Here is a 144,179-nt window from a genome sequence, read left to right on the forward strand (position 1 = left end):
AACTATGTGTGTGTTATGGTCTGGTGCGTGTTATAGAGCGAAAAATACGGTATATCAGAAGTTTGAAGACTGTGTGACTCCAAGAATTAAGGCTTTCATGGAATTGTAGAGTTGGAGGGGACAATGAGGATCATTTAGTCCAACAGCTATGTCTTGAGAGGAGTTGAGAAATGGAAATGTTAGGATTTACAAAACGAATTGGGGAGTGATGGGGAGGTCTTGGATATTGCTTCAAGTCTCATATGGAAGTACTCACTCTTGTTCTATTCAGTTTACTTGCATCCCTACCTTTTCAAACGCTGGTTTTTATATTTGTTTTTGGAAGTTGCTTTGAGTTCCTTTTTTTCGGGGGGGGGGGGGAAGACTAATAATACTAATATATAATGCGTAATACTTTGAGGATTCAATCTACAGTGGTACCTCGGGTTACATACGCTTCAGGTTACGTATGCTTCAGGTTACATACGCTTCAGGTTACAGACCACGCTAACCCAGAAATTGTACCCCGGGTTAAGAACTTTGCTTCAGGATGAGAACAAAAATGGTGCAGCTGCAGCACGGCGGCAGCAGGAGGCCCCATTAGCTAAAGTAGTGCTTCAGGTTAAGAACAGTTTCAGGTTAAAAAAGGACCTCTGGAACGAATTAAGTACTTAACCTGAGGTACCACTGTACATGCTACAGTTAGAAATGTATGCTCACACCAAGGCATATTTTCATAATACATATAGCCCAGCATGTACATGTCAGGGCCAGCCTGGTCTCTAGCTAGCAACAGCCTTAGACACATCCAGTCTCTGGATTCCTGCTGATGACTGAAGTGCAGCTGAGAGAGGTTACTTGAACAAGCAAGGGCAGATGGCCAGGCTTCTCCTGTTTATGCCAGGCCTTGCCAATCCAGAGGCTTCATACTGCCTGCCAATTGCCTGGTCTCGTCTTGCACATCCCTTATTCCCTTCTGCACTTGAAAGAGTGTTATAAGCTGGATAAGCAAACACACTAACTTCCAGGTAGCTTTAGGCTGCAATCCTACACCCAGTTACCCAAGCCTCATTGAACTCAATGGATCTTATAGAATTGCTCTGTTACTAGATTAGGGTTCCAGCACTAGGCTGAGAAGTATCTCTACTACAGTACTTTCAATTTACAGAGTTTGAGGTCGTGTGAATGCCAGTTATAATAGCTAAAAATAAAAAAAGAAAGTAGTTCATACCCATAACTTCAGCAAACTTTTAACAGCTCAAGATGTTTGGCATTTTAAAATGTTGCAGTTTTTACCTAAGGGTACTGGACTTAATGATTTCAAAACTTCATGTTTAAACAACGCACTGAGGTTTTCTACAAGCTTCACCTGCTGCATTCAGCATGAAATTGGAATAAGCACAGCTATTTGGAAACAAGTCTCACTTTAAACAGAAAGGCTTAGTTCCAAATAAATATGTTAAAGATTAGGTTGCCAAGCTATTATCTCTTGACACTTTTTTTTTTACAGCCTTAGGAAAAGTAAGGTTTGTAGTTCAGTTGTGCCAAGCTATGGTAGCTGGAGGTGCAAGAAGGGCTGAAGTTTCTGCTGTTGCCACAACATGAAATCACTGCCAAATTCCAGGCAAAGCCACTGGCAAGACTCAGTGCAGAACCATGCAAAAATTCCAGGAACCTTCGGAGCTGGAAAGACCTTTAGCATGGTGCTGCATAAACAGAACGTTCTTGCCAAGGTTTCTTCCAATCTCCTAGTGATATTGCCAAGATGCAAATTTATGTTCATCTTTGATCTTGGATGTCAGAGCTGCCCTCTTGTTGCAGCATTGCCCCAAGTGATACATATGTCCTCTTTTCTGTTTTGATGGTAGTTCAAAAGGAAAAAAAGCAATTGCCCCTTTGCTGAATTTCTAAGGCAAAATGATATGTTTAGTTAAAAAACAACAACCCATGAAATATTCTGGCAACCAAAGAAATATGAAATTTGAACGAAGAAAATGCAACAGGACCTACAAGAATTGAAAAATGTCTGTTCTTATGTCACTAGGCTTAGTGTGCTTGTGCAGTGTTTATATGCACACCAGCTAATTTTATAGGAGAACATATTTGTCTGCTCTTACTTACTCTGTTTAAAGAGTAAAACAGTTTTAAGTAAAGAGGTAACACCACAACTCTAAATATTCTGCTTCCATAACTGTCTTTTCTAAGAATTTGTGAACATTTATAAATATATTACCTAAGTGGCTGTATCTGAACTTTGCCTTAGGCCGCAGTTTCAGTTTCAATAACTCCTGTTTTTCCATTGTCAGGTTTGGAAATTCCTTCAGTGCCAGAATGTTACATTTGAGGAAAGAGGCAAGATTACGTACTGAAAAGAGTTTGTGCCAGCATTAAGACTGGTGCTTTTAAAGTCAGCACCTAACTTAAAGGTGTCCTCTTAAGGCGTAGCCTTAAAGTCTGTGTCTGGGTACAGTGGACATTGTCCTGATGTGGGGCAGTTGTCCCTCTCTCTGATTAGTCCTCTGCCCCAGACCATAGGAGGCAACTCCTAGGGACTGAGGTCCCTTTGCCCCCCCATAAAATATTTGAGGGGGCCAGACCACCCCAAAGTTACTGGGTATTACCATTCAAATGGTGTGTGTGTGCCATGTTATGTGATTGATGGGGCTTACCTGCCCCCCTATATTTTATTCAAGATGGCACCCCTGCCCCCGACAATACCAGCCCTACCATTAGGTAGGAGGCGGTGGATGCCTCAGGCTGCTTGTTTAGAGCAGGGGTCAGCAAACCTTTTCAGCCGGGGGCCGGTCCACTGTCCCTCAGACCTTGTGGGATGATTTTGCAAAGTTTTTTGCAGATAAAATCACTCATATTCGGAAGGAGCTAGACACCACCGTGGGAGCAGGGCTGGGGCGGGAGAGTGCTAGAGCCCTGTCTGGTCAAGTTGCATGGAATCAATTTCAATCCGTTACCCCCGAGGATGTGGACAGGCTGCTTGGACGAGTGAAACCAACCACCTGTCTCCTTGATCCTTGCCCATCCTGGCTAATAAAAGCAAGCCGGGAAGGGCTGGGCGATGGGCTCTGCGGGGTGGTGAATGCTTCCCTCTGTGAGGGAACATTCCCAGATCCGCTGAAAGAGGCGGTCATTAAACCGCTTCTTAAAAAAACATCTTTAGACCCGGCCAATATGGCCAACTATTGCCCAGTCTCAAATCTTCCATTCTTGGGCAAGGTGATTGAGCGCGTGGTTGCTGAACAACTCCAGGCACGCCTGGAGGATGCGGACCATTTGGATCCCTTCCAATCGGGATTCAGGCCTCACCGTGGAACTGAAACAGCCTTGGTCGCGCTGGTTGATGATCTCCGGCGAGCTAGGGACAAAGGTGAGAGTTGTTTCCTGGTTCTGCTGGACCTCTCAGCGACCTTTGATACAATCGACCATAACATCCTTCTGGACCGTCTAGAGGGGCTGGGAGCTGGGGGCACTGTTATACAGTGGTTTCGCTCCTTCCTCCTGGGCCGTGTTCAGAAAGTGTTGGGGGGGGGATGAGTGTTCAGACCCCTGGGCTCTCACTTGTGGGGTGCCTCAGGGTTCCGTCCTCTCCCCCATGCTTTTTAATATCTATATGAAGCCGCTGGGAGAGATCATCAGGGGGTTTGGACTGGGTGTTCATCAGTATGCAGATGACACCCAGCTCTACCTCTCCTTTAAATCAGAACCAGTGAAGGCGGTGAAGGTCCTGTGTGAGTGCCTGGAGGCGGTTGGAGGATGGATGGCGGCTAATGGATTGAGGTTGAAACCTGACAAGACAGAAGTACTGTTTTTGGGGGACAGGGGACGGGCTGGTGTGGAGGACTCCCTGGTCCTGAATAGGGTAACTGTGCCCCTGAAGGACCAGGTGTGCAGCCTGGGAGTCATTTTGGACTCACAGCTGTCCATGGAGGCCCAGGTCAATACTGTATCCAGGGCAGCTGTCTACCAGCTCCACCTGGTACGCAGGCTGAGACCCTACCTGCCTGCGGATTGTCTCGCCAGAGTGGTGCATGCTCTGGTTATCTCCCGCTTGGACTACTGCAATGAGCTCTACGTGGGGCTACCTTTGAAGGTGACCCTCATCCCTTCGAGCCTTTGCCCCTTTGCCCGCGCGCTGCACTTGGCGAAGGTGCTCCGTCAGGTGTTTTGCGCGCGGCAGATGCACGATTCCCGCCCGCCTGGCTGGAGAGGGGCGCCCGTCTTCGCGGGAGCTTCGCAACGCTTCAGCCCACGCCGTGTGCAGCACGGCAGAAAGTTCTTCACCCGAAGCCTCCCGCCTTTTCAACAACGCCAAGCCCCCCCCCTCCCCAACCCATCCCCTCGCTTCAGCAGCACCGCCGCTCGCGCGACCTGCCTGCGGTCAGACACCCCGCCCCCTCCCGCCGCGCTTGCCACTCAGGCCTCCCGCAGCCAATCGCGCCGCCTTCTGTCACCCCTCTCCCCACCCCCTCCTGGGAGTGAGGGGAGGGCGGCGAGCTCGGCGGAGACTGGCGGGGGGTTGAAGAGAGTTGGAGGGTTGAACTTTTTCTCTCGCCCCCCCCCTCCTCGCCGAGTTTGCTCCCCGCGCCGAGGCTGCCTCGTCTCGCCTCCTTTCGCCTCAGTGGCGCGCGCCCAGCGTCCTGAAGGCGGCTGCTGTCGGGGCTTCGCTGCTGCTCCTCCTCCCGCGCTTCCTTCTGGCCGGCGCGCGTTATACACAAAGCCATGGGGTTTCAGGAGCCCGGCGTGCCTTTGACCCTTCTCCTCTGGATTACGGCTTCTGCCTGGGGCTGCTTGCCCGGCGTGGCGGCCGGCGGCGGAGGCGGCGCTGCTGCTGCTGCCGCCGCAGGAGAGGCGGCTCGCAGGCAGGACGACTCCTTCTCGGCGGCCAGCGTCTACGGAGCGAGGTGCACCTCCAGGTGCCTCAGCCTGCAGATCACGCGCATCTCCGCCTTCTTCAAGCATTTCCAGGTACGGGCGGCGGCGGCGGGGGGGGGGGGGGAGCGAGAAGCTTCCCGGGCGGGAGGGCAGGGCGAAGCCTCTCTCCCTCAGCACTTCGCTCGCACCTGGCTTGCTCCAACTCGCGCGCTCCTCTCCGTGGGAAGGAAGCGCCAGGCTGGGCGGCTTCAGCCGGGAGAGAGGGAGCGGGAGGAAGGGGACGAGGGGACGTGAGGGGTCGCGGGCGGCACCTGCGCGCAAGGCTGAGGAGCCTCCTTCGCGTTTTGCGCGAGTCCCGTGGAAGGCGGCGGGATTTGCTCCCCGGGAGACACGCGTAAAGCTGGGGGGGGGGCTCGGGAGGCGTTAAGCGTAGTGAGCGGAGAGCGGCAGTTGCCCCCCGATTTACACAAACCCAAGGGTCACACACACACACACGTCTCTGTGATTCTAAGGGAGAAGTGGATTCGTGTTTGCACTGAGCAGAAGGTGGTCACTTACTCCGGATCAAGCCACGCAGATCTTGAAGTGGGGCGACAGGGGTGCCTGGTCTGACAGGGCGATCGCCGAACCTCTGAAAGCAGATTATTTACTCCTAAACAGTCACTCGCAACCCTACTAGCAACACACACAATTTTAAAAACAAATAAATAAGGGCTGACGTCCCCTTTCCTTTCCGCGATGCCTGTTCACGTGTGGGACATATTTCCCATCTACGTTAGTACAGTAATTATTATTTTATCCGAGTGGCAAAGAGGTCTCTATTCTTTCTAGTGAGTGCGAGTAACTAGAGAGAGGTGGTTATTCTGGATTCACCAACCCATGATAAAAGTTTGTGATTTCCAGTCAGCTTCTTTCTTACTGGAAAGCGTTATGGCATGTCTATATTGCTTGCCTCCTGAAATTGCTGAAAAGGTAGAAGAAGGTACACAGGGGAACCCCTCCCTTGCCCAGTAAAACATTCAGTTCATTCTTACTGGTCCCTTTCAGTACAAGCCTGCAAGTGTCTGCATGTGTGAATGAGAGAGTCCTGGTAGATGCTGAAGTTGTTCTTACATTTCGCTGTGGTTGAATGCAGCCCTGCATTCTACAGTTGTGTCTTTGCAATAAGGCTCGCAACCAGTTTGCTAGTTGATTGGCCAAGAACAGCTTAGCACACAAGCTGCTTGATTCTTTTCAGAATTCAGGCTGCCTGACTCTACTAAAATCACGGGCTTTAGATGTTCCAGCCTGCCTAACGCTGCGTAGGGTTGGGCTGTAAAAGTTCAGAAAACAGGGCACTTTGAAAAAAGGTGACCCCTGAAGGCAGGGAGGGAAGAAGTTAATTTCTTATGTGGATCTCTGCAGGTGTCCCATTTACTTTGCATTTCTTTCTCTGGCAGTTATTTTGATAGCACAGAGTGTGTAACGTAGCTTCTGTGCTTCCTGCCAAAGGCAATGTGCTGGAGCAATTTTCCCTGATCACTCACGTGCAGATCGTGTTTTGATTTTGCCTGGAAAAAGAAGCAGGAGACGATAATGGCTCAATTTTCCACCAGTGCTTTTGAATCCAAAAGCAACTGAATGGGTGGTGGTGATGTGATAATCAATAACTGTGTTTTCTGTTACCCACCCTAAGCATTTTTGCAGCATATAGTATCTTGTTTCTTATTAATGCACTCCTTTAAAAAGTAGGCAGATTTGATGGTACTGTGTTTTAGGTTGATATTCTGAAAGTATGAAGTGGTAAGATGATGGGACCATAAGCTACTTTGTATTCAGAATTCATGTGTGTTGGGGAATAGTTTTTCCTTCTGCAAAGGTTTTCTTGATTTTCATTGTTTCAGAAATCCATTTATATAAATGTCCATTGTCAGACCAGAAGAAAAAAGATGCAGCAAAACATCCCTCTATGCTGCCTCTTAGAATATGGATGTTACATGCAACCATGGTTTTATTGCATAGAATTACAAACACCTTGTACAGAATAGGTACTGATTTCCTGAGTGAGGGGGTTATTCTTGTAGCCTTCTGATCAGGCTTTTTTTAATTAATAGAAAAAAATTAATCCAGGCTTTTCCTGTCATCACTTTCTATGCTTAAACTAGAGTTACTCTAAAAATCCAGATGAACACAGAGAGAATATTATGAAAATGATTTACAGGTGGTACATGACACCAGTCAAGCTTGCAAAAATCTATCATTTGCCCGATAATAAATGTTGGAAATGTAAAGAAACTGAAGGTACATTATTTCACCTTTGGTGGACATGCCCAAGGATTAAGGCTTTCTGGGAGATGATTTATAATGAAATGAAAAGGGTATTTAAATTTACATTTCTGAAGAAACCAGAGGCCTTTCTCCTGGGCATGGTTGGCCAATTGGTGCTAAAGAAGGATAGAACTTTCTTTATGTATGCTACAACAGCAGCAAGAATACTTATTACAAAGTATTGGAAGACACAAGATTTACCCACTCTGGAAGAATGGCAGATGAAGGTGATGGACTATATGGAACTGGCGGAAATGACTGGCAGAATCCGAGACCAGGGATAAGAGTCGGTGGAAGAAGATTGGAAGAAATTAAAAGACTATTTACAGAAATACTGCAAAATTAATGAATGTTAGAATGATGTTGGATTCAAGTTAAGTGGTTTTTAGCAGCAATGTTAAAAGGAATATGTAAAAATGGATTGTTAACAGGTGAAAATTTAAAGTTATTATATTTTAAGATAAGAGATTAAGATAAAATCAAAGAGGGAAAGGATTTGCTGAATTAACTAATTTGAACTGGAATACAAAAAGGGAGGTGTGAGGAGGTCGGGGAAACAAGCCAATGAAAGATAAGACATGGAAAGACTAATCTGTTTTTTTAATTGTTTTTATCTTGTATTTTCATTTTCTATTTTTTCTCTTTATTTCTTTTTTCTTTTTTTGCATATTTTGTGATATGTTGAAACCGTAATAAATATCTTTTAAAAAAAATCCAGATGAGCACAACCTCTGTGATCATGTGAGGCTAACAGCATAAGCCTTTATCTTGGCACCTACTCAGAAGTAAGTCTCATTTTGCCCAATGAGGCTTCCTCTTATGTAATAGAATATAGGACTGTGGCCTAATTGTATTTTTTCCCCAGTCCAAAGCTTGCTATCTAAATGCACATCTGTGTCTCATAATTATATTCCTTGGACCTTTGAACCTTGCTTCTTGTATGGGTATGCATGAATCTATTAATGTTCTTTACTTCCTGGCAATTCACACCATGGAACAGAATCATCCAGGTATCTGTTCTGCCAGTGCAGCTTGCATGAGTAGTTCTGGGATAACCAAGGCAGGGATAAAGGGCACCTTGTTTAACAAGGAGGCTATTTGTGTGCATCTCTTGCTTATTGCAAAGCATTCAATCAACAGCGTGGGAAGCTGCCGGGTGGGAGGGTTGCAGTATGTCCCCTAAGGCTACAATCCTATGTCCAGTTAAGTGTGCTTAAGCCTTGCTGAAATAAATAGGATGTAGGTGTGTTACAGGGTACAGAGTTGTAGTCTAGTTGTAGAGGGCACCTGCTGTTACATTTATACAGATGTGGCCTCTCCAGATTCTACAACAGAACATAGCATATCTTGTGCCACGGAGTTCTACTTTCATTAATTCGAGTAGATTTTATTTCAAAGATAAGAGCAAGCTGGCTACTGGTAACTCCAATATGGACATATTTATCATATCCATAAGTTCTTCATTTTAAAATTCAGCACATATTGCTGACACAGTGACTCAGGAAGTCTGATAAATTAAAAGACTCTTGATACATCACGGTTGCTTGGTTTTTAAATAAACCCACTTTAAATACTTTCTCTGTTCACATGTGCTGGTATCCACTTTGTGGGGAGGAGAGTGTAATAATTGGAGTGGGCAGAGGTAAGTTCCTGTGCTCATTTTGAAGGGTTTGGAGGAAAGCTATTGTATATAATTGAGCCTTGCTAACTGGTGGTGGGGAACATCAACATTTGTAGGGTATTTCTCGATGAGCTAAGCACTCATTAAATACATGCATAATGCACAGCACAATGTGTATATGATTACTTATATTCCATGAAGTAGGCAAGAATTACAATACAGACTAGTCAGCAAAGATATGGCATGAGAGTACTCTCACCTACTACCTGTGACAAAATCCTGCTGACTCAATGAGAGATCGTACTAAGCAAATGTATACTGTATAGGATTGACTGCACCTGTTTGTATGGTGCTCTCTGTAGCACACTTTTAAAGGTTGAAGTAGACTTTGGTCCATTCAAGTTTATGCCATAGTGAGTTTTTTTAGGCTATAAAATGCTACAAGACCTTATGGTTCTTACTAAAGAATGGTCATGAAAGGTGCTATTCATCTACTTTTGCATTTTTCCCCCTTTTTGCATTCATGGGAGAGATACCCAATGTTAGTCCTACTCAGAGGAGATGTAATGAAATCAATGGGTCTACTTCTATTACTCTTAGTTTTCATTCACTTTCATGTTTTCACTTATTCTGTTTCTAGGTCTCAACAACCAAGTAAAGAATAAGATCTCAACCATGAACTGAATGAATTATAATAATTTCCCAGCATCCCATTTGCAAGTGAAAACTAACACATTCACTTTTTAGACAAGCTCTTCATTTGAATGCACAATGTATGTATGATGATTCCAAAGCACAGCAAAGCAAGACAAACAAAATCAAATCCAGACTAGGTGATGAAAAAGTAAAGAGATAGAGCTTGATTGTCATCCTTTTTATCCTATGGAGCTCTTGGACTTCACATTCAAGGAACAATCTGTGGTAGGGCAAGAACATTTCACCTGTCTATGAAAATGCCTACTTTTGTACTCAATGTATTAATCTTCACCCAGGTGAACCAGAAAGAAGAAGAATCAGAAGTGCACTCTGTTGTTTCAAAAATGCAGGGTGTATAGAGCATGCACGCACCCCACCCCCCATACTGTAACCCATCTGCATTCATGATTAGTATAGTTAAGTATTGATTAGATAAAGATACACTAGATAAAAATTCAAACCAAAAACTGCCTTCTATGAACATGTCTTTTCTTCAAGAGATATATCAAAAGCTGGAAAGTGTTAAACCCAGTTAATTATCCTGAAAGGGGATTAGTTAACCCCCCCTTTTTTTTACTGTTGTCAGTTGGTTGTAACTCTTTTTGTTTTACAGTTTCACTGGCTAAAGGAAGCAATTTACACCAGCCAGTTCTTAGTGAAAGGCCTTTTTATGTGCGTGCTTTCTTGGCATGATTTCTTTCTGAAGTAAAAACTGCTGACAGAATGCACATTGCCAAACAATAGTGATTACATTTTAATTAGCTGGGGTGAAATAAGCTGCAAATTACTCAGTTAGGACTTAATAACTGGTTGGTCTCTCCCCCCCATGCAAATCAATTGCAAATCAGTGGCTTTAATCCTAACCTGTGAAAGAAAAAAAATCAATCCATCTAAATTATAGGGGATTAAATACTTCTAAAACTTGAAGCAGTGGTAATATACAAAAGGTGAAGTGATCTTGTTAATAAAGGTTAAACTTTCTGTTCTCTTTTAATTGAGAAAAGAGAGGAAGTGAAGAGGTATATGGCAAACATAACATTGTCCTTACTACGGTACTTGTGATATACAGGTGATATCCTGGTCAAGCAGGTGTGTACAGCATTGTTCTGTCATGCAAACAAAGGTAGCTTTGCACTGTTACTTTACCATAGCCATTTCAGAAGGACATTTAAAGTGTAAATGATGCTGCAGTGCAATAATCCACTACCTGTCTTCAGACTTTAAAAGAAGCAAAAACTGCTATAGCTTGAAGAGCATGACCAATTGTCTTATAGCAAGAAATACAAGACTTGCATGTTTCGTCCTAAGAGATCTCTGATTCATCTGCACCAGTCTTTGATTTACTGTATGGAGACATTGCTTTGATGGCAGTTACTAAGCTGGTCTCAAAGGAAGTAAAGTAGGTTAAATGATGCTTTTTACTGGGCCACAATCTGTAGGGAATAGTATACAAGCTTTGGAGTTTTGTCAGAGCTGTTTTTTTTTTAAAAAAATAGTTCCATACATACACACTTTTTCTCTACATAAAATGCTCCGGAGGAATGGGATTGAACTGTTTGTGTGTTTTGTAATTGGTAAAAAAAGAATAGTTCAACTCAAGTAGTAAAATACCCCTGTGCACTTGTGAATAGCAATAGATGTGTGGCGCTGCAGGGCAGAGTATGGCAGATTACAGTTGGGAGAAAACATAGCTAAATCTTTGTCGCGTGAAGATGGAAATAGGTCGTGTTCTATTGTATTAGACATCCACATTGTGCAGAGAAAACTTCTGTTCACCTTGCATGGTCCAGTTGTTGTTCACATTCAGTTAGGTAGTTGGCATCGGGCCAAGGAGAATTGGGTAATTTCCCCTCTCAGTCCTGAAGCTCACTAGGAAATCTGAGGCCCAACCTGTGGAAGAAAGTTGTTCTGAGGCTAAAGTGGGATAATAATCTCCATGTGTGCCACTTTGAGCTCCTTGGAGAAAGATCAGGATTTGAGATACAGTGGTACCTCAGGTTACATACGCTTCAGGTTACATACGCTTCAGGTTACAGACTCCGCTAAGCCAGAAATAGTGCTTCAGGTTAAGAACTTTGCTTCAGGATGAGAACAGAAATTGTGCTCTGGCGGCGCGGCGGCAGCAGGAGGCCCCATTAGCTAAAGTGGTGCTTCAGGTTAAGAACAGTTTCAGGTTAAGTATGGACCTCTGGAACGAATTAAGTACTTAACCCGAGGTACCACTGTATATCTACATGACAAATACAAGGCTATTAAGAACACAGCCATAGCCATAGTTTTCAGCCATAGTTGTTGAAATTGAGTCTCTTCTAAGATGTGAATGGCTTGTACTCTTCTTTAAGGGGTGAGATAAAACCAGGGGTCAGCAAGGCTTACTGGGCATGGGCTGGATCACTCCCGAGGAGATCCTCCATGGGCTGGACTAGTGCAGCGTGATGCTGGAAATCGCATCTGCACATGTCCACTGCATCGGAAATTGCTTCTGCGCATGCCCAGACGCTGGAAATCACGGCTGCGCAAATGCGATTTCCGGTGCCTGGGCATGGGCAGACGCAATTTCCGGAGCCACGGAAGAGAGTCCCATGCCGCACTGTGCCAGTTTAGCACAGCGTGCGGGGACTCACCAAGCAGGCAGCTCAATTTGGGGGTGGCTCATGGGCCAGTTAAGCGACCCTCATGGTTGCCGACCTCTGGATAAAACCTCTTAATCCCTGCTTGGCTGTGAACCATATTGTAGTGTTTCTTGTGTCTCATCACTCCATATATCATTTTTGTGTCATACACTTCATAAATTGCTATAATCTTGGGAGCATGGCAATGAAATTCTAATTTGGATTGAGCTGCCTGGTTCTCTGTCATGCATGAAAACTGCACTAACTGTAGAGAAGCTTAAAGACACATGGTACTTTAGCACAACAGAACTTTCTGAATTTGTGGTTGGATGTTGTGTCTTTGTGGTGGTGGTGTTGCTGCTGCTGCTGTTCTACAGCACTTTTAGCTTTTGGGGAAAATATTATAGAAATATCTTAATAAATGAAATAAAGGAGAGGTGTGTGGGTGTGTTTCTTAACTTTTAACAATTCGTTAATGTTTTCCTGTGTAATCCTGTGTAATCTCTCCAGGCCCAAGACAGTAAAAAAAAAAAAAAAGCCTTGAAGGGAAGCAATGAAAAGGAAAATGGACAAGCAACATACTTGCATTTCATGCTTAGTGTTTTTGTTGCTTTTGTAAATGTAGTCACTCTGGCAAGAATGAAACTATTTCACTTCCTGCCATGTATAGATCTCTGTAACTGTGTAACTGTGATATGCTTTGTGGTATCCATATGTAACTTAGCCAGTGTCATGCATAGTTCTGTTGGTAGAGAATCAGACTCTTAATCTCAGAGCCATAGCTTTGAGCCACACATTGGGCAAAAGATCCCTGCATTGCAGGGGTTGGACTAGATGACCCTTGTGGTCCCTTCCAACCCTACAATTCTAGAAAAAATTAGTTCGCTACATGGAAAAATTACTACAATTTACCCACGTGTTCTAGATCAGGGATGGGCAGCCTGTGGCCTTCTGGATGTTGCTAAACTATAAATCGCACCATCCCTTACCATTGGCTATGTTGGCTGAGGCTGATAGTAATTGGAGCCCAACAACAGCTCAGCAACAGCTGGAGGGCCATAGGTTCTCCACCCCTGTTTTAGACAAATTGAAAAGTCTGTGTGTCTGTCTAGAAGAGATGCCTCTGGAGAACCTTCAGATTTCAGTGTATTAGGCTTTTATAGGAATCTCTAGAGCCATGTAGTCTGCAGAGCATTGCTTATAATGTGATAAAATAGGAAAGACAGTATTCTTAGCCCATATGCACAGGTGTGATCCAGTTCCTATTCCTGTGTTCTTTAGTCCATTAGAGGAAAACCAGACTTTTTGAGAGTGGCAAAGTGCAGATGGATAGACATAGGCAGAAGAATGCTACCTAATAAATTACATTGTGTGTTATGTTGATTAAGTGCTAGGCATGCAGATGTTTCCATATAGAGTTTAGTTGTGTAGGTGGATTTCAAGGTTCTGGAGATAATCCAAAATAGATTTCTAAGATGAAACCTTGGATATATAAACTTGTTTGTTTAGGACAGACATCAGGGAATCCCTGACTGACTAATGTGAATTTGCTTCTTAGTATTTTTTGGAAATTCCATACCTCCCTTGAATCTCATTTGTGTGATATTTTTTTCATTTTGTGTTGATGCTCATTGGGAGTCTGTGTAAGCTTTTACAAGAATGATCTTGGAAAAAGCAAACTTACAGAAGATAATAATTTCACTTGCAAGTGAACCTTGATGCCCCATCCCAAAATGTATGCATGTATTTATGTTTATTTCAACAAGTTATATATCCCTTAATATTGTAGTTTTTAAGTGGTGTACAATATATTTTACAAAAGAGACACCCTAGATAAAATCAGTCAAAATGAATCATAAATCAGAATAACATGTAAAGTGCCTGCTAATATTTATTTCAACAATGCATTGTGATTAAGGCTTCACTTCTTCAAACAAATTTTTAGGATGCAGAGTGGAATCTGGACCTGCACAGTACTACATCAGAATATGTACTTAAATTCTCCCATGTTTATGTGAATTTGGGTGAAGAATTGGGAGTGGTCAAGCTGTAGAAGGAGACTATTTCAGGGGGAAATTTTATGAATGTATGAAGCTATCTTATAGCGAATTAGACCTTCCAACCTAATAGTGCCTGCTCTGACTAGCAGTGGGCTCCCAGGGTATTTTTCAGTCCTGCTACCTGAATCCTTTTCAATGGAGATGCCAAGGACTTAACCTGGGAACTTCTACATGCATGCTCTCTACCACTGAGGGTGTGTGCATGTTTGCAGATGTGTATAGTATGTATGTGTACATGACTAAAGGACTTCTCTGAGCTCTATAGCATGTGCCACACTGCTCATGTGCTATATGTAAGATGCAGTTGCAACTCTGAAAATTGTAGCCTTGGTTTTAGATAGTCTTGGCCAGTGTTTCAAGGTAGTTTGAGGTAGTAATGATAAATGCAATAGTTAGCATTGTGCTCCCTTGTGCAAGGGAATGGGTTGCATTTTGTTGGGATCCTTGGTGCCCTAAATGATGCAGAAGAATTAAACACTTTATATTCTTATACTGTAAATCAGGCATCCCCAACCTGCAGCCATCCAGATGTTTTGGACAACAGTTCCCATCATCCCTGACCACTGGTCCTGTTAGCTAGGGATCGTGGGAGTTGTAAGCCAAAACATCTAGAGGGCTGCAGGTTGGGGATGCCTGCTGTAAATAGTTAACAAGCAAGTATGCACTTTCTTAGACTTAAAGTGCTTCTGAACAGGATTTTCCCTATTGTATAAGTTGTTAAAAGTTCTCGTAAAATGAGGGAGAGTGCCATTTCCATGATATCATTTATCTGAATTCTATTTTTCTTCTTCTTTCACCACATTTCTGGTATTGAATGAAAGGCAGTTTTCCTAAAAAAAAAAAGGATAACAACTTTGGTTGGCCCTCATGGCCCTTCACTTCATCAAATCTGGCCCTCCTTGAAAAAAGTTTGGACACCACTGACTTAAGGATTTGGAAGGGCATTAAAAAGGTGCTAAATGAACGGTGAATGATATTGAATGCCATGATTGCATTGCGGTATAATTCTACATCTAATATACACAGGCTAATTGAAAAATTAGCCCTGAGTGCTCACTGGAAGGACAGATCGTGAAGCTGAGGCTCCAATACTTTGGCCACCTCATGAGAAGAGAGGACTCCCTGGAAAAGACCCTGATGTTGGGAAAGATGGAGGGCACAAGGAGAAGGGGACGACAGAGAATGAGATGGTTGGATGGTGTTCTTGAAGCCACTAGCATGAGTTTGATCAAACTGCGGGAGGCAGTGGAGGACAGAAGTGCCTGGCGTGCTCTGGTCCATGGGGTCACGAAGAGTCGGACACGACTAAACGACTAAACAACAACAACAACAATTGAAAAATAGTAATTTATTTATCTGGAACATTTGTACCCTACTCTTCCACCAGAAAGGTCTCCCAGAGTGGCTTAAAGGTAAAGGTAAAGGGACCCCTGACTTTAGGTCTAGTCATGGACGACTCTGGGGTTGCGGCGCTCATCTCGCTTTATTGGCCGAGGGAGCCGGCATACAGTTTCCAGGTCATGTGGCCAGGATGACTAAGCTGCTTCTGGTGAACCAGAGCAGCGCACGGAAACACCGTGAGTGGTACCTATTTATCTACTTGCACTTTGATGTGCTTTCGAACTGCTAGGTGGGCAGGTGCTGGGACCGAACAATGGGAGCTTACCCCTTCACGGGGATTCGAACTGCCGACCTTCCGAATGGCAAGCCCTAGGCTCTATGGTTCAGACCACAGCACCACCCGTGTCCCTCCCAAAGTGGTTTGCATACAATCAAATAGGATAAGACAGGTCCCTGCCCACAGCCTTACAATTTAAAAATCCACGGCACACAAGGCAAAGGGACAGGGAGGGAAGAGGGGGATGTCACAATTTTCCTTGCCCTGATTTCCTCTTGTTGGTCATGGATGTCTGGAGTAGGGAAGCCTATATGTACATGTATGTCCAGTGTGATGAATCTGTCAAGGAAGCTAGGGAGAAGGACCATTCAAGAATTATTCAGCCATTTACTGTAAGTTCTAAGCTTGCATTCTGAAGTGGTTCCAACCAAGCACATATAACTTTATTGCCAGGAAATGTAAGAATGGAGGGACACTGTTAGATTGGCATTTTATTGGGCATGAATAGTTCTTATATAAATCAATTCCTCCAAGACACTTTCTGATAATTATACCATGTGTTTTAAATTTGATTCATCCACCAATAAATAACCTTAAATGCATGAAATGCATCAGTATTGTTCATCATTTGTATGTGCAATAAATATCTCTACCTACCTTTGTGCTTTAGCTCAAGATTTAGATGCTCTACCTTTTCCATTTGCAGCGATCAATTTTGTCAAATACCATCAAATCATCACATGCCTGCAAAAAGCATACTTCATGATCTTGCAATTTAAATCTTTGTCCTTGGGCACTGTGATGAAACAAAACAGATGAGAAGAAGGTTGCTTCTTGTTCAAAAGGATTTTCTTCCATATTCCTGCAGATAGATTTTCTGTCATTCTTGGTTATGAAAAGAAAGGTATTGGAAAAGAACTTGAATGAATTTTTAAACTACTTGCACATTGCCCGGAGGCCTGTAGATATACCATGTATGCATCTGTGGGCAGTAACACTGTTGTGGATTTGGCTGGCTTCATCATGGTGAATGAGTGGCTAGGGCCTTTGTTTTCTCAGGGTTATGTTTTTAATGACTGTGGATGGTCCCCTGAATGGGCAATTCATTTTACAGGATTAGGGTCTCAGACCAGTGCTTTCCAGAGTTTGTGCATGAGTGAGCTGAGTGTGTCTGGCTGGAGCTAGCTGAAAGTGAGAGAGAGACCTGCACAAGTTGCTTTCTGATGTTTGCATATAAAAGTATACAATTTGGGATTTGCAACAATATTCCTCTTGCATAAACAGAAGTGTTCTTGAAACAGAAACTATAGCACTGCAGGGCAGGGAGGAGAAAGATTTTAGGAGGGGGGAAATGTACACATTTGTCTCTTCCCACACTTCTGAAGTCTTTCCTGTTGTGCTGTGTCAGGGATGAGGATGTTGGATTTCACTTGCATCAGCCCACAGACAGTGGCAGAGCTTCATGCTCTGGCACCGGGGGGGTGGGAGCAGGTGGGGGCATGGCTGGCACGCATCCTGGGAGTGTGGTGCGTGTCTTGGGGGCGTGACGTGCCATCTGCAGGGGTGTGGTGCCCAGCACGGGGGGGGGGAGGCAGCCGTGATGGCACCCCACTGGGATCGCGCTGTCGGGGGGCAGTGCGCTCCCTCCGCACTCCTCTTCCTCCGCCAATGCCCATAGATAGCATGACCAATGGTCATGGATGATTGTAGTCCAGTAATATCCGAAGGACAACAGATTTCACATCCTTGTGCTAAATACTACTAAAGTGCACAGACTCAGGCGCAGAAAACTTAATAGCTATATAAAGAGATAGGAGTTCCCTGAATTTGCAGAAGCCAGTACTTTTTATGACAGTGGCCCATTTCACAGCCAAAGTGATACACATACCAACTTTGATATTAGAAGGAATGTGGGGGCACAACACATGTTTGCATATTCCATGGCTGTATCTCAGATATACATTTGGTGTTCATTTGAAAGTCCCATTCCTCATTTTGAAAGAAGTGGAAAAAGACTTACATGGGTGGTGAAAATTTGATTAAACCACAGAGACCTCAGAAAGAAAAATAATTGCATGAGTGATAATTGGCTTGTAAATCTTACTCCCATTTTGGCTATACATACTAAATAATTTTGCAGGCAAGCAACTTTTGTAGGCTGTTTTAATTTAGGGGTGCCAACTTGAATAAAATATTGGGGGAGCAGGTAAGCCCCACCCCACAAGACGCAGCACATACACACCATTTGAATGGCAATGCCCATCAACTTGGGTGGGGCAGCCCCCTCAATATCTTATTGGGGGAAGCTAAAGGAACCTTGGCCCCTAGAAGTTGGCTCCTATGACCTCCTCCCAGTTTTCATTTTTTGCACTTTACATTAAAAGTTAAAATGCACCCATACTGTGAACAGAAATATTTTCAGAAGGAGAGGGGATAGAAAATGGGAAATTTACTCTAAATGTAACAAAAAGCTAGTCTTCTATTATATTGCTTATAATACTAAGAATACTAAGAATACTAAGACAGCAATGACAGATTCTGAAAGGAAAGAGTTCTACTTTGCCATAGCAAAAGTCTTGCCACTTGATGCATTAGGCTGCAGTCCTAACCCCACTTTCCTGGGAGTATGTCCATTGAATTCAGCAGGGTTCCTTTGAAGTAGACATTGTTAGAACTGAAGCCTGCCTGTGGTATTTATGAAGAACCCATTCCCTGATTCTTCTTAGTATTCCAAAGAAGCCTGAATAATTGCAGTCACACCTATCCCAAACATTGGGATTTGAAAGAAATGGCTACAAATATTGGACTATGTGCAGAGGTTACGCTCTGACTGAGGCTACAATCCTATGAATCCTTACCTGGGATTTTGAACACTGTGGGACTTGTGTTGGAGGAAATATGTATAGACATGTACTGCAAATGTATCTGGCATATGAGCGCACACAGTTAGCAGGTCCGCCACTTACACAAGGGTTTGACTCCAAAGGTCCATGTACAAAGGCAAAATCATGCAAAGTCAGGAACCCCTGGAACCACTTCCCTGAGAGGTGTAGTCCTACTTATTGGGTTCTGGGAAGTTTGTAGGAGGGCCCTGGGACCCTCCGAGAGCATGGCAAGCAAGGAAAACCTGGGTGTGCAGGTGGAAGAAAAACAAGTAAATGGAGAACAAGGAATGGCAAGTTTCCCCTGCTCTCCATTTATTTATGTATTTTCTCCCTGCACAAGTTTGCATTCGCATATGTAAAGGGAATGCCAGTTGTGGGCCCACTGTAGCATTTTAGTTTAGCAATTTATAAGCAGATGACTTTGCTACATATTTTGTTTGTGTTTTGAAATTGTGTTTGAAGCCTCTAGTGTGGCAGCTTTCAAGGCAAGAAGAAGCAGCCTCTGCATTTGGATATTTATCGTGGTAGAATGTTCCAGGTGACCAGCATATTCCAAAAGCAGGAGTGCTTCATCTGATTTAGTGAAAAGAGGCCACCGAGTTGTAAAACTATGCAGCTAGTTGCTACTAATCTGCAGCTGCAATCATTGTTCTCTTCTGTCATTCCTTTATAGGGAGAATAAAGGATTGAAAGCAGTCCATGAGATATTAGTTTAACATTACTACTGGCTAGGTTTTGGAAAAGGAAATAATAAATTCTTAGCTGGCACGGGGACTGCTAAAGTACTTCTGTTAACTGTATGTTATTTATGACATCCTCCTAAACTTTTATGTCTTCTGTTCCTGTCCATTCACAAGCGTTTGCATGAGTCTTATGTTTCACATTTATTTATATGTGTGCTTTAGTATATTTAAGATAATTTTATGGGTAGTTGCTGCTAACCAAAGAGCATTAGATTTTAAGATGACACGGTTTTAAGAGTTGAAGATGTAATGTGCTAATGAGGATAAGATCAGGGGAGGCAGAAATGTTTATGTTTCTAAATATTTTGGGAGGAAGAATCTCCACCTTTAATGTATTTGGGAAGGTATTTACTTGACCATCCTGACTAGTCTGAGGCATGGTAATGACTCAAGAAGCACCTTTCCAAAGCACCACATGTGCTAGGGATAGTGCACACAATGTCAAGAGCTACAGCACCCTGTCTCTTATCAGTTACGCTTCAAAAAAGAAGATAAAAAGATCAAAGGAACTGGGTGGATGAACATATGGATTTTGCCTGCTAGTGCTCCTACCCATGTTATTTTACATCTGCTGTGAGGTGTATGTCCAGAATTGTATATATCATTTTTTAAAATAAAATAAAAGCTATATACTAATTATTAGGACTTCACACAACTCTGCCAGTCTACTCTCTGGTTCCAGTCTGCAGACCCCAGTCAAGATGAACTGCCCTGGGCCAACCTGGGACCACCCTCTGCACCTTGGATATAGTCCCAAATTACTTTGTGGGCAGGGACTAATGTTTAATAAGGGAGGGGGGAAACCTAATTAAACACACAACCATGATGGAGTGGGAAAGGAGTCATAGAATCATAGAATCATAGAGTTGGAATAGACCACAAGGGCCATCGAGTCCAACCCCCTGCCAAGCAGGAAACACCATCAGAGCACTCCTGACATATGGTTGTCAAGCCTCTGCTTAAAGACCTCCAAAGAAGGAGACTCCACCACACTCCTTGGCATCGTTCCTCACCCTTGACTGAGCAGGGGGTTCAATTCTCCAGGATGTTCTTCACAAGTGGCTTATCTGTGGGGAATAAGCTTGCGACTGAGCACCCTTGTTATCACCTTGTTGGTCAAGTCAGCAAGGGAAGTTGGCATCACAAAAAATTCTTAGAAAGTCACCAACCTAACCAGAAATGGAAACAAATTCTTGTTTTGTTTTCAGAGTGGGAAAGAGGTACTGTGGGAATGCACAGGAAATATTGGCCTAGCTTGAGATATGTCATTAATACTTCTACTTTTCTCTCTCTCCCCCAGAATAATGGTTCCTTAGTCTGGTGCCAGAATCACAAACAGTGTTCAAAGGTATGAAACTTCCTCTCTCTCTCTCTCTCAAAGATACAGTACAAAAATGTTATCCTTCATTGTACTTTATTGTTTATGGATTGCTATACATTTCATTTTGTCCTAAGCACTACAATGCATTTATTTCCATATTCTTCGCATACAACAAAACTCTTAAAATCTTGTTAACAATGAATATATGTATGTAATCACTTGCTGTATATTAAAACTTTGTGGCAGCTTCTTCTTCTTCTTCTTCTTCTTCTTCTTCTTCTTCTTCTTCTTCTTCTTCTTCTTCTTCTTCTTCTTCTTCTTCTTCTTCTTCTTCTATCCTGCCCCGTAAGAACTTCCCTGCAGTGGCATAGCAAGCCCATGTGGTACCTGGTGCGAAATTTTTTTTTGTCACCCCCTCCCCCCCCATCGACAGCTCAGGGTAGGCTTGGAAGTCTTGGGTGGGTGCAGAATGTCTGGTCTCTTTCCTACGCCTCTGCGCCCCACCCCCACAACTCTAAAGTAACCTAAGGCATTGGAGGAAGTGGGGAGCTATGCCGCTTTGCTGGGGCACTGGCAAAGCTGTGCAGCTTGTCCTCTCGGGAGCCATGACTCCCGTCCGTCCGTCCTTCCTCCTCCCTCCCTCCCTGGCTTGCTGTAAAGTGGCAAAGTGAGAGCCACCTACGGCGAGCCAGGGAGGGAGGGAGGCTGGGAGGGGGGCCCATGGCTTGCCGTAAGCGGCTCCCACTTTGCCGCTCAGCAAACCCAGAGGGAGGGATGGGGAGCCGTGGTTCCCATCCACCCCTCCCTGGCTCACTGTAAAGCAGCAAAGCAGGAGCCGCTTATGGCGAGTCAGGGAAGAGGGATCCCACCATGGTCCGTATGGTGCTCCAGCGGTGCCAGTGGCAAACCCCTATGTACAGTGCATGTGTGGCATCACTACGTACAGCACATGCATGCGACACTGCACATGTGTTGTACGTAGCTGTTTGCCGCCAGCGCCGCTCGGACGGTGGTGGGAACTTCTGCTCGCGGCTACAGTCGTAAACAGAGGATCTTTCACATGCGGCTGGGGCGGCAGGGCAAGCACCGCATGGGGTGCCTTCTTGTCACCCTCCCAGACATGGTACTCGGGGTGAATCACCCCCTCACCCCCACCTTGTGATGCAACTGCTTCCCTGTTCCATTTACTTCAATTAAACATCTTGGCTCTGTTCTGTTTGTAATTAATGGGCAATAGTCAGTGTTAGTTATACTCAGAGTAGACCCATTAATATAACAGAGCTCAATAGCTCACATTTCATACTAAGCCCAAACTATGGCTTAGTGCAAAAAGGCTGGCCTCGTGAGGAGGAGATAGCAGCCCCTTTGGGCAATGTTTTGCTTGGTGTAACATCTGAACCCAATTACAAATGATGGTTAAGGAGGAAATAGCCTAGGCTTGGACAACACACCGCGTCTTAGCTGCTGCATGGAGCTCAAAAGGCCAGGGAGAAGCAAAGCTCCAGGAGCTATCTTATTTGTGCTGAACGGTAAGACAACATGCAAACCAAGTCATTGAGCATATTCTGAGTATGACTTAGTAGTTGGATACCACCCCGTGGGGTTTTACAGTTGCTTTATTAGAGCTGGATTGTGCCAGTTAATTTTACATGACCTAAAATGTACTTAATATTTATTCTACAAGCAATTCTTGTTCAAGAAAGGAGAAGTGCTTTTCCCTGAGATTATATATTTTATGCTATTCTTTAATTTAATTTCTTTGGTGCTTTCAGCTAGTCTTACTGTTGTCTTTGTGTGTGTGTGTTGACTCTTTGACCCTTGAAAGATTAGAGTGCAAGTGAGCTAATAACTATTTGATTCTACTGGAAAACCATCTTGCTAAGTTGCCTGGAGAGAAGCAACAATTATTATTCAGCTTTAGAGGGTCAGAGTGGAACCACAGGGCTTAGCCACTGACTGCTCTTTTCATTCCCATACAATGCCGAGTGCGTCTATTCCCTGCTTTAGAATTTTACCTTCTAAACTATTAAACCAGTGTTGTAGAAAAATGGTAGGTAAAACAGTATTTAGCCAAAATTTCCATGATTTCATAATGGTACAAGGACATGCACTGCAGTTTGCTGAGATCTATATTTAATACGTAGTTGACATTCTGTAGAATTTATATTAAGTGGGGACCAAAATCTCAGAAGCTCTGAGGTGCTGTAAGGAGTGATATTCAGTGAAGAACTGCCGTGTTTTATGAATTGAGACATTCCATTTGAAACAAAAAGGTACATGGATTTCTCAACAACAATGAATCTCTCACAAGCTGGTGTGTGTGTCTGTGCGTGCAACTGAAATACCTTTTCTGTGATGTTTTCTTTGAGAGTTCCTGACCAGCAGGAAGACTTCAGTTGAGACTTCTATGAGTGCTAACTGGAGGAGAAGTTGGGAGAAGGGCTATTTGTTTTGATTAGAAGAGGAACTGGTTTAACAGAATAGCTACTATACAAGCAAGAATGCAAGTATCGTAATTCTATCTAACCCGCTAAATCATATAAATCATGTAAATACATTTCAGCAGTGGACAGCTGGGTGGCATGACTGTGCTCACCTGTCTTCTGGAAGATTTTGCTGCTGCTTATAGGGAGATAGAGGAGGAGGGGCAAGGTTGGTGCGGTGCAAATGCACTTGTGGGATCAGTGGATTGGCTACACAGTCCATTTCCACTGCGCTGTTCTGTTGCTCCTGCTGTTGCACTTGTATTGCACTGACCTTGTTCCTTCCACCACCTAGTGAGCAGCAGTGACATGACTGACTGGAGGTCAGGTGAACACCACTTCCTCACCAAGCTGTCTGCTACTAGTATTGATTGAATAAATAATATATTTGCTTAACCTTTAAAGTAAGCCTTCTTGTTTATCTGTCTTACGCCTGCTACTGTTTATGTGTCATTTGGGGAATAAGATATTACCAGAAATGGCTGGTAGCAGCAGAAATTAGGGGATTAAGGAAGCAGTTATAGGCCTCATGTAAGATGGATGTTGGTGGGAGTCCTCCACATAAAGGGTCAGTTAGGGAGGTAATCCTCCAAATTTCACAATTACTTAGTTTAGTTAGGGATTAGTTGTCATGTCCTTTATAGAATTTCTGTACAGATACAGGATTTCTTTTAAGAAATAATGTTTAACCCTGGTGTCTCCTCCATTGATTGAGTGATGCAGTTGTGCTGTGAAATTAGGAACATCCATCAAGCTATTTCCCATGTGATGTTCACAAGCGACTCTTTAAATTAGGACTACTAAACTTCATAAAAACCAACGAAGGGCAACAAAGCCTGTCACTGTCTCATGATTGCTGCTGGTAATTAATGTTGACATGAATAGGTTGTTATGACCCAAAGTAAGCTACCTGAAAACAAAACCGTAATGAAACAATGAAAACAATTTCATACATTCATCTGTTCTTCAATATTGTTCTGTTCTGAATGTTCTCTCTCACTCCACCCCCTCTATGTTTCTGTCCCTCTCTCTGACACACACACACACACACACAACTTTCTCTCTTTAGGTTAAATTGCCACAAAATTGGTTCAAATGTGAGGGGCAGACTACATTAAATGTTAAGCATATTCATTGCCCCTGAATTCATTATTTTCCATTCAGAAATAACCATTACTGAATGCCCAATCAGAATTGGTACTTGTTTGTGTATGGGGTGTGTGTAGGAGAGCTTTAGCCCTTTACCCTCTTCTGTGCTATATATCTATGTATATGGGTTGGTATCTAGTTAGGAAATAACAAGAATGCTGGTGTCTGGCAATTGCTAGCTCTTGTGACACACATGTTTCATGGTTAATCACGGAATAGGACATTTTATCAAGGTGCCTATACATGCCAACTCTGTCCTGGAAAGGAACCATTGCTAGGAGTGGGGTGAACAGTACACCTTAAACAACATAGCCATAGAGCTGTTGCCAAAGGAAGTTGTTATGTGGTGAGTGATTTGTGGCTGAAACAAATAGAACAATGTATGGTGGGGTTGTCCTCCATAATGTTGTGCATCTCGGACTTGGAATGTGTTTCTGGTGCCTAATTTGAGAATCTGAAGATTTGCAGTATCACAGTTCTTAATGCCACAAGTAGGTTCACGTGGTATTGCTGGGTTTGCTTGCCACGGGGAAGTCCAGTTTTAGTATACCGTAATTTATTGACCAAGAAAGGATAAGGAGGCAATAGCTGTAGAGAGGGGCAGCATGGTAGAAGACACAGAAGAGAGTAGGAAGCAAATGCTCATGGAAATCTATTCATTAAATTCGACTTCAACATGAATTTTGGTTCTAAGATATTTATTTATTCAGATTCTGCATTGGAGGAGAAAAGTGGTGACTGACTCATGCTACGGTCCATGTGAGGCTATGCTATTCTGCTATTTTTTGTAAACTGCTTTGAGGTTTTTCGCAATCAAACAGTGTATAAATTTTAGGAAATATATAATGTGCATTGAAGCTCCCTTTTTCCTTCTGTTATATTGGTTCCAGACTCTTGGCAAGTCTTAGTTAAGGCAGTTGACAATGCCTAGGGGAAAAAAGGGACAGAATTTAACTTCTATACCAGCATGGTCTACTATTTCAGGTTTCCCAAATTTCTCCATTAACAGCAAATATCAGAACCCTGAAGTTGTTGCTGTTGGATTGTTTGTGGAATATGATAGGCTGCTGAATGTTCTCAAGGATATCTGTATCTTGTCGAATGAAACATCAACTGAAAAAGAGTTAATTAAATCTAAACTTTGTTCCATTGAGTCTTGTCTTTGATTTTTCTTCTTCCTTGAATCCGGCCATTCATTCACAATTATGTACCGCAGTTGATTTAATCTTCTTGTCATCACCTTCAAAGATCTGCATAACCATCATCCCTCCTTAATTATCCATTGCCTGACAAGTGTCAAGTTGTGCTGATTCTGTCCACTCCATTAATACGTCTAAGTGTGCACCCCTGTTTGTCAGTTTCTAATAAGATACCTTTGTGCTGCATGATTGTCTACAGGCTTCTGTACACAAGCACATTTGGATCCCCCAAAGCCCCCTATATGTCAACAGAAGAAATCACTTCTTCCTCAGCACAATAAGCTGGTTATATATAAACTTCATATAATTTCATGCTGTTGTAATTTGTAATCAGTGTAACAACATGGATGGGAAGGACCCCAACTGCTTTTAAATACTGCTAATTATTTGTTATTAAATAGTATTCATTACTACTAAGGGCTGGTTCATAGTGGGCTAACTTACTTATTTTAGCACTAGCAAGGGTTGCTCATTCCTTTCAGCAATGTAATTTATGAGCCTATAGTTTAGAATTGCAGCTGCAAGAACTTTCTCTGGCACTTTGAAATGTGCATAGGAGACAGAAGTAGCTGAGAACTGTAAACTTCCAGCTCATATATTAAGTTGATCATATGAATGAATGACTTCTGTGAAGGCAACAGGCTACTGCAAGAAGGCCACCCTACTGTGTGAAACAGGCCATTATAGTGAATAAACACTGATGATATGTTTCTGATGGGATGAATTACTTCTAACATAATTAAGCATGCAAGCGTTTTATGAGAAAGGAAATTCTACTTTGAGGTAATTTTTGAACATTGATAATTCTACACATTTGAATTCTAGTACTGCAGTTTGAGCACAGTTGAAAACTAAGTGACCAGAGAGCATAATTTAGGGATGCCTATTCAGTGGCATTTACAAGGGCTGGAAATAAGTGGTGATACATCATGACGCACCATGAATCTCAATCTGGTATTCTTTTCTTTTTTCTTCTCTGTGCCGACAATACATTGACAATAGTCATTGATTGATTGACCCAATGGCAAGGCCAAAAGGCCATCTGTAGTCTTCAGAACAGAGAGGATTTCGTGAAAGAAAAGCTAACTAAGGATACAAACGCAGCAGCCAGATAAACATCATGTTTCAGGGGGAAAAAAACCAATTTATTTGTAGAATAGCTCACACTCCAAAATGCTGCTGTGAGCTGTTCTTCAGGCTTCCAACTGGGTTCTTCCCAGAGAGAATGCAGGTGGAAAGATGAGTTAATGATCTAAACAATTAGAGATTTGCTGCACCCTTCCATCTGTCAAAGTCCGCTGAAATAAAAGTGCACAGTTTTCATTTGTGCCTCCAGCATCAAACTCAGCCTGAAATCATGTTGTGATTTGCCCTGCCCCATGGTACTGTCATTCTTACGGTAGGTGTTCTATGTTTTCATGCTGGGAGACTTCTATCAAACATATTAGTGTGCATTTGAGGACTAATGGGAACATTTCATTACAAAAAATACAAATATAATTCTACGAGCAGCCCTTTCTTTTGGAAAGTATGCTGAGTTACTGTTGTATGGTTTATAAAATTGCATCACAGCTCTAAATTTTTTTTAAAAAAACATGCAAGGTTGTAACTTTATAGTAGAGCAATGGTTTTAAGTATTACCTGTGAGAGAATAGGATAAGTTATTTTTGAAATCAGGCTTTATACCAACAGAGAAGAAAGAGAATGGCTTCCTCTACTGGTGTATCTTAATAAAAATAAACATGCTGATTTATTTTAAAATGTGGCATATTCACAAAATATGTATGAAAATTATGGTAATATGGATGATATTTGAAATTGGGGCACATTTTACTTCGAATATCTTGGGGTATATTTGCTTAGAATGTGTTTTAGCTTTAAAAATATACCTAAGAAAGCATGTTGCTTACCTTTCCCATACATGTGATGACCTTAAATCAGGCACGTCCAAAATCTATTTTGGGGGCCTAATCTGGCCCGTCAGTCAGTCGGTCAATCAATTTAATCTGGCCCCCGTGGCAGTATATGCCCTGGTGTAAAATCCTAAAAAAAAGCTCAACAACTTTGGGCGGCTCTGACGCATGTTCACTTCATTAAATCTGGCCCTCTTTGAAAAAAGTTTGGGCACCCCTGCATAAAGGAAAACAGCATTCTACAAGCCTATCTTCACTTGTCACTGCTTATGAAATTTGCTATATAGGGATTTCTTATCTGTAATAGTTAAAATGTTTTGGGGTGCTTATAAATTACAAAGTAGCAGAGCTGGATTTATAATGCAGCAAATGATATAGATCCTGTGCATATTCCTACTAACAAAATGGCCAAATGCACACAGTAGTTGACTCATTCAACTGTTGCTACCAAGTGTCATGGATTGGCTGGATGCAGGGGTGTGGAGGGAGGCACCAGTTGAGGAACCCCCAAGAAGGCTCAGAGCCAGGAGATTGGTGGTATGATGACAATGAATGATCAGAGGGAGAAGAGGAAGCAGATGGTGAGGAGGAGGTGCTGGAAGCTGAAAAGGCAACATGGTTTAGTGAGCAGGAAGAGTCTGTGGCATAGAGCAGTCTAGAAGCAGAGGCTGGAGAGGAGGGAGACCAAGAGGCAGCGATGAATCAGGTTAGTGTCCCTCTGGCAGTGGCGAGGGCTGGGTGGGTGTGGTGGAGTCTGTTCATCCTATGTGCCTTGCCCCGCCCCAGGCACCATGGAAACACACTCCATCATTGCCCTAGTCTAGAATGATGGGAGCAATGGTCCATCAGCATCTGGAGCTGAAGAAGTTTCCCATTCCTGCCTTACCTTTGACAAAACACATTACAGAATTCCTTTTGTACAAGTAGCCAGCGTTTAGAATCCTGTCCATATCAATAAGTATTAAGATTCCTGCATTTTTCTTAAAGAATCTCTCCACTTTGGAAACAATTGCTAACAAAGAAGTTACCATCAAGCCCCTTCAATGGATGGCTGACTTCAAAAGTGGAAGCATGTTTCCTGTTGATGTGATTAGAACACTTGTTTGCTTAACAGTTTCAAACCCTTCTGCCTTGTGCCTATCTATCAAAAGACAATAGCTGGCCATGCTGAAAAACAGCTGCTTTAAACTACCCTTTAAAAGCTGTTCTTTTCCAGTTCTAAATGCTCTTTGTTTCAGACATTATTTTCTTTTGCGTTAAACACGCCTTGTTAAATGCAGATGCAATCTATGCTTTCAAGTGTACTTTCTTGCAGTAAATACACAGGAACGTGCTTCAGATGTATTGAAGGATAGGGTATTCTAACATTACGGTGTGTCTGTCTGTCAGAATTGAGCTAGTTGTATGTAATGCCCTTTATACTTGCAGTTTCTGTAACCATTGAGGAGAGAAGGAGCCATTTCTCAGTAAGAAGGATTTGCGTTTCATGTTTAGTGACACCCTGCATTTACTCACTGATACAAATTTCCACTAAGATTATATTTTGCAGAGGAAACCACTGGGTGTCTTGCTTCTCTCTTCTACTGAATTATTTGCCCCTGTTTTGATCACTGTATTCTTGGTCTGTAACTGAATTGTTGAACTTAACTTGCCAAGGATAAAGTATTCATTGCTGAGTACTGCTTTCCCCTCGCTCCAAAGGACACAGAATCATTGCTAACTTCTGAATTGTGCCACTGTTGAGGACTAGTAATGTAAACCTCATAGCTTTTTCCTAATGAAACATTTGAGGCTTAGTTTTACATCTCCAGCTATAGTATATGTGTGTCTGCTCAATAAAGGGATGTGGGGAAAAGTGGTGTACCAAGGCTTTTAAAAAAGCACACACAAAAAGATACTTATTAAGGCTGGCATTTTGAAGCAGTAAATTCTCCTTTAATGTGGCTTTATCTGCTTCAGTGAGCACTGTGTTGAGAATCTGGGATATTCACACTGCAGATTCTAACCAAGCCCCTTTTCCATTCTTTTGAGCAATTTGGGCACAAAAACAATCCTTTCCTAGAACTTTTAGCAAAAGCAGCTGAACTATGCAGGCTAATCAGCTGTAAATCTTTGCCATCTATAAAGCAGTTGATTAAGTGCCATGTAACAGTAGTTCAATCAGTGCCGAAGCAGAGTTGATCAAACAGATTTAAAGACAGACAGTGCTTTGAGACAGTAGACAAATTAACAGTCAAGTCTATTTCAAAGTAAGTAACAGATTTACTGCGTAAAACTTTTAAACAGCATTCCCATGTCTCTAGTCGCACAGTTTTCCGTAACCTTTGTATGTCTTGCTCTCCGTAATTGGGATTGGAGAAAAGGTATGAAATCAATGCCTCTAGGACTTACAGATGTAAAACTTGCAGAAATTTTGAAGCCATGTAAAAGCAGTGTGTGTGTGTGTGTGTGTGTGTGTGTGTGTGTGTGTTCCGCCCCTAGGGAAAAAGTGGAAATTTGGGAAAACATTGAAATATTTTGTTTTGTTTGTCAAACATTTTCATATCACAGAAGAAGTATGATGTATAACTTTGAAGACTGTCTTCAGAGGGGGTAGCAATATTAGACTAGTTTTTGTTGCAAGGGACTAACAACTTCATGTCACAAGCATTCTTGAACTACAGCCCACTTCCTCAGATTCATGAAACAAGCCACACTGAACAGTGAGTCTCACTTTTGAGGAAACATGGATAATATTGTTATTTGATTTCATCGAGTGGACCAAAATTCTAGTATTATGAGAGAGAAATTTCTCTTAATGGTGAATTATTTCATAAAGTCATATTATGTCCCAGTTGCCTTTTACCTAAATAAAGAAGTCCTAATACCTTAGCTTTTCCTTATAATCTGGAACTTCATGAAAGTTTTAGATACTTTTCTACACCTTTTCCAGCTCTACAAATAAGCTTTTTTTGAGGTTGAGTTGAGCAAGAACTGTATGCAGTATTTTACATACAGTTGTCCTATACATTTGTATAAAGGTTTTATAATACCAAAAGACTTAATTTAAATACTTGATAATTTTTAACATGTCCTTTTCACCATTACTATACTTGGTTGATATTTTTATTGAAAATTTCACCTTGATATCTTTTCTGATTATTACTATAATTTCAGACCTCATTAGTTTATAGGTGAAATTAGAACCCCATCCCCTGCCATGGCTATAACTTTATATTTACCTAACAATGAACTTCTTTTCAGCATATTGTTGCCTGTTGAGCCCAGATTGGAGAAATCCTTTGGAGTTACTTGATTTTTCCATTTTTTAAAACCATATTGAATATTTTGGTGCTGTCCACCAACTTTGCTACCTTTGATTCAAACCTACTTATAAATACATGAAATAGAACATTTATTCCAAGTACAGGTAGGGGACCTCACTACTTTTTTGTTTAAATTGTGAAAATTGTTGTTTTACTCCTACCCTTCACATCATGATCTTTAATCACTTACTGATCTAGAAGAAACCCAGTCCTGCAAAGGATTGGTGAAGCAGGATTTCTGCTTGCAGAAGCCTTTCTGACTCCTCCTATCAGCAGTGCTTGTTCTTCTATATGATTAACAGTTCTAGCACTGAATAATGCTTTCAACTAATGTGCCTTGACAGATCCCTGTTACAATATCTACCTTCTAGTCATTTGGTTAGAAGGCTGACTTTTAGTGGTGAGTTGCATATTTGTATTACAAGATAGACAATTTTATTTGACAACATTAAGAACTCTCATTGTGTGCCATTTGGACCTAAAGATGTATTAATTTGTAATGTGTAACTAATCCTAGAGTCCTGTTGCTCAGTGATTTAGTAGGTGGCGGAAGATGTTATAGCACAGTTTAGATGAAGGACACTAAACTTTGACTAGCAAAAACCAATAACAACCCTACTTGACAGGGCCTTTATCCAGAAGCCTTGTTTTCACTTTTACTGAAAATATTTTCAGTGGAGGATCAATGGCTTCTCAGCAGTGCACTAGGGGAGGAAAGAGCACATGTTTGCTGCAATCCTGATAATTATGAGCCCCGGTACTGATGCTATCCGCATTTTAAAAATATTTTGTGTCAAACAAAAATGCATTTAACCATTTCTGATTTGGTCCTGCGATGTAAATGAAGAAGACATTTCTGGTTTGAAAAAGCGACACCAGGCTCCGTTCATCATTTGGTATATAATTCTCTTGAAATTTCAAACTAGCCCACAGGTTCACTATTTTAGTCCTTTCTTTCTTTTTGTCTGAGAAAAACAAGTCAAAACAAATGCAGAATTTATTTTGGAGCCTTTACCATGTTTGTCTCTTCTCCAGTCATTACCTGGAAAATATATACTCTTTTGCTTGCCTCTCTATCCTTATATTTACTCCTACAGGGCAAACTGCAGCTTTGCTGAGGGGTGGAAGAGGGAAAGGAAGTATATTGAACAGGGAAGCTGTATATTTACAGGATTAAATCCCCTTCCTTCATAATTGGGTCATAATCAACTTGGAAACCCTCACAGCTGCTTTTAAGGGGAAAACGTTGGGATTCCAGATCATGGATCATCTGAATTTCAGTTGGTTTGGTCCTAATGTTGGAGGGATAGAATGAGTGGACAGCCTTTCTTATCAACTCCCCAAAGAGAGACTCTCTTGAACTTCTGTTTCTTGAATGACTTGTTTTGACCGGGTTACTGGTTTTATGTATTCAGGGGGTTGACATTTACAGTTAAATCTAAGTTTTGTTTCATTGCAAAAGCATCTCATTAAAAGAGCTTCTGGTTTCAGTTTTGGCTTGACTTCCTCCTCCCAAGAAGTAAAGATACAAGGGGCAATATAAAACCTTTTACACAAGTGTCAAGCTACTCACTGTTCATTAAGGTTAGTCATCAATGCAAATACTGATTTTACAGGACTTGATGGATGAAAAAGAACATACAGATGATCATTTCACCATGTGCTTTTCCATAGACCTGCATTTCATATGTGGCAAAGTACTATATTTTTCCCTCTTGGGAAAATGATATAGATGACCAACTACTCTGGAATGAGACAGTGCTCTCTGCAGGGTTGTTGCCATCTGTATGGGCTCAGTGTCTTAAGAGACACATACCCATCACTTCTCCCCTTAAAAGATGGGTCTTGATCCAGTGCGTCTCTGTGAGCTAGATATTTTTGTTCTTGGGTGGCAAAAGTGCTGATTTGGAGTTTGGCTGTGCTCAGCAGGAAGGGAGCTGTCCGCTTAACGGTTGTTAATATTTGTTTGGTTCTGGACTATACTGCTGTCTGATATCTGTAACTCTCATTATTCACTCACTGGGTGGCAGTTACGGATGTAAAGTTCATTAAAAGCATTTGCTGAGAAAAAATTTAGGCAGGGTCAGAAAACTTGCTTGAAAACTTGCACAAGATGGACAGCTGACACCTACTATTTAAGCCTCTGAAAACAAATATCCACCCATTTTTAGCTATCTGTGAGGAAATTACAGATTTGCTAAGTATTTCTTAAATTACAGCTGGCAACTAAATGGGAGGTAAACATTTCCTCCCCTTTGGTGGTGTTGGAGTAAACTTCACGTTTGTTTACATTTTCTGGTATCCTTATTTTGGTTAAGTATATCTACATGACAATGGCATCGGGTAATTGAATAATATCGCTGTGGTTGCTGGACATTCTCTAACTAAAGTTATTAATATCTTTTTAAAGATTTGAAAATCAGTATTTTTTAAATACCGCCACTTGTAAAATTTGCTATAGAGATGTGAATTTAACATCGAAAAGATGAAGAAATGTTATGAACTAGTACCACATCCCCACATAGCACAACACCGTGTAACCTGAACATAAAGTTTTATTCCTTGTAATGTTTCATCCTTAGCAACAGTAAAGACCTAAGCTTTATGTGGGATCATATAATTTATCTACTCTGAGCATCCTCCTGTGTAAGCATTGGTTGTAAACTTTTGGTACTTGCGGTCATTGCTTCTGTACAGATGGGATTCTCAGGACAAATTGGCTATTGTTGTTGCTTATTTTGTTTATGAATTGCTTACCATGAGGTTTCTTGAAGTTATTTGCAATAAAAATGACATATAAAACTGTTACATATATAAAAACAGTTAAATACAATTGCATATAAAAACAATTGCAAGAACGGTAAATATAAAAACAGTTTAAAACATCAAAACATACATAAAATCAATTCAGATCCAGGACAGATACCAACTGCAATAAATATTTTAGATGCGTTGCTAAAAGGCAATTCTAGCTAGTGAGGTTACCTGGGCCTAGAGTGACAGAGATGGATCTAAGAGCATATCCGGTTTATAAACCTGCTCCTTCAGGGGGAATACAACCTTATCCAAAGCAGGCAGTTGACCAATTGCCTGGACTCAGGAGTAGCCCACCCACAGCACCTCCAGCTTGCCAGGATTGAATGTCGATTTATTGGCCCTCATCCAGCCCACAACTAAGTCCAGGCTCCAGTCCAGGGCTTGCACAGTCTCTAATCACACCTCACCCCAAATCTAATGAGTGCTCTCAATGGCCTCATGTAGATGTTAAATAGAGGCATCTTGTGGTGCAGTTGCCAGGGGGCAACACTTAATCACCCAGTGCTATTATCTGAAACCAATCCTTTTTTAAAGGCAGGCTGAACTTCAGGAGGACCACTAAGAATGCCCCATCAGAAGATCTTGATGGTCTGGTGGAGCACAGCCCTTAAGTACTTTAGGCTCAAGTTGTTTAGGGTTTTTCAAACTAGCACAAGAACCTTAAACCTGGCCCGGTACCAAAGTGGCAAATGTTGTAAAGAATACAAGAAGACCTTTACATAAAATGATAAATAGTAGTGTAACATTTGTATCCTACTCTCCCCTTTAAGGAATTTAGGGGAGTTTATCCCCATTTTATCCTCCCACAAGCCTGCAGGGTAGGTGAAGGTGAGCGTGAAGTACTTAGCCAAGGTTATCCTTGTATCTTTTCTGTGACAAAAAGATCTGTAACACTAATAATAATAATAATAAATTTATTTATACCCTGCCCATTTGGTTTGTTTCCAGCATTATCTCAGGTAAAACTCAAAGATACACGCAGCTTCGTGAAGTGTTAAATTCTGAGTTTCACAATTTCTTTTAAAATAAAAAAGCAACATTTGTATTTAGTTTTGATGGGTGAACAATTTCAGCTTGTTGGATATAGAGCTGTTTAACACCTTAATTAGAAACCAGGATGAAACTTGTGTCACTTGGAACAAGAAGCTTAGTTTTGTTTGGGACATCTGTCATGGCAAAGTCAAGACTATAAAGTTGTCAGACCTTCTTTGACCTTTTTGCTTCTTTATTTACTCTGATGATTTCGGTTTAGCACCTATTTTCACACTTGATATTTAAATTGCTACATGATACACTGCTTTATTTGATAAGAAGGCATCCTAATTGTTGTTTACTATGTGGAACAATTAATCCATTTTTTTTTATTTAACAGTCACAGACCTTTTAAAAGTATATGTGTTTAATGCCTGCTTTCTTACTTCTTCAAATACAAATGATTCTCATGGTTAGGAAATTTTAGGATCATGGCCAGTCCTTCTTCATGACCTCATTGAAGCAGAACATTATGTGCATCAGCAGTTACATGAGCTCCACTATTGTACCCAATTTGCACATTGAGTTATATTCTATCAAGCTTGTGGATAACATGATACTGTGTCCTTGTTTGATTATGGATCACAGTTACTGTGAATGCTGCAAGAACAGTAAATAGAGCCTGGAAGAGCTGTCAAGTCCCCACTCCCCCTTGCCATGACTTTTCAAGGCAATGTCATGTAATTTTATCTTTGCCTTGTAGTAAGAATAGATTTAACTGTGTTACATTGAGCTTTTATTGCTCACAACCTAAAAATGCCACTTGCTGTATACAATACAAGTGAAAAGACACTAGCTACATTCTTAGAATCATAGAATCATAGAATCATAGAATCATAGAATCATAGAGTTGGAAGAGACCACAAGGGCCATCGAGTCCAACCCCCTGCCAAGCAGGAAACACCATCAGAGCACTCCTGACATATGGTTGTCAAGCCTCTGCTTAAAGACCTCCAAAGTAGGAGACTCCACCACTCTCCTTGGCAGCAAATTCCACTGTCGAACAGCTCTTACTGTCAGGAAGTTCTTCCTAATGTTTAGGTGGAATCTTCTTTCTTGTAGTTTGGATCCATTGCTCCGTGTCCGCTTCTCTGGAGCAGTAGAAAACAACCTTTCTCCCTCCTCTATGTGACATCCTTTTATATATTTGAACATGGCTATCATATCACCCCTTAACCTCCTCTTCTCCAGGCTAAACATGCCCAGCTCCCTTAGCCGTTCCTCATAAGGCATCGTTTCCAGGCCTTTGACCATTTTGGTTGCCCTCTTCTGGACACGTTCCAGTTTGTCAGTGTCCTTCTTGAATTGTGGTGCCCAGAACTGGACACAGTACTCCAGGTGTGGTCTGACCAGAGCAGAATACAGTGGCACTATTACTTCCCTTGATCTAGATGCTATACTCCTATTGATGCAGCCCAGAATTGCATTGGCTTTTTTAGCTGCCGCGTCACACTGTTGGCTCATGTCAAGTTTGTGGTCAACCAAGACTCAAACTTCTTAAGAACTTTAAAGAAAATAAAATCAATGGATGCCCCTTCTTTGTTCTTGGTAATGGACAGAATTAACCCAGTTACTTGTTTCTTAATGCTGGTTGAAGCATTAGCATTCAGAGTCTTTGGAGATCCCTATTTGGCTGAACATTAAATAATTTTAGTTTGGACTTGTCTATTTTTGCCTTTTGAAATATTCTAATATTCAGATATCCACAATTTATGTAGCAGGGATCTGTTGTTAGCAATTTTCTATACACATATGGCTGTTCTCCAGAAGTCTTTTGATCTTGTGGCGCAAGGCAAAACTCATGGCATCTGAATTGTCTGATTAATTTTCTGTTAGCTCATGTCAGCATTTTTCATGCCATCATTAAAAGTACTTACAGTATTTCATATTTTGTTGATTAAAGGCATATCAACACTATTAGTAATACTCTCATCCACAGCGAATGGTTGATCATGCTCATGCTCAGAAGCTACTTGGAGAGGTGTATGTGTAGTATTCACAACATTTCTTTTCACATATTTGCCTCCCTATGTGATTACAAATATGCATTTGAGTCTTTACAAATTGCCTTGGGGAATATCTCTTGGAGAGAGATGTACTGAATGCTATTGAGCTTGTCAGATTTGAAGTCCAAGGCCTGATTTGTTCTCCAGTTAACTTATTCATACATAGCACCTTTTTCTGAGCCTTCTGGGCCAAGGTCCATATGCATGGTAACCTTTTAAGGGGAAGTGATGTGTGTAAGTTGAATTATAACAGATCAGTAGTGATGATGTGAAGTGTGTGCTCTATGTGGAGGTGATCATGGGCCTTGGAGGTGGAACATTTCCTTAACATGTGATGCCGTATGAATGGGAAATGAGTGTGCCTTTCCTCCATGTTTTTGACTCAAACTGCTAGCCCAGTGAGCACATAAACTGGACCTTGGAGTTGTGTTTCAATTTACAGTAGAAATTATTTATTTGTATTATTCAGAAGATATTTGGGGAAGCTCAGTGGCAGAGCACATCCTTTTCATGCCAAAGATCCCATATTCAATCCCCAGCATCTCTAGGTGGAGATTGGAAAGACTCTTGCCTAACACAACATACTGGGGAGCTGCCACTACCAGTCAATGTGGACAATGTTGAGCTGGATGGGGCCCACTGTCTGACTCAGTAGAAGGTACCGTCCTTTGTTCTTGGCCCCATTTTTACATGTTTGGCTAGAATACTGAATTTTCATAAAATAGCATAATTAATAGCATATGCTTACGTTAGCATGATAATATCTGCCCACAGTAATATCTGATGGTAACAATATGACTCTGCTTCTAAAAAGGATCTGCAGAGATATAAAATTTTCCAGTTGTTCAGTATGTCCCAGTAATTGAACTTGGGGAATGCAATTTCCATGGGTTTTGTTCTCACTTGTGCTTCTGGATCAGTACCAGGTAAAATCCGTTAGAAAAGTGTTAGGTCCATGCCATACACTCTTAGGGGCAAGAAAGGGGAACCATTTTATTATGTCCTGCTTGGTCCCCTGTTCCCATCTTTGCTTTTTTCATATGAGATCAACTGTTTGAATCTAGCTTCACTTTTGTCTTGCTATTTTAACATTTTCTGGCTTGCAAATGTTCTTTTTTCAACATTTACTCAATAGAACAAAAGGATCTGCCATTGAGAAGATACTCTCATTTCTATATTTAAACCTTCAGTCATATGGGGGGGGGAAGGTGAAATAGATGTGTATCTTTAAAAAGTACTACTTTGGTTTGTGTTCTGTGACTCAACTGTTTTTAAAATGCCCTCCCCCATCCACTCGAATAACTATTCCTTTGCTGAAAACATGTGTGCTCCTGATGAATGTCCCAACTGTAATACCCACATATTTTCTCTCTGCTTCAGAGAAACCCATACGTCTTCCATTCGCAAGTTTGTAAATTTAAAATTAGGCTGAAACAAACAGAAATGTAAAGAAAGTATAATTTATTTGCCCCTGACCACCTGGAACAGCAATTGTGCTGATAAAGAGACTCAAAGGATTCATGAAATAAAATCCCTAAATGCCAAATGCTTTAAAGCTTTGCTTTTTTTTCTTGTTGCAAATCTTTCATTGTAGTCAGTGTGAGTTCTTAGTGTGAAAAGGAAGTTATGACCTGGCAAACGTTTACTGCTCTGTAGATATTCTCATGGAAGCTTTCCACAAATCCAAGCAAGGTGAAATTATTTAAGTAAGAAATTGAACTGGATTAGAAGGCTATAAAAATCAGAGCATATTACTCCTGAGATGATATTGTGTTTCATGTGTTTCATGTTTTATTTTCCAATTTGGCTAAGGGATACTGACTTTCAAGAATCTGAACATTATATTTGGTAACGTCGTGTGTGGGAAGCAGTGGTGTTTTTCTAGAAAAAGTGGTGTCAGAACTCACCATGAACATCTCCCTTGTTCTCTTAGAATGACAATGGTCCCCACCTAAGAGGTGCCATAACTGAGTTCATGTGAGTTCTCCCTGAATAAAAGCCCTGGTGAGAAATATTGGAGAACAGAAGTTAAACATATGGTGCACCTATATTATAAGGAGTCTGTACTCTGGCTTTACATGCTTGTGTAAGGTGCAAGATCTGCCTAATAAATAGGTAAGGCAAAGTAGAGTTCTAAGGTGGAAAGGAAGTTCATCTAGTAGAAGGAAGAACTGGGAAAACTGAAACTGGTTCTCACCTCAGCCCAGGGCAGGAGGGCTCAGAGAAGCTCTTGAAAGACTTCTCTATGAGGGAACATCATAGCTTGGATTCAGCATCAGGAAGGTTGAAATAGGTCTTGTGGAAGTTTCCTAGTGAGAACGAGAGGAGTTTGATTTTTGATTCTAGCGTTGCACTAGAAGCAAGGCTTGGCTACTGCTAAGGAAAATCAAGGAGTGGCAGTTTCCATCAGCAGAAGTTTGTGAGGCAGGTGGTACTGTTGCTATTTACCCAGCAAGGCCAGGGGAGCTATGGTTGGCAGCAGTGGTTGGCCTGCAGGTATGTGCACACTTGTGGGGAAGCCATCAAACTAGAACTCCCCCAACCTCTGTGTGCTGTGTCCTGGTGAGTGGCAGTGCTACTGCCCATAGGAGGACACCATTGCCACTCCCTCATACCCCACTGATTCCCCACATGTCCCTCTTTCTTCATTTGTATTTCTAAACATTCAATTTCCCACCTTCATCTACCCCTTAACTCTTTATGGCTTGGTGGCCTCCCCCCCTAAAATTATGACAGTGATAGTTTAAAAATGTTATGGCAGTACATGTTATCAGGCTTATTAGTAATGGTTCTCTCAGCTTGATGTGGTGTTATGATGCTTTGGGGTGTGTGTATGTGTAGTGTTGTTTTTTAATAAAAACACAAGTTATCCCATATACCTTTTTCTTAATTCCTTCCCTCCCCTGTGCTCAAAGCACATATCAAGATGGCGGCCAAGTGATAGATAAAATGCTTATGTTTTCTTTGCTAAAATCCCTGTGGTGCAAATCTGGATTTTGCTTTTTTTATTTGGAATGGGACTTGGAAGCTTTCAGACAACTGATAAATTTTGGACACAAATTTTCTAAGAATGGAAATTGGATATAGTATTCCATGAATAACAGGAAATGTGCAGCCAGCAGAAGAGCATTAGAATAGATCTTTCTTTGTGGTGGGTGGCTTTTTATTTATTTTTCCAAATATTAGTGCCAAGCAGAAGTTTGTATGACTCTTACAATTCCAAAAGATGCTTAATGCTGGTATATGTTTCTCTAAGCTGTGTTGGCTTTGCAGTGCATAAAAACCTTCTGATTATTAGCTTCAAGCTAACTTGGATGAGGTGAATCTGTCAATTTTGGTTTCTCATTTTACAATCTTAAGTTCTTCATATTTCCAAATCAGTTTGTGATTTTTTAAAAAATAAAACCCCTCATAAAAACTTGGGATTTTAGTGCAAATTTCCCCAACAGAATATATAGTGTACATTTTTGTATGCAATGTTGCCTTTATATAATTTCTGCAAAGCAATTTCCATAATAGAATGCATTTTTGTATGTGAACTGTGGTTTAAGTGTGCATAAAATGCATGTATTAGCAAAGCATTACATTTTTGAGCACATTACTTGCCTGGAAAACTGCTCTGCAAAATCCAGGAATTTTAAAAGATCAGTGTGTTTTAGTTTGTGTATTGCAGTGATGGCCAAACTTGGCCCTCCAGCTGTTTTGGGACTACAACTCCCATAAGCCCTAGCTAACAGGACCAGTGGTCAGGGATGATGGGAACTGTAGTCCCGAAACAGCTGGAGGGCCAAGTTTGGCCATCACTGGTGTATTGGTTCGAAGGGTGCAAATTAGGTAGTTTCTCACTGAAATGCAAATAAGATCCAATTTGTCCCCCAAACCTGAAGCACTACTTTAGCTAATGGGGCCTCCTGCTGCTGCCACGCCGCTGCTGCGCAATTTCTGTTCTCATCTTGAAGCAAAGTTCTTAACCTGAGGTACTATTTCTGGGTTAGCAGAGTCTGTAACCCAAGGTACCACTGTTTAATTGGATTTAATCTTCATACTTAAAAGAGAACTTTCTAAAGGGCTGAGCATACGATTGGCAACATCCCTTGTGCCTCACTTCCCAAGCACTTGACAGTCAAGTCGAGTGATAATGACTTCATGTGATTGACAGGTGGGTTGACCCACCCTTGGGGTCCCTTTCAACTCTACGGTTCTATGATTCCATTGTTCACTGAAGACCTGTACACCTGTGAAGGTGGGGGGAAGGAACATTAATGGTGGAAGATTTCTTAAGCAGGAATGAAGCATATAGCTCAAAGCATGACAACTTTTTGATAAATCTCTGTTTTATGTACTGTGACCATTTTTAATTCTAGAGCAGTCAGTAGTAGTTTTAGTACACTCTTTTGGGAGCCACAGTTATGCTCTATGAAAGATCCACTTGTTAACAAATGCCAGAGGTTAAATTTACAATCCCACAGTGGAGTGCATAGGCCGAGTGCCATTTAAATTCTGCATGCATAATAATTTATGGTTTTAAATTGAATTTATTCTAACATTTCTGCAGAGTAGAATTTCGTTCCACTAATATTGATTCTATTGCATTTGTTAACAAAAGGCTGTGAAATTCAGAATCCAATACCTGTTGTTTGATTTAAGGTTGTAAGCACACCTACCTGGACAAATATGTCATGGAAGGATTAGAGAGCACATCAGTCAATATGCTAAAGAGGAGTTTACGGTAATTGTCTCTCTGAAATAAGAACAGAGCAGACACAGGAAATTTCTGACTCCTTTCAGTTTCAGCTAAGTCCAGTTGCATTGTAAGCCTCATTGAAGTAAGCTTACTTCTGAGCAAACTTTTGTATGTCATACAATCATGCAAACTTACATGTAATCAGGTCAACTTAATCTAATGAGTTCCATGTAAACATGCATAAAAAGGTAAAGGACCCCTGACAGTTAAGTCCAGTTGCAAACGACTCTGGGGTTGCGGCACTTATCTCACTTTACTGGCCGAGGGAGCCGACATTTGTCTGCAGTTTTTCCGGGTCATGTGGCCAGCATGACTAAGCCGCTTTGAATCCTGCCATGTGAAATTTTGTGCATCATGTCAGTATATTGATCAAAAAGCCACAGTTCCATAATACAACAAGGCGCTGCAGTGTAAAAGTCCAGACAGAAGGTTAATACGTATTATACCTAGTGAAACTAACCCTGTGGTTTGTATTGTGTTGGATTCCAGCTAATTACATTTAGTTATATCTTAAATTGTGATTGCTTAAATCAACAAATTTATGGTTTGATGTACATATAACATCCCTGCCAGTGTATTTTTTTTTTTAATGTCAAGAACACACAAGATATTGAGTAGATATTTGGAGATAACTTAAGCAAAAGTGATACCATCTAATTGACACACATGAATTTACTGCTTGAGATTAATCCCTAACTTCTTGCTGATTGTACAACTATTTTAATAGTTTTTCAGTAGCTGATAGAACATGAAAACTAATACTTTGTGTGTTCAACAGGTCTTGGATTTCTTAAGTGCAAAACATGTTTCACATGCTCAGTCTATTGACCATAGACCTTTTTTGAATTACAAATTATTTGCAGCTTGAAAGGCTGTTGTTTGTGAAACAAGGCAGGGAATGCTAATTTGAATCTGTGTAAGCAGCTCGCTACTGCAGATTGTGTAGCCTGTTTTTACTTCACCAGTTTGTTATAAAATGTATATATGCACATGAAAAGTATGCGCTGTAGATTGAGACGGCTTTATATCTTGTTAAAGAACTAAAGCAGAAATTAGATTCTGTTTTCACTGTAGCTCAAACAGTGCTTAGCTAATCAACTGGCTTGTATGCAAATGTGCCTAGAAATAATTTCCTTGTGCAAAGAGAAGTAAAGGAGCTTACTTTCTTTATTCTTATGCAAATAAGTGGGCTGCTGTTACACAGGCCATCCTGTAACTACTTTGAGAAGACTGATAAATCTATTACAGTAGCTGTCAACAACAGTATCTGCAACAGGCACAGTTCAGCCAGGCAAGTAACAACTTTGTTGCTGTACAGTTGCTATTGTCTCTTTAGAGCATGCACCATGCTCTTCCAGTTAGAGATGGTACCCCATCTTGTTTCTATGAGCTTGAATGTCACTTGTGAATTTTGTCCCTCTGTAGAATCTTGTGTCTAGGGAAAAAGGCATCTTCAGATGTTCTGTTACAAAATGTTTGCTTCCGCTGTAGTCTTATGTTTTTGGTACAATCGTTACCCTTACCTGGTGGTTCAAAATCTGGTTTGCTTTTCCTGCACATTCATGCTTATACATGGTCTATCATATTCCAGCATTATCATGCTAATAAGAAGTAAAATAAATAATATGGGGTGGGATTTAGATTTAGATCTAAATCTAGATGATTAGAACCATGTCAGAACATTTTGAAAGAGGAACAGCAAGAGAGAAATGGGGTGGAAAATTTTGGATCCCACCCCCACTCCAGAGTATTGATAGATTCAGGTTGTGTAGATCCAAGTGAAAATTATCTTCCATTTGCATGGAAGCTGTGGTAGAACCATCTGGATCCACATCGTTTCCAAAATCTGGTCCAGTGATTTGGAGTCCTAACAGAGTGGCATCTGAGGAGAAGACAGTTGGAGAGAAGCTGGTTAGTTAGTGTTCAGTGAAAATGTTCGTGCAGAAGGGTCTTTGGATTAAAGCACTTCTCCTCTCCAGTTCTTTGTGACTTGTTATTCACTGAAACTGTTAGCATGCTACACCAAACTATGTGATCCCGTGATCCCATGTGCTCCTGGATAAGATATTGCAGCTGCTTTCCTCCTGTCCTTCTGTGCGCTGTGAGGTAAATTATAGTTTAGCTTAGCATGTCATCCAGACCTGGCCTCATGGTTTGTACCACTCCAGACAAAGCTTGAGCTGTGAACCAAGAGCCTTGGTTTTTCGCTTAGTAGTACGTGTGAACTCTGCCCATGTTTCTATTTTAATGATATTGCTGCAACTGATCCCGAGTTCATGATATAGTGACGGTTGACAACATAAATGAATAAGTCACATGGTCATTGAGGATGTGGTTTGTTTTGGCTCCGTATGCATGATGTGCACCATCTGCTTACAGTTTTAGGCTTTTTGCACATTATTGGAAAAATGTATTAAATATAGGGTTTTAATCTGGCCTGGTTAAAAGCATGGCTTTGCAAGAAACGTTTTATTTACCACTTGTGGGCAGCCAATGCTTACAGTAAGTGGAAACACCTCTTGTTATTATGTCAGTTGGAGAACTATTTTAAACATCTGAGCAGGAATGTTTAAACCAGGGGGTTCCCAAACTATGGCTGCAAGCTTCATTCATATGGTCTGTGGCATACCTATAGATTTGTTATTGAAAATGGGAGATGGCACACCAGTCACATTAAATATATTGATTCCCCCCAATAAATAAGCAATAAAATTACAAATTAAAAAATCATAGAATGCCCACTACAATTGCTATGTTAGGCCATGGTCAGCCAAGACACTTAGAATTTTTAAAGTGGTGCATGGGGGGGGGGAGGTTTGGGGACCACTGGTCTAAATCATTAAAATAAAAAAGCTTGAAAGTAACTCTGCAGAGCATGTATTTCTAGCAATATTTAGGAAAGATTGTGCTTTTGAATGGAACATTAGAGACGATAGAGCTTCTGAAATATTACATTGGACCCCCCCCAAAACACACACTACATGGAATCCCACCTTAAATTCTATTCACTGTGCTGAAAATAACAAGATGTTTGTTACAGTTTGGTATCTTTCCCCCCATGCTTTTCGTTTTAAGAATAATTTTTATTAACCGACCAATCACATCAAATCAAACCAAATTACATAAATTCCAAATTGCACAGCCGAATTTTAAATTTTTGTTGGGGGTACCCATATTTCAAGTTCCGAAGGGATCCAATCAACTTCTTGCTTCTTACTGCTGTTTTAATGTCCACAAATCTAACCTTATGATGTTCACAGTACTATCCAGTCCTTTCTTATTATTTTTCCACATCTCTTGTTGTTATTTTCATATATTTTTCCTTTCTCTTTGTGACCTCTGATAGTCTCCACAAGCTGGTTAGAACAGTTTGTAATCTTGCGTGGATATTATTTTTTTAATCCAGTAGCCATATCCAGACGTTTTCCATATAACATCACTTCCATACATCAAAACAGTCTTAGCGTCATTAATCTTCACCAATCTGCCTCCTTTCTCAAAACCTCTGAGGAGATTCACTAGGAATGCAGTCTGAAAACAAATCCGTTATTCCTCCCGGCTATAAATCCTTTGGCAAGATGGCGACTCCGAATTAATTGCTGCGCCATTCCCAAAAGCTCTTATTGCTTCTCGGTCTCCATAAAGCATACTTTTGGTTAAAGTTTATCTCCACACAGACCTTAATCATCCTGCTTGGGTCAGTTCAACCGACGGTTCTAATGAGGAGGGGTTCTTGTAAATCACATAGAAAGAAAGTAAAAAAGGTTCCCCCATTCAGCCTTGTTGTCAACATACCCCGCCTTTGGTGTATCTTCATCGTAAAATATTCCTGTTTCTCCAGCCCGTCGTCTTCTTTCGCAGAGGTCACTTAAATTAGCAGACTTCACTCCCCTTCTTCACTTGAAATATGTGCATTTGCTTCTTTTGTAATTAATTATTCCAAATTGCTGCAACTAGTGCGCGATCAGAGACAGCGTCCAGGAGAGCCGAGGTCCACACGGGGGCATTCTGCCTAGGGCCCTCACCCCTTTCTTTCGAATTAGGGGGTGATTTATGGGCACAGCAGGCAAGGGCAGTGTTCCCCATTTCCTTGGCCTACTCCCATAACAGCCTCTTAATTACCTCGTGTGGGTCGGAGAGATGGTATTGTCGGCCATCTTCCAATGCGCCCCCCTAGTGGCCCCCCTTGTTACAGTTTGGTTTCATTTGAAATGACATTTATAGCCAACCTGGCATGGATACTTTGGAAAATTAGCTTAATTCTGTAAAGAGATTTATTAAATTATAAGGCAAAAATATGATCAATGGACACGTTCCATAATCTGATAGATATATTACATTTTAAGGAGAGATTGCTTGTTACTTTTATAAAAGATATATTTATAACCTGAAAGAAGGGAGGACAGTCTTATTTTTATAAATATAAACTTAATATTTATGAAAATAAAATTTACCCTCCCTTTTAATGCTTAGCATATTTTCACCCGTGCCTTGGCCAGCAAAGTAATTGTGGAAGCATACAACACAGTTAAGGGTTTTGTTTATATTCCTGCGTGGAAAAATATTGGCCTCTTAGATTTTTCTCTGTGATAAATTTGTCCTAATGTCTTTGAAACTTGGCAGTTTGTATAAGTAAGTACAAACATTGTAGCCTGTAAAGTTGAGCATCATTCTTTTGGGTTAGCGGTAACAGAATTAGTTATGGATATTATATCTCATGACTCTTCCATGGTATCCTTTTGAGTGGCTTTTGAAATGTTTTTAGCAATTATTCTTATGGATTGTAACTCCTATTTAGATAATTCTAGCTTTCTAATGTGAGTATTTTTTATGACAAATCTTATTTCCAACCATAATGGGTAAGAGCTGTTGTTAATTTTTTAAAATAAAAATAATACACTGGGTTGTAGTATATTTAAAGAGATGCAGAGGTTTTTAAAAGAGCCTAGAGAGAATACGCATTAACTGTTGAATAATTATTAGTGTATTCCGTTTCTTCTCCCTGAATATTTGTTAACGAGACTTGGTGCCCAAGTTTGAACAAGACTTAAACTTGGCTGTTTATAGAGCAGATTCAAAGTTGGCTATTGCTGCTGTTGCCATTGTTACTGTAACTTTCCATGCTTGGTCTTACTGCAGCAAGCATCGGTGCTCTGTCCCTCTCTCCCTTTAATCTTTCATGGTCTACAAAATGCTTTTGGTTAGTGAATCTTAATTGGCCACTAGAGTTAAGATTCTGTGATTTTTTTTGTGTGTGGTTAATTGTAGGACTTATTCCCAATGCTAGGCCCAAAGTCAAATGCATGGCTTTTCTCACAGGCTAATATTAAACAAACAGCTCTGGGCCTGATGGGCAGGCTAGTCAGAGCCTACTGATGCCTTTGACATATTCATTGACTGTTGCTGAATACGGAAATTGTCCATAGCCATTTGTTTTGGGAGTAAATTTAGGAGAAACCAAGTAGTTCTGAATTTTTTTCACCCTGCTTTTTTACAATACCTGATACATCTGACAGTGGGCAGGTTTGCACAAAACGCTAAGCCTAAGGAATGATAGAAGTTTGTCAGCTTGTCTGGAATTAAGATTTCGCCCCGCATCCCTAAGAACTGGTGAGGCAGGCTGAGAACTAGAAGAGGTTCCAGAAGGCAGAGAAGGGAAAGGAAGGGAAGGGAAGGAAGACCAGTCAAATGGTGGGGCAGAGTAGTGATAGCAGGGACACCAACTATAGGGGGCTCTGGGTACCTGAACACCCACAAAATTTTTATTGCGGGTGCTCAGCACCCACACTTCAGGGCCCCCAAGGTCTCTCAAGGCTTCGGAACTTGATTTCCAGTGCACCGGAAGTCAGGTTCTGAGGTGGGGTGGTGGTGGTGGTACATGATGTTATGATGTCACATGCACTGGGCACCCATAACTGGGGGCTCAAGTTGGCTCCCCTGAGCAGTAGTCTTAAAGCAAACACCAGAGAAAGTGATTAGTGGTGAATACCTACTTGGCCATAGAGTCATAGAATTGCAGAGTTTGAAGGGATCCCGAGGGTTATCTAGTCCAGCTCTGCCACAAATATCAACTAAATCATCCATGACAGATGGTAATTTATATGTTTAATTTAAGAAATGCTGCTTATTATTGAATCCTTAATGTGAGGTGATGGTTTATTGTTGTTATTATTTTTTCAAAATAATAATAATAATAATATTTTTATTTTATTCTTTATTAAAGTTGGGAATAAAAAAAAAAGAAACATTGAGAACCACCTTACAGATAGGTAGCCGTGTTGGTCTGCCATGGTCAAAATAAAAAAATTCCTTCCAGTAGCACCTTAAAGACCAACTAAGTTAGTTCTTGGTATGAACTTTCATGTGTATCTGAAGAAGTGTGCATGCACATGAAAGCTCATACCAAGAACTAACTTAGTTGGTCTTTAAGGTGCTACTGGAAGGAATTTTTTTATTGAGAACCACCTTGTGAGAGCTTTCCTTAAAAGGCAGCTTAAACGTTTTCCCAGTAAATGAACTCCTGATAATATTCTGAGGAATCTCAGGGGTTGTTGCTTTGGGAAAGCAGTATTAATATGAACTGTAATTGTCTTCACCTACAGCACTTTCCTGCCATTTCCTCTATAATGTAGTAGCCACAATGCAGTATGCTGCTTTCCTACACTGCAAATGTCAGAAAATGTCATTTTGAAAACCCAAAGAGTTCACAGCATGGTTCTTGTCCATACCAGCATTGCTCCAGTTTTTGGGAGGGCCAGTGTTGGTGTGACAAGAAGCTACATTGTGGCCTCCTCCCACATGATCTATGGCTTTTGATCTTGCCTTCATAGCAGTGGAAAAAACCTGCTATGCAGTGCCTGCCAAACCATGGAAGTAACATGAGTCAGGGCCCTTAGTAAAGGACTGTGTGATTTTAACCGTGATCCTTCTAAGCAAGAACCATATCAACCCTTAAAGTAAAGCAACGTTTGTAGTGCTAAGTGTGTTTAAAATGCATCTAGCTGAAATAGTTTCACAGTAGACTCTAATAATTAGGGCCTAATTGATTTGTGCACCCCAAGGGAGAACCTAAATTGATCTGTACTTCACTTATATTGGTATAATGGGAACAGAATAGGCCTAATTTCTTTAGTGAGGAAGATCATTATTAAGAACCTTGCATCGCTTTCCTTGTTTACACTTTCTCTTTCCCACCGCCATCCCAGCTTGGAGAAGTACAGATGCCTAATGCCGGAATGTGGTAACCTGGCCATCAAATGGGCCTCACAAAGAAAGCCCTTTCAGGTCTTTCAGCGAAACAACTACTGCATCTTATTATAGCGTGAAATTAGAAGTGAAAAGCCCTACAGTTTTTTTTGCTATTTAGTAATGCGGAATATGTCGCCGTGGATGGCAATGGTAGTGCTAGAAAGAGAAGCCAGAAGCCAAAAAGAGAAACCTAGTAGCAGTTCAGACAAAGACAGTCCCTTCTCTCCCTGTTTCTGACTGTTCGGTGGTCTGTAAAACTCAAGTTCTGTAGTAGAAACTGAGCAAAAGTATTTTGTTGCATCTCCTTCAATAAGGTGCACAAATGTGAGTTTGCAATAGAGTGTAAGAAGAGGAATAATCTGATGGCAGTTCAATTCTAATAACTAAAATATAAGTTGGTTGCAGTTTTACAAGTTAAGCAACCACTTTTACAAAAAAACGGAGATTTGATGTTCTGACCATCTAATGCTATAACTAGATGGGGTTTTCAAGAGGCAGAATGAAGTTATCTGAAGCCACCTTGTAACAGCTAGAAATGGAAAACTTGCCAAGTCACTATCCTTCAATAGCTTTAAAGTACCATTTTCATTTCCAAAAAAAAGCTAGATAAATTTGTTTTCTGTGCGTTTTTTGTAGAATGCCAATAATGTTCCCTGAGGACTTAATTAAATGTAGTAAAGTAATTGTAACTTTAAATAACTGAATTATGTGGTAACTGAAGGCTTTTGGAAGTTGGCGGAGTGGGGGGAGAGAGATTATTGTGGTATCTTCTTATGTTTGTTTTGCAGATCATGAAAAATAACCTCAAATGTTTTAAATATACACTTAATAAAAATACTGACTAAAACAGATCTAGGACATAAGCTCTCTCTTGCACGGATCATGTGGAAAGGCATTCTAAGGTTTGTGGTATCACACTGCTGGCTATGTCTTTTGGTTTTGCCTGTTAGCAGAGTAAAGAAATAGATTTCAGAGAAATCTGAATAAAGAAAATAGATTTCAGAGAGGAATGAAACTGAGATAACTGAACAAGAACCTGGTATAACTTAGCTAACCTGTGTGGTGATTAGATTAAGTGTGAAGAGACTTGGGTTCAAATTCCCACTCAGCCTTTATTTATTTATTTATTTCTAACTAAATTTATATAGCTGCCCCCCTAAGACATTATATGATTGGCCCAAGAAACAATCTCCTCCTAAGCTGCCTCACAAGATTGCTGTGAGAATAAACTGGGAGATGAGCACTGTGAATTCTTCCTTGAAGACCTTAGAGACAGGGCCAGCCCGCCCATGAGGCAAGGTGAGGTGATTGTTTCAGGCAGCAGGTTCCACAGGGGCAGCAGACCCTGATGTAGATATTTATTTCCTCCTCTCCCTGATGTAGAATTTCTCCCTCAACTTCTTCCCTGGTTGGGAGCAGGCTCCGTTTTGCAATTCACCTGAGGTGCCAACATATCTTCGGCTGGCCTTACTTTGAGGAAATATGACATGCAAATAAATTATGTGCAAGCAAGAAGAGCCATGGAATTTGTAGAAAGTGTATTATTTATAGGAAGTTGTAGCCCCTCCGATTGTGAAAAATGGCATTTTAAATTATTGTTCCTTAATCAATGCTTGCCTTTTGCTTTGATATGCACCGGGGCATGCCTTCTATGGATATCAACAACTTGACAGGCAATAAAAACAGTAGATAGTGGATTATAACAAATTCAATAAAAGGGTTTCTTTCCAACTAGCTTACCACCAAGACTCTCACTCTGCATCCTTTTTGTGTTTATGTCAATACTTGCACACACATTATATATATATATATATATATATATATGCTTTCGTAGATTTTCACGGGTACAGGAATGCAGGTTTTGGTGTCTTCGGGTGTCTTCCCGTGTAAGAGTCGGGGTGTCTGTGCGACGTTTCGACGAGGTCTCACTCGTCATCTTCAGGCTGGTGCTTTCGGCTTCTTGTTACTGGAACAGAGCAGAGTCTGTTCAGAAGATGACGAGTGAGACCTCGTCGAAACGTCGCACAGACACCCCGACTCTTACACGGGAAGACACCCGAAGACACCAAAACCTGCATATATATATATATATATATATATATATATATATATATATATATATATATATCTAACCCACGAATAAAAACAATGTAAATCTAATCATATGTCTCACCCTTCAAATTTAATGACCATTGCAAATCCAAGGCCTGGCTTTCTTTCAAAAGTGGCATTTCAGTCATCAAATGGTTTCAAGCAGCATTGCCTGTTTTCCCAGTATACAAGACAGTGTTGCCAAGTAAACCTTAGCTGGAACTAATTGACTTAAGGCTCTAGGCTTTGATTGAAAATTTCCCCTTCCCACCAAAGGGTGGTGCTCACTAACCAAAAGTCGCTTAAACACAGTCAGATCAGATTTGCACCCACTAACTGTTATTTCACTTAATTGACTCCCCCCCCTTCCCCATTTACAGCTGTTAGAGTTTGCTATTTCCTTAAAAACATATTCAAAATGGATGCTGGAAAAATCTGGAAAACAGTCTCACAAAGCTCCTACTTTGAGCTTTATCAGAGGCTTCTTAACCACCACATGGCTTTTACAGAGAAAAATGTTAAGGTGATGAGGTTATAATCAGGAAGGATTTTCTTTTCCCTCCAGGAAGGGTTCACAATCATTTGTTAATGTTATTAAGGAACAATTGGAGTTGTAGAGGAACTGGTAATGGGAAAGTATCTCCAAAAGTTTGTATCATGTACTTGTGACTACTACAAGTGTTTTGTATTAGAAGGTGCAAAATATCTAGATGGGAAAACTTATAGCCCTCTATATGTTTTTGGACTACAAATCTGCAACCATTGGCAATGCTGGCCAGTGCTAATGGAGCTGGAGTCCAACAAGATCTGGAGGGCCACAGTTTCTTCACTGCTGATCAAGAAAACTCTGTTCTGATCCTGGAAACAATGTTGAATTTAAGTTGAACCACAGGTAACTTGGGCTTTTGCTGCAAGAATGGGTGAAAGAAAAAGCTGTCTCTGACCCCCTAAGGGTCAAAAGCTGCTGGGAGCTTGCACTTCCTTTTTCATCCTCAGCTGCTAGGTAGCCTGAAAAATTAGAGAAGGAATCTTTGACAGATCAGAAAGGTGAACAGGGACAGTTCAGAGTAGGAATATCAGAAAAGCCCTGCTGGATCAGACCAAAGACCTATCTAGTTCTGTATCCTTTTCTTGCAGCAACCAACCCAATGCCTATGTCATGCCTTCTAGTACTGTGTGACTGGAAAAATTGCTTCCATCTCCTCTCCCATTTCAGTTCAGGACATATGGGCTCTATTGCAAACTGGTAGCCTTGGGTGAAATAAATAGGTTTTTACACATGGAACACTTGCCTCCTATATAAATGGAATATGTGACTGAGGTGGAACTTTTATAGAAGAAAGTACAATTTGATATCATGGGTAGGCAAAGTACTATCATACTATTTCATCTGTTAATACTCTGTAGAAATGATTTTCTCTATCTTCCTCTGATGTCTCTAAGCTCTGTAGAATAATCAAGGGCAATGGAGCTATAATTGGAATCCTTGTTAAGCAAGCATGTTAATGGAACGTGGGCATAAGAAACAGATGCTACTATAGAGGAAGAGTATTGGAAATGTTAATCTAATAATGGTTCAGAATAACTTCGGTTATGTGACAGATGTAACGTAAAGTATTCTGAATGTGCTGCTAGTTCTCTTTAATATGAAAAGAATGTTGACAGCACATTCACAGTGCTGAGCTCCTTTTAGATTACATCTATCTTTAGTCTTTGCTCGGTAGCTATGGAACATGCCTTGTCTTCCTGATAAACTCTGTTCAAAATTTCTTTTATTAATGCTTCCAATAAACAGGCTTGTCCTGTAGGCTGAACAAGTTGAGACATATATATATTCCTGACAGTTTATTTATTAATTTTTCCTTCTTTTTAGTGTCTGGAGCCCTGCAAAGAATCCTGGGACTTGAAGAAAAACCATTGCCAAAGTTTCTGTGAGGTATGCCATTTCTAAAGACCTCTTTTTAAAATTCTGTCCTGTATATTTCATTCACACTATTAAATGAGTTTGTTTGATGACAGCGAACTAACAAATAGGATATGTTCTCTATTTCCAGTAGCTGAACAGGACTACAACTGATCGATGACCATAAGCATTTTGAAATGGTCTTCAGAGTCTTTGAAATAATTGCTGTTGTATCATTCTATAAGTTTCCTATCAAGTTGTTATGTGTCAATTAACTTTTCTTTCTTGGGCTGCTGTCTTATATGTACAATTGCTGTATACATGAGTCATCAGTGTCCTTTTTCCTTTCGTTGCTGCAACAGCAAGATGTCTTCCACATTTGTTTGTTTATTTAAATGCATAAAGTAACCCACCAACTTTTGATTGACCAATTCAAATGTGCACACAGTCATGTGATACAATCATCCATACAGCACATGCGGAATTGTTTGAAAGCAACTGTACCTCAAAATCACTTGCAGGTGTTGAAGTCCTACGTTATGGTTATGTTGGAAGTTGGCTTACTGATATGGAAGCTGTCCACATGCAAGAGGACTTCAGCATGAGTGTACTTTCAAACAAGTGGCTTTTCATGTGCTTTTTGAGGTGGCCTAGGCCTGTGAGGAGGGGTTGTGCAGTGTCAGAAGGATCTAGACTCTAGGAATTGGCTACAATGCACATCTTTCTGCTACTCCTTAGCACAGTTTCATTCAGTGGTAAATGCAAAATACATGTCAGTTATTGATGATACACATGTGTAAATTGTCATCCTTCTTAGCAAAAGCGGTGATTATGTGGGCACAGATCTTTTCCTAAGAGAAATCTCTGAGACATGAACAACTGTGTTTGGCCTATATTAGAGCTATAGTACTATGTGAAAAGACCATCCCAAAATAGGTATGATGGATATGACCTTCTTATCATGTGAGCACTGTACTTGTTCATGGGAAACAAGCTGTAATGTCATAAGCTCACCACCTCTATATTCCTCATAAACTGGTTGCACAAGTCCACTCCCATAACATTGTTTACCTTGAGGCATTATGCCAGGTTCCACTGTGGAACCTAATTATATTCAACATTGTTCACCAGTACTGTAGTTAAATAGCACTAAATATGATTTCAGCATGTCTCTGTTGAACTATATTACATTATTGGGCTGAACACAGCATGAATTTGCAATGGCTTAGTCTCTGTTGTTTTTGCTTCTGTCCCTTGGGTTTAAGGAAATGGCACTGAGCTTTATTTTATACATTTGTGCTCCACTTTTCCCATAGTTCAAGATGGTTAACAAAGCACTACAAAAATGCATATAAAAATAGGGGAATGATAATCTTAAAACTCTTAAAGTAATATATAAAACCAGATCCATAAGACCAACTAAAATTCCAACTAAAATTTGCAAGCTTGATGTTTACAACTTCATCAAGTTTTAGGTTTCTTTGACATACACTGTAAATTGTTTTTAAATTATGGCAACTCATTTTTAACAGGGCCTAATGCACAGCTTTTAGTAGCAACATCCAAGCTACATTGACTTGGTTTCATTTAAACTAAGTGGGATCTTGTGTTCTTTAACTCCCTTTTTATCAGTGTAAACAATAACAGATAGGTTTTTTTTTTTTTAAAAAAAATAGTTATTCCTAGCTGCTTCTTGTGCCTTAGCTTCTGCATGAAAATTATGTAGCCAAAGTGCATAGCAATAGAGGCATCTGCCACATGTGTCTTGATTATCATACTTCAGTAGAAGGGAATTAAAAAGCACTTTGCTTGTGTCTTAGCTTGGGTAAAAAGTGACTGAGGTGCATAACTGTACATTGGCAGGGATAGTGCAGAAGATTCCTTGAGATTGGTGCTTTTGTAAACTACGTTGGTTGGATTCAATCCCAGATATCCAATTGGCTATCGCATATTGTATGTAGATCACCCTGCTGGACATATCTAATGTTTATGTAAAATGTGGATCCTATTTCTGTCCACTGAATGATAAGGAACATCATGCTATATTTCTGGTAAAATCTGAAGCAGAAATGTAGTAGACTTTGGAACTATAAGACAGAAATAAGTTGAGACTTCCGGTTCGGCGCCAGCGCTAATGGCTGCTCTCTCTCCGAGCTCCGGAGAGAGGACGGCTCTGCGAGTTCGGGTCTGACCCGCTTCGGCAAGCGGGGGACCCCTAAAATCACAGGAACGGATCCTGTGAACAAGGAGATTCGGTGGGCACCCGAAGCGCCCCCTCTTTACCGCAGAAAGAGCCTTTTTAAAGGCTCCGGAACGACAACGGGGGAGCGCGGTGCTGAGAATCGCTACCCAGCCCGCAGAGTGAAGCCGCGTCGCCATTAGTGGAGAGCGCCGATTCCCTTCCTGAAAAATCTGGACAAAAAAGACCCGTGAGTAAGACTGAACCTCTATTCGAATTAAAACTACCTGAAATTAGGCTGAAAACGGGAAAGGCAAAAATTAAGGAAGTCTGCCTTCCCCCGACTGCATGATAATTAAAGCAACGAAAGTTACTAAGCTGCATCCGTAAGGGAAAATCGTTTTTAAATGCTTGAATCCGACATTTGGACTTTGACTATCCCCTCCAGCTTGCAGGGCAGAGGGGAGGAAAAAGTGACTTTACAAGCTGCATGACTAATTTAAAGGAAAAGGAAACCTTCTGCAGCCTCCAACCTGGTACGAACTGCTCATAAAACAAAAGGAACACTGAACTGACTTCAGATTCCTGTGAAAGCAACAAAGTGGAAGCTTTACTGTTTATTTGTTACAAAGTTTTGGGACTTTGTGGATACATTATATCAGGGAAGGCTGGGACTCTATTTACTAGGAAAGTGTTGCATTATACTTATAGAAGCCTCCTGATAAATTTGCTTTTTAACACTCTTTATTTCGGTTTGCGGACATTCTGATTTGCTCCCTCTAGAGGGTAAACTAAAAGTTGCTACGCTTTGGGACAGTGGAATTTTCTTAGGAGAAGGCTCTTGTGGGAAACGACCTTGGGATATGAGTGGCCCAGCAGACGAGATAAGCACGAGAGCCAAGACAAGGCAATATCAACAACAGCTGCAGCAACACAAGAAAAGAGGCTCGATCTCAGGAATAACTTCTACAGTGACAACAGGACAAGAAAGAGGCACAGCAGTCTCCATGGATGCAGTATCGCAAGCCCTTCTTAAGATAAATCAATCCCTGGAGAATTTAACAAAGCAAACGGCAGAGAACACTAAGAAATTGACAGAGAACTCACAGAAATTGACAGATTTGACAGCAAGACTTGATTTGAATACAGAATCTATAAATAAGCTTACGCAAGAGAACTCTGCCACACGTCAAATTGCGGAGGAAGCCAGAACTATTGCTGGAGAGACTCAGGAAAAATTAGAACCGATTGCCAGGAAGGTCTATGACCACGATGCAACTCTGGCACTGTGGGAACTACAAAGAAAAGAAAGGAATCTGAAATTACGATCAATTCCAGAGGACGAAGGAGACAACCTCACGGACTTTTTAACGAACGAGTTTGCTGATGCTTGGGAAGACTTAGAGGAAGACGAAATCAAAATCACAACGGCATTCAGACTGGGCAGAAGACAGAATAGAAAGGTACCGAGAGACTGCTTGATCACCTTGAGATCGAAGGAGGAAAGAGACAAAATATTAAGACTGCATTTTGAAAAGGCCTTACAAATTGGGAATTCACCGATACAGATCTTTAAAGATATCCCTAAACATATTCTGGACTTGAGAGCTTCTTATAAGGACCTGGTTTACCTGCTCAAGAAGAACAACATTCGTTTTAGGTGGGAATTTCCACAGGGACTGTCCTTTGACTATAGAGGGAAGAAGGTGAAAATAAAGACGACACAGGATAAAGACAGCTTCCTGCATAAAAATCAAGAAGATCTACAGAAAGGAACTGTAGACCCAATTGCTGAGCAAAGGAGTGTATTAGATATCTTGAACCTCTCATTTGGACAGAACCTTCCACCACCAACAGAGGAGGAACAACAATTGGGAGCAGTGGGAGGAATACCAGAAAAATAACAAGATGGCCCTGCAATTCCTTAGCTGGAATTGTAATGGGATGAACATGCCTTTGAAGAGACGACAAGTATTCCACATTTTGTACAGAGAACAACTGGACGTGATTTGTTTACAGGAAACTCACATAACCAGAGCCCACAGGAGACTGCTTATGAATAAAAAATTGGGACAAGAATTTATCTCGTCAGACAAAGTGAAAAAAAGAGGAGTTGTGATTTATGTAAAAGAGAAGTGGGCCCCAAAAATGATTTTTAAAGATGAAGAAGGAAGATATTTAGCGGTGGAGATTCAAGCACAAGGAGAAAAATTTTTGATAATTGGGATTTATGCACCAAATGAAGGTAAAGCAGAATTCTTCAAAAAACTTCATGAAACCCTGATGGACTATTTGGAATATAATATGATAATTATGGGAGATATGAATGGTGTAGTTTCTACAAACATGGACAAGACACAAAGGCTGATACTCACTAAAGAAGGGAGACTCCCGAAGACTTTTTTTGAAATGACTGAAAATATGGACTTAATAGACATTTGGAGAACAAGGAACCCTCTTGAAAGAGAGGGAACCTTTTTCTCCCAAGCAAAGATGACCTGGACCAGAATCGACCAAATCTGGATTACTAGTGGAATGGCTCCGAGGATTAAGAAGGTAGAAATCTGCCCAAAAACCTGCTCCGACCATAACGCCGTGAAGATGGAAATGAAACTTACAACAACTGGTCAGTTTAGATGGAGAATGAATGACACCCTGTTTCGAGATAGAGAGTTCCACTTGAAGGCCCAAAAAACCTTAAAGGACTATTTTGAAATCAATCTAAGGGGCGATGTGGAAAGAAGAGTGATCTGGGACGCAAGTAAAGCTGTGATGCGAGGGTTTTTGATTCAACAAAACTCAATAAAGAAGAGAAAGCAGAAGGAGAAAAGAGAAATTTTTTTGGAAAAGATAAAAGAAGGAGAGAAAAAATTAAGGTCAAAACCAAAGTCCCAGGAGATTTTGAGGGAGATTAAATTGTATCAAACACAATATATGGAATTGATGAACCAAGAGATAGAGTGGAAAATAAAGCAAATGAGACAAAAGACATTTGAGTCGGCAGATAAATGTGGCAAACTTTTGGCATGGCAACTCAAAAAAAGACAGAAATTAAATACAGTTTCAAGTTTGGAAGTGGATGGAAGGACCATATCTAAACCAAATGAGATAAGAAACTGTTTTGTGAGTTATTTCAAAAAACTTTATTCCCAAGGATTACAAAATGAAGAAGACATAGATAAATTCCTTAATAAACATGGATTACAAAAAATCTCTCCTCAAAGTAGGGTGGATCTAAACCAGAGAATAACAGAACAAGAGATAGAGGGTGCCATTCAGGACATGCAATTGGGCAAATCTCCAGGGCCAGATGGACTGACTTCCAGATATTACAAATCGTTAAAGGAATGGTTGATACAACCGCTAAAGGATGTCTGTAATGAGATCTTAGAGGGGAAAAAGGCACCTGAATCGTGGAAAGAAGCATATATTTCACTCATACCAAAGACAGAGACTGAAAAGACTCAATTGAAGAACTACCGCCCAATCTCGTTACTCAATGTGGATTACAAAATTTTTGCAGACATTTTAGCAAAAAGATTCAAAAGAGTATTGATGGAAAGGATTCATAGAGACCAAGCAGGCTTTCTCCCAAAGAGACACCTCTCAGACAATGTTAGGAATATAATAGACATTCTGGAAAAGTTAGAGGTGAATATAAATACTAGAGCAGTTTTGATATTTGTGGATGCGGAGAAAGCCTTTGACAACATTTCTTGGAGTTTTATGAAAAAGAACCTTCATGGGATGGGGGTAGGACAAGGTTTTGAGAATGGTATAGGTGCAATATATTCCGAACAAAAAGCTAAGTTGATTGTAAACAATGTAATAACTGAGGAACTTAAGATAGAAAAAGGAACACGACAGGGGTGCCCAATTTCCCCATTGCTTTTTATTTCGGTCCTGGAGGTGTTGCTGAATATGATTAGAGAGGACCAGCAAGTTAAAGGTGTACAGGTCGGAGCAAAACATTACAAGTTAAGGGCTTTCGCAGATGACTTAGTTCTGACTTTACAAGAGCCATACACTAGCACGAAAAAGGTGTTGGAGATAATTCAACAATTTGGCCAGGTAGCTGGATTTAAACTGAATAAACAAAAAACTAAAGTCTTAGGGAAAAACCTGACAGATATGGAGAAGAATAAGTTTCAAGAAGAGACGGGTTTGATGGTGGTTAAGAAGGTGAAATACCTAGGGGTTAATTTAACATCTAAAAATTTGAATTTATATAAGGACAATTATGAAAAATGTTGGTTAGAAATTAAAAAAGACTTAGAAATATGGTCAAATTTGAGATTATCAATGTTAGGCCGAATTGCAGTAATTAAGATGAATGTATTGCCTAGAATGTTATTTTTGTTTCAAACTTTGCAGATTATTGACAAGATGGACTGTTTCAAGAGGTGGCAGAAAGATATTGCGAAATTTGTCTGGCAGGGCAAAAAGCCCAGAATAAAATATAAAATACTAACAGATGCAAGAGAAAGAGGGGGATTTGCCCTGCCGGACTTAAAATTGTACTATGAGGCAGCAGCATTCTGCTGGCTGAAAGAGTGGATGCTCCTCGAGAATACAGATATCTTGGACTTAGAAGGTTTCAATAACGCATTCGGTTGGCATGCATATTTATGGTATGACAAAATCAAAGTGCATAGTGCCTTTAAAAATCACATTGTAAGGAAAGCGTTGTTCAATGTTTGGATGAGATATAAAGACCTGTTGGAAAACAAAACCCCTAGATGGTTGTCACCCTTAGAGGCGAAGGCCCATAAGAAAGTTAATATGGAGGTCGGATGGCCAAAGTATTGTGAGATTTTAGAACAGGATGGAGAGAAACTGAAATTAAAGAGCCATGAAAAACTAAAACCCAAAGTACAAGATTGGCTCCACTATTATCAAATAATGGAGGTTTTTAAACAAGACAGGAAAATTGGCTTCCAGGTGGAAAAATCAAAACTTGAGACAGAACTGCTAGAACCCAATATTAAGAATTTGTCAAGAATGTATAACTTGCTGTTGAAATGGAACACACAAGATGAAATAGTTAAATCAGCTATGATTAAGTGGGCACAGGACATTGGTCATAATATTATGTCTGCTGACTGGGAAAGGTTGTGGAACACCGGAATTAAATTTACGGCATGTAGTGCCTTAAAGGAAAATGTGATGAAAATGGTATACAGGTGGTACATGACCCCAGTTAAGCTAGCAAAAATTTACCATTTGCCTGACAATAAATGCTGGAAATGTAAGGAAACTGAAGGTACTTTTTATCATCTTTGGTGGACATGCCCGAAGATTAAGGTCTTCTGGGAGATGATATATAATGAAATGAAAAAGGTATTTAAATATACCTTTCTTAAGAAACCAGAGGCCTTTCTCTTGGGCATTGTCGGCCAATTGGTGCAAAAAAAGGATAGAACATTCTTTATGTACGCAACAACAGCAGCAAGAATATTGATCGCAAAGTATTGGAAGACACAAGATCTACCCACCGTGGAAGAATGGCAGATGAAAGTGATTGACTATATGACATTGGCGGAAATGACGAGCAGAATTCGAGACCAGGGAAAGGAGACTGCGGAAGAAGATTGGAAGAAATTCAAGATTTATCTTAAGGACTATTATAAACTTGATGAAGCTTAGAATGTCGAGATTCTATAGAGAGAAAGGGCTGCAGTAATATAAGATTAGAATAAGAAAGGACTATGATGAATTAGAGTTGGAAAAAACATTTATAAGTTGCTATAAAATTTGGACATGAGGATGCAGAAAGGGGAGGTATGGGGAAGTCCGAGGAAAGAAGTTTATGAAATGACATTATGAAATTATACTTGTTTGTTTGTCTGTTTTCTTTTTTGTGTTTGTCTGTTATAAAAACTTTTGTAAAACTAATAAAAAATATTATAAAAAAAAAAATATAAGACAGAAATAAGTTGCACTAGGTTTTTAATTTAAGAGCAGATGTTTGGATTTATTTTTAAGTACACTTGCACTCACAGGATAAGAGGAATCTTAATTTTTTTCTTTATTGATTCAGATGTCTGGATGTGCACCAGTAGGGAAGGTTTGTTGTGTAGAAAGTGGGCTTCAGATTTTGTAACTTGGAAATTACTTATATGTCTTTAAAAAACAAAATAAAGTATCAACACACCCCTTCTAGAATCAAATCACAAGAATAATGATGAGCTTGACAAGGATGAGCTATAAGTATAATATGAAGTTGTTATGTTTGTGAGATGTTTATTGAGTAAAAGGAGTTGGCTGACTGGGAGAATAAACACTTCCCACTTGTAGTTAGGAACTGCTAATATCCCTGTTTAATTAGTGATTTTGAGTTTGAAACTAAGCTTGAAACTTAAAAGGCTGGAAGTAAAAAGTTGCACATTTAACAGTTCACTGAAAAAATAAGTTGTGAACTAGGGTGAAGAACAGAAGCTTCAAAGGCATATTATGCCTCAAGGGACTAGAAAAGATTTTTAATTAAGTAGCTGAAAATTTGTGATGTTTTATATAGGCACATACCCAGACATGTACACCTGCCCATTTCTGATCACAGACATAAATCACAAAAGCAGGTGCATTTTGTTTCTATTAACCTCTGCCCTTGTCAGCTACAATCACAAATCACAATCTCCTTACCCAGCATTATATTTGAAAGCAACCATTTAGCTATGATCATGGTTCCAAAAGAGAGAATAAGTTAAGCAAGCTTAGAGAGCTCTTCCCCAGGCTCTGTTTTCCATGGATGGTCATTCTAGACTTTCTAGCTCTGCCAGGCACTGTAGCCCATGGCTGCCATAGAAAGGCAACCAGACTGCAGTCTCTGATGATATATGGTGAAATAGTGATTCAATTAATGTAGCTCTTTCTCTCTCTCCATATAATCAAAATGGAGGCATTCTGAGCTATACTGTAAGAACAAATGCTGTACATTTAAGGTTGAGTGATATTTCACTAAAGCACAAAATGTGTTGTGTAAAGTGGGTGTGAGTGTGAATGTAAGAAATGATGGGATAGAATGTGCAAAACAGCAAACACTGAACTAAGGACACATTATGGACAAAGCATCTGTATCACAAACTTGATTGCTGCTTTTTTCACAGGGAAGAGCTGCAGTGGATGAGGGTTGGAACATAGAAATGATTTTTCATCCTTTTCTTACTCATTTCTGGTCCTCCCCCTCTTCAGAGTTTCAAAGACATGTTTGTGACAGGAGCCACAGTGAGTGGGTAGCAGGAAGTGGCTTAGGGGGCAGAGCAGATCAAGGATTAAGCACTTTCTGTTCCTCCTGCTATTTTTCTGCTCCTGAAGCTCCCTTTTCATAGGAAAAGCAGTTGGATTTTTCCTTCTTGTATATGGATGCGACACAAAGATTTGGCCTAAGAAGAATGAAATAAATTTGCATATACTTATTTGCAAATACAGTACTTTGCAATGTAGCCATCAGTTCTGCAGTGATTTGTGGCTATGGAAAGCTTTATATGGAAGACCTGGCAGAGGCAAATGATTTAATTTAGTAAGGGATGATGACACAGCTTCAGAGACATCACCATTCTGTATTTTGCAGCTATTGTTCAGAAGCTATAAATGTATATGAATTATCAAGGCTAGACCTGTAACTGGTAGCAGTTCGTTTGGGGGGGGGGTAGGGCAGTGGTGCTCACCTGACCCTCCCATGCCACTGCTTACCAGAAGATGTAGGGGGATGTTGATGTGGTATATTTGCACTGGTGGTAGTGCCATATTAGCTCCACTGTTGTATTCGCCCCATGCCAACCTTGTTGCTGCCACTCCCCTATGCTTTCTGTCCAGCAGCAGAAATGCAAGCAACAGCAGGTCAGGAGACCTCTGCTGGACAGCTACTGCCTGTAATCTGAATGATCTTTTCAGCAACATCTTGGAAATATTTCAGCAATATTTTGATATTCCTACTGAAGGCTTTGTACAATTTTCTTGTTTTCCCTTTAGCCTCTTTTCCCCAAGAAGAACTACGAATGCTTAACTAGCTGTGAATTCCTCAAATACATCTTGTCGGTCAAGCAAGGAGACTGCCCAGCACCTGAGAAGGCCAGTGGCTTTGCGGCTGCCTGTGTTGAAAGCTGTGAGGCTGACAGCGAATGCTCTGGCGTGAAAAAATGCTGTTCCAATGGATGTGGACATACATGCCAAGTACCAAAAAACTTATACAAAGGTAGAGATTGTTTGTAGGCATTTATTTTGGAGCCCGTGGCAAATAAAAGGAGTCTATTGCATATTGTAGCAGGAGTGCAAAGTGTGTTGGAGAATGGGAAAAGGGGAAGGGGTTGGGGGAAATGAAACAGGGGTTCATAATTCTCCCAGCCCCATAAGTCTGCCTACAGAATACAATTTAGTACATGGAATTTCATACTCCCTGTCCCATCTAAGCACTTCCAGTCCATCAATCCCACCCCCCTTTTTCTCTGTTGCTAGAAGCATGATTAGTCATTGTGTGCAAACTTGGAGGGTTAAATCAGGGACTGACACATAAGTCCAAAGGTGATTTTAAAAAAAGAAGATGAAGAGTGAACATTAGTTTGTGTTAACAAGGGTTAACATTGGTGGGGCCGTTATGACAATCTATTAAAGCTAGCAAGGCTAATTCATGCATGTGGTGGTAGGAGTTGGAGAAAGAGAGTGTGAAAGCAGCTATTCTGGATCATTTGACAGTAGTTAAGGGGTGGATGTGGTTACTTCTGCACCTCCCCAAAAAACAACTGAAGAGTTTTTAAAGTGCTTAGTGGAATAGAAGTTTGATGGCTTCCAATGTTCAGTTGAGCCTTGTTCATATTTTGTCAAAAGGTTTCTTCAGGCTAATGCTGGAATTACCGGTACTTTATACCAGAGGTTTTCAACCTTTCTGAGTCCACAACTTCCTTGACCAACTACATTCTTTCTGTGGCACCCCTGTGGGGATCAGGAGCCCAATTATGTCACCCCTTCCCTGCAGAGCTGGCAGCCTCTCACCCTTTTTCGAACACCCGCCCATGTGGAGTGTTCCCTCAGACTCCTCTCTGCTTTTCTTTCCTTGTGAGTCCTCCGGGCAGCAGCTGCTGCAGCCCCTGGTCTCTGAGATTCTCCCACCCCAAAAAGAGGTGCCTCCCAGAGGCACCATTTGCCTGTGGAGCTTATAGCCAGGGCTGCTGCAATAAACAGCTGTGCAAGCCTTTGGGAGGCAGAGATGCAAAAGGGCATCACAGAAGGGAGGGAAAGAAAGAGGGACATAAGCTAATCTTGCCCGCAGCATCCCTGACCATCATTCAAGGCACCCCAGGGTGCCATGGCACACTGGCTGAAAACTACTGCTTTATACCTTCTAACATTTTAGGTTACAACAGTTGTGTTTTCTTCCTCATAAATACTTTCGAAGTCAGATTTTACATGACTGCACTTCCTGCTTTTAAGTTTATTGCATCAGAAGATTATAGTTCCCATGATTTCTTACAGGAAGTTGTAGCAGACAAACTTTCTTAAGAACAATGTTATGCTCTGAAAAATTGTACTGTAGAAGAAATTTGTATTGTTATAAAAAAATATAATACAGAAATGATACATCGCTATTACTTTAGTTAGGTTAAGATAAAAAATAGAACCCCCCCAAGGAAAATACTTTTTGAAATTTCAGTTGATTAAAGCTGAATGAATTAATTTGGCTTTAAAAGCAGAAAGATATTTCAAATGAATAATTCACTTATTTCACTAGATTTAATGGACATGGGATTAGATCCTCTGTAATAATGAAAAATGATTAACCTTGGTTGACCTTCTTCTCCATTCCCACCTTAGTGACTCTTAGATATATCCTCACAGGAAAGGGATGGCAGAACAGACAGTATTGGTAACACCCAGTTATTGGGTGTGGCATGTTTGAATGCACTCCTACATTTATTTTAAAAATCCTGACTCTAATCAGAGTTGTTGCTTGTAGGTGATTACATGATTAGCTCTTCTGCCAGAAACTGGAACATGCTGGAAGTGTACTGGAAGTTTTTTGGGGTGGGGAGAGGGGCAGAGGTAAGCTGTGCTTGAGAAAAACAATTCATACACTACAGCAAATGCCCTTAATTTAGCGAGAATTGACATACATGGGGGAATGCTGATGATCGGAGATGAATTTTTTTTTTTTTTTTTAAAAATTTTAGCTTTATTATATTCCAACGGTTAAAAGAAGCATATATACATCTTCCATAAAAAACAAAAACAAGAAGTAAAGTAAGCATATACATACCAAATTGAGTTCCTTACAGCTTAAATACGTAAACCTTATACAAATCCATTACACTGTTTAACTTCCCACCACCACGTTGAGAGCCATAACTCAACAATATATTCAGCAGTGTCTTCATCCAATCGTTATTGCTACCTCGCGGTTTTTATATCATACCGACTGAGACTTTAACATTTCCTAAAATCGATTCCATGTATGAGAGAAATTTATTCCAATCGCTTATAAATTTATTATTTCTTTGTTGCCTGATCTTCTGAGTCATCATTGCTATGTCTATGTATTCGATTAATTTATTCTGCCAGTCACTAATCGTTGGAATGTTAGGTGTTTTCCAACTCTGAGCTAACAGTATCCTTGCGGATACTGTTGCGTATTGGAAGAGGATTTGGTCGTCTTTTTTAATTTCTTCTCCCACCATTCCTAAAAGGAATGCCTCGGTCTTTTTAGGGAATGTGTATTTTAGGACCTTTTTTAACTCATCGTAAACCAGCCCCCAAAACCTTTTTACTTCTTCACAGGACCACCACATATGAAAGAAGTCTCCCTCTTTCTTCCTGCACTTCCAACACGTCTTTTCCCCGGTTTTATACAATTTGGCTAATTTTACTGGGGTGATGTACCACCTGTACATCATCTTCGCTATGTTTTCTCGGATTCTGACGCAAGCTGAAAATTTCATGTCTTTAGTCCAGAGTTTTGTCCATCTTTCATATTCTATGGGGTGTCCTAAGTCTATGGCCCATTTAATCATAACGTCTTTGATTTCCTCGTCCATTGTATCCCACTCTAATAGCTGGTCGTACATTTTAGAGAGGAGTTTAGACTTTCCTTCTATTATTTCTAATTGGAATTTAGATTTGTTCTTGCTCATTCCAGCTTTTTTATGTTCCCTCCAAACAGCATTGATTTGGTGGTATTGTATCCATCCCGTTAATTTGTCTTTTAATTCTTCATAGGGTCTAATTTCCCATCCTTTATCCGATCTTCTTAGGAGGTCAGCATATGTCCACCTTTTACCTTCCATATTTAGTTTCTTAGTTACTAAAATATCAACGGGTGACAGCCACCATGGGGTATCTTTTTCTACTAATCTTTTACACCTGTTCCACACCTCCAACAACGCTCCTCTTATAATATGATTAGAAAATCCTTTGTGTGTTTTCCCCTTATCCTGCCACAGATACGCATGCCACCCATGTCTAACATCAAAACCCTCCAAATCCAATAGGTCGGTGTTGTCCAAAACTATCCATTCCTTGGTCCAGCAGAGGCACGAAGCCTCATAATATAGTTGTAGGTTAGGGACCGCGAACCCTCCTCTGTCCCTCTTGTCGGTGAGCAACTTATACTTAATTCTGGCTCGTTTACCCTGCCAGATAAATCTGGAAAGGGTCCTCTGCCAATCTTTGAACATGGTTGTGCCCCTGACTACTGGGATATTTTGGAATAGGAATATCATTTTTGGGAGGATACTCATTTTAATGGCAGCCATTCTCCCCTCCCAAGAAAGTTTTAATCTACTCCAGCTTTCCAGGTCTCTTTTGCACTCTCTCCAAGTTCTATTGTAATTATCTTCCACCAGATTTATATTTTTTGGGGTGATCCAGATACCCAGATATTTAACCTTTTTTGATACCATTATCCCGGATTCCAACTCGATTTTATTTTTTACTTGTTCGTCTACATTTTTTACCAACATCTTCGTTTTAGTTCTGTTCAGTCTAAAACCAGAAAGTCTGCCAAACGCTTCCATCAGCTCAATCACTGTATTAATCCCTTTTGCGGGGTCTTCTAATGAAACTACTAAGTCATCGGCATAAGCCTTAACTTTGTACTCTTTGGTGCCTATTCTAATCCCTCTTATTTCCGATGTATCTCTTATCTTGTTTAGTATAACTTCCAAGACCAAAATAAATAGCAGGGGTGATAAAGGACACCCCTGTCTTGTGCCTTTGGTAATCTTGAATGAGTTAGTCAGGTTACTATTGATAATTAGTTTCGCTCTCTGGTCTGAGTAGATCGATTTTATACCTCTTAGGAATGGCCCTCTTATTCCTACTTTCTCCATACACTTTATGATGAAGTGCCAGGATACATTATCGAAGGCCTTCTCGGCGTCTATAAAGACTAAGGCTGCGGGGATATCGATTCTGATGTCCAAGTATTCAATTATATTAATTATATGCCTTACATTATCTTTAATCTGCCTACCGGGCAGAAATCCGGTTTGATCCCTGTGGATCGCTCTATTCAAGTATTTTTTTAATCTGCTCGCCATTATTCCTGCAAAGATCTTATAGTCGACATTGAGCAGTGATATTGGTCTATAATTCTTTATATCGAGCGTATCCAAGTCTGATTTCGGAATTACCGTAATATACGCCTCTCTCCATGAATCGGAGATGAATTTTGAGCAGCCCCATACAGAATTCATTGCAGGAATCCAAGCTGAGGCTCATCAGTGTATGTACAGTAGTGGACTAGTATTCCAGTCCAGAAACAGATGTTATCTGTCTTGTGCTCCGAGCTCCAAAAGCCACTCCCCACGGTAATAAAGACATAGTGGAGACAGAATTTAGTTTTAATGTTAATGGGCAAATTTTGGCCACAACTTTATTAAATACACAAATGTGACTGGTATTGGCTTAGGCATTGGTATCAAAACTATAACTGGCTCCTGCCCCACCCTGCAGGAAGCCTGGAAGGGTAAACTACCAGCAAGGGGAGCTCCATCAATGTATATGACTGGTGCTCATCCCTGGGGTTCCCGGGGGTCCTGGCATGGCCCTAGCCCCTCTCTGGGCTTCGGACAAGATCCAGACCCCCGGATTCCTTTAATGGAATACCCTATTAATTGGAGGGGCAGGTGATGGCCGCACCTCCCCCCCCCCACATTCCCCTAAAGCAATGCCTAACTACCAAATCTTACAAAGTTGTGACAATTGCTAAGAGGTAGGCAAAAACCAAGTGGCCACAGCCAATCTGCCACATGGGAAAAAATTCCTACCCGGCCCCCGTTCCAAAACAGGTGACCAACTGAAGTCCAAAGCAAGGCGGAACATAACCTAATTAACGGGTGGGCGGGCGGGTGTTTGGCAGTGCAAAGCAAGAGGGGGTCCCCACGTCGTGCTGCCAAATAAATACCCCCAACCCCCAAACTTGCCAACGCTGCCGATTGGCTAAAGGCCAGTGGCATAAGTGTGGCATCACCGGCTGGAGCGGGGCAAACCCTGCCCACAAGCCGGTTGGGGAAGAGTTCCAGGGCTGAGCACAACATGGACCTTCTGTTAGGAGGATCCAACTTGCCAGCCATAGCTGGTAAAGATATTCCTAGCCGCTGAGGTCACCCGAGCCTCTAGTGACAGAGATTGAGGAGCACCCCGCCAAAATATGAACCTGCTCCTTCAGGGGGAGTATGACCTCTTCCAAAGCAGGCATTTGACCATTTATCCAGGCTTGAGAGCCACCCATTCACAGGACCATCTTTGGGGAGTTATAGTAATGAATGCTGGCAATCACATTTTGATTATAATTTTTTCCTGATGTATCTGGATATTGATACACACTGGGTGTGAAGGCTAACTTTCACCATACTTCAGATATTCACTGTAACTTACAAAGGCATTACAATTCTTGCTAATATGTGCTGTGGGTAAAAGGAGATTTATTTATTTGTTGTTGGAGAACCTGACTTAACAACTCTTAATGCATCAAATCTATATTTGTTCTTATAATTTACTAAGGAGCACTGGTGTGTTGAACTTGATTTGTGTTCCATGTGCTGCTACTCAAGCTGCCACACAGGTTTGTAGGATCTAAATTTAGAATCTAAGCTAGTAAGCCTTTGATGTTCTTTTGAATGCTGCCTACTGTGGAAGTTCAGCCCAACCTGTCACCATTTAATGCTAAGTCTACATGGTGGACAACAGCGGTTCTACAACGGCAGCTCTGCATGGAAAAAAATGAAATAAATAATGGCAGGGGGAAGATAAGAAATAAAACCTGTCTGGTATTAACCCAGTAAAAGGCCAAGAGGTACACATATTTCTAAAAGCCAAGAAATCTGGAGTTCAGAGGACTAATTTGTGCTTCAACGATGGATACAAATCTTTTTATCTAATAAAAAGCACATTTCTAAATGACTGCAAATGTACATCTGGACTTGAAATTGATTATTCTGGTTGTATTGGAATATTCCAAAATGCACTTGTGCTATGTTCTGCTTGCACTCATAAGAACCATCTGAACACAATTACAGCCACCAGGGGGGCTAAGTTAGTTCCAATCAAGTGAATCCAACGAGCCCTAATGTAAAACAGATGGAAGGTTTCTCAGCATTCAGATTGGAGGGTTATTATACATAATAATTAAGCATGGATTTTCAAATGCATAAAGCTGAAATATCATTCTTAGCAATATTAGTTACAGTGTATGAAGACAGGTGGCTATCTAGTGATATCCAAAAATAATGTATGAGCTTTTGATGATATGCTTTATTCCTGGCAATTTTAGGACGCACTCTCTCTCTCTCTCTCGTGTGTGTAATACACTGGAACACTTGGAGAAAGGGTCTGTTTTTCGATCACTAGGAAAGGTGGTTTGTTTATCCATAGAAGTGAAGAAGTTGAAACAATAAACCTCAGATTTTGCCAAAGTCATAAACTAAGCTGGGAATTTATGTAAATCTCAAACAGTCCTCTAAATCTGCAGTCACTTCAAAAAAATGGGAGAGGAGGAGAGAGAGAAATTCCAGCTTGACCTCTCTGGAAGCAGAACTGCCTATTATGATAAATGTGGAGCAGCTGCTAAAACCAGTACAGTGGTACCTCGGGTTAAGAACTTAATTCGTTCTGGAGGTCCGTTCTTAACCTGAAACTGTTCTTAACCTGAGGAACCACTTTAGCTAATGGGGCCTCCTGCTGCCGCCATGCTCCCGCCACATGATTTCTGTTCTCATCCTGAAGCAAAGTTCTTAACCCGAGGTACTATTTCTGGGGTAGTGGCGTCTGTAACCTGAAGCGTCCATAACCTGATGTACCACTATAACTGTTAAGGTATTCTCATTTTTTTGCAAGATGTAAGTACACTTACCTGTGAACTTACAGCACAGTGTGCCCTTCCTCACAAATGGCAGCCAATCATGTGGAAAGTGGGCAGGGATCCATATTACGTGTGGGATAAGGGTGTGCAAAGAATGATGATGAGAATTTTATGACAAACATAGAGCAGTCAGTGAAAACAGTAATCTTGTTTCAATTATAGTTTTCACTGATTTGGCTTCTATGTTTGCTGTACTGAATGCGCAGTCCATTTTAGAACTCCATACTCTGAAGTCAAGGCTGAGCCTTTGGTTTTCTCTAAAGATGATGTATCATTTAACAATATTACATAGAAATTTGTTAAGACTTGTGGGGCTCTCAATATGTGAGTTCTGCCACCGTCCCCCATTTAACCTGTATATTAGCTCATCACACAGATGTTGGCTTTATTCCACCCCAATGCCTTGAAAACCCTTCTACAGGTACCATATTCTGAAGATAATTCCCAATGTGAAACAGTATGTAATAGCTAGCAGCTGCTTTCCTAGTATAGTGATGCCTTTTGCAACCACCGTGGTCACAGAAATGGCTGCTTGCTGCTATAAATGGCTGCATCTGCAAAGAGCTTGGTTCAGTCTTGACTTTCTTTGCAGAAAGGATCACCTGGAGGAATTAAATAGCTGGTTTCATTTTGTAAACTCACCAGTACTACTAATCAAACAAATGTAATGGAATAAGGGTCACCAATGGGAACATTTTGATTTTTCAACAAGTTTTGGGGGTGCCACCCCTGTTTGGTCACTACTTTCCCCTCCCCTGGCTCAGCCCCACCACCCCAAGACACAGGAAGAGAAACTGTGTGCGCGCAGTTCACTGCTTCCCAAGCCATCTGGGTAAAAGTCGGATTCAGTAGAATTAATCCGAGCCTTGAAATCACAGAGTGCTACAAGAGGAAGTGGGAAAGAAAAAGCATTTATCTTAAAGCTTCCTCCTTAAGCTCTACATACTTCTTGGGGGGGGGAGAGGCAGGGACAGGTAACCACCTTGGCCACCTCATGACCATGTGAAGTGGCTCAGAGGCTTTGTGGGCACTAATGGAAGCTTTTGAAGATGTCATTGCAACCACAGGCACTGTTTGCAACTCTTGGGATGGCTTGTGGTTGAATAGTGTGACTCATCAATATGCTTCTGTTCTGATTCAGTCACTGGAGAAGAACAGTAAGGTAAAGTGCATGATAATGAGGATAGATCTCTTTGGGCTGTAAATTTAGTGGTACTAAATATATAGTTGATCTACAAATTTACTTACACACAGCTTCTTTGCATGCATTGCTTATGTTTCAGGTGTCCCTTTGAAACCCAGAAAAGAATTAAAATTCAGTGAACTTCAATCTGGACAGCTGGAAGTGAAGTGGTCTTCAAAATTCAATATCTCTATTGAGCCTGTGCTTTATGTGGTGCAAAGGAGATGGAACTATGGGATTCATCCCAGCGAAGATGATGCTACCAGTTGGCAAACTGTAGCCCAGGTTAGTCCTTTCTACATAAAATCTGCATTATTTTCAGGCCATTCATCCTGAGTATCAGGCAGTGAAATAGTTTTGGCTAGTCTTGGTGGCCAGCTATGAATTTGTTGTCCCCGAGACTCACTTCCTCCAAAGTGCAGCCTTTAATCTAGACTTTTGCTGCACCAAGAAGTGAAGCGAGGTCCATAAAAATTGCTGCTCCTCTTTCCAGGGTTAAGCGTAGATGACTGATTCTGCCAATTTAAAAAGAAGCCCCTGGTCCCCTTAAGCTCAGGGTAAGACAGGAGTCAGTGGTTTCTTGACTCTGTGCTTTCTGGGGACTCTGAAGACTCACCAGGTGTGGGGGCAAGCCATGGAACTCCTGACTTCAGCTCCAAGGTGGGGAAACATTGGCTTGCTCTGTGCCTGTTAGGTGTCAAATATCAGACACAGAGGGAAGCCTGCAGCTGGAGACAGGAGCTGGAGGCTTGATATGTCTGACAAGCACAGAGCCAATAAAAATTCCAGACTTCTGCTGAGCTTTTGGGCTTTGAGGGGTGGAGATCATCTCCAGTTCTGTTTCACGGCTCCGGGGTTGAGAGAGCGCTTCTCTTACTTGCCAGAAACAAGTATAGCAAAAATCTTGATCCCTGGTATTCATTCATAGATGCATTGTTCAATGTTGTGTTGCTTGGGCTTGCATACAGAGGCATATCTTTGTTAATCTGTTGCATCAAATACTGGGATAGGTTCCATTTTACAGTTGATGGACTGAAGGTAGTGTCGAGAAAAAACTTTTTTCATCCACTATACAGGGAAACTCTAAAAGAAGCTAAGTTAAATTCCCATCTATGGCAAATAAATGTTCTTGGTGTTGCGCCGGGTTGCCATCCGTCCAGAATTTCCCGGACACAGCTGGTATTTAGCCCTTATAAACAGCGTCCGGGCAGAAATTGCTTACATATCTGGGAAAATCTGGCCATATGGCAGCCCATGTTGGTAGCATAGATTTTGGCGACTTTCATTAAAAATAGCTCAAAAACTCAATTTTTAAAAAAAGATTTCACAAAAAAAGCTCAACTGATTTTTTTGTCTGGATTTTCACTTTTTGAAAGATGGCAACCCAAGTGCTGCATTACCAAAGGAACACATTCCATGAAGGAGTGAAATACAGCTAGTCATACAAAATGGTGCAGTATGAAATTACTAATGAAGATCCAACCTACATCTGTGGTTCACAAGTTCATATGGTGGTAGTTCACTTGCTCTACATGCAGACTGTCCCAGATTCAGTCTGTAGAAACTTTAGTTACCGTATTTTTCGCCCTATAGGACGCACCGTCCCATAAGACGCACCTAGTTTTTTTGGGGGGAAATAAAGGGAAAAATTATTTTCCCCCCAGGCGCGGGGCTGGGGCAGCCCGAGCTTCCCCCGACCCCAGCCCCCAAACAGGCAGCTTTCTGCAAGCTGTGGGAGCCCAGCGGTGGTTCCCACTGCTTGAGGAGAGATCCGCGAAGCCTGGACGCGCTGAGATCAGCGCGCGCAGGCTTCGGGATGCCGGCAACTCTCCCCAAGCAGCGGGAACGTTCCCGCTGCTTGGGGAGAGATCCGCGAAGCCTGGACGCGCTGAGATCAGCGCGCGCAGGCTTCGGGATGCCGGCAACTCTCCCCAAGCAGCGGGAACGTTCCCGCTGCTTGCGGAGAGATCCGCGAAGCCTGGACGCGCTGAGATCAGCGCGCGCAGGCTTCGGGATGCCGGCAACTCTCCCCAAGCAGCGGGAGCGTTCCCGCTGCTTGAGGAGAGGTCCGCGAAGCCTGGAGAGCGAGAGGGGTCGGTGCGCACCTACCGCTCTCGCTCTCCAGGCTTCAGCGAAAGCCTGCATTCGCCCCATAAGACGCACCCACATTTCCCCTTCATTTTTGGAGGGGAAAAAGTGCGTCTTATAGGGCGAAAAATACGGTAAATTAAGGCCCTGATTCAACTAAATCATTGCACTAATGGGAGCCAGAGCAGCAAGTCCTTCTAGCACAATAGGGCTCCCTCCCTCTTTCCTGCTATGCCTCCCCAAATTGGCACTGCAAGGTCAGGAGAACCTTCAGAACAGCACATGTGTGTGGGGTGGGGTGGAGGAGAATGGAAATTGGTCCATGTGGCAAGTATGTGCTGACAGTGATCTCCTTAGTGCTACTTTGAATTCCACCCTTTATCAGGTAGCACAGGAAAGACTCAATAAACAAAGAGTTGCTTGACATAAGGCCATTTTCTGTGCACCTAAGGATATGAAGAAGGAGAAAAAGATGACCCAAGGCTTCCGCCTTCCTGAATAAATAAAGTATAAGTGATTACAGGATTCACTCACTCAGAGTAAACTAAGTCTCTGTGTTAACCTGGTTTCCTACTGCAGACTACAGAGGAGAGAATACAACTGTCCGACATCAGGCCAAGCAGGTGGTACCAATTCCGAGTGGCTGCCATTAATGTGCATGGAACTAGAGGCTTCACAGCTCCTAGCAAACACTTCCGCTCTTCAAAAGGTTGGTGTCAACATTGAGCATATCACATCTGTCTTTACCTGGAATGCAACCCAACCCTCTACGTTTCTGTGGTTGCAACTTCCCAACAGGTGATTCTTCGTGTATTGAATCATTGCCTTTATGAATGGCTTCAAGGTAGTTTATCATTTTCTTTTTGAAGGTGCCATTGATCCTTCAAGCAATGCTGTAACAAATAGGCCCCCCATTTCAATTTCTTTGAACATTATCATTAGTAATAACAACTGAGATTTCTCTATGTATTTGTGCAACATCAAATGTGAAAATAATCTGAGACTGTTTATCTGCTGGCACGGTCAGCGTCTAATACAGTTTGGCTTATTTTTGAGCTTTACTAGTGATGCTGACTTCTTGCCATTTTAAGAAAACAGTTTTTGAACATTTAGAATTTTATTTCCGTCTCTTATTTGCTTCAGTTTGTGCTGTTACTAGGACGCAGCATTTCTATCTCATTGTATGTTGTATTTATTTTCCAATCACGTTTCATGACATAATCATGATTTCACACATAAACAATTGCTCTGAAAAAAAATAAATTAAGACATACTTTCTTTAGTGTGTGTAAATTCTGGCTTTCTTTTCTTTTAAATTAGGAACATTTAATAATCCACTAAGCTTTAAAAATACTAGAGTTACTGGATTAGTCTAGTCCTTTACAAGAGCCACCCAGCTTCCTCTAGTTTCTAAAAGGAAAAGCCCCAATGTCTCTCTGCAAATAATACCTTAATGCTTATATAAAATCCAAAAATACACTAAAAAGACCTGTTTCATTTAAGGTGTACTGCTACAAATGTTCTGATAGGGCAATAGCGCTATTATGTGAAACCCTTATTATATTCAATTTAGTGTTACACTAAACTCAAAGTGTTGTGTGACTGTGCTGGTGGTCCAACAAGATGTTTTCTGATCCACTCAACACATTTAAAGTGTTTTTAATGCAAACATTATTAAAACCCTGCAAACAACAAGCAATAATTATTGGACAAAGTTGTGATTACTTCCTCAGTTATAGTATCTTAGAGTGGCTCCATTCTTACAATTTATAGTTATTAGCTGCTATTAATTTTTAACTTCTCAAAGGAAGCAAATTTTCATAGAATCATAGAATCATAGAATTGGAATAGACCACAAGGGCCATCGAGTCCAACCCCCTGCCAAGCAGGAAACACCATCAGAGCACTCCTGACATATGGTTGTCAAGCCTCTGCTTTAAAGACCTCCAAAGTAGGAGACTCCACCACACCCCTTGGCAGCAAATTCCACTGTTGAACAGCTCTTACTGTCAGGAAGTTCTTCCTAATGTTTAGGTGGAATATTCTTTCTTGTAGTTTGGATCCATTGCTCCGTGTCCGCTTCTCTGGAGCAGCAGAAAACAACCTTTCTCCCTCCTCTATATGACATCCTTTTATATATTTGAACATGGCTATCATATCACCCCTTAACCTCCTCTTCTCCAGGCTAAACATGCCCAGCTCCCTTAGCCGTTCCTCATAAGGCATCGTTTCCAGACCTTTGACCATTTTGGTTGCCCTCCTCTGGACACGTTCCAGTTTGTCAGTGTCCTTCTTGAACTGTGGTGCCCAGAACTGGACACAGTACTCCAGGTGAGGTCTGACCAGAGCAGAATACAGTGGCACTATTACTTCCCTTGATCTAGATGCTATACTCCTATTGATGCAGCCCAGAATTGCATTGGCTTTTTTAGCTGCCGCGTCACACTGTTGGCTCATGTCAAGTTTGTGGTCAACCAAGACTCCTAGATCCTTTTCACATGTACTGCTCTCAAGCCAGGTGTCACCCATCTTGTATTTGTGCCTCTCATTTTTTTTTGCCCAAGTGCAATACTTTACATTTCTCCCTGTTAAAGTTCATCTTGTTTGTTTTGGCCCAGTTCTCTAATCTGTCAAGGTCGTTTTGAAGTGTGATCCTGTCCTCTGGGGTGTTAGCCACCCCTCCCAGTTTGGTGTCATCTGCAAATATGATCAGGATGCCCTTGAGTCCATCATCCAAGTCGTTGATAAAGATGTTGAATAAGACCGGGCCCAAGACAGAACCCTGTGGCACCCCACTAGTCACTCTTCTCCAGGATGAAGAGGAACCATTGATGAGCACCCTTTGGGTTCGGTCAGTCAGCCAGTTACAAATCCACTGAGTGGTAGCATAGTCAAGACCGCATTTTACCAGCTTCTTTACAAGAATATAATGGGGCACCTTGTCAAATGCCTTGCCAAAATTAAGGTAGGCTACATCCACTGCGTTCCCTTCATCTACCAGGCTTGTAATTCTGTCAAAAAACGAGATCAGGTTAGTCTGACATGACTTATTTTTCAGAAATCCATGCTGACTATTGGTGATCACAGCATTCCTTTCTAGGTGCTCACAGACTGTTTGCTTAATGATCTGCTCCAGAATCTTCCCTGGTATTGATGTCAGACTGACTGGGTGATAATTATTTGGGTCTTCTCTTTCCCCCTTTTTGAAAATAGGGACAACATTTGCCCTCCTCCAGTCTGCCAGGACTTCGCCTGTTCTCCAGGAATTCTCAAAGATGACTGCCAGTGGTTCTGAGATCACATCTGCCAGTTCTTTTAATACTCTTGGATGCAGTTCATATGGCCCTGGAGACTTGAATACATCTAAACTAGCCAAGTATTCTTGTACTATCTTTTTAGTTATTCTGGGCTGTGTTTCCTCTGCTGAATCATTTGCTCCAAATTCTTCAGGTCAGGCATTGTTTTCTTTATTGGAGAAGACTGAGGCAAAGAAGGCATTGAGGAGTTCAGCCCTTTCTGTGTCCCCTGTTTGTATTTCACCATCTTCTCCTCTGAGTGACCCCACTGTTTCTTTGTTCTTCCTTTTGCTACAGACATACCCATAAAAGCCTTTTTTTGTTGCTTTTAACCTCTCTAGCAAGCCTGAGTTCATTCTGTGTTTTAGCTTTTCTGACTTTGTGTCTACATGTGCTGGAGGTATTTGTTTGAATTCCTCTTTGGTGGTTTCTCCCCCTTTCCATTTTTTGTACACATCCTTTTTTAATCTTAACTCAGTTAAAAGTTCTTTAGATAGCCACCCTGGCTTCTTTAGGCATCTTCCATGTTTCCGTCTCATTGGTATTGCCTGAAGTTGTGCTTTTACTATCTCCCTCTTAACAAACTCCCAGCCATCATGAACTCCCTTTCCTTTTAGTATTACTGTCCATGGGATCTCACCCAGCACTTCCCTAAGTTTTATGTATTAAAAAAAAACCATTGGTGTCAATACTATTTGAAGGCTGACGTTTTATAATCTATTTCCTCTTTCCCAACTGCAAAATGATTTATTTTTTGAAAACCTGGAAGCATAATCCTGCTGTCCCATAGTAGATTTATTTTCATGTAGTGAATATCACATTCTGAAAAGCATGTGAGAACCTATCAATAGACACTAGGAAGTGTTAATAGGTTTCTCATTCTTTTGGTGTTGGCAGGCTCTGTTGTCGCAGAATGGGATGCAATACAAATGAACAGATTCCCTTCCTGCTGCCTCAACCAGGATAAAATTTAGGCAAAGTTTAGTGGGAGCAATAAAGGCTTGCACTGTCAGCAAAATTTGATGTTACCGTGTTCCTTTAATGATTCCCACACTGTCTTGTTTGCTTTTTAAACTGGCCTCAGACAGATTAAACAGTCTCTTAAAAAATACCCCTATAAAAAACTTGTTAAAATAAATGAATTTATTCAGCCATATACCTTAACGAGAACATAACAGTATATGCTGAAGTATCAGCATGGAATAGAATCCTAAATCAACAATGCTTGCATAATTACTGGGATGTGCAATCTGACTCAAAGATGAAATATCCCATTCATATTTCATTTGGATTTAATAAATATGAGTGCTTTGTTTGAAGAGAACACCTTCACACATATAGTGATATTTGAAAAGGTTTCCTTGGAAAATGGATCAGTAAACAATTGGGGGCCCCTCCCCAAGAGGTTCACAAAATACATGCTGGTGTCAAGAGAGTGTCCTGGTGTCCTCCATTGTCTTCAAACACAGGAGTTATTAATTCCCAAATAGAGCTTAAATACCTCTTAGTCAACTGGAGATGAAAAGCAATCTGAATTCTACAACTGCAACAAACAATTGCTTTTTACTTGTTCATCTCATTCACAGGTACATTAACTTAGCCAGTTTTGTAATACAGCTTTTAGATCTACAAGAGTTATATTTAGTAAGATTGACAGAGATAAACTTGTGTGTTCTATCATAAGTTGCTTTCAACATAGGCTTTATATACTGATACCAACTTGAGTCAGGCCAGAACTTGTTTTTCTAGTTTAATGACAGCTTGGAACTCATCAAATAAGGGAAATAAACAGGGTTGTGTTTTAGTTTACATTTTGTTTAATCTTTACTAAATGATACAGCTGCTCTTAATGACAGTTGACAGGCACAGACTATCAGTATTGTGTGTGAGCAACATAGCGCTTCATTCTCATGAATACAGGTGTATGTAGGCTACCAGTGTGTGTTGGTATTTATTGCATGTATATTGTACTTTGAGAAGTAGTAGTAGCAGCTGTGTTTTTGCAAACCCATCTCCTTTGCAGAATTATATATTGCTCTAATATGAGCTTAATTTTCAGAAATTGCAAGTTCAAGTGCTCCAGCAGTTGAAAGTCACAAGCCCTATCAAAATTTCAGGATTTATATATATATATTTTCTAAATTAAGACACAAAGAGGTATAACATGTAGGAAGGGCTGTTCATTGGTTTGCTTCATTAAAGTTAACCTAATCTTTCATAAAAATAAAAAAAATTCCTTCCAGTAGCACCTTAAAGACCAACTAAGTTAGTTCTTGGTATGAGCTTTCGTGTGCATGCACACTTCTTCAGATACAATAACATTTCATAAAAATGTTATTGACAGCTTTTTCATTGTCACTGAAATACTTGACGTTTTTCTTCATAGGTGAAGGTGAACTTGGCAAATTTAAACAAAATGAATCTTAGCAGTTTGTTTCCTATACAATATGGTTAAGAGGTTCAGAAATTCATTACAATACTTTTTATGCAATGCTAGTATGCTTTTTGTTGTTGTTGCTAAATTTGTATTTTATGGTCTTGGGTGCAATCTAGATAGAGTTAAGCTTGCAGTCATTGGGGTTCAAGCTCTTAACTGTGTACTTAAGCACCATTGACTGAAACCTAATGGAATCTAAGCATTCTTAAATTTCTGGATAACACTGCATTGCTCTTATCTCAAGAACCATAGGTGCAGCAAAAGGCAGTGAACACTCTACTGTACTTGAGGTTAACAGTATCCAGTTGACATTGATATATTTGCATGTATTTCTTCTTGAATGAAATATGTTGTCCCTCACATTTTGGATGCAAACTGTTTTGGGTTATATCTGAATCTGTACAGGAGTTCTGGATCAGGACATTTAAGTCTATATACTCAAGTAGCAACCACCTCTTCATTCTGTTTCAATTGATGCAAGAGGGAAGACATATCTTCTCACAGCTGACACAATAAGCTCCTAGAAGATTTACTTTACATCTACCTGTCTCAGATTTTTATTTACTTATGCCACATTTCTTTCAAAGCGGCATACATGGTGCGTCATCACCTCACCCCATTCACATCTAGTGAATTGCCTTTAGTCACTGCTTTTGAGAACAGCTTTCAGCTACCTGGAAATAAATCTGGGAATACAGCACTTGTTGAAGAATGACGAGAAACATAATGGATAGAATGAAGAGGAAGATGTGCATGCTTTAATGCTAGTTAAGACAGCACAATTTTTGTACATGGTTTTTGGGACTTGAGTACCGACTTGAATAAAAAGCTGGTGGGGATGTCGAAAAAGCAACCCCATCCCAGAAATCAGGCCTGAGTTTTGCCATTTGGCAAGATTACTTTTATAATAAGAAAAGGACACGTGCCACTGAGAGTTGAGTACATACCTGCAGATTAGTTGTAAGATTGAATGTGACCTTAAATCTGTTTAGTGTTCTCTGCACTATGTTGAACGCCTGTACAATGCCATGGTAGCAGAACCAAAATTAGGTCCTATCAACAAACAGATATGTATTCTTGTCCAAAGGTTGGAAACAGATTTTCTTCCCTAAGGTGAATGGTGTTAGCATTTCCTACAAAATCAGGAGTAAGTGAAGCGGGCAATATTGTTTTCACAGGACATAAGTGCCCATGCTGTATTGTGATTTCATGCATACACATACACAGAGTGTTTGTAAAAGCAGAACAGACTCCCACTGGTAGCAATAAAATTCTCTCTGCTGTTCCTTTGGGGCCAATGATTTTTTTTTATATTGTTGCACAGCTGGTTTGTATGTGCCAATTCCAGTGGGCAAAGCATATCCCTTTGTATATGCCATAAGCTGTTTAATAATTGGAAACTTGTCTGTGGTTCAGGTTCAATGGTCCTTTAAAGAGTTACATTTTTTTTAAAAAGAGAGAGCCGTGGGTGATCCCACCTTAAATTAGAAGAGAAAAGCACTCTCATCTAAAGTGTAAAAGGATTTTGAATTTATAGCTAAACCTGCAGTTACACACACAGTTGAAAATGAGTTTTCCAGATTCTTATGTACTTTCCCCCTATGGCACACATTGTGGAATGAATTCATTTATTCTCTTTCTTTTCTCTCACCATTTAAGTATGCTCACCAGTTAAATATGCAACACTAATGTTCATCCAGATGTGATACATTTTCAATGGTAATTTTAGTGGCCTCGGGCAGGTTATGGATTCTCAGGGCAGCCTGGGCCAGGAACCAGGGGTGACTCTGCTTTATATCATTTTCTTCCGCAACCTGCCTTCCGCAACATGTCAAGACCTCACACCTGGATGTCAAATCTACCTAATCCTCTATGTCTTTTTACCTATTGCCTGTGTTGAGAGTTCAGTTTAAACTATCAGACAACTTGCCACAGCTCTGTCCAGCCACTGTGGAGACCTACTCAGCAATTATTGCAAGCAAACTGAACTACAAGCTATACTTACCTGACCAAATGGGGGTAATGTTGCCTCATTACCTCTATAGCCATAGTTGTGGCCCGTTGAGACATTACCAGATGTTTTTATTTGGTTACTTACTAGACACTCTAGCAAATGAGAAGGTAAAAAACCCCTGGATTGGGATTCCCTAACACTGACTGCATCTGGCTGTGTAGGCTACTTAGTCTGCACTGTTGTCTCTGTCAGTTGTCTGCAACTAGAGGATTAGCATAGACTAAAACACCTTGTATGCCTGCACCTATTCATGCAGAGATCACTCCATCTTCACCCTAACTGAATCCACTGAATCCACACCAAGAGGAATCCCAACAGTAAAATTTGGGGTCAGGGCTATCCCTTGGATAGTATGTTTTTTTGCTAAATAATCAGTATCCAACTGTTGATCTTTAATAAAACTAAACCATGGCTCAAGAAAAAACCCTGTAGTCAGAGTTTGGCTTTGCTTTTGGAAAGGCTCTTTGTCTAGACTGATCAGCTTTAATTTGCAAACCACACTGCCTTAGGTTTCTGTTTGAAGGAGAAGTTTCCCATAGACTTGGTGGAGCTGTGTTCAAACTTGAAATCTAGGTTGGAAAAGGAACTGGAATCATGATTTAAAGTTGTAATGAAGCTTTCTGATTAAGGACAGAAACAAATACCTCATGGGCATAGTTTGTCTGGTGCTTGTTAGCCAATTGCTGTATTTGCAGTGCTTTGCAAGTGTGATGTTAATCTTGACTCAGAGGCTATTGCTTTCTGGGAGTGAAAGGTGTTATATCTGTCACATTGTTTAGTCCAAGGCTTGTTCACAATAAGGATAGCTCTGTGAGCTAAACCAAAACCCATCTGTTTATTGTTGGCCTTGACTACATAACTGACCACCAAGGACTGAATTTAAAAGAGACAAATATCCATCTGTGAACACCCAAACATATTCAGTATAATTCCTTCACATAGAATAGGTATGCTGAATAGCCTCATAACTTGATGGTAACGTAACATGCAACAGTAGCATTCAAACTAACATTGTGCATGCTTTTCATCTTCTAATGACAGGGCTTTACCTCACACAAATATGCCCATCCATATTTGGTTTAGAGATGGTGAATGAAGGGACAGATTTGTGGACTGGAAAGCTGATACATTATTACAGAATGTCAAGACTGTAAGATTAGGTATTCAAGTTTTATAGAAGGTACGGTCTACCAACAACTACACATGACAGACTCTAGTATTGTCTTGGCACAGGTGAAACAGGTGTTGGCAACTTGAATAAAATATTAGTGGGGGCAGGCAAGCCCCACTCCAAATAATCAATTACAAGATACGGCACACGCACACCATTTGAATGGCAATATCCATCAATTGGGGGGGCTGTCCCCCTCAAATATTTTTTTGGGGGAAAAGGGACCTCAGGCCTAAGGAGTTGGCTTCTATGGAAATGTCTAACCACACTGCTCTTGCCAGATCAGTAAACCTCTTATCAGTGCAGCCCTTTCCTAATGGTGGGCATGGTCTTGGCTATTTCAGAAGTCATTCTGTGCCTTGCCTTGCTTGTCTTCCCTCTATGCTTTCTGCAGGCTATGAGGAGAGAAAAACAAAGCAGGATGTGCTGGGAAAATCAAAAGGCATATACCCATTTTACCCTTCAACAGAAGTGCAGGCAAATGAAAGGAAACTAGAGGTAAGGCAACAATTGCCTGTCTCCTCTTTCCAAAATATAGCAGTTTGCCTGAGGAAAAAAAGAGAATACTATCGTAAGACAGCTAAACTGTTCCGAGAAGTAAGCATTTCCCCCCATCATGCAAGTAATGTTTACATTGCTCAGAATTGTTGAGCAAAACACAACAATAAATTTGCTGTGTTTACAGCCCAGGACTTTGACTGGTATGTGTCAAGATGGAAGCACATACAATTCAAATTTCTCCCATGATAATTATTTCATATCTACTAATCCCTAAATAGGAAGTCCTGTCTTCCTTAACTGTAGTTGTGTCAGTTTGTATACCACAAATGAGAGGATTTTTCAGTGAACTCGTTAATCTTGGAGTTTATTTGATGAACTTAATGTGTCTGGCCATGGACAGTGCATTTGGCATCTTATTTACCGTTACAAAAACAATTAAGTGAACTGTGCATTAAATGAGCAAATGTCAATGTCTATTTTTAAATGTTCAGTTAAATACAATAACTTTTCTTCTGGCTTGAATTGGGTTCATTTGGCTTACACTTTTGAGAAAATGTTCACTTTCAATTCTATTTTTAATAACTCTGCAGAAAACAGTTAATATCTGCTACAGTGATGATTCACTCGGTGCCAAGTAGTAGCTCAAAAAGAAGGATGTACACACACACATACACGCGCGCACACACACACACACACAAACTGTGTGAATTATATGCAGGACGTTTTATCATTCTTCTGTTCATTTGTTTCCTATTGTTTAACATTGTTTCTAATTTTCTGGGACACATTTTTATTTGTAAATCAATCCGAGTAAGATTGATCATATAAAGGTTGGGATATAAATGAATAATAATAATAAAACATCAGGAGTATCGAAAGATTTCTTCTAGTAAATGCATTTTTAAACAATGTGGCACTCCACTGTTACCATAATATTAGTATACACACTGCTTTGGAGCCACTATCTTCCTTTGAATTTGACAAAATGTGCAAAGGGTGGATTCTTCTTCTATTAAAGGCAGATAAATATTCAGCACCTTCAGAAGAAAACCATTCCCATGCTTCCTTGCCATTAAACTGGTTTTTTAAAAAGTTCACCTCTCACAAATATTTTCTTCTGTTGTGTACAGTAGCCATTCTTTTCTCTTTTTTATCTCTAGCATAATACATCACTGAAATTTTAAAATACTGGAGAGTGTGCTAATGTTACTTCATTTAGGCTAAATGCTAAAGAAACTAGTCCTAGAGAATTTGAGTTCTCTTTGTATTTTCAAAGCAAATGCATTTTTTGTATAGTGAATATGCAGTGGCGGAGCTTCATGCTCTGGCATGGGGGGGCGTGGCACGGCACACCACCTGCAGGGGCGTGACACGTGTCTTGGGGCATGGCACGCCACCTGTGGGGGCGTGGCGCCCAGAAGGGGCGGGGGAGCAGCTGCGATTGCACACCACCGGGATCGCGCTGCCAGGGACAGTGCACTCCCCCTGCACCCTTCTTCCTCCGCCAGTGTGAATACGGTATGTTGATGTCATAGTGAATATGACATTCAAAATGAAGTGTGGTTTGCAAAATACTATAGCAGCATTTTAGTATGGCATAGTAGACATGTGGTTTCTCTCTCAGCTCAATTGGCTGGGGCAACCAAACCGGATAGGAAGGGTACAAATAAAACAACAACAACAACAACAACAACAACAACAACAACAACAAGTCTATCAATAGCTATGCCCTTCTTGCCTTCTCAAGATAAAGCTACTATATCATATGCTAAATTACAACTCCTAGTTCAATCTGGCGGATTAAATTTTCTGAATCTAATACTGCATCATCGGGCATTTGTCATTCCTTAAGCAGTGAGGGGCTGAAGTCGAACTGATGTTAACAATCCTAAACTAGGCTAGTTTCTGTTGAGTGGTTAGATTGCATTAACCTCATCTTATCTGGCTAAGGCAGATAGGCCACTTATTACTGTGGCTGATATAGATATCTTTTTACAGAAGGGGTAGCAAAATCCTACAGTTTGGGTATGCTCCCTAAAGCACCCCCTCCTTGTGCCATGGACTGGCTGGATGCAGAAGAGTGGTGGGAGGCAGCAGCTGGGGAACCCTCAAGGGAATGCCATGGGAAAGAAGGTGAAGAGCTAGGGAAGTGGTGGTTGGATGACAGTGCGTGGTCAGAGGAAGCAGACTTGGGAGAGGAGGATGTGTTGGAAGTAGAAGAGGTAACAGGGTTTAGTTAGCAGGAAGAGGCTGTGCTAGAGGGCAGTTCAAACTTTGTCTGAAGCAGAGGCTGGAGAGGAGAGGGGCCAGGAGGCAGAGTTGAAATAGGCTGCTGAAGAATCCAGGGAGTCTCTCCCTCCTGCTGCGACTAGATCCCCTGCCTGCTGGTCTCCCAGACCACACAGAGAAATGAACAGAGCAGAGAAGAGATTGGTTGTGCACAGACACAGTTCGTGACTGTTTGGGAAAGACACTGGAAAGGAGGAGCCTTAGAGAGTGGTGCGAAGGCAGGGACCTTCATCCTCACAACTGCCTCACTGGGAAAAGCCCTACTGGGATGAGTTGCTAGGATCACTAGACCCGTGCTGTTTCGGCTTATTTGAATAAAGAGTTAACTTCACTGACGCCATGTTTTTTTAATTGCCGACCTACCCTTGACTCCAGCTCTGATACCCTGTGAGACCTACTAGTTTGGTCTGCAGTGCAGGGGTGAATTCTCTGGCAGTAGGGGCTATAAAATTGCAGTGCAAATTGTGCTGCATGTAAGTTGCATTACTAGACAGAGGGCCTTCTCAGTAGTGGCGCCCGCCCTGTGGGACAGCCTCCCATCAGATGTCAAGGAAATAAGCAGCTATCCTATTTTTAAAAGACATCTGAAGGCAGCCCTGTTTAAGGAAGTTTTTAATATTTAGTGCTGTATTGTTTTTAACACTTGATTGGGAGCCACACAGAATGGCTGGGGAAACTCAGCCAGATGGGCGGGGTATGTATAAATAAATAAATAAATATAATTAGGCTAATCTAAGGCTAAAAGCTAGTTGCACAAAAATAATCAGAAAGTGAACTTTGAACTATCAGCTTTGGCCTAACAGCAAAAATGTGTATTCTGCAAATGGATAATTCTGGCATCTTAGATTTTTAAAAATATTGAACATTTTCCATTATGATACTTGGTTCCTGTAGTACATTTCTCTGGATTATTGACTTAATTTTTTATATAAGGACCTAATTATTACATGGTTGTAATTCATTTTTTGGTAAATTTTCATACTGTGTAGGTTAATTTTATTTTCAAATAAATATTTAATTGAGTTTTCAGTTTATATCAATACAGCACACATCAGAAGCAGCAAAAAACAAAAAACAAAAACAAAAAAAACAGGTTGTGGTTGTGCTGCCTGATACTCAACGTATCTTGTAGCACATTTGGATGTTTGTTGTTGTTGTTGTTTAGTCGTTTAGTCGTGTCCGACTCTTCATGACCCCATGGACCAGAGCATGCCAGGCACTTCTGTCTTCCACTGTCTCCCGCAGTTTGGTCAGACTCATGTTTGTAGCTTTGAGAACACTGTCCAACCATCTCGTCCTCTGCCGTCCCCTTCTCCTTGTGCCCTCCATCTTTCCCAACATCAGGGTCTTTTCCAGGGAGTCTTCTCTTCTCATGAGGTGGCCAAAGTATTGGAGCCTCAGCTTCATGATCTGTCCTTCCAGTGAGCACTCAGGGCTAATTTCCTTAAGAATGGATGCGTTTGATCTTCTTGCAGTCCATGGGACTCTCAAGAGTCTCCTCCAGCACCATAATTCAAAACCATCAAAAGCATCAATTCTTCGGCGATGATTTGGATTTGGATGTTTACATATGTGCAAAGCAACACAAATTGCCATCTTAACTTTACTTCTCCCCCACCAGACCCATCAGCTCCACCTGCACCATCTAATCTCCGAATTGCCAACTCAACAGTGAACAGTGATGGAAGTGTAAGTGTCAAGATTATTTGGGATCTTCCAGAGGAACCTGACATTCCAGTCCATCACTACAAAGTCTTCTGGAGTTGGACAGTCAACAGCAAGTCTTTTGTACCAGCTAAAAAGAAGAGAAGGAAGACTACAGATGGGGTAATTAAATTTAAAAATGTGACATTGTAGATTCCTTGTTAACTTTGACTTAAGTCAAAGATACTTAACACCTTGATTTAAGATGATACTTAAAAGGAAACAGAGAGAATATTAAGGTGTTGGCTATAATCAAAGGGGAACATAAAAACTTTAAAGAAGGCTATTAAATGATGACATATTTATTTTTGTTGTGTGTGGAAAATAATAAAACAATGTTTGATTTCACACCATTGGCAACTTGTGGTTCATTCACTGAAGTAGCAAACACTAAGCCCCCTTCCTATATAACTGTAATTTACTGTGTTCAGACATTTCCACAGTTGCTGCACAGAAACCTGTGTAGGCTACCTTTGACTACATTCACATTGTAGTAATAGAAAAGGCAATACAGTGGTACTTCAGGTTACGTATGCTTCAGGTTACATACGCTTCAGGTTACATACTCCGCTAACCCAGAAATAGTGCTTCAGGTTAAGAACTTTGCTTCAGGTTGAGAACAGAAATTGTGCTCCGGTGGCATGGCAGCAGCAGGAGGCCCCATTAGCTAAAGTGGTGCTTCAGGTTAAGAACAGTTTCAGGTTAAGTACGGACCTCCGGAATGAATTAAGTACTTAACCCAAGGTACTACTGTATAATAGTTTAAGGTAGTATCTAGTGCCATTTAAACCAAAGCTGATTGTGTTTAGTGTGAGAATAACAATAAAGAACACTATAGTCTTGTAACACCCCCAAAACACATTTGGACAATGATTTTCATATGCTCCACTGATTTGGGTTTTTAAAACTAAAACTACAGCAAGGGCAAAAGGCAAAAAAATGGTAAGAGACAGTGTGGGTATGCCCCACTACTTTGCTGAACACAGATGAATTCATGATTTACTGGGACTGTCTGTGCCCTGCTGCAACTAAGCCCATAGGGTGCACTAACTGATTGGCAACTAGTCTTCAGTCTGCATACCTGTAAAGAAAGATTTGACACCCCAGCACATACGGATACATGCTGTAGTAAGCTAATTGTTGCCAAATCTGATACAGCTCAAGTACAATAGTGTCAAATGTACTACAGTGTGATGTAGCCAAATGTTGCTAACTCAACAAAAGAAACGAAGGAAGAGGAGATGGTTCTAGTTGCTCCAGCTCTGAGTGCTAAAATCTAACTACTTTCCAATCCCGTTTTTTTAAAAAAATCAAAATCTCAGTTTTTACAAATTTTTATTTGGCAAGTCCCCTTGTTGGATCAATGCAATGGCCAGCTTTGTGACTGGTAAATGTTTCCTAACCGTCATACACAAAACAATAAAATGTGCCTATATTGTAGGCAAAATGGTTGCTTTATTGAATTTAAGTTGAAGTAGAAGACAGCAACAGTTTATCTACTTTCACCTGTTCATTTGATAGAACACACAACTTCTAATGTGATTGTGTTTTAGGAAATCCATCACTGAACTGTGCATATATTTTATTTTTTAATTATAGTCCCAGAATTATGTAGTTCTCGAAGGCCTACAGCCGAACAGTAACTTCATGGTGGAACTGCAGGCAGTTACATACTGGGGTCAAGTACGCCTGAAAAGTGTCAAAGTGTCTCTTTACTTCAGTTCCACTCAGACAGCTATTAACAGTAAGTACCGTTTTTAGAAAGAAACCTAACATCTCATAACATTTGCTGAAGGGTATATCTGTCTATACGAATGTTCTAGGTGACACCTTTGCTACATGTCCAATTCATAGTTTATGCTCTCTGCTCTCCCACTTCATTAGCAATCTACTTGCAGCACAACCTTCCTGTGTGTAGAGAATAGTTTGACTGATATAGCTTGAAAATCGCCTCCTCCTTTCATTCAGGGATGTGTGAGTCCAGAGGTGCATTGAAAATGAGTGCCACAGAGGTTAGTGCTAAATATGGTTGCATTTGAAAGAGACTGAAAAAAGGTCCTTTGTTTCTTCTGAATTGGGTGCCCTTAGACACTCACCCAGACATGTGGGAGTTGCTGCTGCTTGTTCATGAGCACTTCCCACATGGCTGGGACCGTATTTAAGTGACTAACTACATGGGCAAGACCCAGTCATGTTACACAGTCAGAACCTTCTCCCACGGCAGTGCTGATTCTGTGGTAAAGTCTGGAATCTGGTCTGCCTGTGTGGTTCTTCTAGATTCTTTGGAGTTCCAGCAAGAATCTCTGCGTTGGGTAAAAATTATGTGTGTTATATGTCTAGCTCACATTATGTATCTGGCTCATAGATTATATGTTGTCCAGTGTTAGCTAAATGGAAGGCACTAAGAAGTACTTACACATGGGAATATGTGAAATATTATTCTCTTTTTATAGTTTGTGGTTGTCCCATGAGAGCCAGTATCGGTCTTCAGTTCCTATAGCATGTACACATGCGGAGCCAATTTAAATGCTGCAAGGAGGCAGGAGATAATTAATAATTATCTACAGTGTACAGACAGCAAAAGCATGAGCATAACTGTTATGTATTATGAGAGACACTGTGAGGACACATGTTATACAAAGAGTTCCATAATGCTAATTTCTATAATTTATGAAGCAGCCCTGGGTGATGTACGGCAGGGAGTTCATTTCTGTATGTGTCTTGTCTCCCAGTCAATATATTGAGGACATTCTTTTGTAAAGCACCAGTCTCAGTTCTATTTATTTATTGAGGGATTTCAGGAAATACATTATGTAAGGTTAAATAGCTGAAATCGAATTGCTTTGTTCATCTTCTTGGCTAAAATGTTTGATGTTTAGGTGGTCACCATCAATACAGTTTCTTTTTGTACATGTTAAGTGTGTCCAACTTCTGAAACTTCATCTAGTTTCCCTACGCACATTAGAAGTGATGGAGAAAAAGAGTAGTTGTTACATTTTTACTTTTTGATAGTTAGCTTCCGTTCTCTGCTGCATATCATATTCAATTTGCAGTGTACAAAATCTTTGCCAGTCTAGCTTCAGTTACCCTAATCTGCTCATGTGAATTTTGTGGTTTCAGCAGTTTATATTCACTCGCTCTTTCCGTTACCACAGCTAGTTTTAAATTCACACCTTCAGCTACTTTGGGACTTTTAATATTTTCTTGACTTTCCTTCTTCCTCTTTTGTAGATCATATTTCTGAGAAATGTGTTATCTGTCCCATCAACCCCCAATTGATTTTTATATTTTGTATTGGCAGTTTAGAAGCAGAGGTCTAATCTTTGTAGTCTTGACACTAACAGTGTGCTTTATATTGCAAACAGCCCTGTGAAGGTAGTCTAGAATTATTATTATTATTATTATTATTATTATTATTATTATTATTATTAAACAACTTTTGTGTGACACAATCTTGGCAGGTGGTGGTACTGATGGGTTTAAGGTGACCTTCTTTGTAAAGCTTCATTTTAATAGTTAGCTCATGAGAAACTGGCATGTCCACTGTCCTAGATTAGCTTAACTAGGATTTTTTTTTGTAACTCGTTTAAAGGGATTCTACCTTAAAATGTGTTCGTGAATCACATTCTCCTATGTAACACATTCTCCTATGTAATCTACAGAACTGATAGAGTTATCACTACAACTCACTTTAAAAACACTGCTTTAGGGCTGTCTAATATTTCCTGTTTCTTCAGCAAATAGCAGAGAATGTAGTTATGTGAGGTCTGCTGTCCATTTCACCTTTGAGGTTTCCCCCCACATATTCTGTTCCAGTTTAGTTAATTTATATTTTTTGGATTGGCTCTTGTATATACAACTTATCGTTTTACTAACTACTGCTTTGGTTGGCTCTATATAAGGCCTAGCCAAATATTGCATTTATTTGAATGTTCAACTATTCGAATAATATGAATTCATAATGGCTGCAATTCATTTTGATTCACTTTGGCTATGAATATATTTCATGATCTTCCAAGGGAATTTTTGGCTTCTTTGAGAAAGAAGCAGAAAATAAGTGAATCTGAGAGGAGAAAAAAGTGATTTATTTTTTCCAGTTCATTATTTATGTGAAAAGGAAGGACTGGCAATAAATAGTAGTACTGTTTGATCATAGTCTTGTGTGTTTATATTTAATCTACATTTGTAGAGATTCCTCCCCAAAATATTGGGTCTGAAGTGGGGGCATGCCCCGCCCCAAATGTGCATGTTCTCAGGCATGCTCCAACAATGTCTTTATGTGGCTGAGCAGCTTTTAAAAGTGGTTGCATGTAGTTTTCAGTTGTGGCTCATGCCAGATCTTGACCTCTTCAAATATGATAAGCCCTGAATGGGACCGAAGCTGTCTAAAAAAGTTAAATCCAGATGCTTAAGAAAGGGGCAATTTCTGATTCTTAGGATATAGCTACACCACATTTTTATACCATTTTTAACCACAACTCTCTACATCATTCCTCTTCCCCAAGGAACTCGGGAATTGTAATTTAATGGGATGTCTTACAGTATGTGTACTTTTCTTTTTTTAAAAACCCTACACTTATGGAATAATTTGCAATATCCTGTGAATTCAATGAAATCAAAGCAATGCCCTTCACCAATGAAAACACAAATTTCCCACTGACGTTTGTTTTGCAGAAGAACAGGTATCTATAGCTGAGAAAGCAACTGATGCTGCCCCATCCTTTAAAGGAAGAAGACCCACTCGTCTTCTTGAAATCGGAGTGCCTTTTTATCAAGACGATCAACTTCAGGTGAAAGTCTATTGGAAGAAAACAGAAGGTGGGTAAAAATCTATTTGAAATCCAGATAGGTTCATGGTGACCCAACTACAGAAGGACTTCTGCTAGATGTACAAAGTTTGATTGGCATTTTAGGAGAAGGATAATAAAATCTTCTGGGAATTTGTGATGAGAGCAGTTGTGGACTAAATATACTCTTCGTTACATGTGAAGAAACTGAATTACAAGTCACAGAACCACATTTTAACTACAGTACCCTTTTGAATTATTTATATTTGCATTGTCCCCGCCTTTTCAGTGGGCTGGGTACTAATCCAGCTGTCCGACCTGCCATATTTTCCAGCAATTTAGTGCAAATTTAGTGACTGAGATGTTGTATTGAGACCAATCATAGGACCTTTTGTGGAAACCCCTTTGCAGCCTACAACAAAGCTTTGTCCTGCCTCAACAGAAAGAAAGGTTCTGTGTTTTGATGTGATTCTTTACGGAGTTAACTAGGGTATATGTTTAGTTGTAAAACTCAGAATAGAAAACTAAGCGTTGTAGCCAACTAAGTTCTACTCAGAGTAAACCCACTAAAATTAATGAACCTCACTTAGTCATGTCCATTAACTTCAATGGATTTTCTCTGAGTAGGACTGGCATTGGGCAGAACCCAATACATTTCTATCAAAATACAGTATAATTGGAGGCATGTTTAATGTGCTTCCTCCTTGAATGCTATCTGTACTATCGAATATGCACTATAAAAGCTAAAGCTGTTATAAAGTGATGCAAACTAAAATGCAGATTTAATTAAGCAGTAGAACAATTCTACTCGGTGATTGAATTATAGAAGCGTTTTAAAACTACCGTATTTTCCCCTCTATAACACGCAGATTTTTTCTCCTAAAAAGGAAGGGGAAATGTCTGTGCGTGTTATTGAGCGAATGTGTGGTCCCTGGAGCCGAAAAATCAGGCAAAAATCAAATCGCGCTTCACGGAGAAGGGAAACCTGAAAAGAGGAAGCGGCTGCTTTCCTGCATTCTGCCTCAGGGTCTTACTGCCCACCCTTCCCTGTTTCCTTGCTGTGTTTGCTGAAACGGAACAAAGAGCAGGGAAAGCCCCTCCCCTCCAGGCAAGCAGAGGGGAAAGCAGAGTTCTAATTCCTCTCGGTGCTGCTGGGGGAGAGGGAGAGAGAGAGGGGGAGGGAGAGAGAGAGAGAGAGAGAGAGAGAGAGAGAGAGATATGGCTGGCTTGGGTGGGGAGAAACTTTTGCCTTTCTTTCCTCCCTCCTGTTAAATCCCTCTCCTGCATTCTTAGCCAGCTGCTTCTCTGCACACCCCTCTCATGTCCCTTCTTTGTTTTTCCTTCGCTCCCCACTTAAAATGTGGTTACAAAGCATAGATCCATATGGATCCTTAGGATCTTTGCATTGGGTCACCCCAAATTCACCATCAGATCACATAGCATGTCCATGGCTACAGCCTGCACCAAAAAAATCACGCACCCACTGTCGCCTGGGGCTGCAATGGTGCAAAAACGTGGTTACAAAGCATGGATCCACAGGAATTCTCAGGATTTTTGCATTGGGTCACCCCAAATTCACCATCAGATCACATGTCTGTGGCCACAGCACGAAGCACAAAAATGATACATCCACTGTTTCATTCAGAATGCTTTTTCCCTTGTTTTCCTCCTCTAAAAACGATGTGCGTGTTATGGTCAGGTGCGTGTTATAGAGCGAAAAATACGGTAAGTTGTGGATTTAGCCAAGCAGTGCCAGATTTAGGGTGGTGCGGGTGGTTCCTATATTTATACAAGTACCTATTGAGAGTACAGAAAATACTATGTAAATAAGAAATATGAGGTGGGGCATATTTTGTCATCACCCAGGGTGCCACATTACCAAAGTCTGCCCCTGAGCCAAGCCAAAGTGGACCAGCACTGTGTTCCTTGACTTTGATTCATTCTTACTGTTTACATGCTTTGATAAGTGCTGTTCATCTGGTAGCTGGTTCTTGGAAAAAAGTTCTTTTAAGATTAAGGTGGCTGAATTGGAGAAATATGATAACGGGCTAAGCATACACCTCTGTCTGTTGTGTGGGAGATTTTATAACTTGGAAACATAATGGTGGGTTTGCGATGCTTGTCTTGACTTGCCTGCCTGCTTAAAATCCATTTCACAACAATGAATTTTGCCATCTTCCTAGCTTTAAATATATATATATATATTATATTTCCCTAAAAACAAAATAAAAACTTAATTAGAATATTATTCCTTATTCCTGTCATTTTAGGTTAATCCGTTAGTGATGTTTGAAGAGCAAGGCTATTTTCCCTCGGGATAATCTTCCTTTTTATGTGACTTCACTGAGTATATTGTAATAGACAACATCCTTTTTTCTTTTTTTAAAGAAACTATTTCCCCCTTATATGAGCTGTAAGTGACTAATGTTGTTGCTATTCACATACAGGGATCTAGGAGTATGTCACTTATTCAGGGCCACCCAGCGAGTTAATTATTGAGCTGGGATTTAAATCTCTGGAAGCCAGGTTCACATATATAGTGCTCTATCCAGTATGCCACACTGCCTGAAAGCATTTGTGGAATGCAAAGAATGCAGTATCTGGAATAGTTTGTTAAAATCTTAATCACATTTTAAAATGAAATTAAGCCTGAAATACTGTTTTTATGATAGCAATACTGTAATACATTCACTTTGGGATGCGTATTAACATGAATAGACACATGCCTGAGGTAGTATAAAAAGTTTAGGAAATATTCATGATTTACTTAGGTATAATTGTCACTGAAGTATATAGCAATTAGGTGAGGACAATGGGTTTCTGTTTTGGAAAAATAAAAGATGTCTTTCATTTGCTCCTTTTGACACAGAGCCGGGATTAGAGAAATGCTGGAGATCCCACAAACAGCCTGAATTCAACCCTTGTCAATGAGGGGGTGGGTGGGTGGGGGGTGCTTGCGGCTGCATTTTTTTGGCCATTTTAGCTGTGTGAAATTAGAAATTATGTGCTATTTATGTAACACAGGGGAACTTACTCAAATGCTTTTAACTCTTTGGCACTGGGAGCTGACAACTCTGGGAGTATGTTGCCAGGAACAGATGCATACTCAACTCTCATCCTGAGATGATTAACTGCATGTGACAATTAGGGTCATGTGCAGTACTGAAATTGCTAAAATTAAAGTTTCTCATGTCACCCTCTCTGCTCCACTGTTTGATGAATATAGAATTGGGAGTTTCACATTTGTATGAGAAGCCTCTAAGTCCTTTCAGTGTCAATATCCGCAAGCTTTTAAAGTAAAACGTTTCTTCCCCTAATTTTTAAAGGCTTTAATCGGTTCGTACTTACTGCAGTAATTGTGATCACTTTGCCATTTAAAGTAAGAAGCTTTCTCACCCTTGGCCCTCTGATCTCATTGGTGCTGGGCTAGGTGGAAGGAAGTGGCATGAGAAATCTAGTGCTTATGAAAGCCATGAGATTTTGGAGGCAGTCTGGAGAATTGGGTAGCTATTGGGGATGCACAAGCAAAAAACGGGATCAAGTATTTCTGAAAGGACAGTTCTGATGTGCACAAAAAACTTGAAGGTACTTGTGGATCACCAATTCTGCTTCCTTCACTTCACTCTTTGATTGTTTCCTGAGAGCCCAGCAACTTATGTGCAGCAGCAAGGATGGTGGAGAGAGCACTCCCAGAATATTTTTGGTCATTTTGCCATAAGGACTCTGAGACTAGTAGCCACAGCCCCTGTGGGAGAAGACACATGCTGAGGTTATGGGAGTATCTGCTGCTACTACCACCTTCTTTTTCTGCCCTGCTCACCTTGATACTGCTCTCAAGTATTCAATAGGGATGTTCAGTTTTGTGAGTACTTATATTCAAACACTCTAGGAGCTATTTAGCTCCCCCCCCCCCCAGTCACCATGAGGTTAGCCAAGTTACGTCAAATGTGGGATGCATATTTTCGTTTTGTGCTGATTATTTTATTATCCTTTGGGTCATTCACTGTTTTCCCCAAAGGCTGCACATGGAGTGTCTGGGGCAACACAATTACCTTTTAATGATAAGTGTTGCTCACACTTAATATGAAACTGTGTACTATACTCAGGCACACCCCGGGTGATTTGTTATATATGAGTATCTCAGAATGATTGCAGTTTCTCAGTGTAGCATACAATGTCTGCTCTTCCCATCTGAATACTTGTAGTGGTTGGATGGTAAACTTTATCTCTGGGTTTTTAATGAAGCAAAATCCACCATAGATCAGCACTGTACCACAACCATCATGCATACATGTAGAGAATCTCCTGTCCTACACTCAACTTGTCCAGTCTTATTTTCAGCAAATGGAAAGGGTGCTAGCTAATAAATAAACCTTGGTTCAACAGTAAGGACTGCACTGGAAATATATAACAAGCTAGAGAGCAAGCATTGCTTGTTGATTGATGTGCATGATTTACACATGGCTTTCATTGATGTGGCAGATTCCAAACCACAGTGGAACAAGCAGTACTTAGTCTGCTGTTTACTAAGAACCTGTTCATGGGCAACTGTGCCTGTGTCATAGGCAGCTTTCTTATACTGAATAAGACAAAATAGATCATCTAATGCTGTCTTGAGCTGAGCTCACCCCATCATTATGCAACTGAAGTCTACCTTAATATGGCCTATAGTGCAACAAGTTGAATTTGATGCTTGGCCACACATGCAGAACATGCACAAATCACTGTGCCATCTAAGACTAGAAACACCTAGAGGTCATCATGGGCAGGCTGTTTTTATGGTCACCTCATGTAGAAGTAATTGTAATAACAGGACCTAATACAGAAATGATTATGTTTGTGAAATCTTGCATTGAAATAAATGTCCAACTAACAATAATAAAAAACACTGAAAAACAGGAATAAAGTATTACACCTTTGGTTTATTGGTTAATTTTTTTTGAGCTGTTGGTACACATATATTGGGTGTGCACCAGCACAAAATGAGGGTGCCATTGTAAAATAGCAGCAAAAAAGAGGTAGACATTTAAAAAATGGGTGTTAGTATTCCATACCAGTGAGTGTCATCACAAGAAAGTTCTCTCTCTCTCTCTCTCTCTCTCTCTCTCTCTCTCTCTCTCTCTCCCTATTTCATGCAGCTGATACTGATCTTAATTAAAGTATTCCCTTAAGCAAGGATTGCTGACTCAGGCCTTCTTAAGGTTTTTGCTTTTGTAGAATCAATAGGAATGCTCATTCATTCATATTGTTCTCTACTAATGAGATATAAAAGCAGTATTCTTTTTAGAATGTCCTCCACACCAAGAAATTGAAATATGTTTCTTTCTTGGGTATAACATGGGTGCATGCAACCTTTCAATGAGAACATGAAGCAAATGGTTCCTTCTCACTATCTGTTTAGGTCTTGTGTGGAGCTGCATCGCAATGCTCTGAATGTATAACAAGTTAGAAAGTTTGCACAGACTCCCTTTGATTATTCACCAAATATTTTGCAAGAGAAGGCTATTCTGTCTTCTGTGGAAATAACAACTGATTCTTACATTTCTGCTATATTATGTATTGGCTTAGCTGTGTCCTTTTTACTTGCTTATGTTTTCCTTTTTTGTACTTGAGATTATGAAATACTTATGAATGATGAGGGACTGGCAGTGATTTTTTAAAAGTTGCAAGTTATTTTAACGTGTAAATAGTATTTTCCTATTTTGTTCCATTAAGATGCCAGCAGCAGGAGCAGATATCATGTCCAATGGTTCCCAGAGTCTTGTTTGCACAATGATACAAAAGGGTCTGAAAAATCCAGTGGTATAACATATGTAAGTAGAACTTTAGTAATCAAAAATTGAAAATAGAAAGAGGGGTATCTTAATAAAGAACATATGGGGGTATGGAAACAATCTTTATAAAAAATCCATTGCATCCAATTCTTCTCGCTGTTTTCAGAGGAGCCACAACAGAGGAAACCTACCTCTCCTGTTATCGCACTTATCATCCTATACCTATTCCCTTCCATATCTAGCACAGACTCCTTGTCCTTACCTTTTGAAACCTCACACTATCTTATGGTCCTTGTTTGTCATTATGCTCGCATCCATGAAATCCTCCATCTCTAGCACCTGAGTCAGCCAAAGATCTCCTACATTAAATGACACTGCTGTTCTTCCTTGCTGCTTTTATGTCTTGAACGTCCCCCCTAATAGATGATGCCTCCTCAGCCCTCCCATCTTCAAAGCACACCTCAAAAGCTACCTATTCTGTGTGGCATGTGACTTATATTCTTCATCTTTATTCCCAACTGTAAGCAAGCAGTAAGAAAATGTAATTGCATTCTTCCCCCCTGTCCATTTGGCCTATGTAAGGTTAGTAGTGGTGTGTAGTAGTGGTTGCATGGAAACTCCTTCCTGACACTGGCAGGACTGCATAGCTGTACTGGTGCAATCACATCGCCCTGATCTCACTACACCCCCACCATGCCCCAGCCATTTCCAGATAAGCGTTAGTGATGCTGGTGTTGGGATGGCAGCTCCGCCACACATGCTGCTACTGTGTAAGACATCAGAAAGAACAAGACTTGCTGATTTGTGATGGCTCCCATAAATTCTAGATGGTCAAGTAGTTTGAGGACTACTCTTCCACTCTGTGTCCTTTGGTTTTAGAGTGCTGTGATGCCATCAAGTAGCTTGGATTTGAATTGCTACCATTATGCTGATGCCACGTAGCCATAACTTTCATTTCCATAACCAGATGCTAGGTGGGTGGTGTAAACTCTGAACTGGGGTTTGGAGATAGTTTGTATCTGGATGATGGTAAGCATACGTTGACTAGGATAGGACAGCAGAAGATGACTTAACTGCATGCTAAGGAAACTAGCCATTTAATTTTTGTAATCTTGTTTTCTAAATCAAAACCACTTTGGCATAGATAGCTTGATGTAGGGGTGGAAGTAAAGATTTAATCTGAAGCAAGGTACCTCAAATGAAAGATAAGAAACTGATTTATATGTAAACTATCTTTTTGTAGGAAAACTATATAATTCTTCAAGACCTGTTATTTTCCTGCAAATACAAAGTTACAGTCCAGCCAGCAAGATCCAAAGGCCAATTAAAGGCTGAAAGTATTTTCTTTACTACTCCGCCTTGTTCTGATCTTAAAGGAAAGAAGCACAAGCACATCAGTTGCCCCACTGAAGGAGGTAAGCAGAGATCTGGAAAACTGGCAGAATTTTTATTTTTATTATTATGTATTGAATTTGTATCACTCCTAATACCTGCAGATCTCAGGACGGCTCACAACATAAAATCACAATATACACAATCTGGTTGCTCTTGAAAACCATTATGAAAGATTAGAATAAAATAAAATTATGAGAGAGTTCATTGTAAATAGGTGTGTTGGCAAGTCAAAGCAGGTGGAACTCTGGGGTGGTGGAGAGTTCTGCAAGCAGTCAGTTCAGAACCCTGAGAAGAATGAACTGTCCCTTACCTATAACCCTCTAGGGAGGGATGCAGGGAGGAAAAGTGAGAATCAGAAAAATAGAGAGGGGCAGAACAAGTAAAAGAATTCTGTGTGTCTATATTTTTTATGTGTCTATGTTTTTAAGCTCGAAAGAAATGCTAATATATTGTTTCTTCTTGTTGTGATGGTGATTTTTGCAGTTCCAGTTGTCCCTAAAGTGTTGGCCAAGCCCGAGAATCTTTCTGCCTCTTTCATTGTCCAGGACATCAACATTACTGGGCACTTTTCCTGGAAAATATCAAAAGTAAATCTTCACCAACCCATGACAGGGTTCCAGGTCACTTGGGCAGAGGTTACAACTGAGAGCAGACAAAACAGCTTGCCCAACAGCATTATTTCCCAGTCACAAATACTGCCAGTAGTAAGTATCTGCTACTTCTGTGTTGTGGGATAGGAGGGAAGACTTGAGGGGACAATAACATATGCACCATTGTAATGAACATCTTTGATCTAGCTAATGCTTTTTTTTTTTTTTTACTGCTCCTATTTTCTTTTAAGGATCATTATGTACTGACAGTTCCCAACCTGAGGCCATCAACCCTCTACCGTTTAGAAGTACAAGTTCTGACAACAGGTGGAGAGGGACCGGCTACAATAAAATCATTCCGAACACCTGACTTGCTGATGTCTCCACACAGTGAGTATTGACAATTTATGGTGAAGTATTCTGAAAGATGTCCAGGTAGTATATCTGTTTACTAGAAGATTATTTGTCCTTCTGAGGTACAAATCACACCTGGCAGGTACTTTGATGCCCATACAAACCTTGATGGAATACCCACTCGAGGTTATTTTTGTTTGTTTCATTTAAACATGGTGGAACCAAACCCTGTTGCCAGAATTCACCATACACCGTGGCCTTGATTCAGTGGCTCAGGTTTGTGCACCAGACTTCTAAGAAGCAGGAGAACTATCGGTGCCGCAATGAGCAGCTTACATGTCTGCCAGCCTTCCACCGCCCAGAAACCTCCCCCCCGCTTATTTAATCTTCAGAGTAATGCAAAAGAAAATATTTTTTTCTTCTACCAACATTAATACAGATTTGTATCAGTCATAGTTGATTTATAATGTTTTCCTTTATAGGACCTCATCTGAAGCAACACCACTCACATCATTATAAGCCACCACCTGAAAAGTACTAAATTGCATTGGATTATTAACTAACTGGAAAAGAACATAACAGAGCTCTTGCGAAAATATCAGAAAAATGCATCTATACTGGACTATGAAATGGTCTGTGCTTTCAGTGGATGCTCATCATTTGAAAAAAATGTTTTATGAACTCCAGGATGAAGTATGCCAGGCAAGGATCACGGTATTCAAGTAAATAGAAACATCCAATGTCTATGAAAATTTAAAGAGTATATGAATATAGTGATTTACCAGCATCATAGCGTACACTGTTTGACATTCACACTCTTCTGTCTTTATTACTGTCTATGTGCATGGTGGTTTTTTTGTATTATAGAGAGTTTTAAATGTATAGATGTAAACAAACATTTATCTGTTATCAATTTACTATATCTCAGATCCTGTAACTATTTGTCAAGAGAAGCAGAATCTGTTGACAGGGCAGTCTCCAGCTACAATACAAGCACAACCACTTTTAGCTGCACAGTATAAATTCCCTTCCCACTTCTATTTCTGTGGGCCGGAGTAACTGTTTAGATGGCTACCACCCACAAATCTCATATTTTGATTGGTTTAATGAAGACCCTTGATGCACTGTGGCAGATGGGAACCCAACCCCCCAGCTAAAGTATTATCATTCATTTGTAAATGCTGCCAATCCCAGATGATCTTGGCAGAAATGTGTGTGCATTAGGAGAAATATACAAGAGGTTTGTTGGCATCCATCTGTCCCAAGAGACAATGGCAGAAGTTGCTGGAATGAGGGGTACAAGGTGCCATCCAAACATCTTAGGGACTCTCCTCCAGATTTGTGTATGGTTTACTCCTTAGCCTTTTCTTCTCCCAAAGATAGCCTGCAAGGCAGTGGAGGTTTATGATCAGAGTTTTCCTTTTCCTAGATGGGCTACCTTCCCAGGTTGATGATCCCCATTTGCCTCTCACTTCCATCTACAACATGTGCAGAAACTGCCTTTTGGACCATTAGATCCATTATTGGTCTTATCTGCTCAATCCACTGGAGCCTGTCTCTGCATGCAGGGGCAATCCCTAACTTACAGAGGCTTTGAGACCCATTGGCTACCATCACCTGGTTTAGCTGGCCAGTTGAAGCCATTTCTGAGGTGTGGCTGCTATCACATGCTGACAGCTTCTAGGACCTACAGGTAAGAGCTGAGTGCAGAGTGAGGACCAAAGTTGGACAAACTACCCCAGAAGGAGCATGGCGTGTCCCACAGCAGAGGTACTACACCTCCCCCAAACAAGAGGTTTAATATCTAAATAATAGTGCATTTTGTGTGCATGCACAAGAATGCTTGTTGCAATCTGTTCTCTTGCCATAAATCAGAGAAAGGAAAACCCTGTTCACTCTGAAGGACATATTTTCACATGGGGAGCTTTCCAGGCCACCTGATAGTGGTTGGATAGACTAGAGGAAAAAAGTGGACTAGGCAACTTGTACCTTTGTACAGGCTACATTCCTGTTATGAAAAAGTCAGAAGTCCACTCCGCCAATATCTCCATCTCTCGGGCAAGCAAGAGACATTATTACAGTTCAAGAACACATTCCAGCCAGGCAAATGCATTTGAGGAGGGTGCAGAGCAAGGACAGTGAGGGGTGTTAACTTTGGGAAGATTTGTGACTTATTGAGAGTTCTGAGGGCTGGATAGAGAGGCCTGAGGTTTTCCACCTCTAATGTAAATGAACATAGAAGCAGATACAGAGAGAGCTTTATGTAGAAATTCCAATACACATGATCCTCAGGATGAAGCTGTTAGAATTACATGTGTTCTTAAATATTCAAATATTGATGTCATTTTATTGAACTAAGCAACACCTCAGAGGATTTTGAATATATTTTTTTAAACGAAACCTCCTTTACTGTGTTATGAAGCACCACAGCCAAACTTTATTAGCCTAAATAATTTCCACATGTTTTCAGCAAAATAGTACAGGGTGACGCCTTCAGATTTACAGTTAATCATTTTTCTCTTGCCCATTTTGCTTTGTAAGCATAAATCAACATGCTTGATAGAAAGTTTCTAGATATCCTGCATGTTAATGAATGCGCAGTTCTGATTTTGGTGATAAGCCCTAGAAGACATTTTCCTTCATATTTTTATGTTTTATCTTCTAAAAAAATAAAATCTAAGCACACATGTTTTTTTTTGTTTTTTTGTTTTTAAAGAGTCTTCATTAGCCCTTCATTTTAAGCTCTGTATTCATAGAGAAGAATAAAAATCTAGGGAAAGGGAAAAGACCCATGGATGGTTAAGTCCAGTCAAACTTGATTATGGGGTGTCGCTTTCCAGTACTTATAAATAAAGAATATCTGAACTACATCTGAAAGTAGTTCCCATAATTTGGGCTTGCCATACGTCAGGAAAATTCCTGACATATTCTGGTTTTTGGGTGTAAAAATGACAGCAGGGAAAATTTTGTGGGTGCCAGGAATGTTACTTTTTGAAATATGGCAACCCTACCATAATTGCCAGGGGATCCGAAAGTGGATTAAGTTCATGGGAGGGTGTAGAATTCTGAACAATGCCTAGTTCATCTTCATGTTCATTCTCTCATCCCACCCTCAGCAGCAGGCCTGGATTTTTAGCTTTCTTTTTCTTTTCTTTTTTTAAAGTAAGCCACTCTATAAAGAAAGCTAGAAAACAAAGTGTGGAGGCAACATTCTAAGGCTTACTAGGCAGATGTCCTTGAATTATTCCTTAGGCATTTATGGACTTGAGCAACAACTCTGTACTTGTTGTTGCAAATACAATTCATTGTTTCAGAGAGGTTACATGTGTTCATCACTTCACCACAGTACCAGGAGAAGATTTTAACACCTATGAAGCAGCCATTACATTTCAAGCATTGCAATCATATATAGCTTTTGTGCCATTTCATATCACCTGGATGGTGAACACAGTTATATGGAGACAGCTTCCAAATATTGAGGGACTGAGAACAGCTTGTATGCATTCAGTTTTCATGTAATGCTTTTTCTTTCTGTTCAATAGATAGAACAAAAACCCACATACATGCTGAGTCCTAATCTCTCCAGTTTGGATTTTAGCCCTAAACTATGGTAGAGTGTTGGATGTGAATGTGGCCAATGCTGTTCAATAGCATCAGTTTATGTAATCAGTTGCAAGTAATCAAGTTAATCACATGTATCAGTGAACATCCATGAGCATGGAGAGTAAAACTTCAGCTGATATCTGTGCAGTTCTGACAGTTAAATAGATACTTAAACGGCATTGAAATCACTGAGTTATATCATTATGCCAGGGCTTGTCTGTGTAGGGATGAGTTTAGCTACAAGAATATCATCTGCCTTCAACCAGATCTTGAAGAATATAGGGTCAGGGCCCAAATAGTTTTATTCCAATGTATTGCCCTTGACAAAAAAGGTGATATACCAGTAAATACTAACTTATTTATTTTCAGAATACATATCCTTTTCCTTAATCCTTTTGTTGTGGCTGTTAAGTGTTCTTAAACCTTTGATTGATACCTGTGGACATGCAAGTTGCTATAAATGTCATATACACTTGCACATTGTAACCAGGAATATGATGCTTATATGTTGTTGCATGTTTTTTATTATAAAAAAATTAAAACTTTATTTAAATTAGTAAATTAATACCTACAGATGTTGATGGCTCTATATGGTTTGCATGCCAAAACTCATAATTCAGTTATAGGCATGAAGTCTATAGCTGTATTACCTCTCTTGAATATATTGGTAAGGTACAATTTGAAAAGTAATTAATAGAGGTTCTATATGTAAAAATATTTTTCTGTTTTATGTAATTATATTGTAGTGTGGAGATAACAAAACTACTTATCTGTTAACTAAATTGGCTGTAGAAATCATGTTTTTACAACAGTCATTTAAAAGTCAGTATTTATTTATATATGTTTTACAAAAGATGGTTCATTTGTGTGTGTCAATGTTACTTAGAATAATCCTTGTAAAAACATTTTGTAAAAAGAAATGTAAATAGGCTGCTGTTTCCTCATTATTTTAATGTTTAGATTTTGTACATAAGTTTAAGTAATAAACTACCCTTCTATATAGAAATTTAGTCTCATGTAATTGTTAATTCATTGAGTCAAAGTTCCTATAACCACAGTTCTCTAGAGAGAGTGGTTGCGATTATGACCTATGCATGGGGCTGGTCATTCATAGCCCCTGTTTTATACTCTAGTCTAATGCATCTAGGGTAGAGAGGGAGGATTAAATTCAGCATACCCACACCCTGCTCTAAACAACTGTGCAGCACTAGGCAGAAGGCATTCTTGCTCTCACTTGGTTTGCTGTTTTCTTAAAGAAACTTGAAAGGTGGTGTGCATGGGCTACACACATTCTTTGCTTCTCAGGAAACTCCCGCTAACCAGTTTGCAATTTATGTGTCTTCCACGGCAGTTTATGTTTCTTCTATTGTATGGTTACCAGATTTTTTTCAATGAATCCGGGGACACTTTTTTTTTTTTAATTACATGTTTTATCATCCATAATTACATCTATATATCAGTTGTTTTGCTGTCTCGAGAAGTCCGGAGGAGGAGAGAAACCTGGGGGATGGAGTTGGAAGCAGAGTTTGAGAATATGACTGTGGGATGATCACAGAATCACAGATTTGGAAAGGACCTCAGAGGGGCATCTAGGCCAACCCCCTGCAATGGAGGTACCTCAACTCAAGCAGCCTCGGCTTAAAAGAACATAAGGCTTCCCTGCTCCATTTACAGCTATTGTGACACAGAAGGTACCCCCCAAGCCCCATCCCACCAATATCTCCCTTTTTATCAAAGGGGAGGGAGGCAAGCAAGCAGAGGTAGCCTCCTTTAATATTTTTAAAGGTTCCTTTTAATTTTTCAAGGTTCATTTTTAATAAGGAGGGAACGGGAGAGACCCCCCAAAATAAAGACCCCCCAAAATAAACACAAAACATTCCTCCCCTTTTATTTTTTGCTAGTGGGGGTGGGTGCAAGGGAAGAAAAATGAAGAAGCAGCGCATACATGCAGCACATAATGATGTATAGGGTTGGGGAACCAAATGTGTGAAAAGACTACGGGAGAATTGGGAAGAGTTTATGAGTGAGGAGGAAAAAATGGGGTGACAGTAACACAGAGAGGAGGGAGGGAGGGAAGGCAGTCCAATGTAGCTCACAAACACGCAAAATGGAACAAAAGAGGCAAGACAATTCTCTCCCCCCCCCCTTAACTTTGAAGCAACAGCCTCTGTCTTCTTTATGCAGGCTTGGTAGCTCAGCTCCCAAGCAGGCAGAATGCAGCAAAGGGGGCTTTAAAGGCATGAAAAAGTGCTCCTTCTTCCTCTTGAGCAAGCAGCAGAGACCCAGCTCAAGCAAGCAAGCAGGAGGAGCAGGGCTGTTTAAGAGGGAGCTGAGGGAGAGGGAGGTTTCTTTTCCCACCTCAGCTGTTAGACAGGAGAGTTGCAGCAAAGCCTGACTGCACCTCCGGCTCCTGAGGAGACCCTCTCTGGAGTTGTACTGGATAACTTCTTCGGGCTCTGAGAGGGTCTCCTCGTGAGCCAGAGGTGCATCGAGGTTTTGTTGAGGCTGCCACTGAGCCTGCATGTGCCCGCCATGTTCCCTCTCTGGAAGTCCTCAGGCATATGATTAATCTGGGGACATTACATTAAATCCGGGGACATTCCGGGGGGGGCAGGATTCTGCCCGGGGATAGATTGGTGGATCTAGGGGCTGTCCCCAGGAACCGGGGACATCTGGTAACCATATTCTATTGCCTCTGTTATTAAAGTTCTCAATGCTAAGATAATTTTTCAGGTCCTTTATGGAGCTGTTAGTTGAATCAAGGTGGCATCTTTGGATTTAAATGGTGTTTCTTACAAGCGCTTTCCCCCCATACATGTTTCTAATGCAGCTATGCTATTGGAAACAGAGGGGACTAACCCTTTGAAGCAAGAGCCAGGTAGGCAGTCCTGCTTAAAATTTATACCTTTAGGATGGCAGCAGGGGTTGTTGTGTCTTCTTGATGGCAGTGATGGTAGTGTTTGGACAAACATGTCACCCCTAAAACCTTGTAGCATTGGACTTCCACCCTCCATTGTCCTTCAGTTGGGAATATCACTCAGCATCAACTTTGGTAAAGCAAAGATTATGGGATATTTTTCTGGACTGTTTTGCTCATTCTTTTCTGGACCGTTTTGCTCATTCTTTTCTGGACCGTTTTGCTTGCTTGCCTTGTACCTTAGTCATTTCTAACATTGATCCTTTTCAGTTAGCTGCTTGTTTTAGGGATTTGCATGTAGTTAAATAGCAAAAAGCTTTTACTGTGGACAGATTTAAGTTATTGCCTTCTCAAAATTGCTTTTTGGTAGATGTGCTGGTGTTCTTTCCTCCTTGTAAGAGCCCAAAGGTAGAATCTGTGGTATATGTTCTGTTTCCTAATTTTTAGGCTGAAACTTCCAACGATTGTCCTTTCACTGGCCAAACTATCAGGAAGGTCAGCTCAATTGTATTTTAAATACTTGCTGGGAAATAAAATGCCATAGGTGTCATTGATAGGGGCCAATTTTTTTACCAGCGGCTGTGAAAGCAGGAGGCAATTAACCATCTCAAGTTGGAAGTCTATTTTTGGGAGGGGGAGCCTACATATATCAAATACAATACTATGTGGCACCAAACCAAATTGAATCTGATTTAGTGATGGTTTATTGCTCTTCAAATATGCTACCGGTATTACACTATTCAAGGTGCATTATTTGGCAAAGGGGGAGGAATGTCTATGTCTTTTGTTTACAGGTGATATAATTTTATTACCTGGAATGAACCCAATCTCCTCAAGAAAGGCCTGAAGCCAAAATACTGGCTTTTCTCCAATGACAATACAACATAAGGAAAATCAAAGGAACCAGACTGTGGATTGCAGACAGATATGAGCTTTGGAAAATGTATAACTGCAGGTGATACGACAGAGAATTAATCTTGCCAGTAAGACACTGGATTTCCCCACCTTTGTTCCTGCTGTCAAGGTAACACTTCTTGGTGTCTTCTTAACATTTGGGGCTGGTTTGTAGCCATCATTCTTGAACCTGCAGAAGTAAAGGGTAATAATATCCCAAAGATAACACATTCTACTTTCCCATAAATTCTGGAGGAGATACATTTATTTTAGCCTTATGCAGACTGGAAAGGGCATAGTGAAAGTCCACTGGAGAGATTGATTTTTTTGTTTTTGTTTTACTATGCATGTAGGTTTCAATGAGGGCATAACTTGCTAGGTAGTAAGGTGGGGGAAAGGATGGAATTTATGTACTAAAATATTTGTTTCTGGCCTAATGTTTACACTCAAAAGGGAAAGGAGCAGATCCCCCATGGTAGGGTCTAATTTAGGTTGAAGGGAAGACTCCCTGGAAAAGACTGATGTTGGGAAAGACTGAGGGCACAAGGAGAAGGGGACAACAGAAGACAAGATGGTTGGACAGTGTTCTCAAAGCTACCAACATGAGTTTGACCAAACTGCAGGAGGCAGTGGAAGACAGGAGTGCCTGGCATGCTCTGGTCCATGGGGTCATGAAGAGTCGGACACAACTAAACGACTAAACAACAGCAATGAACTGCATCTCTTTTCTAATAGAGAATGATATTCTTTCCAAAGTCTAGTAGCCGGTTTGCTGCCTCTTTGAACATGAAATCATGTTATGCAATCATCAGGGTGACTAAAGTCAATCACCTTCTGGGGTCATGATCAACACAAAATGAACAGTATGATTCGCTGAAAAGAAGCTAAGTGGGCTGAACCTAACTGGAAGAGAAAATAGGTTAACAGCAATTAAAGTTTGCAAAAAAAGAAAAAAATCTCACTGCATATATACCCACATACTTGGGAGTTGATCTCACTGATCTGATCTGAATAACTGCATTCAGAGCTGAATTTCTGCTTAAGTACTTCAACTCTGAGATCATTCTAACAATTGAAAGCAGAATGTGACATCTTAAACCAATACAGGTTGTGATATCTGCACACCTGCTTTATGAATTTATCTCTGCCAGAAAGCCAGAGAAAAACAAAGGACAGACCACTCCTCATTTTAATAACCTTGGCTGTGATTAATTAGATACTTTCCCAACGGTAAAGGCCTACTGGATTACTCTTGAGATTTTTACTTTATTTTGCCCATGTCAAATATGCATCATCTTTTGAAATACTTGGCTGCAGTGATCTCAAGAAGTAGCGTAATTTATACGTTGTTTGGTGCAGCTGCTTATCAGTTCCATCAGACTACTTTGTAACTTGCCCAGATATATTGCTTCAAACGTGTTTGCCAAATACTTTTGCTAAAAAAAAAAGGTTGAATTGTCACCTATAGCTTGGCAAATTCTGCAAGGCGTACAAATTATGCTAGAGTTACATGACCTAGATTGTAGAAGAACCCACTTTCTGTTAGTTGGCTTAAACAGATGTGAATGAATAGCAGAGACGGTCTGATAACCGGATAGCCAGAAAGAGCAATTTAAGTTCCCTATGTCTGGATAATATCATGCAGCACAAAGCTGACACTACTTTAAATCTTTGCTGTATGTTTGTCCCTCAGGAACTACAAATGTGTATCCATTTCATACCTTTATTGGGGGGCGGGCGGGTATCTCACTTGAATGATTTGCATTTTGTTTTCATATGTAGTCTCAGCAGTGCGAAAAGAGACTTTTGTTTCAGAGTTTACTGATAATAATTATCCTAAAGTGAGCTAGGGAATGTAGCAATACATGTGCAGGTTAAATACGAAATACTACTTAAAAGAGAGGCTATTTTAGATTCTATTTGGTTTATTTTGACTTTGGATTCGTTCTCTTCCTGAAATCCAAGCTAAGGTTTCAGCTTAAGTTTCTGTTCTTGGGGCTACTAGAGCACTTTTATTTTTTTACAGTCATGGTTTCTAGAAGCCCTTATTCGATTATTTAAGACAGTATATTTTTTCATAGATAATTTTTATCAGAATTCTTTGAGGGTATTTATTTTTGTATGTTAGCTTATCTCTACAGCTGTAAAATTATTTCTCACCCACAAAGTTACCATATTTGTGATGGAAAAAAAAAAGCTACTTGCAAAATAAAATCTCTGCATTTAAAATCCACGTTTGGTTACGGGATAATTAAACACCCATTTTGACATTAACTGGCTAATAAAAACCTCATGTGAAAAAATGTGTCTGAATGCCATGGATAATTTAGTTAGACAAATCAAATCATACAGAAGTCAAAACAATTGCCTTCGCACAAAGATTAAGAGTTATTTTGCTCCCAACATGAACTCGAACAGTGACAAAGTTAGCAGGGATTTGTTCTCTCTGAATGCAGGCTGAAACAGTATTTGTGCTCCTCTGTAATTTGCAGTGCATGTGCTCCTGGAAATCCTGATCTTCAAAGTACACCACAGGATTAATTAATTTAAATGTGGCTTGCTACAGTTCAGATTTTAGGCTGTTCTGTCAGTAGGGCTCTCACCCCACATTGAAACTATGCAATACAATATGGAGTGAAAGGGCAATAGAAAACTTGGATAGAAATTCCAGACCTTGTTGGCCAACTTTGTTGGCCTAGCATTGAAGCTGCTTTAGGTCTATATACCACTGGAAAAGGGATTTGCTTCCATCAGCAAAAAAAAATCCATATTTGGGGGGATTTTCTCTCTAGTGCAGTAAGAGTTACAGTAGGAGCAATCCCATCTCTCATCATCTGTCAGATAGAACTTGATAACTTGATTTGCAGTGAAATCCTTTTAACTGATATGAAAATGTTATGTTAGACTTCCCCGATGCTCAGATAGCAGGCGAAATTATTCCACAATAAGCAGTTGATTTTATCATCACATAATAAACTATACCCGACATATTCAAAGAATGACTTGTTTTCTTATCTCATTGAAATAGAAGCCCCACTTGTTTAAAATGGCAATAATATGTGTGAGAGAGGTCTGCATTTCCTTCGAAGACATATATTCTCCATGTGTGTTTTTCTACACAGAAAGGAATGTGGTAATAATATATTTTTTTAAAAGCATTACTGAGCCTCAAATCCTGTTTATGGATTCTTGCCATTGGTGTCTTGCTACTACAGAAACCACTTTATTGCTGAAGCACTGGTTCATATTATCTTGATCCTTATGTTGTCAAATGGGCAGCATTTACACCCAAAAGGGAGGTATCAGCAATCTAAGAGAGACCCAAGGTTTGCAGAAGTTCAACAACAACAAAATCTTTGGAAAGTAGGAAAAAATCTAAAAGAGGCAGCAGCAGCAGCGGTGGCGGTGGGGGGAACGGGACTCAGAGCAGGCCAGTGCATACTGAGCATGCTCAGTGGCACAAGAAGTTGACTAACCATCAAGGGACTGGCTAGATGCTGAACAGTGGTGGCTAGATACTGATCAACCACCTGTCTCCAACCAGCTACTGACACAACAACCTTTCAAGGAGGCTTTCTAATTAAAGTGTTGTGTGTTGTTCCTAAAAAATACATTTTAGCTGAGCTTTTGATGACAAAGGAACCAATATTGACAATGCCTCTTCCTGCACCTGCTTCCTGCTGTTGACCACAGAGGACTACCATCAACTAGAAAGAAGACAAAAGTCTCAGAGCTCCAATAAGCTTAAACTATTCCTTTCGCTTATTTTATTTAAATAAGAACCCTGTTTTATTTTAAATGCAAGGATTGGTTAATGGTGGTTTTAAAATTTAAATTAACTTAATAATCTGCTATTAGAATAAAATTACAGTGCCATAGCCTACTAGTTTGATTCACTCCTTAAATACAGCCATATATTTTTTTGAAAGTGGTTTCAGTACTTCCCAAAGATACTAAATGAGAACAGCAGCAACCATGGAAATGGGTGTCCATAAACTGAACATGGCCCACTCACCCCTTCACAAAATTTGAAGACATGATGAGTTAGTCATCTGTAGGATTACCCCATGATAACTTAAACATAACTACTCATATACATGGAAAGTGGTGTGTGTGTGAGAGTGTGTCTGTATCTAACATAAGACTCCAAGAGCAGGTTCTTCCATATTTGTTTTCTCCTTGCAGGCCCACGCAAACACACTGATTATAAATATTTTAGAAAGCATCCTTCAGTGTCAACGCAATGGACTGCTTTAACAACCTTTGGGATATATCAACTATTAGTGCTTCTAGAGCCCTACACCTTGAAGCAATGAGTGAGCTCTTTATAGGAGGGAACTAACCCTGGTGAAAAAGGGATGCAGCTGGCGTTGTGGTCTGAGCTCCTGTTGCTTGGTTCCTGCTCGTGCCAACCTAGCAGTTCAAAAGCATGTCAATGTGCAAGTATATAAATAGGTACCGCTCCAACGGGAAGGTAAACGGCGTTTCCATGTGCTGCTCTGGTTCGCCAGAAGCGGCTTAGTCATGCTGGCCACATGACCCAGAAGCTGTACGCCGGCTCCCTTGGCCAGTAAAGCGAGATGAGCACCGCAACCCCAGAGTCATCCGTGCCTGGACCTAATGGTCAGGGGGTCCCTTTACCTTTAACCCTGTTGAAGTCAAACTTCTAGCCATTATAGTTACTAATCCAACCAGATATGCTCAGGGCAGAGTTTGGTCCTCACCTGCTATTGTATGCCTGCCACCTGACTGAGTGAACTTTCCTCTTCGTTCTGAGGCCTGGTCAACCTGTCAGCACACCTGTGAAGTCAAGTCAAGTCAAAGGTTCAAAGTCCGGGAGTCAATCCAAGCAAGCAAAGTCCAAAGGTCAGGAAAAATAGTCCAGTGTCAGTCCAAGTAAGCCAAGTCTGAAGTCCATCAGTCAGGATGCAGAGTCAAACCCAAAGAACAGTTCCATAGAGGTCCAGGAGCATCCAATCCAAACTCCATCAACATGGACAGTTAAGCAGACACAGCACCTTAGCCCTGCTTCGCTTAGATACTTTGCATGCTGATTGCAGCATCTGGGCTTAACGAGACTTGTGGCCTTCACCTGTTCTGAGCCTACTCCAGCTGAGGAATCACATACTTTCTCCCAGAGCTAGCAAACCCCACCAGCTAAGGAGCGGAGCTGTGGCCCGTTACCCGCCTCAGCATCCTAGAACCCTCCTCCTGATGCTCCCTACATCTCAGAGCCTACTGTGTTCGTGGAGGCCGCTCTGGTGATGGGTCCTGCTGCTCTGCTTCCTGTGCATTGAGCCCATGAGCCCCATGGCCTTGCCATGCTCTGTCACTCTGTGAGTACTTCCTTCCCCATCCCCTGCTTGCCTTGGAACTTAATTCAGGAATTCTGTTCTTGCATTCATTGTCACCTCTCTTTGCCACATGAAATGCTCCTCTCCATCTCAGCTACAGAGAAAGGGTCAGAGGGGAATAGTTTGCCAGGACCAGTAATCAGCTTCCATGATGAGGCTGTCAGGAGTTTAGCCTACACTTGAGTAGGACCCTGGCAGAGACACATGCCCAACTGGAATGTTCCCTCCCTCCTGGTTGATCGTTTGGGAGCTTCATAAGCTTTCTTCAGCCTGAACATCACAGCGACCAATGCCAACCGACACCAGCACACTTAGGGATCCGCAGACTTTGCGCATCATGCGTAACAGACTTCAGCAGTCAGCATTTTGGCTAATCTACTTTAGTTACATATAAACACACACGGAGCACTGCAACATGGCTCCCTCTCTCTCTAGCATCAAACAGCAAAGAAAAAAAAGAACAAAGGACAATAGTCCCACTTCATGGAACATAGTAATACAAACATTCTGTCTCCGTCACATCCCACTCTGTGGAGTCAAAACATACACCGTCATGTGATAGATAAAAACCCTATGACTGCAATCATAGATCAGGAATTCTAACAGAGGCATGCATGCATGCAGATACTTAGACATTATTACAATGCTAAAAATAATTGCACACTTATTTAGGAAAATCACTGTTCATTTCTTCTGCGAAGGCTGAGCTTCAAGATTTAAATGGATTAAACATTTCTTTCAGATTCAAAATGTGATTTTACAGCCCGCAGAACTTAAACCACATACATTATAGAATAATTCAACTGATTTCAATAGCATGATTCCAACGTAAGCAGTCTAAAGTTTGTAGCTTAACCCCTTTTTAGGAGCATGGCTTTACAATGAGATACTAAACATTTTTGCTTGGGAATAAATTCCATTGGGTGGTTTTCAATACCTGTCTTACTCCGAGTAGACCCATTGAAGTTAATGGAAAGGGCTAACTTAATGTCATTAATTTCAATGGGTCTACCTTGAGAAGGACTTTGATTTTTTTTTAAAAAAACCCTAAATCCGTTGGTATCAGAAATATTGATCAGCAATTTAAATAATACGCCATTTATAAGTCATTTGAACCTTGAAATGAATGTGTGATTAGAAGAACCTATGGGAGACGGAAATCAGAAATAGGTTACACTGAACAAAGGAAATGTCCTCTAGTCCCATCAGAAATGTTAATCAGAACGCATCTGCATCCAAGCGGGTTAAAATTCAAATGACCCCATGCTTCAGCTTAGGGCTTTAAATGTATGCAGTTAGTGCTTGTTATGACACCATAGCAGAATGGTGGGCACGTCAGCATTGCTCGTGGTTCCACTGAATATCAAACACAGTCAAGTATATACAAACATAAAGTATAATTGTAACTGAGGACTGAGCCTGGCAATTGTCTATGAGGTCGTGGAAAATTCCTAGTGAAATTCTAAAGCCTGCAGGTGGTAGATTCAAGATGAAATCGCAAAAGAGCACTATCACTTAAGAGCATATGTTGTGCTTTACTTCTTGCTCATAATTACCAGAGAGGCAGAGGTGCATCTGAGGAATACATGTGGTCTGAAACATAGACCACATTGTGTCTGTGTCTCTGTGTTTGAGAGAATCAGTCAGTCCTACATATTTTCTTCCTTCTCTAAACGGTGCCCGTGGGATTATCTCTTATTCCAAGACCTTTCTGTTTCGTGGTACAAAGCAGATGTTCTTTATTTTAAAACCCATAGGTTTAATAAAGTCCCACATTTTTGAAATGTTGACGTTGCATCACCTCATCCCAAAGCCCACTTAGAGTGGGGGATGACAGAATATTACATGCTTACCTCGAGGGACCGCCTGGTGCAAAAAACAGCGATTCCATTGGTTGTTGATGGCAATTAGTACCATTGCAGGTTTCTGTAGAGGGGGAAAGGTTCGCAGAAAGGCTCAAATACTTCTTCTGAGATATATTCAAGATTAAATTCCAGAAAACCAATGCATTTTTAGAACATGTGTCATAATAACCTGAAACATAGTTACCTCTGGGGGGGGGAATCAGAAATCAAGCTAACAAACTTTTCACAAAAGAATGGAAATGGTTTATTGAATATTTACAAGCAAACTGTAAACAGATAAGAACATTGGCAGGATTACTGTAATAACCTGCAGTTTGATAAGAGTATATATTTAAAATAGATGAATAAATGAACAAATTATGATCAAGGTTTCTCCCCTGCCAGGATTCTGGGTTTCTGGGGTTTTTCCTGTTGTTATTCTGTCTCTCACAGCTACAATAAACCTACCATTAAAATTATGGACTAGTCATTTCTTCATCAGAGGGCAAATGGGCAAATTTAGCAGGGGATCAAATACTCTCTCCCCCCCCCTCACTGTATAGCCACCCTGGCTGAGAACAGTAGGAAGTCGCATAAAGTCTATTGTGATTTGTGATCCTGAAATCAGAATCCCAATTTGATAACTAGAATATCCCACAAGCTGGACCTATGGTTAAGGAAGAATACTGTCATGCACCATGGAAAGGTAGAGTTCTGTACTTTGAAAAATGAAGGCTTCCTTTATGCTAAATATCAGACTGCCTGGTTCCTCCCCCCTTCATTGTCACAATCTACAAATAAAAAAATCTAGGAAATAAACTATCACCAAGCAATCCCAATACTCTCTTATCAGGTGCTATATTAAACAGCTAGCACAGAATTTAAATAAGCTTCAGTAGTTTTGAACTTGTATAAAACCTGAGCTTTTGAAAAATCATCTATTATTACAAAGCATTGCAATGTGAATTGTGCTTCTAAAATGGATGTAAATTGCATTGTTGTAATCAATTTTCTATCATTAAGGAAAGTAGATGTTTAAGCATAAGGCACTAATCACATCTCAGTGCACGTCAAAACCACCAACTTCATATACACCTATAGTATAGTATGATCCTCTAGAGAATAACATTTCCCTTTTTCTCCAATAATGCCCCATTTGACTTCAAATCTTTGTCTATCTTCTCCTCTTGAACTAGTGCTTTGACATTTCTGCAGGAGACTTACTGCTGGAAATCTGAGGAGAGAATGCTTAATAAACAGTGTTTGAAGAACCTGCAGTCTTTCTCCTTGAGGAGAGCTTCCCACATGACCATTCTCTGTTAGGAATTACCTAGGTGAATTGCACAATTTTACTGCTTTAGGTTGGGTGCATAGCTGCCTTTATAATACAGGATGCCAGTACCCCAAGTCCTACTTCCAACTGCATTCCTAGCAACCACATAGAACACCAAGGATAGGAAGAAATTTGAGCATATTAAGATACAAGACTGAACATGAGACTACTAGCGCCACACACAATCTTCTGTTAGCTTTAATTCAGCAACAAAAGTCTACTACTGCACTCATGTTGAGTTACAGTGCACAATTGCAATTGTATGTTTGGTAGAAAGGGGAAATAGCGTAGAAAATGAGGCCCAAATCCAGATTTAGTGCCCTCCTTTTCTATCCATTTACCTTTGATGACTGCTGAAAAGGCTTCATTAGAAGCCATTTAGAGCATCTGTTCCCTGCTAGGCAGGGGAAGAAGGAGACAATGCGACTGAATCCAGGCAGGCAATTGGACTAAGTCTAGTTCCTTTCTAAGAGCAGATAAAGTTCCTCACAGTTCTAATCTGACATGGGTGGAATTTACAACCACATAAAAATGCTATGAGAAAGCTTTTTTAAAAAAGTTTTGAAAAATATGTTGAATTTGCCATAGCTCACTGTCGCCATCTAGTGTCACATTTGTATATTTCACTTTACAACACACTTATGACGTTTTATTTGCAGCTGCATAGCTGTGTCCAGGGAGCCACTAGATGTGCAAGCAAGTTGTTTGAGACTTTCTTTCCCTCCCTCTTTACATTGTAGGTATGTTCTACACCTGGTGACCATGTCCACGCTGAAATGTTTGGGATTCAAGTATTCTATTGTAATATCTTTTGGCATTCTGGGAAGCTTCATAGTTCACCTCTGGGGTATATTTCCTGTCACAATCTTTTTGTAGCTGACATCACATGAAATTTTAAACTTAGCTTCTCCTCAAAAAGATCTGGTAGGTTTCTCGCCCAAATTTCCAGTGCATTGCACTTCAAAGAAATACTTCCCCTTAGCAGAACATGAAAGTATGTCAAAGGTACATAAATTCAAGGCCGATTAATTAGCAGACTCATTTCAAGGGCAGAACAGAAAGCTGTTCCTACCTGTTGTCAAACTGAAAGGACAGCTTTGGCAGCCTGACCCAACAAAGACCCTATTTTCATACTTAACCTGTGATTTCTTGGGCATCACATGTACCATAATCTTGTTTCTTTTGACATTTTTTCACACCCACTAATCCTATCCACCCTGTGACATGCAAACCTTTCTAATATGCAACAGTGCACAAGAACATGAGAGCTTTCAGTTTCAGCTACTTAGATTTGCCATTGTAGTTCAGTCATTGGCACCAAGACTTGGCATATGGGATGGCTGAAGGTCACGTCAAAGAGTTGTGCTTGTTTTTTAAAATCTGGTCTTTCAGATGTCAAAGCTTTACAAGACCCCTATTGAAGATTTTGGAACAATCTTTCCAAATGGAGGCCTAGACAGTAGATAGTCCAGTGGTCTAACTCAGGAGAAGTGTCAAATGTTCAGTGATCTGCTGGGTGGTATTTTCAAGGGAAAACATGGATGCCACTGCAGACCTACTTGTTGGTGAGACTTAAACAGTGTATTATTTGTCTTCCAGCTTTATGTACCATTTCTTTCTTTGAAATTCTCCCTAGGTTCCGAACTACTTTATTATACTCTGTGGGCTAACATTTCACCTAACATGTCACAGTGTTCCATATATATCTACTATCCATTGGACCCACCAAGCTCTATGTTTGGGACGTTTCTTCGAAGGTTTGGCATTTTGGGAAGTCTATATTGACCTATTACTGCTACCACGCGAATGACTGATTGTTTCCAGAAAGAAAGGCGCGCGGGGGGGGGGGGGAAACGGACGGAACATAAAGCAGAATCATTAAGCCTTCTAGACATGAAGCACGTTCCAAACAGTGGACTTGTTTTCATAAATTAGCTAAATGGCTTCCAGAGAATTATGTACTCACCTAAAAAAATGTGTTCGGGCCACACTCGTAAAGAAATAAAGATGAAAAGAATCTCTGAGTACTTCCAAATGGAGCCTATTGGTTTCAATTAAATAGAGAGCGAGAGAGTGAGAGTGGTCACCTGGACAATGTCTGTAGAAACGAGAAAGTGACAAAGTATAACGAACTTACTATAAAATTTAACCACTTTTGATCCCTAGCATTTTTTAAAACAGTAACATGCCACTTACTGAATGCTGAAAGAAATTCTTTAAAAGTAGCATATGGTAATGAAGTCATGGATTACCCTTTAGTCCCCAAAATTTACCAAAGCAAAGCTGACACTGCAATATGTCTACTCAGAAGTACGGATGGGAGAGAAATCTGCTTTGAATTGTATTTTAATGCAAACCTACCTAATTTGTGTTGGTATTTTGTTAAAAGCGGAAATACTTAGTATGGTAAAATCAAATGGGAATTCCCTGGATGTCTAGATCCAGGTGTGGTGCAGGTACTCTTTGGTGAGAGCCCCAGCAGAGATTTAAAATCACAAAACATGCAGCAAAGTAAAACATGGAAATTTGGGTTGTGTTCGACCTTTAAAATATTCTCTTCTAAATTGCTTCTAAATTTCCCCACTTCCCTTAGCATAGAAAGAGACCACACATTTGGGAAGTTAAAAATGGTTTACTTACAAACTCTCTAAAGGTCAGATTCATGTGGTTTTCCATACAGCAGCAAGAAAAGGCAGACAGTTTAACTTAGGTTACAAAATGTTAATGTTTCTTTATTATGTGCATAGAAACACAAAGATGGAGCATCCAACTTAGACCTCCTTCCTGGTAGGGTTCACATGGAAGTGAGGAGGTGTGACCTTGCTAAGCCTGGAAGGACTGCTTAGCCCTTCATGCATTAATTAGAGTCAAGCACCTTAGCTATATGAAGCACCTTAGCTATATGAGACATACCCCACAATCTGCATTTTTCAAAACCATGTGCAAACTGACAAGCACTTACCCTTTGAAATTCAGCCTATTCCAATTTTTGCAATGTAGTTCTCAAAGAAATGTATAAACTGCATATATTGGAGGAAAGTGTACACAACAATGCATATATTAGAGAAAACAAAAAAAATGCATTATTTCAGGGGAAACAGCATGCAAAAATGTGTCTGTGTGCACTACAATGCTGATTAATTTTAACAAGGACTTTTAAAAATGGCAAACTGATGATGAAATGTACTGAACTGAAATGGGGGAAAATGAGAAATTGAGAAAAACTCAGATTTGTCCATTCCTACTTAGAAGTTTGTTTCGATGAGTGTGTACAGGATTACAGCCATAGTACACATGTAAATAATCAATAAGCATATTCTTTTTTCTGTTCCCTCCCTGGTTTTTCTGTCTCCTCTGTGCAAATATTTTTATCATGAGTTCCTCTTGCACCTTGTACAATGTCAAGCACATTGATGGTGAAATTATCATTGCAATATTAAGGAGATGTGTAGAGAACAAAGAAACAACATTTCAGTAGCTATGCATTATCAGAACGACAGAGAGCAAACAAACAGAATTGTGTGGCAAAGTAGAAACTACCAGGTTCAAATGTTCATACATTTTTCGAGTGTTTTCTGAACTTTCTTCCAAGTTGCGCTAAATGTTAAATATAACTGCCACCAAATGATTTAATCTGGTTGAACAAATACGTGCAGCACCAGAGATATATTTCTTAGCTTAATCGAGCCTAGAAGGCAGTAATGACCCAATATCTTTTCCAGGCATGTAGCCTTACTTCAGGAGAGAAGAAACTTTGGGATGTTTACACACATTCTTTTGAGAACATTCTTAGTGACAGATGCTGCATCACTGGACATAGCATGTGGCACAGCTCACTTAGTGGCTGAACAGGGTTAGGTTGTTTTACTGAAGCCAAGTGGAAGAGACCATAGTTTATTGCTGAAGTGCATATTTTGCATGCCAAAGGTCTTATTTCAGTTCCTGGCATCTCCAGCTAAAGGATCTCAGGTAGCAGTACTTGTAAAGAATTATGTCTCTGGGGCCTTGAAAGGGCTGCCAATCACTGTATACAATGTAGACCACTGGTCTGAAGTCAGCTTCCATGTATTCAAGCAGAGTAATGGGCAAAATCCTGCAGAAATTACTGCTGGAAGGACATTCAACAGTAATGAAAGCTGAACAAGTATATTATTCCAAGCACAACTCAATTTTTAAAAAAACAAAGAGCTTCAAGTCTATTTTCTCTCTACTAAGTTTTTTAGCAGCATCATAATAAACATTTTATTTGTATACCGCTTTATATTTTAAAGAAAAAAATCTCAATGCGGTGTACAACACATTAACCATCGAATAAAGCAGTCCAGAACAAAAAAATACGGAAGAAAGTCAAATATCAAGTATACATTCAAAGTTACATAATTAACAGGAAACTAAAATATTATCTTAAAGATTTCAAAAATAAAACATTACAAAGGTCAACTACAAAAGACACATATTATGCAGCAAAGTTGACAAAGAATTCCAATATTTCAAAAGAAAACCTTTCTAAAGGAAGCCAAATATAAAATGCACATTTAAAACCACATAACTGATGAGAGAATAAAATATTATCCTAAGCATACAGCGCATCTGCTGCTGACAGTCCTGCCAATGGTGGTTTGTGGTGGCCAGTGGCTGTTGAAGCTCAGGCTCGATATGAGCTAAGAGACAGCCAAAATGGCATAAGAGACTCCACTACTAGTATTGTACTAGATAGTACAGTGGTACCTTGGTTTAAGTACTTAATTTGTTCTGGAGGTCCGTTCTTAACCTGAAACTGTTCTTAACCTGAAGCACATCTTTAGCTAATGGGGCCTCCCACTGCCGTTGCGCCGCCAGAGCACCATTTCTGTTCTCATCCTAAAGCAAAGTTCTTAACCTGAAGCACTATTTCTGGGTTAACAGAGTCTGTAACCTGAAGCGTATGTAACCTGAAGCATATGTAACCTGAGGTACCACTGTACACTAATCTCTGTAGTTGCTCACCTGGCTCTAGCTCAGTTGGTAGAGGATGAGGCTCATCTCAGAGTTGTGGGTTTGAGCCCCACATTGGGCAAAAGGTTCCTGCATTGCAGGGGCTTGGATTAGATTACCCTTGCAGTCCCTTCAAACTCTACAGTTCTAAAATTCTCTGGTGTCTGTGCTGTTCCCACAATAAAAACTGCACGATCATTAGAGTCCTTTTTAAAAGAGATTTTTTTTTAACCCCCCATCCCCCGCAGCAATGGTCAATGAGCTAGATTAACTCCATATCCCAGCGAAATTTGGATTCAGCGAGGATCAAAAATCCATAGGAATGTGAAAGGTACATTGGTAGAAAGCTAGGAAGAAAATGATATGCACTTGGTGGTTTGTGTGAGTAAAAGAAGAGGGGTTGCTTTGGCTTGTTTCTGTGTCTTTCTTAATAATAATAATAATAATAATAATAATAATAATAATAATAATAATTTATTATTTGTACCCCGCCCATCTGGCTGGGTTTCCCCAGCCACTCTGGGCGGCTTCCAAAAAAGATTAAAAATACATTAAAGTGTCACACATTAAAAGCTTTCCTAAACAGGGCTGCAATGGTGCAAGCACGCAGCCCTACATGCTACAGATTACAGTAGTCTAGCCTAGATGAGAACAGAACATGGATGACAGTGACCATGCCTTCTCTATCCAGAAAGTGTTGCAGCTGCCCCTTCTCTGATTCATGGAAGTGTCACATAAGAAAAACAATATTATATTATGCCCCAGCAAACTAATGTATCATTTTAAGCTATGCAACTGTTACTGATGTGAACATTCTGCGTGGGACCACAACAATAATTCATACACGATCAGTCTCTCGGCAGGATTCATTAGAGGAAACAACCTGATTGCTGTGATTGATCTTAGCCATGAGTTTGAACAAAGGAAGGATCAACACAGTACATTATAAATGAGCATAAAATGTGTGTAAAATATGCCAAAGTGCATGATTTAAATGAACTGACACAGCAGTGTATCAGCCTTGAAAATACACAACCACAAAACCTCTCCTACTTCAGTGGTGTAGGAGGTCTTTTGCAAAGCTTCTGACAAATATTATTGCTGAGAATCTACTTCCTTTATTAAAGTGAAGAGATAAATGATCTCTAATTTGATCTCAGGGAGGAAACCTTTCACACATTCATTTTAGAACCCAAAGCTCCAGGGAATTGTTGATGTCATGGCAAACAGCCTTAGGTTCCAGGCTGAAAGTGCCAACTATAGACAATGTAGCTGCGTACATAAGGCTGCTTTGCTGTACACACTTACTCTCATGTAAGTTCCACTGAACTCAGTGGGACATATTTCTGAATGCACAGGATTGTGCTATCATCAGCTTTGGCTGGGGAGGTCTTGCTCTATGTATCAAAAACAACCAGTGGTCCAAGGGAGGGAGAAATGGCCAGCCTCCTTTATATATTGTGTGAAGGCCCTCCTTCTAGAAGGTTCCAGGGAAGAGCTACAATTTGACTCAAATGGGATGAAACTAAAAGGTGTCACAAGTTTGTGGCCTTCATTAAGGGCCCTCCTATATCTCCCGCTTCAGTAATTTGAACTCTGAAAGCAACAACCCATCAAATCCGTTCATGTCATTGGTCTTACTTGCAGAACCATGGTGTTGGGAGGCCTGAAGTGGACATGAAACGGGCTCTCTGGCAACACAGTCAACACCAACAAGCACTGAATGAGATAGCACTCACAAGACAATACAGGGAGATGGGAGTGTTGCCTGCTGGCCTTGAAGCAATGAAGTGGTACATTCCATTTCAGTAAGATCTTGAGGCCTAAGTCTTTTGGCAGGTACTCTGACAATTTATGCAAGACTGATCAGAAGGAGCATAATATAACAGACCAGTAAATGCATACAAGAGTCAATAAACACTGGACCTGGCCTTCACTCAGCTGTAAAAGAACTTTTAACAGTTGTGTGTGTGTGTGTGTGTGTGTGTGTGTATGTATATATATATATATGGCAGGACGCGGGTGGTGCTGTGAGTAAAACCTCAGCGCCTAGGACATGCCAATCGCATGGTTGGCGGTTCGAATCCCCACGGCGGGGTGCGCTCCCGTTGTTCAGTCCCAGCGCCTGCCAACCTATCAGTTCGAAAGCACCCCCGGGTGCAAGTAGATAAATAGGGACCGCTTACCAGCGGGATGGTAAACGGCGTTCCGTGTGCTGTGCTGGCTCGCCAGATGCAGCTTGTCACGCTGGCCATGTGACCCGGAAGTGTCTGCGGACAGCGCTGGCTCCCGGCCTATAGAATGAGATGAGCGCACAACCCTAGAGTCTGTCAAGACTGGCCCGTACGGGCAGGGGTACCTTTACCTTTACCTATATATATATGGTAAATATGAGGCATAGAATGATTAAGAATACAGTTGCAATTTAATGTATTTTCTCCTATGAAATCAAGGCCATTTTGCTTACCATAGAAGACAAGACACACAGCCAAACAGACTGATAGACAAAGCTGACACATCGTTAAATGATTTGTAACTTCTGGCAAAACACTATAAAACACTGTCTGGACTCGTCCTTTGAAAAACCTTCCCTGTATAAAATAGGTGTGTTTTCTCTCATTATTTGAAGCAATATTTATGGGCATGCTCATCAAGCTGTTAACTAAAATGTGCACAGACGGAGTTAGTGACAAATCACAATGTTAGCATATTTAATAAATGTATGACATGCTAGATTATTGCATTATTGGTTCTCTGGTTAAAGAAAGTGCACTTCAGACATTCAGTAGGAGTGCGAGGAATTATACAGGGGAAGGGGTCATAAATTTATGGGATTTTGTGCTACCCAGGAGCCAGTAGCTGGCACTGGAGGAAGGGGAAGAGTCTGAGCAGTTGGAGAGACAGGGAAGGAGATGCAGGACCCATCAGAAGTGCAGGAAAAGCCTGTCCCTGAGAGGGCCAGGCTGGTAGAATCCCCTCTGTCCCTTTCTCCTCTGTCACTTTCTCCACTGACTCCAAGGACCAGGAGGGGCTTGAAGAACCAGGTAAAGGCCTGGGAAGGGGACGCTAGCTACCACCATGTGTGTGTGTGTGTGTGTGTGTGTGTGTGTGTGTGTGTGTGTGCACGCGCGCTTAGTGCACCTTAGGAGCTACTGTAAGTGTGTGCTTTGTCAATAAAGAATTAAACTACTGGCTGTCTGATTGCCTTGGGCTGGGTGTGCTAAGGACACCTAATACAGGTATTGCCCTAATATTGATTATGGAAGAAAGTGGGTCTCTTTTATATAACTCACTACAACGCTATTTGTCAGGAATGTGGTAGGTTTAACCCACTCTTGGAAGGCTTATGTGCCTACAAATTTCTTCTGCTTTTGCCAACAGGGAAAAATATCTTAGCCATTTTTAGAATCCCAATAAGAGTGAATGGGGATCACAAAGCTTCATTTTATACAGAAGAATTCTGAACCAAAATCACTAATCGAAGCACAGGACATTTTAGATATGGATAAAACACACCCACTGACCCCTACCATTTCCTACAACATTGGAAAATGCCCTGTATGCTCTTAACACTTGGTGTGGTGTCCTGGTTACAGTGCTGGTATAGAATTGCAAATCCCTGCTGAGTTTTGACGTTTACTGGGGGATCTTGGGCCAGTCACTCTCTCTCAGCCTAACCTACATCACAGGTGATATGAGAATAAAGAAGTACTGAGATGGTAAAAAGGTAACTCACTGAACTGACTGGGATTTACTTCCGAATAGAGATAGATAGGAATGCATTGCTTGCCACAAAAGTCGCTTATGTGCACTGAAATCACTGTACAGCAGTGAAACATGTTTTAAAAGAAATTTTTATAGCAAAATATCTGCTAAATATCAGCTAAAACAAAATGAATTATAGTTGTACGGTTTTTCAAATTTTCATCTCAATAAGGATTAATTTGGGATTGTCCTCCCTCCTCCTATATCCAGATGGTATGCTGAGACAATAGCAATAAAGTTCATTTTGAGAAGATTAATCAGATCTAATGGATCGAGATACTAATACTAATACTGTTTTAATGTTTAATTTCATCCCCCTCCGCCCAACCAGATTTATAAGCATGATGTTGTTCCTCAACATGTAGGTCATCTAATGTTTTCAGATTTTCTTGGGACTAAAGCTGATGGTACTAAAAATATGTACAGTACATCCACAATCAGAAACCTCAATTTAATTATAATTGCCCTTTTCTCATAAAAATAAATACATTGTATTGCATATATAAACGGTGTTTGCTCAGAAAACTGGTTAGGAGCTTAAAGTAAACCATGTAATGATTTGGGACCTTGCCTTGAAAGCCAGAAAACATTGCTGGTATCATTTTGTTTTTGTTGTAAATTTGAGCATTTGTGATGTGCAGGATCACTCAATGGATCTTTAACAAAATTCTTGTAGTGTGTCTCAATGTTTCATGGCAAAGAGTAGTTTGTTGTTTTAATTAATATATCCAAAATGTGATGTGGTGTCCCTTAAATGCTTTGCCTTTGATGACTTCATTTATTGGTCAGCTGTTACTGAGGGCATGATCCTGGATGAAGAGTGAAGGCTTGCATCATCAAGCCTTGGGTGACCAGGAAGAGGGGTGCTGACTTCTTGCAGCTTCATCCATCTTCACAGTACAGTTTTAGCATACGTTTAAAGGCCAAAGGAGGGTGGGGGGAAAGCCATAGCTCAGTAGTAGAGCACATTACTGGCATGGGAAAGGTCCCAGGTATCTCCACGTAGGGTTAGGAAATCTTGCTTCAAATTCTGAACAGCCACTGTTAGTCAGTGTAGACAGAATTAGATGGCCTAACTCAGTATCAGGTATCTTCCAGTTCTCACATTGTTTCAGGGCCCACGTTGGTGCATCAGATCAAGCCTCTATTCACTTTGGATCACTTCAGGATATGTGTGAGCATCCTCCCATTGACTTGCATTGGAAAACCAAAATGGCCATAACTTTGATTTTTCACCTAGGTGCATGAAACCTGCTGACACAATAGCTCCATCAGAGGGGATTAATTCTGCCAAATTTTTTTACAGATAGATAGAGGGTGTTTTGTGCTTAGTCACCTTTAAAGTTTGCTTATCTCAATATATTTTCAAATGTAAAATGGCCATTGTACTTCCAGTTTCTTTCATGTAAGTATGAAATTGCAGACATCTGGAGAAACACTGATAACACAGGCAAATCGAAAAACCTACCAACAGCAACATCTATTAGATATTGTTTTGGGACAAAATAAGAAGGAAATTTGTTACACCAGTTCTGGGTCTGGCATAGATTTATTCATTTTTTTTGGGGGGGAGATCCATTGCCTCCTTTGCTATTCCTGCTCCCCACCCAATAAAAGTTCCAGTGTCAGAGGGCAAATGGTCATGGAGGTTTCTGTGACCACAAGGAGATATCTGAGGACAGTCCTTCCTCCCCTTTAGACCTGTAGAGAGGAAAATGTCCACAATACTTTATGCCCCCTGAGACACCTTTAAACTCTTCCCACGTGGAATTGACTCCCATTTCACTAGTGCTGTGTGAACAAAACTTTTTTCACCACTAACTTTTACTGGATGGTGCATACAACTGAGCTGTAAATTTGGCCTTTTCTCATATCTTGGGTGAAGTTGGGTAATGGGATCTTCTTAGACATGGGTCCTGCTTGCATGTGGGTCGCGCTCCACCCCCCACCTGGCAGGGGCCGGGCTTTGTCCCAACCCTGCTGGGATGGCCCCATGATCATGCCAGGCTCTTGCAGCCAATGGTGTTTGGGTGGTGTGATTCGGGGGGGGGGCTGTGTGTCGTGAGACTAGTGCTTGCTTCTCGCAGATGAACACCCACCCACCCGCCCTGTAGTTGGATTTTCCTTTGGCCTTGCTTCTCAGGAGAGAGAGCCAGTGTGGTGTAGTGGTTAAGAGTGGTAGACTCGTAATCTGGGGAACCGGGTTCGCGTCTCCACTCTTCCACATGCAGCTGCTGGGTGACCTTGGGCCAGTCACACCTCTTTGAATTCTCTCAGCCCCACTCACCTCACAGAGTGTTGTGGGGGAGGAAGGGAAAGGAGAAGGTTAGCTGCTTTGAGACTCCTTCGGGTAGTGATAAAGCAGGATATAAAATCCAAACTCTTCCAAACTCTTCTTTGGACTTTGGTTGCTCATCTGTTTTGGAACAGGGGCTGGGTAGGAATTTTATTTCATTTGGAAGATTGGCAGTGGCCACTTGGGTTTTGCCTACCTCTTAGCAATCGTCACAACTTTGCAAGGTTTGGCGGTTAGGCATTGGTTTAGTGATGTGGGTGGGAGGGGAGGTGTGGCCATCACCTGACCCTCCACGAATAAGAGTATTCCATTAAAGGAATCCAGGGGTCCGGATCTAGTCCGAAGTCCAAGGGGGGCTAGGGCCATGCCAGAACCCAGTGGGACCCTGTGGGTGAGCTTCAGTTGGTCGCTATCAACAGAGCTCCCTCTTTTGGTGGTTTACCCTGCAGGGTGGGCAGGAGTCCAATATAGTCTGTTGCCAATGCCTAAGCCAATACCGCTCACATTGCTGTAATCAATACAGTTGTGGCCAAAATTTGCCCAGTAACATTTAAACTAAAATTACGTGTCAGTGTGAATTTATTTCCTTGGGGGTGGCTTGGGACCTAGATGTGCAAAAAGTATGCAGAAACATACTTCTGTAGTCAAGGAAGCTAAGGTAAACTGGACTGCGATTTATATCTGCTGTTTCTATTGCATGTAGTTGAGGAAAAAAAATTAGTTTTAGCAAAGTCTACATGAACTGATTTTACACAACTGTTTGTACCTTAAATATACTTGCAAAACTTAAAATATACCTGGGAGTTTAGAGGAAAAAAATAGATCATCTCATTATCTGTATCTGTGTAAATTGTATTTCAGCTCTACATTTCCCAGCTTGGGATAATTATGCTCTCAATAGTTTAGCCATTTTCATTTAAACTTAAACTTACATTATTACTTATTTCCCACTGAGGGATTTAGGATTGCTGCCTTGGGAATTATATGTATGTGGGTTAATACTTAAAGTAGATGAGAACTTAATAAGCCAAGAAACCTGAAATATTTAGATAGGAATTAAATTGATTAGCTGTCCAAAGATAATTAGCTGTTGATAGATGTTCTAGGATTATTTCACAATGTGTGGAGACTCTAGGACTTCAGCATTCCTTGGCAGATAGGTTTTTTTTTTTGTTGGTAAGGCTGCAATCTTAACTACGGCTACTGTTGAATTCAGTGGGAATTACTTGCAGGTAGGTGGGGTCAGGATTACAGCCTTAACTATCAACTCATCATTGCTCTATCTAGTGGAGTAGGAGAAAATTTCGTGTCTCCTCTCATGTTATTTATATTGTTATAAAGCCAGTGTCTTTGAAGAGACAGTTTTCCCAGTTCTTTTTTTTTTTAAAAAAAGAAAACCACACATTCAAAGAAAATGCTGTGGGAGAGCCAAATGTCATCTGCCTTGATAAAATAGCCACTACAGAAATCTAGATTCTGTCTTCCAGCTTGAACATCAGTTTCTGGAGAAGGGTATTTCCCCCTATTAGCTGGGAAGACTCACTTTCTTCAGTGGCCCAAATTTTACCTCACCCCTTCAGCCTGGTAGGAGGCAGTGTAGCAGAAAATAAGTTTTCCACCATGACCTTGCGAACTTTCTGTTAGAAATGTCGCTTCTGGGCTTAAATCCAGTTGCTCTTTGTGGTAACTTTTTATTTTATTTGAAAGAAAGCACTTTCTAAAGATGGAACGCCCTCCCATCAGATGTCAAGGAGATAAACAGCTATATGACATCTGAAGGCAGCCCTTTATAGGGAAGTTTTTAATGTTTTATTGTGTTTTTATTTTCTCTTGGAAACCTCCCAGAGTGGTTGGGGCAACCCAGTCAGGTGGGCAGGGTACAATTATTATTATTATTATTATTTCCCTGAAGAGAGTTTATATTGTGGCTGTATAACCAGAGAGTAGAAATGATATGTTAGAATAATGGATGGTGTTTATTCAAATGTGCAGAGTTCACCACATGTCTGCATTTTCTTCCCCTTTGATTACTTACAAATAATGTAATTTATAAAAGAAATATATATATATATTCTATAAAAATAATAAAAAGATGGGTGCTGTTGATTTTTTTTTTAAAAAACACACATTTTGAAAACTTCCAATTGAAGCATAGGGCTTCTTTGCTTTTGTTTTTGTTAGAAAAATGAGAGTTGGCGTGTGCAAAGATAATCTTTAGTTAAAATTGCATGATAGTACAGCAGCTTGCTAATATAATCTTTCACTGATTAAAATTATTAACATCTCCACTTCAGACAAGCAAATCATAGACTCTGCAATATTCTTATCACAAATACCGATAATTCAATTCATGTCTCATCCTATCTGATGATTAAACACCACATCCCATTTTGGCATCATCTCAATAGCTTGTACAGCATTAACTAGCCTATAAAGTTGGATCTGAATTGCATAAGGTCATAGGGCTCAGTCACATTAAAAATACATTGATTTTGGTGTGTGCATGTGTAGAGCTAAAAAGATAACCCTGTGCATACATATTCAGAAGCAATCTCATTATTTTCAAAGGTGCTTACTGGGGGTAAGTTTCTTTATGTCTCTTTGAGTTGCCTGTAGCAAGAAAAAAATGACTAATAGATTTAATAAATAGTAATAATAAGAGCACATCAGAAAAATGTTTCAAAACAATGATTCATTGTCCCAACACCTATGCATTAAATTTAAACAGGCTACAATATTGTACTGGAACTTTCAGTTGTTTGTGAATATTTGGATGGGGTTATTAAATGGGGCAGCTTGAAGTAATATCAGTAACTCCATGACGTGCATGTTCTTGTTCCAGACTGTCCTTTGGCAACATGGACAGTCTGGAACAAGAACATTCAGGTCCTTGACATCTGGCAGACAACAGACATGACACCACCAATTTACATCTTGGAGTCTGATTCTGTCAGAACTGCATATTTTTACCCTTTGCAAAAATGAATCTCCCAGGACAGCTCTATCTTTACGCTGAAACCATGACGGCTGTATATTCTGCACAAATATCATGCTGGTGTTTCTGTGTGAGATGTTGTTGTATACCAATGTGCAACGGGCTATATCAAATGAAGTTATCTTAGTGCAAGGACTTCCGCTTTCACAGCAGAAATTCCTCTCCATCTCTTTCCCTGAACTCTACCTCAAATCTGCTCCAAACCCTCTGGAGCATACTGAGGAGTATGGGGAGGCATGGAGACAGGAAAGGGAGTTCCATTGTACAAGTGGAAGTCCTTGCTCTAGCAGGACAGCTTTGTTAGATACACGCCAATATGTCTTCAGATATACATAGACTTAGAAAACTTGGCTCAGTCAAAGGATATGTGTCAGGAGTAGGAAGCCCATGGATCTCCAGATGTTGTTGGACTCTACCTCCTATCAGTTAAAGTCCAGCAACATCTGAAGGACCTTACCCTGGTCCTCCACACTTTGCAAGTTTATAGTGGGAAGCACAGATGAAATGTAGGTGTGTGCTGCAACAGTCATTTATGTTTAGAATCAAGAAGATTTAGGCTCCAAATCATACTAAGATCTGAAGTTCTCTTGGCTAATTACTATCTCAAAGCCTAACCCATGGATAGGCAAACTAAGGCCCGGGGGCCGGATCCTGCCCAATCGCCTTCTGAATCCGGCCTGCAGATGGTCTGGGAATCAGTGTGTTTGTACATGAGTAGAATGTGTGCTTTTATTTAAAATGCATCTCTGGGTTATTTGTGGGGCATAGGAATTCGTTCATCCCCCACAAAAAAATATAGCTTGGCCCCCCACAAGGTCTGAGGGACAGTGGACCGGCCCCCTGCTGAAAAGGTTTGCTGACCCCTGGCCTAACCTGTGTCACAAGGATGTTGTAAGGATAAAGCAGGGTTGGGAATAAGAACATGGTGCACATGGGAAAGTGAAGTATAAGAAAATGTAATAAACAAATAAAAGCAATCTGATATTTATTAAAGGCCAATCTCTGCAAAGACTACCAGGAAAAGCTCTATTTTTACTCACTGAATAAAGTCAAACAAGAAATTTTATAGGATGTAAAAGCCATCTGTTGATTTCTCTTCAGCAGCCTGAAAACACAGATTAAAACCTGGAGATAGACGTCATTTGCTTCTTTACACTTGTTGGAGGGAAATGAAGCCTAATTGTCATGTTACTAATTGATGTGATAAAGCTACCATGAAATAATTTCATATGGGAAATATTCTGAATGTGTCTTATGAGGTGAAGAATGAGATATGTACCACACAAGAGAAAAAATGTTTACACTCAAACTTGTCTGAAATGAAGTAAATAAAAGGATCTTTTCAGAAGATTCCTGATTATTTGAGGAAAGTTTTTTGCATGCAGAACAGTAAATGCCGAGAGGATTTTCAGATTACATATGAATGTATGAAGACCAGCCATGTGTAGTTTCATTCCCCTTCCTTCCACACCATCATATAACATATGAAAATGGACATGCTTAGTCCCAGACGAAAAGGGGCTAAAATTGAACTGTCAGTTATTTCGAGCCTTGAAACTGGTTTTGAAGCTTTGGAAATGGAGATCAGAAAAAAAAATTCAAATGTTTTTAGTGGAAAGGTTGGTGTTCACTTATCATACTGATAAGTGGCAGAGGCCAACAGGTGTGAAAAAGAGGATACTACCACCCACTGCTGCGATAGGCACCCTGTAAACCAAAATTATCTAGCCAATTTCAGCTCCCTTATCCCCACACGTTTGCTACCTGTAAACAAAATGGTGAATTTTGGAGACGTCTTTCTTTCAGTATCAGATATATATGAAAGCATATATATGGCGGTGATTTGCCCCATTTAAAGCTAATGTGAGAATTAACTGGAGAGCTAATTTTGTGTATTGTGGATATGGTAGCTTGCCCCTGAACTGATAGCTTGCTTGCATCCACCAATGGGATGTTATGCTTATTTGCTCTATGGACGAAAGCTAGATGTTTTATTCAGCCATGCTACCTCACAATAATTACTGTTACCTAAATGTTCTTGAATTGGGTCCAGATGGCCAGTCTAGAGGAAGACACTAGACATCATGTAAAGTGGAATGTTCTTGAATTGGGTCCAGATGGCCAGTCTTGAATTGGGTCCAGATGGCCAGTCTAGAGGAAGACACTAGACATCATGTAAAGTGACACAGCTCTGCAGCATGAAGCCCAAACACCATCTTTTTGTGCTTGTCGGTTTCTTCTGATCTGGAAAGCAGGAAAATAATTGAGATTCCCTGGATGATGTGTCCTTCCCCCTGTTGCTGCAATTCTTCAACCTCTGGTGGCTACAAATCAGATTGCGAGTACATTATTGATGAGGCATCTGCTAATATTTCATTTGCGGGTTTTGTTGTTTCTGTGGCATTGGAGGGAAAACCTGACTCCCATTTCTCAGCCATGTCAGCGACTGGAGAAACTTCTGCAGCCTTTAGTTATTGTTATTCATAAACTGACTCATAACGTTATCATAAAACGAATACGTGCCCAAGGTAACTAAATCTACACTTCCCAACCATGCGGAAGGAAAAGCATTTATTACTTGATGTGATTGCACATGTGGGCTGTGATCCTGTGTGTGTGTGTGTGTGCGTGCACCTACTTCTTCTGAGAATTTTCATGTTAAATGAATTTCCCAGGCAGACCCTGATCTTCTTTTTAAATAATCTAAAAATATTTTGATATTTCCTGCAATAGCTTTAAAAAAAGCATAAATATGCTGATATTGACCAGCCTGTTTGTTTCCTCCCAGAGATGTGGACATAAATTGTGGCAATTCACAAAGCCCAAATCTCCTGGGTTTAACATGACCTGACTGTCCCATGGGATAAGGTGAAGAGAATAACATCCAAATGCAGTCATGGTTGGATTTTTGGAACAGATTATCCTTTGAATAAATAAATTCAAAACATTTAATAAGTGCTCCTGTAATCATTGAAAGTGCTGCAGCAAGGAGTCTGCTCTTCCAGCCTGTCCCAGAAAGGAAATCAGGCAATTCAAACATTCCAAAGAATGCTCAAGTAGGTGCACAGATTTTAAAAGAGTGTTTGACAGAGCACTTCAACAGCCCAGTTTAGCCACTGCTCCTGCTTCCATGTTGTCCCATCCCAACAGGAGAGGCTGGGGTGCATCTGTTGTAGTCATGCATCATGGGGTTCTGGGTCAGCCTGCCCAAGGCATTTTGCTGCCTGAAGCAAAGGACAAGATGACACTTCCTACCATTCCATGTATCAAAGTTGACCAGAATGACAGTTGAATCATACTTACTGGGACACTGTCTTTGACTGAACCAGAGAGCAGAGGCTGGCTTAGGAAGCACAATGCAGGCCAGTCTACGTACAGTTCTGTCTTCAAACATCTTCCTGCTGTTCTCCACTCACCAACATCTGCCACCTGAAGCAACAGTCTCACTTTGCTTAATGGTAGACCCTACCCTAGTGGGGTCTGTGGTCAAGCCAACACTCTGATCTGTGGCTGAAAAATCCTGTCTAAGGAGGCCACCATGTGGGGCCTCTACTGTTGGTATAATTGGGAACTGTTGGTTACCAATCTGTTGATATGGTTGGTAATGCTGTCTGTTACTTTTCACAAGTGGGGACTTGTGAAAAGAGTAACAGAGGGAAAATCAGGGGGTTGAAGGCATGATAGAGTCCCAATCTGAGTTGAGCCATTTGTGAAGGGAACTTTATCCAACACAAAATGGGTTCACATTTCAAGCTACCTCTCTTTAGTAGATTACAGGGGAGTGAGGGGAAAGCTAAATACTGGAAGGTGCCAAGTCTCACATTATGTCTTCTACATGATGGCAAGCTTCAAGCATGGCTTTGTAGTGATTGGTACACATTGCCTAAAGGTGCCGTAGGTCCTGTAATTTTACCCTATGGCTATTTGGGAGATGGAATTTGGAAAGCAAAGCTCTTGGGAAGAAGTAAGCTATGAACCAGGAAAATGTCAGTGACAATATATCAGCCAGCTTTCCTTTTCCTCCCTCTCCCCTTCCCCCTCATTTGCTGTGATTTAAAATGAGTAGTGATTAGCACAGTGACCCTGAAAGGTGATTACTCTGAAGAGGCCATAAACTACATTGTTTAAACACATGGTGTGATATATGCTCAAGCCAAGACCCACCTTTTAGCGTTGGGAAAGGAGCAAACCTAAGAGACACATGACTTTATTTTAGCACTCTTACTAATTGCCATATTGGCTGGCACTTTGCGAATGTGCCTGAGACAGGTCCCAGCACTTTAACGCTATAAAAAGAGGAAAACACAGGAGACATAGCCAGGTGTTTGTTACTTGCATTGGGTGGAATGAACTGTGCATCTCACTTCACTGCCTGCTTGCAATCGCTGTCTCATCTCTTTCCACTTGAGAGTGTGTGCTCCTGTCAGTTTTCTCGCTCTTGTTTTTATAATCCCGTTTTATATTGTGTGTATTGATTTCAATTATGCAGTCACCAAGTCATAGCTTGTAAAGCTTTAAATAGTATTTTAGGTGTTCCTGATGAATAATCACATGTGAAAAATGGAAGCCAAGAGGGAAACTGGAACCCTAGAACGAATACCATAATGACTTACGTTTGCCAGCTTGGCTTCACTAGCATCCAACCTCATTTTATAAGCTAGTAATATTTGAAAAGCTTCTGGTCATAACAAGTTTCTATATGTTTCTGTTGAGTAATCTAGTCCTGAACGCCACCAGTGGTGAAGTAATATTCAACTGCCAGTTGAATCATGTGATGTGGAAGGCACATCACCTTGTCTTTCACCTTAGGCAGCAAAATGTCGTGGCAAGTCTGGTTGATTATATAAGAACACACAAAAGTCATTTTTAAATGTGAGTAATGGAACAAGAAACAAGTAATGGAACAAGAAACTTCCACTACAGTTTTAAGATAGCTTTGCTCCTGAATTATGTTGGGGTGTGTGTGTAGCAGGACAGTTTACTCTATTGTGTTAACTCTTTCATGCATTAATTAGACTTAAGCACGTTGGTTATGTGAGGTTGGTCATCCCACAAATTATACATTTCTTCAATACTTGGCTATAACTGAGGGTTATTGTATGGGTTGGAAGGGAAATGAACATTCTTGATTTATTTTATCCACAGTGCCAGAGATAGAGGACACAAATGTTTTAGTGCTGAATCATCAAATATGAATGAAAGAAATGTCTGAATGGGAAAAAAAAAACTTGGAAGAATATTGTGCTTTTTTGTCTGTTTTTTTACCTACAGACCTAAATAGGTATTGCTCTGCTGGCAAAGAATAAAGAAAGTCTCAGGTATCTGTGAAATCCCCATAGGTTAAAATGGAATTTTCCAATTTTTTGGTTTGCTCATGCTGGTGCATTATTATTTTTATTACTATCATTTTTATTATGATGCTTCCTCTGTGCAAAGCCTTTAGAAATAATTCTGTCCTTTAGTAGTACAGAAAATATGAACATATTTAATGGTTTTGATGAATAGGGTTGATTTGCTGAACGAAAGTTTCCTGTAAACCTTGGCAGGTTCCTGCGTTCTGTGGATGGTACTTTCCAGACCAATATTCTTTGTAGGTGGAAGGTGGGAGGCAAAAAATCAAAACCACAGTCTTTCAAGATGGAGGGAAAGTCCACATCCTGTAATACCATGAAGATGAATAGCAACCTAATGATCAGTAGAAATGCTTTGATCTTTTTGCATATAAGAATAGTAGCATAAACCACTTCCTGTACTAATAATACAGTCTGTGTGTTGCCAGAGCCAATAAAGAGGAAAATGATTACGGAGCCAAAATATCTAAGGAAGCAGACTTAAAGGAGACAGCTACGATTTAAGCTAGATTTAGTAAAATATGACACGATGCTAGAAGTTGAAATCACTACTAAATAATTTATTTAATTCACATATATATATATTCATCAGTGAGTTTCTCTAAACATATACATTTTGGCAAAGCAGTTTCCCACAATATAATGCACTAATATACCATGGAGGCTGGTCAACTAGCCTAAGTAATATAAACATCACCATATCAAAATTTGAGATATACTTATACAGTAAGCCCACAACTTACACACATTTAACTTGTGCACATTCAACTTTACGTACATGGCAATCTATTTTTAAAAAATAAAAAGGGGACAGAAGGAGGTGCGGTTCTGGGAAAAATGACTTTGGCGATCCCACCCACCATTGAACTCAATGAGTTTTGACTATATGCGATTTTGGCCCTAGGTGCAATTCCTGGAATGTAAACCCACATAAATTGTGGGCTTATTGTATACAGCCAGCAAGATTGGGTCACTAAACCTACAGTCCTTACACAGAGGTAAGTTTCTTTGCACTCAATAGCTCACCCATCTGAGTAGGCATGTATAGGACCTCCACTGTTGCTTTTCTTGCAGAGGTCAATCTAGCAAAGGGCATAATCCTATATGTGAAGATCTGCCAGCATGGGGTTAAGGGATTCAGCACAAGCCCTGTGATTTTAAGGAAGCTCCAAATACAATGGAACACCTTCAGATACACTGGCAGAATGGTGAACCAACAGAGCTGCTCTATCAGCAAAGATACGGATGAAACAGAGTATGTGTGGGAATTGGGCAGCACAGGAGAGGAGCACACAAACACCACATTCTACACTTCTTCAATCCATGCTTGGACTTCAATGGAACGGGGGTGGGGATTGAAAATATGGTCACCCCTAACTCAGGGGAGGGCATCATATAACAAGATGTAAAGGATATAACTAAAGCATAGCTGGAGAATTTCAGGATGGCAGCAGATGAGGTCATGTGCAGTAAACAGGATTCAAGCATGAATGAGAATACTTATTTTCAGTGCTTTTTTTGGGGGGTACAGGGGTACGCTTACCCTAATCCTTTTGTGAATCTACGTTTGGTCTCATTGAGAGGCAGTATTTCAATATGAGTAGGAAAATGAGAGCACCCCTAAACATATTTGTCAGGGGTTCAGGAGCAGAGGCGAGGGCAAGGGAGGAAACAGAGAGTGAAGGGGAGGAGTCCGAAGGAAAGATGAGCGATGACAACGACCCGAGATCTCCGAGTCTTTCCAGTGAATCGGAAGATTCACAGAAAGGAGCGCCAGTGACCAGAGCAAGGGGGGAGCTTAGGGGGACACCCCAGGAAGAAGGGACAAAAGGGGGTTCAGAGAGCAGCAGTTGGAAATTGGGGCCAACATCCCCAACAGAGCGCAGTGGGGAGGAAGGGCGCCAGGCATCGGGATCAGGCGGCTCGCCGCAGGGGGGAGGACATGAGTCAGGAGTGGCCACACCTCCATCGGAGAGAGAAGAAACGGTCAAACGGAAAGTGGGAGGTTGGGCGCGCGCGCCAAGTTCAAATGCACAGGAAGGCGGCACAGTAAGCAGCCCGGAAAGGGAGCCAGGTCCTAAAGCCTGCCGCAAGGAGACAGAAGGGTCCGGGGGGTCAGCGTCAGAAGAGTCCCGGAAGGAAGAGACCACGGGGGGCAGAGGGACCCAGAGAAGAACGGTCAGGAGGAAAAGGTGGAGTAAGGCTAGGGTATTAAGTTGGTGTACAGGAGGCGGGGACTCAGACGGAGCTTCGCCGGTCTAGCTTATAAGACGTAGAGTTGCGCGCTACAGCTTGAAAATGGAAACTGTAAATCAATAAAGACTTTTATACAGTGAATGCTGGCTAGTGTGATCCTCTGTGAGCTCGGATCTGGAAGCAGCTCTGACAATATTTTTACAAAAAAAGCACTGCTTATTTTATAATATAATTTCATCTACCTGTCGTGCCCCCCCCCCCAGCATAAAAACATCAACCCTGTCTTTTTTTGAGGTGTGACTAATTCTTTCATGGTGCTCCTTGGTAATATGGGAAGTATTTTAGGGGTTCTATTTAAGTTTATTCAAAACAGCTTTTGAGCAAGAATATCAAGGTTTGGGAAGTATGTGTCATGCAACACTTCTTGATTAAATGTTTTAAAAATAGTCAATCCGTCGTTAATTAAAATTTACTGACAAGCATTGGCTCATACCAGTGCAGTGCTTTGAAGAGCACAGTAAATGTGTTTTGAAAAAAGAGATGCCACATCAAATGTAAAAAATTGTTCATTATGTTCAGTTCCAGAAACACGTGTCTTAATGGAAAGCACATGCCCTGTTCATTTTGCTTATCAAAATGTCACAGTCAAGTGTAATGTAGATAAACCATTAAGAAGTCTATTCATTTGGGATAAATTGAAAGAAACATATCTGGGCCTCCTGCAACTGTGATATAAATTTATTTGTGCTGTGATTCTAAGTGCACTTGGAAATAAGTTCTACTGAAACCATCCCAACAATTGTGACCAAATGGACAAGTTGACAATGAAAAATAATTATCAGCTGGGGTAGCACTTGTGGTGATTAGTACTTTCTGCTGAGCAGTCACGTATCCTGTGCTCAAGGCCTAACTACATGGGACTTTAATGATACAATCGACAATAAATTCATGTCTTTTAAAAGACTAAATACTACTGTGTCCATAATTGTTATCAAAGTCAAAGCGCCAATGGGAGCTTTCTCCCCTAATGCTATTTGCTGCTGCTGCAAAGGAGCAGATTGTGACTGGGAAGAGAAGGCTTTAATCTCCCTCATAAGTAAGACATTTGCAGAAGATAGCCTTGTGAATAAGAATTGGCGGTGGAAGTTGCAGGTGTGGGGAAAGAAGCAATGCGCACCACCCCTACCTCGTCTCCGAAGCGTACAGCAATGTTCAAATGTGACTTGAAATATGGGGTGGGGAAATTGATCTCGCTGTGTTTTGAGCCACTGATGTGTACATAGCTGAAAGCCAGATTTGCGCAAGGGACGTTGGCAACCTATCTCTGTGAAGCCAATTACTAGGTGGCCTAGTACAGTGGTACCTTGGTTTACAAACTTAATCCGTTCCAGAAGTCCGTTCTTAAACCAAAGTGTTCTTAAACCAAGGCACGCTTTCCCATAGCAGTGGTGGACTCAATTTACAAATGGAACCCACTCGACAGGAAGCGAAACATGTTCTTATTCCAAGACAAAGTTCACAAACCAAAACACCTACTTCTGGGTTTGCAGCGTTCTTAATCCAAGTTGTTCATAAACTATAAAGGTAAAGGTAAAGGGACCCCTGACCATTAGGTCCAGTCGTCGCCGACTCTGGGGTTGCGGCGCTCATCTCGCTTTATTGGCTGAGGGAGCCGGTGTACAGCTTCTGGGTCATGTGGCCAGCATGACTAAGCCGCTTCTGGTGAACCAGAGCAGCACACGGAAATGCTGTTTACCTTCCCGATGGAGCGGTACCTATTTATCTACTTGCACTTTGACGTGCTTTCAAACTGCTAGGTTGGCAGGAGCAGGGACTGAGCAACGGGAGCTCACCCCATTGTGGGGATTCGAACCACCGACCTTCTGATCGGCAAGTCCTAGTCTCTGTGGTTTAACCCACAGCGCCAAACTAAGCTGTTCTTAAACCAAGGTACCACTGTAATTTAACCAGATTGCGTGATTGAAATCAGTCAAAATGTAAGGGGACCTCATTGATACAAATAACCGACACATGAGATACTATCCACGCGGTTCATTAAAGCCATGAAGGTGTCTGTGCGCCTGAACTTGGCTTCTTTAGATACTGCCAAAATCCTTTCCTTTTCTGGTTCCCATTCACTTGACCACCCAAGAGAGAAGGCAACTCATCCAACCTATGCATTTCAGAAAATAACAATTGCACAACAAAATAGGGCATTTTCAAAATAGAGTGACATATTGAATTTCTGCATAACTAATGCACAACATGGAACAAGAACCCTTTAATCAGACTTTTGTCCATACAGCGGAACTATTGGATCATTGCTTTCTTTCACTGAACATACTGTACCTAAGGGTGTGGTTTGTTTGCACCAGCTGTTGTGCATCAGATTTCCCAGAACATGCCCCAGACAGTTGAGTAAATCTGCAGCACCTCATTGTGTTTGCTGTCCCTGATGGGTGGCTCCTCTCTGGGTTTTATTTCAAGTAAGTTAATATCATGATAAGTGGTACCAATTTCCTGAACTGTTCTACACAATGTTGGAGACTAATCACATTTTGCTGGTTGGAAACACATGCTGATGTGCTTACCCACAAGTAATTTTACTTGCAAATAGGCTTTCCAGCAGGTAATTTACTTATCAACAGGCACACTGACTTACAAGAAGTCCTAGACATGTTTATTCACAAGACCCATTGATTTCAGTTGAATTTATTCCCAGGTTAGGGTGCATAGGACCCCAGCAGGCAGCCAATTGGCTGTTATGTTTCATCTCTGAACTTTGTATATCCAAAGAGAAGCCCAATGTATAAAGTGCAGTCCAAAAGCAAGTGATGGGCAAATTAAAATACTTCTGTTTCATTTAAAACATGATTCTTTAAAAAATATATATATAGAGGGAAGAGTCACCTGGATTTTTTCTTGAGAATTGGTGGATTCCCACTACATATTCTACTAAGGGCAAAAACGGAAAATGTTCTGTACTGGGTGACAAGGAGTTAACAGGGCATGATATAACAAGTACAAGCTAGTAGCTGCAGCACCTGGGAAAGCTCCAAATGGACAATTTTCCCATCTTCTTCTCAGGATTTAATGACATGGCAAGACCTAGAAGGGGACAACTTGCTCCAACAAAATCCCTGGGTTAGATTTCCCTTCTAGGCATGTTGACTGGGTGACCTGGGGATGTGGTTAACTGCAGTGGTGTAGCGTGGGGGGTGCAGGGGGGCCCGGCCGCACCGGGCGCAACATCTGGGGGGGGGACGCGCTCGCACTCGCAGCTCTCTGCCCCTACCTGGCTCACTCACTCTCTCTCACTGCAGTGCTGGCTGTGCGAATCCGATCCCAGCCGCTGGGCCGCCGCCCACTGTGGAGGGGGTGGGTGCCAGGCCTGCGGTGCGGAGAGAGAGTGAGGGACTATCTGGGGGAGGGACAGTGCAGCAGCTGCCCAGCGCAGCACTGAGCGCGGGAGAGAACCACACCAGACCAGACAGCAGCAAGAAGAAGCTGGCAGTGGCGGCAGGTTAGGGGTTAGGGGGCGCAAATTACTTGCCTTGCCCCGGGTTAGGGGGCACAAATTACTTGCCTTGCCCCGGGTGCTGACAACCCACGCTACGCCGCTGGTTAACTGACATGGAGGGGCTTGGTTTCTGAACGGTGAAGCCTCAGAGGGTTAAGACTCTGGTAGTCCTGACTTTAAGGTCTCAGGTTCCAGAGCCCCTGACCTACTAGGTTTGGGTGGTGATAACAATGGGGTTTGGGTGGTCCTCTGATGGCTATGCACTGCCTCCGCGGCCAGAGGCACTTTCCTTCTGATAATCAGTTGCTGAAAAATGCAGGAAGAGCGAGTTCTCTTGTGCTCAGGCTCTTCTTGTGGGTTCTCACAGGCACCTGGTTGGCCACGGTGAGAACAGGATGCTGGATAAAGATGGGCCATTGGCCTTTTCCAGAAGGCTCTTCTTAGGTTCTTGTGGTGCTAACAGACTTGATAGTTCCGTGAGATCTCTCAGAGCCGGCTGCACTGGTGGATCCGGACCAGCTTCTCATTCTCCATGTTATAGCCCAGGCTGCTGCTTTGGGCAGCAGTACTGATGCAAAGTAATGGGTACCTGTCTTTCAGTGATATTTCCCCATATTGAAAACAAGTGACAAGGACAAAAGGCCTGACCTTCTCCGTGTCTGTAAACTGCAGCTTGATGTGCAGAAATCAGCAGGTGATTAACATGGTCCTCTGCCACCCTCTGTGTGTGAAGCTGCCATTAAAGGTGCAGCTACAATGGCTGATTGAAACTCCTAATGAATCTCAATGTGCACCTGAATCTAAAAATAAACAGGAGTCTTGCCATTTCCCCCTGATGTCTTAATTAAAATAATGGGAGGGAAATCTCATTACATACATACATCCCAAGCTAAGCTGATTGGAGTTACAGCAGGGAACAAGCCCTGTTAAAATTTGTGTGATTTGGGCTTCTATCTAGGCATAATCTTCCATGCGGCTTGCAAACGATCCCATTTAATATTCCCCCCACTGGCATACTTTCTTAAAAAAAAAAAATCTGTTGCCACTCTCAAAGTATTATGGCAAACCATTTTGCCCATCCTAGTCAGGAAATCTTTACAATGCACTGACAGCATTTTTAAGTGCGTTGGACTTTCCCCAAAGTTGTGGTCTCCAGATATATTTGGTAGAATTTACCCAGCTGCTACCTAGGCATTTAATGTATCCCTGTCTGCAGTATTTAATAAGGTAATTATAACCACTAATGATTACTCTTCCTTAACCACCCAAGAAGGGGAAAAGAGCCCTTGATGTGACCAAGACTGTAGCCATTCCTTTACTTTGCATAAGGAGGAAATTGCCCAACAGCCATGCAAATCACTGCAGTGCTTTCTGTCAGAAACTACATCTATTTGATTGCTGTAGTTGTTGTCAGGACAGAAACAGCTGTTCAGTAAATGAGGCAGAGCTGAAAAGAGGGTCAATTAATTGGATGTATTTCTTTACCAGGGCTTTTTCCACAGTTGTCATTGGATAACTTCAGGGCAAGTTAGCGGTTGTGTGGTTTTCTGTGAAGTTCATTCCAAAATGAACCCACCCCTCCCCCCTCCTCTCTGTGTGTGCATTATAGCAGAATCAAGTATTTCATCTGATTTCCTGTCTATTGAACCTGGGAAAGCAAGCGAGCCCAAAGCAAGAACTTTCCATTACCACTCCAATTGGGAATGTTCAGGAGGAATTTGTTGTTTAAATAGGAAAGAGCAGTCAGGTGAAAAAGGAGCCAGGACTCCTGTGCCCTTAATAATTGTGTGGAAGAGGGAAGGTCAACAGGTGTAGCATGCATGACAGACTGCACCTGCTGACATTTACTCTTCTACAAAGATATTACAGGTCTACACCTGTACCTTTAAAGAACCACAAAAGCTGAATGAATGGCTTATTCTAGCTATTCTTCTACAGTGTACTCTACCAGTTGTTCAGGACAAGGAAGTACCTTGACTTAAAAAAACAGGGATGTAGGGTCTGTTCCAAAAATAAAGGCTGATAGGGCACTCTTATTCAAGTCTACTCAGAAATAAGTAGTTGAACAGAAAATAACATAGCGAAATTGACTTGTGAGGTGGTGTGTTGTTCGATAAGAGATTGAGTGTTTGTGGGGGAGGGAGGCTCATTTAATTTCATTGTACACAGCTTGCACAATGACAATAAAGGTATTATTATTAAATAAGTCCCATGGAATTCGATAGACCTCCCTGCAGAGAAGTGGATATAGGGCAGTAGCCTGAAAGAACAAATGGACATAGATGTGCTCTATTTTTTTAAAAAAAGATATTTATTAAAGTTTCAGCATATTAAAAAAGTAAAAGAAAACAAAAAAGAAAATTAAAATACAAAGTAAAAAGAGTTAAAAACAAATCAGTCTTTCCATATCTTATCTTTCATTTGCTTGTTTCCCCGACCTCCTCACACCTCCCTTTTTTGTATTCCAGTTCAATTAGTTAATTCAGCAAATCCTTTCCCTCTTTGATTTTATCTTAATCATTTATCTGTTAACAATCCATTTTTACATATTCCTGCTAAAAACCACTTAACTTCAATCCAACATCATTCTAACATTCATTAATTTTGCAGTATTTCTGTAGATAATCTTTAAATTTCTTCTAATCTTCTTCCACCGACTCTTCTCCCTGGTCTCGGATTCTGCCAGTCATTTCCGCCAGTTCCATGTAGTCTGGACATAGATGTGCTCTAAATAGGGAGTGCGGAACATTTGCCGCTCATGATGTTGCAGAACTACAGCTCCCATCAACCCTAGCAAGCACAGAAAATGACCAAAGATGATAAGAGTTGTAGTTCATCAATGTCTAAAGAGCCAAAGCTTCCTCACACCTGCACTAAGTAGACAAAGTTATTAATGACTAGTTGACCATCAAGCTGGAATGGGTACCAAAAAGAATAACAGTACAGTCATTTGTAAATCTACTCAGATGTCACACCCATTGTGTTCATTCAGTTTCATTCAAAGTACATGGTTATAAGATTGCTGCCTAAAATGATGAAGGTTAGAATAAAATAGTTCTTCCATTTTATGTTTGGAAATGGGGCTTCTTAGCTAAGGCAGAATAGTCAACATAGTGCCCTCCATAAGGTGTTGGAATGCAGCTCCCAGCATCCTTCAATATTGGCCATCCTAACTTTGGCTGATGGGAAGTTGGCATTCAGTGGCATCTGGGGTGAACAACATTGGCTATCTCAGTACAGTGGTACCTTGGGTTACATACGCTTCAGGTTACAGACTCTGCTAACCCAGAAATAGTACCTTGGGTTAAGAACTTTGCTTCAGGATGAGAACAGAAATTGTGCTCTGGTGGTGCGGCAACAGCAGGAGGCCCCATTAGCTAAAGTGGTGCTTCAGGTTAAGAATGGAC

General features: G+C 40.7%; 1 protein-coding gene across 1 annotated transcript; it reads left to right on the forward strand.

Annotated features, from left to right (window-relative positions):
- The first annotated feature begins 4,449 nt into the window (after positions 1-4,449).
- On the forward strand, positions 4,450-104,339 carry ANOS1 (anosmin 1). The gene is made up of 14 exons (XM_082220088.1): positions 4,450-4,959; positions 20,709-20,756; positions 52,590-52,652; positions 62,770-62,992; positions 71,431-71,615; positions 73,998-74,127; positions 86,748-86,953; positions 88,430-88,574; positions 91,505-91,648; positions 97,333-97,430; positions 98,635-98,806; positions 99,270-99,490; positions 99,628-99,766; positions 100,213-104,339. Exons 1-14 carry the CDS (start codon positions 4,714-4,716, stop codon positions 100,269-100,271), a joined length of 2,079 nt encoding a protein of 692 aa, XP_082076214.1. The 5' UTR covers positions 4,450-4,713; the 3' UTR covers positions 100,272-104,339.
- Positions 104,340-144,179: the final 39,840 nt, after the last annotated feature.

Source organism: Podarcis vaucheri (assembly GCF_965113315.1).
Source record: "Podarcis vaucheri genome assembly, chromosome: 4".
Lineage (NCBI taxonomy): Eukaryota > Metazoa > Chordata > Lepidosauria > Squamata > Lacertidae > Podarcis > Podarcis vaucheri.

Coding starts and splice junctions, on each gene's coding strand:
- ANOS1 (XM_082220088.1), top strand. CDS start 4,714: ATGGGGTTTCAGGAGCCCGGCGTGCCTTTGACCCTTCTCCTCTGGATT. Junction 52,653..62,769: donor ATTGCCAAAGTTTCTGTGAG/GTATGCCATTTC, acceptor TTTTCCCTTTAG/CCTCTTTTCCCCAAGAAGAA. Junction 99,491..99,627: donor AGTCACAAATACTGCCAGTA/GTAAGTATCTGC, acceptor TTTTCTTTTAAG/GATCATTATGTACTGACAGT.